This window comes from Emydura macquarii, unplaced genomic scaffold (assembly GCF_026122565.2).
Source record: "Emydura macquarii macquarii isolate MOO-44397 ecotype Brisbane River unplaced genomic scaffold, CSIRO-AGI_Emac_v2 contig_2473, whole genome shotgun sequence".
NCBI lineage: Eukaryota > Metazoa > Chordata > Testudines > Chelidae > Emydura > Emydura macquarii.
In genome coordinates, this window is record NW_027132610.1 from 807,421 (window position 1) to 922,949 (window position 115,529).

Genomic DNA, 115,529 nt, shown 5'->3' on the forward strand with positions numbered 1-115,529 from the left:
CTTCCTCAAAACTCATCCCCAAGCACCTCTTCTTTACCTACGCTACATTGATGACATTTTCATCATCTGGACCCACGGGAAAGAGTCCCTTGAAGAATTCCACTGGGATTTCAATAATTTCCACCCCACCATCAACCTCAGCCTGGACCAGTGCACACAAGAAATCCACTTCCTGGACACTACAATACAAATAAGGATGGTCACATTAATACCACCCTATACCAAAAACCAGCTGACCGCAATACATATCTTCATGCCTCCAGCTTCCACCCTGGACACATTACACGATCCATTGTCTATAGCCAAGCCCTAAGATACAATCAGATTTGCTCCAATCCTGCAGACAGAGACAAACACCTACAGGATTTCCATAAAACATTCTTAAAACTTCAATACTCACCTGGGGAAGTGAAGAAACAAATTGACAGAGCCAGATGTGTACCCAGAAGTCACCTACTACAGGACAGACCCAACAAAGAAAACAAAAGAACACCACTGGCCATCACCTACAGCCCCCAACTAAAATCTCTCCAGCACATTATTAAGGATCTACAACCTATCCTAGCAGATGATCCCTTACTTGCTCAAGCTGTGGGAGGCAGACCTATCCTTGCTTACAGACAGCCCCCCAACCTGAAGCAAATATTCACCAGCAACCGGACACCATACAAGAAGAACACTAACCCAGGAACATACCCCTGCAACAAACCCCATTGCCAGCTCTGCCCGCACATCGACTCTAGTGACACCATCATAGGTCCTAACCACATCAGCCACACCATCAAAAGCTCATTCACCTGCACATCTACTAATGTAATATATGCCATCATGTGCCAACAATGCCCCTCTGCCATGTACATTGGCCAAACTGGACTGTCACTGCACAAAAGAATAAATGGACACAAATCAGACATAAAAAATGGTAACCTCCATAAGCCAGTCGGAGAGCACTTCAATCTCTCAGGACACTCTGTAGCTGACTTGAAAGTTGCCATACTTCTACAAAAAAACTTCAAAAACAGACTTCAGCAAGAAACTGCAGAACTGGAACTCATATGCAAACTTGACAGAATCAGACTAAGTCTGAATAGGGACTTGGAATGGTTATCTCATTACACGAAGTAATTGTCACTGTTCACACATTCTTACCTTCTAATCAACGGTTGTGAATAGGCTTCATCTACTCTAACTGAATTGACTTTGTTAGCATTTGTCCTCCCCATTGTTGTTTCTTACCCTTGGATGTATATATATACATATATATATCCTATCTGCGATTTCCACTTCATGCATCTGACGAAGTGGGTTGCAGCCCACGAAAGCTTATGCCTGCAGAAATTTGTTAGTCTCTAAGGTGCTACAGGACTCTCGTTGTTTTTCCTGAGGCCTGATTCTCTTCCAGTCATACACGAGTTTTACACCTGCTTGTAAGGTCTACAGTTTTTCTTCCAATTTCCATCATTATCACTGAAGGGAGAGTCAGTCCCTTCCTTGTTTTGAGTGGAGAATAGATCTGTGGGTGGCTAGAGACTTCAACCAGATCCTTAGCTGGTGTCAGGTAGCATGGTGCCAAGTTTTCTTTCCAAGAGGTTGAAAAATTCAGGAGGACCGGGCTGAATCACACACAATGAATGGGTGAACTTTCAAAGAACAAGCAAGATTATGAATATCTGTATTGTACATTTATGCCAGAGAGATGCTTTAACATGAATCCAGCCACCCCAAGCGAAAGTTGGCAGTTCCACAAGGGAGAGTGAATCATTTTCCTTTAAGTTTGGTCAACTACCTTACTTTAGAATGATTTTTAGATAGCCCTTATTATTCCTGAATCAGGGTGAAAGAACATAGTGCAGCTATGTGAACATTCATGATCTTTGTCAAGGGAGATTAATACTTTAAAACACAATCAATCAACTTTTATGCTTCTTTTCCTTGTTAGAGGGTCAGCCTAATTTAATTGTTAATTTGCTATGTCAGGGCTTTTGCATTCTCCGGTTACTTCTGTTATTTTGTTTCTTTTAAACTTTGGTAATGATGAAGCACATTCCCGCTCCACAAGCGCAGAACTCACTGGCCCCAATAACAAATCAAATTTTAAAATCAAGTAAGCTAAAAAGTGGAATTTTTAGCAAGTTTTGTCAAAATGAAAGGGGAACAAAACAACACATTGCAAATCTCCTTTTTCAGATACAAAAAATCTGGTGTTAATGTAACATTCTCGTTCAGATTTTAAAAGTTTACAAATTCAGGTGATTGTCCCTAGAGTAACTGCAGTTTGGTCTCTTTGTACATATGGGATATTTTGTAACCATATATGATTTTTTTTCTTTATTGGTGTAGAGAAAGATGGGCCCAAAACCAAACCCTGGGCTTTGGGAAACTTCAGATTCAGATTTGACCTTTGTATGTGCACCCTAGCTATACAATAAAAGCTAGAACACAATCCTCTTGTTTTTGGGAAGTTATCAGATCTTGGATTCAGATGCAAACTTTGCAGCTTGAGCTCACTTCCAATTAAATGAGTCAGAGTTACTGTGGGAACCATAACTTTTTAATTTCCCAACCTTTATGCCTATAAAATTTCAGTGATCTCACCCATGCAATCACCCATTCAACTACCATCTTTATGCCAATGACTCGCAAATCTAGTTTTTCACTCCTGATTTGTTTCTGTTTGTCCAAATCTACATATCAGACTCTCTCGCTGATACCTCCTGGAAGAATTTCTGGCAATTTAAAGGTAGTCTGATCTTTTCTCATTAAACCTCCCCTTTTGTGCCCCATTATCTGTAACTGTTGACTATACCACCATCTTCCCTGTCACATGGACATATGACCTGAGAATATTTTACACTTCCCCGTCCCCTGCTCCTCACACCAGGGTTGTGTCCAGGTCCTACTCCTTCTTCCTCCATAGTGATAACATAATGAAGCAGATGACATGGGATTTCATTAATAAAGAATGAAAGGAGGATAATATAATTAATGCCATCAACAGGTTTATGGAAAATAGATTCTGTCAAACTTACTTAATATCTTTTTTGGATGAGATTACAAGTTTGATTGATAAAGTTAATAGTGTTGATGTAATAGACTTTTGTGTACCACACAATATTTTGATTAAAAAATTAGAACCATACAAACTTACCACTGAACACATTAAAAAACATTTAGAAAAAATGGTTAAGAAGTTATTAACCTTAGCAAAATATTATGGACCTTTATTGAGAATTAGGAGTACACCAGATTTGAAGTTTTAAATCCAAACTACTTTGAGTGAAAAGGAGCCAAGATCCTGCAGTCTTTTTTGAAAGGCTGAAAACCATTTATAATAACTGAAAAACATAACAGCTGGATAACTCCAAAAAAGACTGACGAGCTTTTCTTATATTTTCCAAAACCCATTATTTCTGTGTTGAGAACGAACAAAAAATATCTGCCCAAAAGATAACATTTTTTGGTAGAACAAGCAGTTTGAAAGGGGTAACTTGAAATCTAGCCAGTTGTTTTTAAAAACAACTTGAAAGCAGATTAAAAATTGACACCTGCCCTCAAGTCCCCATTATTACAGGAGTGTTGTATAAAAAAGAAGTGTCCACATGTATAGATAGATAGATAAGATACCAGTAGTTAGTGATCCAGAATATGCACCATTGTTCCTGGGTTTTGTAGGACCAGTACAACTTTTTCTTGTTGTTCATTGCAAATAGCTTTTTATGTGAAGCTCTTTACATGCAGCTTTTCATAACTATGCCAATTTTTAGGAGTTTAGAGTCAGATTTTCGTTTTAATATTTTTTCCTCCCCTGTTGGTGAGTGAAAGACTGCACATAACAATAGGGGAAACTGACTCATGCTCTGATATTGCAAATATTTATGTATATGAGTAACTTTTTTCTCATGTGAGTAGGCCTTTTGAGATCAAAGGAATTATTCATGAGCATAAAGTTACTCACATAAGTGTTTCAGGAGTGGAAGGGAAAAACCCGTTAGTTTCAGCAGCTTTGAATCAGGCCCTAAATGAATAAAGGAGAAACAATGAAACTGGCTACATGCACCAAGTGCTGTAAAATGCATAAAGAAAGAAACTTGGGGGGGGGAAAGGAAAAATATTTTTTTTTCCATTCAGCTTTCTTTCAGTTTAATATTCAGGTAGAAGTGTAATTTTTAAGTTGGCAGTGCCCTTTACAATAATTAAAATAGGAGCTTAAAATGGAACTGCCATCTCAAACATACGCATAATGTTATGTTATTAGTATAACATAATAAAAATATAGATCAGATTTACTGCAGTTCTTATCTTTGAAAAAACAACAATAAAGATTGTATCCTGTTAATGCAGAGTCATTTTCTGAATGTGAACAGAGATTTCACTGTAAATTGACAGGACATAGAAGCGGGCTTTCATTATTTTGTAGAATGAAGACAATTTTCACCACTAGAGGTTCCACATCATCCATGCATGTCTCTGTGACATCTGAGTCTCAATGTCCAACTCTTCTGCCTGGTTTATGGTACTGTTCAACTCAAACAGAAAACATGATTTATGCCATCTTTTTTTCTTAACTTCCTATTTCTCTTTCCACAATACACACAGGATTGCAATCCATAAAGATAAGTGGTTTTGTTTAGTGTAACATACATATACATAGAATTTTCCTGCGAAATTTTTGAAGGGGGAAAACATTCCTATATCAACTTTTCAGTTGAAAATTTTCAATTTCAACTCTGTTTTTACTTCAAATGTCCTTTTGCTTTTTTTACATTAAAAATTGTGGGGTTTTTTTAACTTTTCTAAGTTTTCTCCATACCCTTTTTTCCCTCTTTTTTACACTTTTCTTCCCCAACTGCTGCACATCCATTTTTTTCTGCTAAAAAGGATGTAAAGGTCAAAGTGTGAGAAAGCAGGGACGTCTTAATTAAAATAGTAAAAATGTGTGAAAAGTAGCTTTTTCTCCAATGTTTCCTGACCACTTTTGTCAGTTGGAAAACAGTTATGAAGTGTTTGAAAAGCAAGGGAAAGGGAGGGTAGACCCACAATTTTGAAAAAAAATGTTAATTTTTTTCCCAAATTTTGTCATTTCAATTTTTTTTGTCAAAAATCTAAATTTCTTTGCTAAAAAAATTGGGTTTTTTTATGAAATTTAAACTTTTTGTTGGAAAATTTTTGAGTACTTGTAGCAGAAAGCCAGGTTGTAAAATAGGGGCTGAAGGATAATGGTTCTCATATGTATTTTATATGATCTATTTTTATAGTAGGTCCATCATTGTAACAGCTGAATAAATACTTCTGAACTTACAAAGGTGCAAATGTAAACACAATGTGTGATAAAGACCCGAGATGAAAGAAAAAATATTCTTCCTGCTTGAAACAATGTGTTATGGGTTGAATTCCATTAGTGTAAATGGCTTCAGTGCATTGATTCTTTGTTTCTGATGCAAATAATTTTTCAACAATAAAACTGAGGAAACACCAAATTTGTGTGAATGTGATTTTGGGAATAAAATGAGGTACACTTAGCAGTTATGGCCAGATATCAAGTACAGGTCTGTCTCTGGACTCTGAAAAGGAAGCATTTTATATATCTCACCCCTCTTTCCCGTCAGGCCTTGCCATGACCCTAAACTACAATCCTGTTTGCCTTTGGGACTTCTTTTCCCAACAATCCCTAGGAAAGCTTTGTCCCTCCCTAGTGAGAGGAGAGTTCCAGTCCATCCTGTTTATGGAATGTTGCTCTTGGGTCTTAACAACAGTAGCAGTATGGGATCTTTCCCCAGACTGCCTCTCCCTCACTTACTATGTCCTCAGTCCCTCAGGTATTATTCCTGGAATGGAAACATTCTCTAGGTAGAGCTAAATCTCTGCTTCAGGTGCCTCACATATACCAAAAACTCTTGAGAAATGTTAAGAGGAACTATAGGAAAGAGGGTTCCTGAGTTGCTGGGTCAAAATTACTCTGTTAATAAGTTCCTCAGCTGTAGGTATTTTAGGAATGTGTCTTTGCAAAATTTAAGTATGTCATCTTTTATCAGAGAAATTTTTCAAAATCACAGTTTCATTAGGTTTTTGCTGTAGTTGCTTTGCTAGATTTTCCCCAATGTTATTTTCATGGCATTATTCCCTCGGGAGGTCAACTGAAAAAAAAATCCCAAAACAATACTATTTTGAGCCTAAACAGTGGTATACAAGTCATATATTTATATAGGAGATCTTGTCATAAGGTATATGTTCCCAAGCCAGAGTGTTATGTCTGAAACACTGAAACCACAGGAGAGTATGATTCAGAAGGAAGGAGACAAAATATTGTTTAGGGTTAAGAAAGCAGCCTCCTCATTTGGATGTTGGAAGATATATTTTCAGGGAGATCATATGTTTTTCTTATTAATCAAAGTGTGATAAGTAGCTCCAAGCTTTGTGTACTTCCTGCCTTTGTTATGTCTGTCTTTAGAAGACACGAGACAGCATTTTTTCTCACTGTAATCTTTGTCAGACTGGTTCAAAAATGCAAGGTTTTCCCATCAACTCTTTTGATAATGATTTATCAAATAGTGTCAAATAGCAGGACAAGATGGATTTCAGAGAGCTATGTGTAGGCTGGCCATAAAGGCAGACTGTCCTTCCAGATTTTATTACTTATTACTAGAATTAGCAATAGGGTCAGTGAACTCAAAAGCACAAGTGCTTCATGTGTACTGTGTCTGCTATAATATCACACTTTGTCTGGGAATAGTGTATGCATTATTTCAATCTTTTCCCCCTATTGCACCTCCTTGTCACATAGGAACCACTACCCGCTGCTGGTCATATCTAGCTTTTGTAAAACAGTAAAGAAACATGTTGTGTGGGGCCAGAACTAGCTATAGCCAGAATCCTATATGTCCCCTAAATTATTTAGCCCCTATGTGCCACCTAAATGGTAAATAATTCGTCTTCCTCTTAGGTGTGTGCACCCTTTACATATTTATACTCTGTTACGGTGATTTTCAATGGGCACCCCATTCCCTTAGGCTCCTTTCAGGCTTGAATTGTCAATCTTTACTCATAAGAAAATCTCTCCAGTCCCTAATTAATTCAAATTTTTCCAATTAATCAACATCTTTCTGTCCATGAGATACCAAAGATAGAACATATCTTTCCAGCTATCATCTCACCCAGGCTATTGAGAGAGGATACTATGACCACGATGCTCTGTGACATGATATCTCTAGGGCAGGGTCTTAACTGCAATGGGGATGCGGTTTTACGTTGCATTAACTATGTAAAACACACACATTTCTTGCCTAGAAGATGAAGCCTGGGTAAGCAGCCCAGAATGACAATGACCCTTTCTGCAGATCTAAAATGTATAGGGGTTTCTTGCTGGATCTCTCACAGGATAGTTGGATAATTATCTTTCCAGATGTGATGCTTAGACACCAAAGGTGATAGATGCCTTAAAGTGTATGATTAATGAGCATGATTTTTCCGAGGTGCCCAGCACCTGCAGCCTCCATTGACTTCAGCTGCAGTTATGAGTGTACAGTGCCTCTAAAAGAATCAAGCCCATGACCCGCTTGGATTACAGTACCACCAAGAGGCTCCAGTTAGCACTGGGAACTCACTCTGCTGGACAGTGTACAGACTTACAGAAAGACAGTCCCTGGTCTGAAGAATTTACTGGCTAAGAGCATGCTTCAATTTCCATTAAAGTTAATGGGACTTTCCCTTGATCTTAATGGGAATTGGATCAGGTCCTAAATATTTAGTATTTGCTCCCAGTCCCATTTCCATATCATTTTCCTTGCCACCCTCAATATGTGGCATGCCCTCCCCATCCCAGTTCATCAAGTCACCAGCCTCTCTGCATTCAAGTCCTCCCTAAAGTCTCATTTGTTCCATAATGCCTACAACCAGTAAGGTAACATCTGGAAAATAATCCAAGTTATTCCCTCCTTTTGTTTCTGTATGTCTCTTTTAAACTATAAACCCTGGATTAGGAATGTCCTCATTTTGTGTCTTGTTCAGCCATTAAATAGTAGTAGCAGTAGTAATAATAATAATGAATAATAAATAACTATGTAGCTATAGACTCCTGAATAAAGGAAATCATAGGCAAAAAAGTAGGTTCTTATCACTGTGACCTTAGCAGGAAGGACAGAATCAAAGAGACAAACAACAGCCTTACAACATGCATTGCAGGCAGATTTGGCCAATAGGGGTCATGCGTTTATACTGGTTAGTTATCTCCCAACTGCTCAGTACTAGTTTATTTTCTCTTTTATGTGATTGTCTACTGCTGATAGCCATATCTGAAATGAACTTTTCTTTTTGCATATATGCAGGCACAATAGGCCCAAACTAAAACCAAGATATGAATTTTAGCAAGATGCCAAAACACATTAAACTGAAAAATATCCTACAAATAAACAGGGATCCTAGTTTTCCATGATAAACAAAAATTCTCAGATAAAACATAAAAATGCACATTTTTCCATGATTAAAATGAAACTCTGAACTTCAGTTTCCCTAGCCACAATTTATATAGATATTAGTTAAACACAATGTTTTATTGACATTCCATCAATCATGTTAAAATAAAAATAGAATTGCAATTTGTATTTCTTGCATATACCAAATACTTCTATGTCTGTATTCTCTATTTTCAGGAAAAAAATGTAATGCACAAAAATGCTGGAATGATCCAGTCAAAATGCATTGTTTGTTTACTATTGATGGCCCTGCTGTCAGGGCCTCCACGAGGGGGAAAGGGTACACTTTACCGGGGCCTGGAGGGCCTGGCCCAGGCTGCAACCCCCATTACCATGAGGAAAAAATGTTCATGGCTCATGAGATTGTATGTATGGCATGAGGAATTGTGGTATGTGTGTGGGAGGGGGCCCGTGTTACAAGTTTGTACTGGGCCGGACAAAATTATGATTGGGCCCTGCCTGCTATTTCAGTCTCTTGGCTTAATTTCTTTTCATTCAGTTTATGTTTAGCACTTTCCATATGTTCTACAACCGTTTGCCTTTGAACATAATCCACAACCTTGCTGCATATGGTATAGAACACCACATTACCCTCAACATGAAATTTATCCTTGCCAAACTCAATAACACAATCTTTAGGGGTGATTTTTAGAGTTTTTGGCATCTTTCCATAACTTTCATTACTCACATCTGGAAGCTGAAGTTAAATATACGGTGCATAAAAACAAAACCCCCTATATACTGTTGAATAACCTTTATTGGTCAGAAGCAATATTTATTAGAGTATATTTAGCTATGTACATTTAAAGTGAAATTAAAAAGTCAACCACATGAGGGGGGAGGTTGCACACATTGAATAAACACTGATATTTTCAGTCAAATTTAGTTAATATGTTTTTATAACAACTAAAGATTCCCTGTAAAAATGCAAATTCCACATTATTCTGTGGCAAACAGATTTCCAGGATCCATGCAGATAAGAGACTAAAAAAAGAGCTCTGTGCAACTTGAAAGCTTGTGTCTTTCACCAACAGAAGTTGGTCCAATAAAAGTTATTACTTCATCCATCTTGTCTCTCTAATACTCTGTGGCCACCACCTTCTTATAATATACAGCTTGGCTCGGTGGCTTCTGGAGCCAGAACCCAAACTCCCTGGCTTCTCCTCTGCCCTACTTCCTTCACCTGGGCCTGCTTAAAGCCCCTGGGTAATTAGACTGACAACTGTTTCCCCTTCACAAATCAGGTGCAGGTGTCCCTAGCCAGCTCCAATTTACCTCTTCAATTGGAGCTGACATGAGGAGAGGGCTGGCTAAGGGGTTGCTGCCCAGCCCTCTGTCACACTCCTGCTTCCAGAAATGTATCTGAGCTACCTTCATTTTTGGCAATGGTCTTACCTCACTCTAAATGCTTGAAATAATTTTCCCAATCCCCTTGCTTCCTTATTACAGCTAGGAAATGCTTAGGACTGGTTATTAGAGTACGAGAATGCTTTGGACAAAGGGAAACTGCATTTAGGGAGGGCAAATGTCCTTAACGTTTTCCCCTCATGCTCCATTTCAATGGGGATTGGGCTGTGGTCTCCCAAAAACCTGAGATTATGTCAGCATCCAGCCTTCTACTCAAGAGATAACAAAATGTGGATAATATGTATAGAGGGTGAGCCAATGTACTCAGTGTATGGAAAAGAAATTAAAAGATGCTTTTCATTAATACTATTTTTCATAAATAATTGTTATGAATGTAGCATATGTAAATCAGTAAATTTCCGATATAATAAAATAAGTACCACATTTCCTGGCTTTTGTTCCTTTTTTGCTTTCCTTTTTGATAAGGTTGGGGAGCTGTCCCTTAGAATGGACATTTTCCTTCCTTCTGCATATTTTTCTCTAGCTTTTTGCTCCTGATCTCTTTTCTATTATATCTTCCCCACAAGATTCAATTTGCTCTTTACGTTCTTCTCTGTTTTCTTCCTTTTTTGTCTCCTCCATGCTCTTTTCTTCCAGCAAATCTCTATTCCTCCCCACCATGAATACCCTTTCTTCATTCTGATTATCAAACTTAATGCCCCTCCACACTCTGAAACATCTCACCACTACTGTCCTTTCTCCAGTTTCTGCATCCCCTGCTATCCTCCACCTTCAGTTTACTTCATGTCATGTGACAAGGGTAAGAAAAATCACTTATTTTCTTTTAATACTGAACAAGGAGCTTTATTAGAATAAGGGAAACAATATTTCTAAAGCTGCTCTTTCTCTATCATACTGTAGGGCTTCACCTAGAACCTTCCTCAGCCCCCAACTTGGATTCTTGCTACAGTTTTAAAGAAAAAGAACATTTTCCCTCACATTCTCCACCAGCCTCTGTTCCATCTCCAAAGTCTCTGTTCATAACTGTATCCTCCTACTGCTACATCTCCGCTCCAGCCAGCAACTGGCTATTTCTAAGTTCAGCTTTCTGATTCTCATCTAGCCTATTTGTTCCAGCTCTCAGGCTGCCTGCTCCTCACCTCCCTGTCTCAGCTCTGAGGTGGCAGCAGCTGCTGCAGGATCCCTGTAAGCAAGTTCCCTTTTGGGGAACAACCCCTTTGTTAAGGATTTTCATCCATTTGGACCTATTGGCCAGGAGAGTGATCTGAGGGTCTTGCCCTCTCTCCTGACAACCTACTATGTACAACTGAGTTATCCCTGGGGCTTGAAAAGTGAGGAATCTTGAGCTCAGCAGATTGATCACAGCATGATATCTTATTGAAGCTCCCAGGCAGAGAAAAAACTATCCAGGTTTTCTTGAGAAGGGAATATCCATGCTGATAGAAGGAGCTCCCTTCAACACTGATGTGCTTAAAGAAATGGGGTCCTGATCATCTTTCCATGGTTATCAAGGAATTATTTTAAAGAGGGTCATCACTGGTAAAGCTGTTTTTTTTTCAAGACACACTGAAATAGGGGTATCTTTGCCTAGGTCTAATAGACGGTTTATTCCATGGTATAATGAGGCTGTTAAAAGCCTGAGAAGTAAAACTGTAGAGACTGTCATAGGATAATTTATGATAACTTTATCACAGGACCGTATATGTCAGTGGTTCCCAACCCATGGCCCACAGGCCACATTTGGCCTGCAGGGTTTTTCAAAGTGGCCCGCCACTCCCCTCCCACTGGCTGCAGCAGGGAGCTGCTGTCTAAGGACCCAGGCAGAGCGCGTTGCTGTGGGGCTACAAGACTGGTGCAGGCTCCTTGCTGAAGCCAACGGGATGGTAGATCAGCACTCCTCTCCCCCTGGCTGTAGCAGGGACCAAAGCGCTCTGCCTGGGTCCCTATCTGCTGGGGTCCCTTCTGGAGCCAGAGGGAGGGGAGTATTGATCTCCCATCTCCTTGGCTGCAGAAGTAAGCCACTGGCTAAGGACCCAGCTAGAGCACACGGGGCAACAGGACGCTTTGCTGCAGCCAGGGGGACAGGAAATCAGCAAGGAGTGAGGCAGCCTCGTCGCTGAACTCCTGTCTGGCTGCAGTGGGCGTGGGGGCTGCTGGTGGAAACTCATGGCCCTTCAGGGTTGTAAAAATGATATTTGTGGCCCTTGAGCCAAAAGGTTTGGGAACTACTGGTATATGTGATAGAGAAGCTGAAGAATGTTGACACCACCAATATTTTGCACTCTGTTACTTTAGCTGAGTAGAATCTTGCTGGAATCCAATAGTATAATATATTTAAGATTTGTTAGCTGGGAATGGGTGAAGACATTAGTGTGACATTGTTGACATATCACAGCCCACTCTTCTTCCATATGGACTAAACTCTTCATCCTAACTTTCTGGAAAGGAGCAGATTATATACAGATATTTATTGAGCCAATGAGGTTCAGCCTCAAAGTGGGCAATCTTCTAAAAGTGACTAGTTGTCTCTGAATCACAGGGTTAATTCCATGGAAAATTCCATGGACATAGAATTGATGGGACCTTGACTATAGGGTGAAAGAAGAAGTGGTGTGGGAGAGAAAAGAAAAGAAACTTTGGACAGAACATCAACCTTTTCTTAACCACCACTGGATAGAACACATGACATAGGGACATCTGGGAGCCACTGAAGTCTCACTCAGTCCCAGAAGCCAAATCCTCCAGCTTCTGCTTCTCAAGTGACCATTTGATTTTAAGCTGCCACCAAACAAGTTCCACATTTCCCAAATTTGGCTCTTCTACCACCAATTTCATGCTCTTTTTCAATTCGTCTTACCTGTGTCTCTCCTCAGTCCCTGTTTATTTGCCTCATCTCCATGCTTCTTACCCTTTGTCCAGGTCCCACTCTTCACTATCTTGCACTCTCACCCTCCCATGCCCCTCCTTGATGGTCTTGTGTTCCTTTCCCAGCTCACAGCCCTCCACATCAGTCTCCCACCCTTCCTTGTCTGTTTCCCATCTAGAGGTGAGCAAATAACTGATCTTTTGGTTTGGTGGCTAAAGTGAAAAATCCTGCCCCCCAAAAAAAATGTGGGGAGGGGATAAACCAAAACTGAAATTTTTGGGGTTTTCTCACCAACGTGAACACAAAAATAAATAATAAAAATTAATTAAAATAATAATTCTGTGTCAAACAAAACATCATTTGACCCAAAACAATTTTTTTTCAGTTTTTTGTTTTGTTAAATTTTGGGGCATTTACCCTTTTTCAAAAAACACATTTAAATAAATCTAGTTAAATTTGAAACCAAGCATTGTTTTGAAGCCAAAGGTCCAAGTATTTCTTTCTGAAAATGTCAAAACAAACTGTTTTGGCTTTCAATTTTTTTTTTTTTTTCATTTTTTATTTGGCTACAACCATTGCCCAAAGTGGACCCAAATTCATGGTTAGTTTTGGTGGTCCCAAAACTGCATTATTCAGTGAATAAACTATTTGGAAAAAAATTTCACCCAGCTCTACTCCCACCCTTACACACCACCTCAATCTTGTGCTCTTTGCCCCTTCTACCCCTCCTCTTTGTATCTCATGCTTCTTTACACCTTCCTTGCCCATCACCCTTTATTATTCCACCCCTATTCTGTGATACACCCCCTTGCTTCTCAGCCCTGCTCACACTTTCTCTTACCCATCTCACGCCCCACAGTCCATTGTCTATCCTGAATCCTACCTCAACTCCCAGCTCACCCTTTTCAGTGCCCATCTAGTAGCCCCTACACCACTGCCCCTCTTATTCGCTCCTCTCTCCACCATCTTGCAGCCCTTGTTGCATCTGTTGTGAGTTGTTACAAGTTGTTGAATAGGGCCCAGTGTGTATGAGTTAGAGGTTGGGGATAGAAGGGAAACATCTTGCTCCTAGGAAATCTCCCCTGCAATTAGTCTGGTCAATTGGTACCCAGGTCTGAGCACCCAGAATAGCCTAGCCAGGTATGAGCAGCCACACTGCAGCACCATGTCTGAATCACTATGTTCCCTCTGCACTCCCCATGTGTGTCACTAGGACCTGTGAGGGCATAGGCCATGGTTGGTTGTGCTGCAGTAAGCCAAGCCACTCTATGACTATTTCCCAGTGAATTGTGGGAAATCTTACCTGTCCTTCTGGGGGTGTGTGTGTGGGGGTGGGGGGGTGTTGAATTGTGGGAAGGCACTGAAGGACGGTGGTCTCTGAGAGTGGTTTAGCCTGCCTCCTCACTGCAACCCCCCCAGCTGGGATAGCACCGTCACACTGGGGTGAGAGGACTGAATGTATGGGGGGTGGGGGATGAGAAGGGTGTTGGGGTGACATCCCACTAAGAGCATGAGTTAACTCTGCAGGGAAGACACAGAGTATGTGATGCAATGGCTCAGGCTGACTCCTCAGCTCAGCCTGAGCGGAACAGGTGCTGAAGGGACAGCACCCTCCCTCCCACACGTGTACCCCTCCCACTCCTCCCCCCAGCACAGGGACCCCAGCCCGCCCCCCTGCATCACGGGGATCAGGGAACCCCAACCCTCCCCTTAGCGGACACCAGCCCTCTCCTTTGCCCCACGGGGATCGGGGGGCCCCCAACTCTCCCCTTTGCTGCACGGGGATCGGGGGGACCCCAACGCTCCCCTTTGCCGCAGGGGGCTCAGCGGGACCCGCCTCTCCCTGGCATCACAGCGTGCTCGGGTCCGAGCCGTCCCCTCCCCCGCAGCCGGCCTGCAGCGCCGATGCCCGGGATAGGGGCGGTGGGAGCGCGGTGCAGGCACCGGCCGAGGAGGAGCCCCCGGAAGGGCTCCGAGGCCGAGCCGGGCCAGGCCGGCAGCGCCATGGACGCAGCAATCTGGATCTATCAGTTCCGGCTGATCGTGCTGGGCGACTCCACCGTGGGCAAGTCCTGCCTCCTGCACCGCTTCACCGAGGGCCGCTTCCCGGGGCCGCTGCACTGCGACCCCACCGTGGGGGTGGACTTCTTCTCCCGCCTGGTGGAGATCGAGCCCGGCAAGCGGGTCAAGCTGCAGCTGTGGGACACGGCGGGGCAGGAGCGGTTCAGGTACAGGCGCCGGCTCGCCTTGCTTCCGGCCTCCTCCCAGCGCCCCTGCCTCCCCGCTCTTCCTCTCCCCGTCCTGGGACCCCCTTCCCGCCCCCCTTTCTGCCCCGGGACCACACCTTAGACCTGGGACCCGAACCCCTCAGCCTGTCCCCCCGCTCCGCTAATCATTCCTGTGCCCCCCGGGCCCACACCTGGGACCCCTCCAACTGCTCTCCAGGCTCCTCAGCACCCTCCGGACACACCCTATTGCACCCTGATCCCACCCGGCCCTCCCGCCTTCAGCCCCTCCCCTGCATAGACCCAGAGGCTCCCTTCTCTCCCCCACCCTCCTGGGACCACACTGTCCCTCTAGCCATTACACTGCTTTCTAGGGCCCCCCAAGAACTCCTCCTGGAACTAGCTGTACCCTCAGGGTCTTGACCCCATCCCAGCCCCCATACTACTGTCTTTCATCGCACACTTCCCAGTCCAATCACTGGGACTCTCCTCCTGTCTCTCTGCCCTCTGGAGAAGGCAAAGCCAGGCTTCCTTCTTTCCCTCAAAATACCTCCTCCTCCCTGGCCCTCCCCTTCACACTAGGTGACACAAAGGCACCCAGTCCCTCCCTGTCCCATCTCTTCACCCTTTCTCCATCCCTTCCCCACTCCTCCACTGGGAGTAACAATTCCCTCTCCCACATCTTCCCTCTCCCTTTCAAGAGGGGATCTCTACTCCACCCCATGCACCCCCACTCTCTTACTTTCATTTACACATGCCACCTTCCTCCCTTAGCAGACCCACAGTTCCTCCACAGATGAAGAGGTGGGATTTCACTGTTTTACCGTGACAGGCCAACCTATTCCGTGGACAGGGAGACCTTCAGAATAACTAGCAACTTTCCTGGGATTGCATGAGTCAGAAGTGTATAAATATTTTTGCAGAGTCAGGCCTCTCCAAGATTAGTACAGGGTTCACTACTAATAACAGCAGCCTCTTAATATTTTTCAACTTCCCTGTATTTTTCAACAAACAAATATAAAACACTTATAAGCATATGCCTAATAAATAGCGGTTACTGTATTTTGATTTTGCTGGCAAAAGGCCAATATGTTCAATGACAAGGCTGTTAGTTGATGCAAAAGGATGTAAATAAAATATCATTTTACATAAAATAATAGTCATCATTTAATATGATGATGCTCAGGGGATATGCATGAGTCATGCATGCAGTTGCTTTGACATTTACCCACTAGTGTATGTATTCTCCAATACCCTGCAGATACATGACAGAGGAAATACTCTTAAATATCTGTTTGCTTTACTAATAGGAATTTCTTGATAGTTGGCATACAAAGAAATTATGAAGACAATTATTGTGTATAGCCTTTTAAATCTATTCTAAAATGTAAACAGTATATTGGAAACTTGCATATTCTGTCCTCTGTTCATTACATTTAAATGAAGAAAACTGTAGATCATACTCAAACTATAACGTTGGGAAAGTTAGAAGATGCCAAAAGGTCATCTTAATTTAGTCGGATGCTTTTGTTGTTATAACAATAAAAATGTCCAAGCAGTGTCTTAGGTCTGTGTCTCAAGTCTGCTCCAGCTCCTTTGTACTGCCCTACTGATACAAAGCTACTGGAAGGGTGGCTTAACACTCCCAGAAGATTTCCCTGTGTAAGGGGAATCCATAGTGGTTATACGCCAGCCCCCCATGCTCGTCCCACGTCTAGGGTACATCCTCAGAGAAAAATACCTTTGGGTGGCATACTTGCTGTCATCACCCTATTCATCTCTCTTTTCTTCTTGTACATCCAATGGTAAAACTTGTGAGAAAGTTATTGGATCTGCCGGTGGTGGCTTGGGATTGGAATCTGATTCTAAGTAGGCTCATGGAAACTCCATTTAAATTTCTGAGCCATGTCCTTTGCATTACTTTTCAATTCAAGTGGCATGCTTAGTTGCTACTATCTCTGCAAAGTGGGTAAGCAAGTTGCAAGCCTGGATGGCTCCTTATACTATCAGATAATACAGTGATTGATAGAGTTTTATCATTAATTATTATTATTATTATTATTATTATTATTATTTATTTATTATTAATTTATTTGTATTGTCATAGCAGAGGGGCTGCAATCCTGGACCAGGACCCATTGTGCCAAGTGCTGTACAAAGAGAACAAAAAGATAGCTCTGCCCTAAGGAGTTTACAATCTAGTGGGACAAGAACCTAGATAGACTGTGTTTAATAAAGATAAAGTGATTGTCCACCCTATATTTCTGACCAAGATGGGAAAAGATTTTACCTAAATCAGACTATTTCTTTGCCTTCCTTTTTTCCTAAGCCTCACACTATACAAGGGAAACTAGCTTCAGAAAGTCTGTTTGTGCACTCTGAGGGAAAAGTCCAAGGGGAGATGATCTATGCTCACAGATCATCCAAGTGGATTATGTATGACCTATAGTCAAGCTTGATATGACATGGTGAATTGTCTGTACCAGGGAGATTATGGGATGTTGTAAAACTCATTCTACCAAAGTGTTAACAACAATAGCTTCTCTGTAAAGTGTTTCAATTTCTGATATTGCCACTAGGTGTTCAGTTTACACTTTCACAAAGTGTATTCTTGATCCAGAAACTCAGTCTTATGCCCAAATCTGGAGAGCACATCTTTGGTCTTTATTTAATTAAGTATTCACCAGCAGGCATTAGCAGACAATTTCATTAGAAGGGCTAATTTACTATAGCAGGGATCTGCAGACACAATTTTATGATAGAGAAAGAAAGGTTACTTACCAGTAACTGCAATTCTCAGAATTTTTTGGCTATGCCCATCCATGCTGACTCCGCTTCTGTTGAGTGCTTTTGGTGAGTGAGATGAAGCTGTGAGAAACTGGAGATTTATTAGGGGTGGTGCCTTTTATAACAGTGGTTTATAACCTCAGATCAATGGTGCTAATGTTTCAGAATGGTCATACTGCTTTGGAATAGTATGTCCACAACAACATCTGTTGAAGACTACAAATGTTGAAAGGTAACCATATTGTCCTTGGCCTCTGCATTCTTCTAGAACTCAGCTGGCTCAGCTTTGGAAATGCATATCTTTTATAGTTAACCTCTTTTATGAAGGTTTTTGAACATCTTATTAATGGGAGTGTTCTTAATTTCTACACACACATTCCAGCTTTACCTATTTCAGGTCAGAAGGATGGGGCACTGACAGAGATCCAGGTGTCAAAGAGGGGGCACTAGGACATATTGATAAATAGCAGTAAGACAATGGCTTAATGGTATTTATCCAACAAAATGTAAATTGGGCACTTCTATTTACTGTCTTAGAATACAAGAAAAAAGGGACATTACATTACATTGAAAGGTATCACATTTAAAACTGATAAAATAAATACTTTTTTACACAGTGCATAATTAACCTCTATAGCTCACTGCCACAAGACATCATTGAAGCCAAGTGCTTAGGCTTTGTGAACAAACAGTTCTTGTACCAATTTAACTGTTTTGGTTAGAGGTATGAATTTTCTAATCGAGTTAGTTAATTCAATACAAAGCATAGTGTGGATGAAGTTATGTTGGTATAAAGGTGCTTTATATCAATCTAGTTTGTTGCCCTTCCCTACACGAATAAGCTATACCAATATAAGCATCTTTATACCAGTATAACTGTGTTCACACTTGGGAAGTTGTATCACTTCAACCATTCTGGTTGATTAAAGTGGTACAATATGTGTATAGACAAGCCCTCAGCAAAATTTTTAAAAGGATTAGACATTTACATGGCTAATAAGAACATCCATAGTAATGTAGGAAATGATAAAACATTATAAGGGATATAAAGCTTCATGCTTCAAATAATAAATCAACTACTAATTGACAGGGGCTAGGAAAAACTTTCCATCTACACAGATTTTTTCCATAATCGTCCATCACAGGATTTCTTGCACCTTTCTCTGAAGCGTCTTATATTGGCCACTGTCAGAGTTGGGAACTAGACTAGACAACTGATCTGATCCAGTATGGCAATCCCTATGTTCCTATCACATTCTTCATAGTTCTGTATTCTATTTCTGCTACAAAGAAAGAGCTTCTACAGATGAAGTTGGTTATGGAAGGAGATTTTAGGTAAGCAGATGCAACACATGAATCAGACAATGCGATTCTGAAGTGGGAGCTGATATTATTTGCCCAAAATTTGCAAACCTGAGTTACTGAAGTTAGGCTCCTGAATCCATCCTTAAGCACTAAAACCATGGCCTGGTTTTCAAAGAAGATGAGCAATCCCAGATCCTATTGAAGTGATACTGTACCAGAGTACATTTGATCTACACATTAAAGAAGAAAAATTAAACTTCCAGATTAAGTGAGAGGAAACTTTGAACAATCTTCATGTGAAATCACACATGAATCCAGACTGGATAATTTCTTCATGTGACTGTCTCACATGTTAACACATTTATTTTTTTTCCTATGTTTGATTGAATGCAAAGTTACCTCGCAGAAACAAATAATTTGCCATTGGCAATGTCAGGACAGAATTGAAAAGAAAATGGATCTGTTGCCAGTTTCAATGGGTAGTGTTTATTACCTACCTGGTTTAGCAGTGAGTAGGCAGCGTAGACTTTAAATTATTTGCCCAGCCCTCCTTGGGACTAAACCGCATTCATTGCTCTCATGTAATTTGAGCTGCAGACATACATGCTATGGTGTGAGTTAAAGACAGAGATTGAATTTGAATTTAGATTGCCTTGTTGCTCTGAATTTTTCAGATGTTTCTAATAAAGATTAAATGTAAATTGTGTAAAAGGATATATCTTTATTATGGAGGTAATGGTAAAGGCTCCATAGTTAGGGTCAAGTTCTATTTTTCAATTAAAGCAGGGATCTTTTTGACAAAATAGACTACCATACCCAAACTCATAGCACTTACTTTTGAGTAAAGAATTATTTTTCCATCCACATACAAGTAAATCTGTAAATCAGTTTGAGTTCAAATTAATTAAAAACGGAGTCTTTTAAGAAATTTAGCATGTGTTAATCTTTTCTTTGTCCTAAATTATCTTAATAATGGAATAACACGGACTCTTCAACTTTCCATATAGTTAAAATGAATTGTAATCTTGTGCATAGATTATATTTGAAAAAATTAGATTGTAATTTAAACTAAGTTATTAACAATTGTTGTATTTAATTATTCTTATATAGACTACAGACAGTCTCAGGTAACTCTTAAGTGGGGCCATTGTGACTTCAAAGGTAAATTAACCAATCACCAACCTTCTTCTACATCTAATTTGCATGCAGTAAGTCTATTGGCTGTAATGAGACAGTGATATGAAGCAGAATGGACAGTATGTCAAGAGTTTTCATTGGTTGATTACTTGACCCAGTTGCCTGCTCTCTAAAGTTTCTTTGCCTATATACTAACTTGGGCATCTCTGCTTAAAAGTCTCCCCATGGCGCTGATGCCTTAGCTCCACTGAGCACCAAGCCAGCTCTTCTGGGGAAATTGAGGGAGGAGTGCAGAGGGAACACTTAAACCCCAGAGTCATTGAGACTCTGGGACAGTGCTCCCCAAACCTACTCTTATATTTTGCCTGCTTCACTAATACCACCCTGTAACTTGTATGTCAATAGCAAATTAAGGGCCAGATCTACCAGTAAAGGTTGGCTGGTTTGCACTGTTGTGATGCAAAGCAGCTGTACTTCTAGCTTAACTGGCTAGTGGACACTAGCTGCTTTGCTCTGCACTGATGTACCAGTGAATTTGCCCTTAAAAGTTAATTGTTTAAATTGATTTAAGGTTGATATTACATATCATCAAAGCATCAGAAATTTCACATGGTCAAATTTGCTTTAGGTTTCTTGTTTAATGTTGTTTGAAATTTTTAATAACTTTTAAATACCAGGAAATTCCAAGACTGAAAACTACATTTTGACGCAGCTAAAGTTGAGAGTACATATTGATAATGTAAGGGTAAAAACATCATATAGACATCGTAATTATCCCAAAACTATGCATTGCAAAGCTAGGATATTAAATTAATATATTTTGGCTTTGTAAAGCATGGTTTTGGGATAATTATACCATCCCTGTAATTTTTTAATTGATTGATATATACTCTCAAATTTAACTCCATTATAATATAGTTCTTAGGCTGGGAATCAAAATAATTCTCTTTCTAAATTAGATAAAGATAAAGCTTTCACTTGGAAAGCTTCCTTCATTTTAGTAAACATCAGTGACATTAGAATGAGAAAGAAAGTGATAGCTGATCTAAAATGAGCATCACTCTAAGAATACAATTTGATATGATTAATATAACCTTTATTATCAGGAACATTTGTCCAGTGAGCAATATCTTATCATTGCTTTCATTTAGAGTAACTATCAGGGACTTATTTTTGAACCTAATTACTTAGTTTAATCTAAGATGACTTCTGCAGTAAACAAACAATTTTACACCTTAGTAAAGCCAGTTTAATCAGGATTAATTAATCTAAACAAGGATTCCTCTAAGAGAGAAGTCATAATTTCAATTATTATTCTTTGGAGGGTCAATCTGTTGCATGATTTTCTGACGGAACAATCTCACTTTCAACAGGAAACTGTTGTAGAATATAGAGTTATTTTGAGGGCATTGTAATTGTAGAATTCGGGATCAAAGCCATCTGGTTCAGGTTTAATATCTACTGTAGCCTTATTTAATCTGTTGAACAGGCAGAGATTTACTTTATGTTTGACAAAGATTAACTTTCTCCAAAAAAAATGCCTTTTTTTGTTGAAAAGAAAAGTGTTGTATGCAGATTGTAAATGTATCATTGATATCTTTGATACAGAGTCTCTTGTTGCAAATCTGAAATGAAAGCAGTCCTTTCAAGACTCTGGTATCCTTTAGTTAACATAGTTTATCCAGGGTTTGAGCATTTTTTTAACAGTATGTTTAGAAAAAGCACAAACGGTTCACTGGATTTCATAACCTGTAACTGGTTTATATGAAGTGGAGAAAAAATATAGCATTGTTTTTCTAAATGATTTTTAAACTTAAGTTTAGTAATACTCATAAACTTGGTTTGACTCATACTTAGCAAATCTTTGCGGTATCATGAGTCTAATGTAATAATCTAATAAAAGAGAAATACATTTCATTTTCCATTTAACAATAAATTAAACTTCTTTTAAGGTCTGATTTTGCAGCATTTATTTGCACATAATTAATGATGATAGTGGGTGTTTTGCTTTTAAACTGCATCATGCTGTTCATAATTATTGTAATGGTGGTCAGACAATGGGGGTCACAAGAAAAATGTCTGAGATGTAATTAAGTTCTTTTCCTTTAAATCTGGACCAGACAGAGTGAGTTGAGAAATGAAGTTAATGCCAAAGAAAAATACTAAAAGATTTTCCCTTAATATTATTAAGGACCAAATTCTGCCCTTGCACATGGCTTGTCCTGTCTAGTTTTAAAAACCTCAAGTCTGGGGGATTCCATAACTTCTTCTTCTGGGGCCTGATGAAATACATCCTAGAATACTGCAGGAGCCAACTGAGGAGATATGTAAGCCATTATCAATTATTTTCAAAAAGTCATGAAAGAGGGGAGAGATTCCAGAGGACTGGAAAAGGGCAAATATATTGCCAATCTACAAACAGGGAAATAAGGACAACCCGGGGAATTACAGTCCAGTCTGCTTAACTTCAGAACCCCAAAAGATAATGGAGCAAATAATTAAGCAATCAATTTGCAAACATCTTGAAGATAATAAAGTGATAAGTAACAGTTGGCATGGATTTGTCAAGAACAAATCATGTCAGACCAACCTGAAAGCTTTCTTTGACAGGGTAATAAGCCTTGAGGATGGGGGGGAAGCAGTAGATGTGGTATATCTTGACTTTAGTGAGACTTTTGATACTGTCTCTCATGACCTGCTCATAAACAAATTAGGGAAATACAACCTTGATGGAGCTACTATAAAGTAGGTGCATAGCTGGTTGGAAAACCATTACCAAAGAGTAGTTATCAGTGGTTCACAGTCACATTGGAAGGGCATATCGAGTAGGGTCTCGCCATGATTAGTTCTGGGTCTGATCAAAATCTTCATCAGTGATTTAGATAATGGCATAGAGAGTACATTTATAAAGTTTGCAGACAATAACAAGCTGAGAGGGGTTGCAAGTGCTTTCGAGGGTAGGATTAAAATTCAGAATGATCTGGATAAACTGGAGAAATAGTCTGAAGGAAATGGGATGAAATTCAATAAGGAAAATGCAAAGTAATTAACTTAGGAAGGAACAATCAATTGCACACATACAAAATGGGAAGTGACTCCCTCGGAAAGAGTACTTCAGAAAGGAATCGGGGGGTTATAGTGGATTACAAGCTAAATATGAGTTAACAGTGCACACTGTTGCAAAAAAAAAAAGCAAACATCATTCTGGGATGTATTAGCAAGAGTGTTGTAAGCAAGAAATGAGTAGTAATTCTGATCAGGCCTCAGCTGGAGTATTGTGTCCAGTACTGGGTGCCACATTTCAAGAAAGATGTGGACAAATTGGAGAAAGTCCAGAGAAGAACAAAAACATTATTAAAGGTCTAGAAAACATGACCTATGAGGAAAAATTGGGTTTATTTGGTCTGGAGAAAAGAAGACTGAGGGGGGACATGATAAGTTTTCAAGTACATAAAAGGTTGTTACATGGAGGAGGGAGAAAAATTGTTCTCATTAACCTCTGAGGATAGGACAAGAAGCAATGAGCTTAAATTGCAGCAAGGGCAGTTTAGGTTGGACATTAGTAAAACCTCCTGTCTGGGTAGTTAAGTACTGGAATAAATTGCCAAGGGAAGTTGTGGAATGTTCATCATTGGAGATTTTTAAGAGCAGGTTAGACAAACATCTGTTAGGGATAGCCTTGATAATTCCTGGTCATACCATAAGTGCAGCCTCAATTTCCTACTTCATAATTTTATCTCATCACTCATAGTTATACTTTCATGTAATACACTACTCTAAATAATTGCTCTCCTTGAGGTTAAACCTCTTCAAATATTTATGGACAGTATTTCCACACTTATCTGCCCTCCTAAATAGTCGCTTAATCAAACTATATGTATCTAAATAATTTTTTAAAAATCTTTCCTCATAAATTATTATCTCCAACCCTCATTTTTGGCTGTTTTCTGAATGCCCTCAAGTTTATCAGTTTCTCTTTAGTAATAAGAGATCCAAAAATGAATGATATATTTGAGCTATGATTGTACCAAAAGATAGAAACGATTATCTCCCTGATATGATGCCACTTCTTATGCAACCTAAAATTATAGTGGCCTTTTTTAACCATTTGTTTATTTCACAGAACTGTTGTAAGTAATTAAACAAATAATATAGGCCAGATTCTTAGGTGAGTAAATCAACATTGCTCTAGTGAAGCCAAAGAAGCTACACTGATATACAGCTGAGAATCTAGTTCTGTATATTGCGACATCGCCGGCTCGGTTACTGTGGGTCCTGCAATTTTCTTTTTCATGAAGGGTCAGGGTGCCTCACGTGGCCCCTATTTCCAAGCATTGGCCTGTCCACTAATGCCCCGTGGGGCAAGAGGGGAGGGGGCAGGGACTCAGGCCCGCCCACTTATCCGGGTCCCAGCCCAGGGGTCCTAATAGTAGTGAGTATGCACTGCCACCAGTGCTTCTGGCTACTACTTTCCCCTGGGCTACTTCCTCACCCCCCGCCCCCCTGTCCTTTCAGCTTCTGGGGTTCGGCTGGCAAGCCTCCCTCCTAGCGTTCTCTTTCACCTGGTTCTCTTGTACTTTTTGTCAGTCACCACACACCAACTCTCTCACCAGCTCTCTTTCCTCTCACCAGCTGCCTGGCTGGAGCAGGGTTTTTTTATCAGGCCCCTGGCTGGGCCTTAATTGGCCTCAGGTGCTCCTAATAGACCTCCTCTCAATTCACAGGGAACAAGGCCCAGATCATTCTAGAGTTTATATAACTCCCTTCTATCACTCTCCAGCTGCCCCTTAGCCCTTCTGTCTCAAATATCCCCTTCCCCTCCACTCAACACCATGGGGTTGAGCTCCTTAGTACAAGAGGCAATGCTGTTGTGATAGGCTGTCGGCATTGCCATGTTGGCTTCCGGCCCTATGCTACACTTAGAAATGGAAAGGTTGCAGGGATAAGAAGCATCTGGTCACCCTACCATTCTTCTCTTTATTTCTGTGTATCCACTGAAGTGGGGCATGGTCCATCACAAGGGTGAACTTCCGCCCCAGCAGGTAATAACGGAGAGTCTCTATGGCCCGTTTAACCACTAGACACTCCTTTTCAACCATGGCGTAACTTTGCTACCTGGGAAGGAGTTTCCTGCTCAGATACAGGATCAGGTGCGCTTCCTCCCCCACCATCTTTGAAAGGATGGCCCCTAGCCCTAGCTCTAAGGCATGTTTGTAGGATGAAATCTTTCCCAAAGTCTGGGGCTATGAGTACTGGATGGCTGCAGAGGGCAGTCCTTAGATGTTTGAATGCTTCTTCTGCCATATTGGTCCACTTTACTATATCCAGCCCTGAGCTTTTATTTTATTTCATCAATGGTCATGCTCTAGTGGCGAATAGAGGAATAAATCTCTGATAATAACCCACTATTCCTAGGAATGGTCTGACCTATTTTTTGCATACTGGTTGGGGCCAGTTCTTTATTGCCTCTACCTTATTCCATTGGGGTTTCATCAAGCTTCTCCCTACCACATACCCGAGGTATCTGGCCTTGGCTAGCCCTGTTGCGCACTTGGAAGGGCGTGCGGTGAAGCCAGCCTTTCTGAGGGTGTCTAACACCGCCTCTACTTTCCCAAGTGCACCTCCCAATCAGGGCTATGGACGACTACATCATCTAAGTAGGCAGTGGCATGCTTGGTGTGGGGTCTTAGTAGTTTGTCCATTAGTTGTTGAAACATCGTTGGGGCCCCATATAGTCCAAAAGGGAGGACAGTGTATTGAAAGAGGCCATCGGGTGTAGAGAAGGCGGTCTTCTCCTTCGAATCTTCAGCTAGTGGAATTTGCCAGTAGCCTTTGGTCAAGTACAGGGTGGTCAAATATTGGGCCTTGCCTAACTGATCAACTAGTTCATCGATGCACAGTATCGTAGGCATCAAATTTGAATATTTCATTTAATTTCTGGAAGTCATTACAAAACTTCAGAATGCCCTCAGGTTTGAGAACTAGGATGATAAGGCTGGACCACTGGCTGTGGGAGTCTTTTATAACCTCAAGTTCCAGCATCCTTCTTATTTCCGACCTAATTTTTTCCCTTTTGGCCTCTGGTATTTGGTAGGGTTTTATTGTCACCCACGCTTCAGGCTTGGTAACGATGTGGTGCTGGACAGCTGATGTATGACCTGGCTGTGTGGAAAACACATCTTGGTTCTGCTGGATCATATCAATGACTTCTGCTCACTGTACTGGCATTAATTCAGGGGATATCCTCACACCCACCTGTGGGGCATCTGCCTGGGAGCGTGCTTCGTGGGTGACCAGATATGTCTCTCGGTCTCACCAAGGTTTCAACAAATTCACGTGATAGATTTGTTCCGGCTTTCAGCAATCCAGCTGTTTCACCTAATAATCCACCTCCCCAACAGCTTCCACTATCTCATATGGCCCCTGACAGCTGGCCTGGCATTTGCTCTTTGTTATCAGAACCAGCACCATTACTCATTCTGCTGTCTGAACTCTCTGAGATTTTGTCTGGCAGTTGTAATAGGTCTGCTGAGCCTCTTGTGCTTTTTCCAGATGGTCTCGCATATGGGGGTCACTCGGGCTATTCTCTCTCGCATCTGCATCACATACTCAATGACATTCTTTCCTGAATTGGGTTGTTCCTCCGACTCCTCTTTGGTGTTATTTAATATGCTGCAAGGATGTCATCCGTATAGTAACTCAAAGGGGGAGAATCCCATGGACATCTGGGGGACCTCTCATATTGTGAACATCAGGTATGATAGGAGGATATTTCAGTCTTTCCCGTCCTATGCCACTGCCTTTTGGATCATACCTCTGCATGTGCAATTGAACCGCTTGACTACGTCATCTGTTTGACGGTGGTAGACAGAGGTCCTTAGGGTCTGGACATGAAGTAGGGTACACAGGTCCTTCATTAGTTTTGATATAAAGGGAGTTCCTTGGTCAGTTAAGATCTCCTTTGAAATGCCTACCCCAGCAAAAACTTGAAGTAGTTCCTTTGCTATTGCCTTAGATGTGAGACTTCTTAGGAGAATGGCTTCCAGGTACCTTGTGGCATAAGTAAGGATAACAAGTATGCTTCTATGGTCTCATGCCGACCTTTCTAGCAGACCTACCAGGTCCATTGCTATGCTTTCAAAAGAGACCTCAATAACAGGTAGAGGCACTAATGGGCTCATAAGTGAGGTCGGGGACTATGTAACTGACACTCTAGGCAGGAGGTGCAGTAGCATTGGACCTCCGCCCATACACCCGGCCAAAAAAACCTCCTTAGGATTCTATCTAGGGTCTTCTCTATTCCTAGATGTCCTCCAAATAGATGGCTGTGGGCTAGCTCTAACATGGCACTTGTGTGCTTCTGCAGCACCAAGAGTTGCTACACTTCTTCACCCTATATTTGTGCTACTCTGTACAGCAGATTATGTTTGAGTATATAATATGGCCCTGGGCCTTTAGCCTTCCCTTGTATGGGCACCCCATTTACCACCACTACATCCCCCTTCACATTTGCATACAGCGGGTTGTTGGCTTGGTCTAGCCCAAAATTTTCGCATGCAGGGCCAATCTGGTTAAGCCCCAAAGGGCCAATATCAACTTGTTGGGAGTTGGGTGTTGGGAACCACCTTGGGGTTTTCACTAGTCTGAGCTGCCTCCTGGTCTCCTGAACAGATTCATCTACCTACAAGGGCAGCTTTCTGATTCCCAGACGAAATCCTGGTACCTAATCTCTCATCTGCCCTCCTTTCTTGCCTGTACTTCCAGGGTTTTCCGGGGGGGTTGGGGTGGGGTGGTGAAAACAGTTCTGGGGTAAATTCAGCAAAGACTGGGGCAGGGCTATCTGCAGGTGCCTCCGTCTCAAACCAGAGGTCGCTATCCCCCTCAGGCTCTATTGGAGGGAAGTTGGGTAGGTGGGAAGTAGGTGGGTAGGTGGGAAGTTCCTACCGATTAAGAGCAGGTAGGGGAGTTTGGGGACCATGCTGGCTGTCACTTGTAGTGTTCCCCTGAATCTCAATCCACACTGGGATTGTGGGGTAAAAATTTACGGTGCCATAGACACATGTTACCCCTGTGCGTTTGACCCGGGCCAGTTGCCTTGCTCCTCTAATTTCCCCGAGACCAACGTGATGGCACTCCCAGAATCTACCAGTGCTATGTTTCAATGCCATTCATTTTTATCAGCCTTGTGTACCCATGAAGGGTTGTTGTAACCCCTGCCAGGCTGATTAAGCTACAGCATTCCCTGTGATCCCCCAGATTACATTGCATGAGCTCCTCCCTGTTGGAACACTTGGTTGCTATGTGTCTTAATTCCCCACACTCATAGCACCGGTATTTCACCCCAGATGCTGCCCTCTGCCTCAGGCAACTTGGCCTGCCCCCCCCAGCCCTCTCTCCCCAAGTCCCTGGGTCCTTTTATGGCCTCGGTCCATTCCTTGGCATCCTTCCTCTCAATTCCAGTCCTTTTGGAGTTGTGCCTCTTTGCCTTAGGGAGCAGCCACTTTGTCTCTCTCTGTCTTTGGTTTTTACAAGTTAGAGTTCTGGATTCTAAGAAATAAGGTAGTGGTATGTTGCAACCTTCCAGAAAGAGCACTTTATTTTTTCTAACTTCTCTCTTTGCATACCATGAACATAACAGGTCTTGTACCTAATGACCTCAACAGACATGATCCTCTGCACAAAGTTTAATATCAAGGAATTGGTTTGAGAGGGGATTACAGTAAGTATACTTGTCTATGGCAAACTTAGGCCTCAATTCTGTCAACACTGTTCCATGTGCTTAACTTTAGAGCTATTCACATGAGCAGAGTTAAGCACATACATAAGCGTTTGCAGGATCGGAACCTTATCTTTAAAAAATATTTAGTCATGAATGCTGTCATTTTTCTTCTTGAATAAGTGCAACATGGTAATTTTTACCAGAAATAACTCTCTCCAAGCTGAGTCTGCATCCAAAGTTGATACCAGAGATGTTGAGTCCAAGGATCATAGAATCACAGAAGATTGGGTTTGGAAGGGACTTCAGGAGGTCATCTAGTCCAACCCCCTGCTCAAGCAGGACCAACCCCAACTAAATCATTCCAGCCAGGGCTTTGTCAAGCTGTACCTTAGTATGCTGCATTCAGTAACAACTTTTGGCTTTAAGAAAACATGGAAAATGAACATGATCAAACACAACTTCATTAAATAAATTCTGGTTTGTTGAAAAGAACAAATGTGTATTTTGAGAAGAGATTACAGCTAATAAAGAATGCATTGAAATATCAACTTGAGACATTTAATTACATTCCCTTTAAACTTTTCTTTTTTTCCCCCTTCTCTCTTCACTTTTCAGATCAATAACACGATCTTATTATCGCAATTCTGTTGGTGGCTTACTGGTGTTTGACATCACAAACCGGCGATCTTTTGAACATGTGAAAGACTGGCTAGAAGAAGCTAAAATGCACGTACAGCCATTTCAAATTGTGTTTCTGTTAGTCGGACATAAATGCGATTTAGTGTCACAGCGTCAGGTTACAAGAGAAGAAGCAGAAAAACTGTCATCTGCCTGTGATATGAAATACATAGAAACCTCAGCAAAAGATGCCACAAATGTTGAAGAATCTTTTACGATTCTGACCCGAGACATATATGAACTTGTAAAAAAAGGAGAAATTTCTATACAGGATGGATGGGAAGGTGTTAAGAGTGGCTTTGTTCCAAATGTTGTCCATTCGTCAGAGGAGGCTGTAAAGCCTAGAAGACGATGCATCTGCTAAATTCATAGCATGCCAAAGAGCATATCAGGTGTTCAGAGAATGATGCCAACATAAATAACAAAATTTTGAAGATATATTAGATCATGATGTAGCTGAATCACTGAATGACAATTCATTTTGGAATCATAAATTCATAAAAACTAAAGTGCTTTTCCCCCCGCACAGTACAGTAACTTTGAGCAGTCTTCAAGAAAAGAAATTAGATGTTGCTGTAGGAAAAATGTGTGCTAAATAGCAAGATGTTGAGAAAGTGCAATAATCATCATGATAGCATCCTCTTATGGGCTTTGTATTTTGAACAGCGTTTAAAATTAAGCTCTTGTATATAGGCTAAGTTCTGATGAGCTCATTGCTTCAGTTCATCCTGCCTTAGTTTGGGATAAAAATTATTATAACCTCTACTTTTTTTATTGTGATTCTTCATTCATGAAGAATGGCTTTGCTAAAAGACAGCTAAGGTTTATAGCACTGTAGAATTTCATTATATAAATAACTCTAAAGAAAACAAAACTGAAAGATTGCTTCATCAGCAAACACTTTTGATATGATGTGACTGCAAGCCTTACTAATGAACAAGAATGTATTTGAGAAGACTAATATATTTATATACTAAAACAAGGAATAGAAGAACCGTAGTATAGTATGAAATATTTTCTGAATTGTCAGTGTAACTAGATGTAATACAACAAATGGTACAGCCATTATTCTAGATGCAGAGAAAATAGAATTTCCAACTACTAAAAGCTATATACCAATATGGTAACCTAAAATGTGTGAAGTGTAACATTTTAGTTCAAAATAGGAGTTGCTTTAAGCAAGTATGATTATCGTATATTTTAAGGAATCAACTTACACTTCTGAACTATAATAAAATAATTAATTCATCCATGAAAATATTTATCACAGCTGATAACCTAATATTTATTGGGCCAGATCCTCACCTAGCGTAAGTGGCCTGGATCCACTGAAGTCAAGGGAGCTGTGCCAATTACATAAGCTGATAATCTTGCCCATTAACATTAAAGAATAATTCTAATTCTGACTAGAAGTAAGATCCAAGAAAATATTTAGGGCTGTGTTCTAAGGGGAGTCTTGCTCTAAATATGGAGACAAGGGACTGGTTTATTCTAAGCCACCCTTTGCCAAACTGGTCTATAGAATGAAAGGTTCTGAGACTCTAGTAGTTGGAAATTGAGGTGTTGGGAGGGAAAGGAGTCCACAAGAGCATTTCACTCTTAAGAAGTGGCCACAAGATGAAAAAAGTTGGAGGATCCCTGTTCTAAGAAAACAAAGAACACTGAATCCTAAACCAAAAGAAATTTGATCCAGCAAGCATATTGCATTTTAACTGACCTTGGGCTCACTTTCCAACTACCTATGGGCATAATGCATACTTGCTTTGTGCAAAATATGCTCCTATATGTCACTTATGTGCCAAGTAAACCAAGATGTCACTTGAATCTTTGCAGCATAACAAGTCGATGGCTCAAAGCTGATGAGCGCCCACCTCTGAGTGAGGGATGCCCATTAATCTTTGTATAAAGATGAATTATTGTCATATAGCTTTTCCAATTTCAGCACCAGGCAACCATGCCAGCCTAATCTGTTTGTTTGTTTGTTTGTTTTTGTTTGTTGAACTAATATTATAATAATTGCAAGGAAAATCCGTCACTAAATTTTTCTGCACTCCTCTTACAAGCATCCTGGAATATAAACAGAGGATTTTGTTGGATACCAATCATTTTGTTCATTTTTAGGCCTGAATCAAGTGCATTAAAATAAATGAAAAGACCCCCCCTATGCCCCAAAGGGCATTGAACTGAACTCTTCAAGAGCCTGATTCTCGTTTGTATTAAGGTCCCTTTATGCTGGCAGATTGGTATAAAGGGGCTATAGTATAAATGAGAATCTGGCCCTCAGAGTCTAGTGTCATACTATAGTAGTTAACATAAATCTGCTGTGTGCCATGAACCGCCTATTCCTGAGTATTACCTGCTCTTAGAGGCAAGAGGCCTGATTCTCTGCTGACTTTCATCTTTTAGAACTTGTCTACACAAACACTTAGTTTACAGCTAGCTGGGGTGTAAATCTACTTGGCACTTGCCTGCAGCACACTAAGGGTATGTCTGCACCGCAAAGAAAAACCCATGGCACCAAGTCTCAAAGCCTAGGTAAAGTGACTCAGGCTCACGGGGCTCAGGCTGCAGGGCTAAAAATAGCAGCGTAGACATTCGGGCTCAGACTGGAGCCCAGACTCTGAAATCTGGCAAGGGTGGAGAGTCTCAGAGCCTGGACTCCAGCCCACTCCCAATTGTCTACACTGTTAGGTTTAGCCCCTCAGCCTGGGCCCTGAGAGTCCGAGTCAATTGACCTGGGCTCTGAGACGCAGGGCTGTGGTCTTTTATTGCAGTGTAGACATACCCTAAGCGTCTGTGTGGACCCTGCTGCCACACACTAAAAGTTCCCGCGTGTGCTTTGATCTACCCCACTTGGAAATGGGAGATTAAAGTGCCCCAGGGAACTTTTAGTGCAGGATTCGCACAGAATGTTAGTGCATGGCAGGCTAGTACAGGCTAGTTTTACACCCCAGCTTGCTGCAAATTAAATGTTCGTGTAGACAAGCCCTGAGTCGTTTACACCTGTGCGATCTGACAGTATTTTACACTCACTTTGTGCAAATATAAGTGACTACAGAGTGTGCAAGGCAGTGAACTGAGGAGTAAGGTGCTACATCTTTGTGGCTGAATACCATGTAAAATTAGGCCCTCATTAACATTGACACACTTGTCTTATAGGTCTCAAAATATTTCCTCTTAGCTTATAAGGGAGACAGCATAGTCCGATGGCTAAACCAGCAGACTGGGAATCAGAAGACTTGAATTCTGATTCATTGTGTGACTATGGACAAGTCATTTAACCTCTCTGTGCCTCAGTTTCCTCATCTCTAAAATAGGAATAATAATTCTTACTTACCATTGCAAAGCCATTGAGATCTAATACGACTATAAACTCTTGGGGGCAGGGACCCTATTTACCTGTGTGATTGTACAGCACCTATCATAATGGAGTCTGGAGACTATGGCTTCTACCACAATGCAAATAATAGTTACAACGGATGAAAAGAGCTATATAACTGCTAAGTATTATTATTTTAAGTCTACATTTAATTGCATGCATTTCCAGGCCAAAGTTGTTCATTTTGAAAAAAAAAGTCCTGGATACTCTGCAGCCGCAACACCTTTTCTTTTTATGTGGAAGAATTTTCGTGTTGGAACGGTGGGACAATATGCACAGAGAAATAAAACAATCAGCAGACTAGCGCCTTAATGATTTCTATTGTGAATGTTGTAGTATTAAATTAATTATGGTGGGAGTGATGATTTAACCAGATTTGACTGCATAGGGAATTGCCATAGCCAATGAAACCAGAAAGGAAATGCAATGCATTTTAAAGTACTGTGCACATATTCATCTTATTTGTAACACCTATAACTGTAGATAACATATCTAGCATATCTAGATAACATATTAAAATGATACAGTACCTACTCCCTACACACTTACATTTAATAGAAGTCTCTGCTGTATAGCTGACTTGCTGAAATGTATGAACTTGCTTTTATATGTTTTGCAATATATAAGTAACAGTTTGAGCACGCTGTAGAACTGATTATATCTTAATGCACCTTAATACTTTTTTCAAGAAAATTTAAAGATAATCACTTGAAACTAATAGTGGAACTTAATATTGTTCTTTATAGATCATTTTGTCTGCCAAATTGAAACATAGAAATGGTAGGAGGAAAATAACCTCTTTACAAATTAAACATTTTTTCTGAAATATTTTGTGTGGTAAATCCCATTTACGGATAAGCGGAATCCTAAAAAAAAAGTCTCTCTGGATTTGGATTCCAGTGTCCTCTAACGAAACTCTGGCATCCAAAACTTTGGTTTGTGATCCACTGCAATTTTAAAATTTAAATAGATCTTTAAAATGTTTGAAAATTTGCCAGTGAAGAAAAATAATCTTGCTCTGCTCACAGAAATACTTTATGCAGTAGAGTTCTTCAGATAACTGTGGCTTACAATGTGCCCTGCGTAAGTGGCAGCAAATAGCTCCACCCCCTTAGGAGCAGATCAGAGAATGAATTGTGACTAAAATCGTTAGTCACATTTTCTCCCTGTGGGAGGGAGGGGTGTATGTCACTTAACCTCTTTTCCTGAGGCAGCTTACTCCCCACTATATATCCAGCCAGCCACTCTGGCTTGCAGGTGGAGAGAACAGAGCTTGGACTCTTCACCATCCTTGCTTTCCCACTGAAGCCGGAGCCGCAATCTGAGCAGCCTTTATTCAGCCATGTAGGAAAGAAAGGAGTGGAGGGACAGTGCTTGTCCCCTGCGTGGCCATGTAACAGCGGTGACAATCTAGCCCAAACATTTTTATATATTTTACAAAGCCACAGAACACAATTGTTAATAGTTAAGATTCTCCTTGCTGGTTTTGCAGAGACAATCTTTTAAATAATTTCATGGAAAGCTGTTCCCAGATCAAAATATTTGAATGTAGTAATACTGAGAGCAATTCTTTAATTATCTTAATCACCACAAGTTAACACAACAGTAGTCTGACAATAATCATTATGAATTTCAAAGGAACAGGTACCATCCTTTATGGAACTGAGTCTACAAATACCCATTTCAGACACTCTGTACTACAACAAATTATTATGGTTTGGTGTGGGGTTTTTTATTTTGCGCTTTTTTTTTTTTCAAAACAATAAAGACTGTAACCAAATTATTTATAAAATTGTATAAACCACTGTAAAAGAATTAATTGCTTTGATTTGCACAACAAAATAAAGAGATTATGAATGTGCTAGAAGAAAAATCTGATTGCTTGTCAATGATCTTTTATTATTATTTTTATTACTGTTTATATTACAATAGCACCTTGGTGTCCTAGTCATGGACCTGGGTAACAGGTAAAGAATGGTATTACCAGTTGCTGAATGTATTTAGAAATAGGAATATTTGTGTTGACTGCCACTTTCAGCTGTCCACCAGCTTAGGAGGAAAAAAACTTCCAAAAGAATATCTCGTTGGGGCACCTACACTTTCTATTGGCTCCCAGTTCTTAAACTTTAAAAGTGTGGCTCTCTGAGAGATGACTATATAAATAAGGCACCCTTTTATTCAGCAATTCTTCCCTCAGCTCTATGGCACTAACACGTGTAAGACAGAGAGCAAAATTCTATTTTGTGTGCTCAACAACAGAATTATTTATTAAATTACAATTACTGTGCAAATCTATTGAAAGCAATGAGGTTGCAAAAATGTTACTGGAGTATAATACAAAGACAATATAGCACAGGGGTAACTGAAAACATAATTTGGCACACAGTACATTTATTACAGGAGACAAAGCATGAGAAAGAAAAAAACATAACCTGACTCTCAGATTCCAGGTTCCTTTTTCGGGGCAGGGCTGGCAGTTAGAAAAACCTTTTTACGCGTAAACTAGGGACATTTGATATGGAACCATGAGCCACAATGAACATAGAACTCCACACTGCCATCTTTTTCATCAAATATTTTTGTTGCAGCCACAAGTGAACAGTGAAATCAAAATCTCACAAGAATATGCTGTAATAGTCACTATAGGCTCACAGGGATTTATTGCAAATACCAATTCCAGCACACACAAGCAGGACTCAACTTCCTGCTAAACCAGGTCAGCTACTACACAATAACATACAACACGACAGCTACACACTAAAATAACACAATCTAGTGGTGAAGTTGCTGTCTACACTAATCATTACAACTTCCCCCCCACTAGATGAGTAAGAATTTAAATAGTGATTCCTGGGAATCCGGGCAGGCTGCCATCCACACAAGTTTCCTGTTGGTCTGCCTGCTCAAATCCTATATTCAGTCAATAAGACATCACTAGTAGTTGGATCTAGATTATCAGCGAGCACAGGGTTCATGTCTTCTTGGTCTATCCATTGTGTCTGCTGAAAACTGCAGTGTGTTGAGGTCCCAAGGACACCCTGGCAATTCTTCCTCCACAACTGGTCTCCCACCATGAGCCATGGGAATCTGCTGGGGTACTTCCAGATCTTCTGCATCTGTCTGGGATGGTGGTCAAGCATCCTCACTGTTTGCCCTCCCCCTTCGGTCAATGAATCTGTGCACCAGTTCTCAATGTGCTACAAAGGGGTGAGTTTTTGCTTTTTGTAGCATCAGCAAAGATAAGTTGTTTAGCTTTTTAATTGCCATGCAAGGTGATGGAATTCTTAATAATATTTGAAATTATTATTAATATGAAAATCACCAAACACCAATTTAACCATCAATTCCTTTATTAAATCCAAAGGCCAAATGGTACTTTATGCTGTTGCTCTAAACATGCCTAAAAGCTAAATAATAAGCAATTTAGTACAGCCAAACAGTAACAAAACATTTATAAGCATTTCACCAAGATACTTACAAACCAGCTAAACCTAGGGGTGCTTAGACTCATGTTGGTCAGCTCCAATGTGGTTAGACAGGTATTAGCAAAGACTCCTTTAAGAGCTGACTTTTTATACCCTTTAACAAACAAGTGATGTCATTGCCAATTCCGGACTTCAGCTAAAAACCAATTTGAGACAGTTCATCCTTATTTCCAGTCTTAAACCAGATAAGATCTACAACCTCCCCAAAGCTTTTCCTCCCCTTTTTCTTGCTGTCCAACGGTTTTTTTATGGCAGCTGGGTTCACACAGGAGATAAAACTGGTGTGTAGAATGGGAAGGTCCATGTTGGCTCATTTTAAGACAGATTCTCTTTGTTTGATTTGAAACCATCTGCAGTCGCCCCATCAGTCAGAGGCCTTCTTTTTAGAAACTTCCCTTATCTCGTTAGTTATTCTTTGAACCAGGCCTCTTCCCTACTTCAGTCCTTTTTGCCTTATAACTCATTCTTTTCGAGAGCTTCCTTCTAATTGCTAGTCAGGGCCTTTCTTGACGACACATATATATTTCCTTAACCAATAAGCTAACTTTCATTCTTTTATTTTATACTTGTCCTACACAAGGTCCCCTCCAAAAGGGAGTATACTTGGTATTTTTTCCAGGTTGCTTTTTCCAGTAGCATAGCCACACCTTCTCTCCTTCCTGGATGGGCACGTGATTTTTCTCTTTCCTGGCATCCTGTGCTTGGCACACTTCCTTCCAGCTTATCTGTATCTCCACCATCTAGAATGCTGTCTTCAGGTCACTGATATAAGACTCCACTGCAGGGCCACACAGAGGCTTTTGGGAGACCAGGGCAAAATGTAAAACTGAGGGCTCCCCACCACACCTCACTTCAATGCTGAGGTGTCTACAGAAGGAAAAGAAATGCACAGCGTTGCCATTGTTAGCAGAGCCATGGAAATGAAACAAATGCAACAATGTATAAAAAACTCTCCTTGCTGTGCACAAGGGTAAGACAGACCCTCACTCCATTCCACACATCCCAGAAGGGTCGGCTTGCTGTGCCATTACAGCGATGGTAAGCTGGGGGCACTTTACTCTGCTATAGAGAGGATTAAAAAAGCTCATTTCAAATGCCCTGTGTGAGAAGGGTGACTGGGCACCACAGTTTAATTAAGATGACCGTTTTGTCACAAGGTGACCACAGGGGATCTCGGGATAGCCCAGGGGGGCTAATAGTCTCATCAGAAACCAAAGCAAAATTATTAAAGTGACTTTGGTAGGACAATTCAATGGGTATCTGCTGTACAGCTTGGGTATTTTAAACATGTGCCGTCTTCCCTAGGTGACCATGAGCAATATCAGTCTCCTGAGGGTTAAGCTCAAGGAAAGGGAAGATTTGCTGCATGCAGCAGGGTACTGGCCTGGCCCGTATGCCGCTATGCTGTGTTCCACCATGATTCCGGCTCCCTTGATTGCAGTGTGGTGTGGCAAAGTATCCTACCGGGGAGGCAGGAACAAGGCTGCCCTGCCCCAAAACCTTGTGCAAAGGATAACAGATTACCTACATGAAAGTTTCCTTGTGATATCAACCGATGATTCTTGGAGCATATCTCTACACATAAATAATCTGTTCCAGGAGTAGCTGCCCAAGTCCACTAAACACCTGAAATCCCCTTTCCTCCCTCCCCGCCTTTAAAAAAGAAAATAACTACTAAGAAGAAAAAAAAAACTTACCAGATGTGCCTTCCCCAGGATCATTTGTGCTGTCCTGCATGCTGCTGGACTACTCTGGGGTCAGGAATAGGTCTTGACTGTCTGGGAGAAGGGACACCCCGCTCTCCTGCACCCTGCTCTCCTCAGTCTCCTCATCCTCCTCGTCCATGGAGTCCTCATCATTGTCCCTGGAGTGGGATGGAGTGGAGGTAGCGATGCTGCATGGTGGCACCGTGGTAGGGTCCCCACTGAGAATGGCATGCAGCTCCTTGTAGAAGCGGCATGTTTTGGGCGAGGAGCTAGAGCGGCTGTTAGCTTCCCTGGCTTTTTGATATACTTGCCATAGCTCCTTGATCTTCACACAGCATTGCTGCGCATCCCTGTTGTGCCCCTTCTCCAGCATGTCCTGGGATATCTTCCCGTAATGTCCAAATTTCTTTTGCTGGCTCTGAGCTAAGCCAGAATGGACTTCTCGCCACAAAGACCGATGAGATCTAAGACCTCTGGTCGACTCCATGCTGGAGCGCATTTCGGTCTTGCAGTAGCCATACGGAGTTCAGCTACAAGCTCCCTCCATGCTGGCCGGACAGGAAATGAAAACTGAAATTTTCCCAGGGCATGAGGGGAGAGGCCATTTCCAGTGAGCGTGACCACATAACAGCAGAGCGCAAATGTCCAGAACAATCACAACAGGGCATTGTGGGATACCTCCTGGAGGCCATGAACATTGAATTATGTTACGTTCTGTCTACACCGATGCAAAATCGAACCAATAAAATCGAATTAGGCACTACGCCACTTGCAGACGTGGTTTTATTATGTCGACTTTTGCCACGCATTAAGTTGACAGAACTGCCATGCCAGTGTAGACACCAGCTTTCAGAGATCGACGTAAGTGACATTACGTCGACCTTCGTCGCCAGTGTAGACCAGGCCCTGGTCAGAAGAGAGACAGGTGATGGCTGGAGACCTGAGACCTCACTGGGAACTCTTGGAGTAGACCCTGGAGAGGGGGGATAGAGGTGCAGTTACCCTGAAACTGTGCCACCCTTATTTCCCATTAGCTTTAAATTAAATTTAAATTTAAGGGCGTAAGATAGTTTTGAAAATGTTACCATTTGTTATTCTATTAACACACGATGCAAAGCAAATACATAACAAAGAGCACTGAGAGTCCATCAGTGAAAAAGAGGGAAAAGAAATTGCATACTGTATTGTAATAAACAACAATACTGTAAAGTATTTTTAGCAGGTCACCAGAGCAATCCTCCAATTTGTATTAGAGGAGTAAGGCGAAAAACTAAACATTTATTTTCACAGTTGTGAAAGAGAGACATAAATGTGATGAGTTAAGAAGAACAATACTAAAGATGAAGAGAACTTGTTTCATGAACTCTTCACCTCCAGACTCTCCTACATAAAGAGCTGTGAATATATACATACCAGTGGAAGTGCTTTTGAAAGCCAGTTTATAACACTTTCTAGCAGACAACAACTTGCTCAGTAGCTGGCTTGGGTGCAGGACTTCCATATGAGAAGAGAGTGAAATGATTGGGTCTGCTTAGTTTAAAGACAATTCATGTAAGAGGAGATATCACAGAGGAAAATAAAATGTGACGGTAATTTTGGCATTCTAATTTACTTTTTTTTCATAATGCTAGAACAAGAAGTCATTAAATGAAATTCAAAAGCAAATACTTTAAAACTGATGAGAAATATTCTTTGTCACAACACAATTAAACTGTGGAATTTATTCCCACAAGACATTGAGAGCAAGAGCTTAGTATGATTCACGAAAGGACTAGACGTTTATATGAATAATGAGAACATCCACAGTATCATTAGGTAGGAAAAAATGTATAAGAGTTATAAACCCTCATATTTCAGGGTATATGTCAATCACGGCTGATGACATTAGGAAAATAGTTTCTCTAGGTAGATGTTATTCCATAGTTGTCCACTATGATATTTCTTGTATCCCCATTTTACACTGACAACTGTCAGAGATGGGATACTGTCCCAGATGGAGTGAGGGTCTGAGCCAGTATGGTAATTCTTGTGTATGTTTTTGGGCCACCCTGACTACAAATATGGAGGTCATTCCTGGTACTAAGATGGTACTTCCCCCCTGTCACACCCATAGCAGCCACATAATGCATATTAGTGGATATTAAAACCTGTACGATGTGTGCGCGTGTTAACCAAAATCCTTTTTGTACATAAACGAATGTGTTTTTTAACTACAAATCTAGTGTTCTGTATCTATCAAACTGAAAAGTTCTTTGTGCTTTGATAAAACAATAGTGGATGACCAAATGAAGAAATGTATGTGGTCAGTAATGGAATGTGTATAATCTTTTACTCTAACCCTGTTAATCTGTGGAGAAATGTGTCCACATGTCCAGAAAGGGACCTCATTGAAATAAGTCATGTGTAGTCTCTGCCCAAAACTCAGAACTAGCTGATTGTCGTGTTTATTACAAGATGTTTATTACAACAGTTTGTGAGATGTGTCAAATGTAGAATATTATGTTGCAAAACTGTTGAAGTGAAACATATAACTTGTGACAAGGCAGGGTCTCAGGGCTCACTCCAACAGTGTTAAGAACAATGGACATTTATGAAGACAGCACTTAGTTTAGTGTCTGGTTCAGGTGGATAGATGAACATTAACAAAGAAAAAAAATCCCAGGAGGGTTTGCTGAAGAGTTTGCTGAGGGTTTGCTTAGCACCTTGGCTAAGAGACAATAGCTTGTAACTGTAAAAGAGCAGAAGAAACAGCACAAGTTATTATCCATCACAGGAGGAGTCTTTCTGCCAGTAGAGATGTCTCATGAAAGGCAGATCTCAGTTTTCTGGACAAGTGCCTGTGTTAGAAATACATTGTTAGATAGGAAAGTAAGTTATAAATTGCATCTTAAGTTTTTCTTTTACTTGTAACTTTATGTTTCCAAATGCTTATCCCTTGCTTTTATTTCAATACCTGTGTGATGCTGAGCCAGCGAGGGTTAAGCAACCAGTAGGTTTGTGAATTGAAAGCAATCTTTAAGGACATATTAGAAGAGCACTGAAATGGTAAACAGGGCCATTCCTTGTAGATAGTTAGCAAAGACATGATAAATAGAGTAGAGTTCTTGAAATGTAGGCTTGTATTGTTAGAGAATCAGAAGTAAATAATAATTGTATTTGTCTGTATTTATCTATATCTTGTTAGAAGTTTAACAATGTGATCTAATTAGCTTGTAGATGCTACATTTCTGTTCCTATATTTCATTACTATCTTATTTTGATTCAGAGATCAAAAGGGGATATTAATAGGTAGATGGAACTTGTGGTATAATGATATAATTGTCTTTATTTCTCTTTTAAGTTTGTAGTAAACTACTTATGAACTGTTTGAATGGTTAATTGCCTTGTGCTAATGAATGCAACTAGATATAAGTTTATGCCTAGGAAACTTCAAAACAACAATGTACATTACCTATTCTTCATCCAAAGAATGCCTGTTGATCATTTCTCATGGAAGAATTTGAACAAACTTTGCCCATGGACTGCCTATTAGACTATATCTATGGAACTGATTTTAGAAGGACTTTTACAAATCATCATCCTCACCATCTCTGCTATGAAATTGACCTAAGAATTTTATTCATATCTGTATGTATAAAGATATTTTAAGCACAGTAACTCTTTCTTTTTTAATAAATCTTAGATTTCATTTATAAGGATTGGGTATAAGCATATATTTGGGTAAGATCTGAAATATCCATTGACCTAGTGGATATTGTGTCTGATCTCTTGGGGTTGATAGAACTTTCTATATGGTGAATGAGGTTTTAAATAATCCTCACTATATAGAATTGACTGTCTGGGTGGGAACTAAAGGCTGGATTGCTTAAAGGGCACTGAATTTTGGCTTCTTGGTAACCAGTAAGGCATTATAGGAGCTGTTTGGTTACTAGCTTAGTGAAATCTAATTAAAGAATATACCACCAGTTTTGGGGATTGTCTGCCCTATTCTTTGCTGTTTACTCTGATTTAGCATTCTCAGTATAGCCCCTTCAGAGACCATGGTCACAATCTATTTCAAGCTCTGTTAAATAAACTTTAATCTGATTTTACTATAGACTTGTCTAAGTGCCATGTGCTAAAGGGAGTGTTACATTGAAGTGAAACCAGTGAACTGGGGTGCACTGCTTCACCGGAGACAGTGAATCAGTATACTGCAGGTGAAAGTAATGGACTGGGTACTCAAGTGTAACCAAATGGCGTGTGTAAATTGCTGGCCTGCATAGACGAAGAGCGTGGCTTGTGGAGCGCTTGTGTTGCCAACAGCTTGTAGTTGAGGAAGAGTTTCTTCTGGTGGATGCAGCAGAGGCTATTACGCTGCAAGCAGGTAGTAGCAATTTACCCCAGATACCTCGGCTAACCCAAAAAGCGTCAGAGGCTGTGTGTTGTAATAAACAAGACTGTCAGAAACCAAGGCAAGGATGGTCAAATCTAGGGGTTGGAGCAGTGGTGGTCAGACCTATGGGTCAGAGCCAAGGGTCAGCACTGGAATCAAGAGTCAAGAGCAGGGATGGAATAAGGCAAGAGTTGGGCTGGGAACCAAACTGGAGCAGAACTAGCAACAAGACTGGAGCAAAAGCAGGGCTGAGGCCTGTAGAATCTATCGCCTTATCAGGCAAAGTAGCACTCCACCTCCAAGAAGCAATGTTGAGCAAACTGAGCTGTTGTTTTCCCTGTAAGGTATAAACCTGCTCTGAGAGTCACCAGACTGGCTTCTGATTTGTGGACTGGCTGGAGCCTAACACAGGACTGACTCGTTGCCTTGTGTGGCTTAATCAGGCTATAATTCAGGGATGACTCATCACCTCATCGGGACAGGGTGATAGATAACAGGCAATTATCTAAATATGTTCTGTGATTGATAAGAGTTATTTGTTATTGCAGGTGTTTACTGTGATTTATGAAATTAGGTCCCTTTGAAAGATGTTTTAACTCATTAGAAATTGCTAGTTGCCACACATGCTCTTGGTAATAATGAGTGGATTAGAAATCCCTTGAGCCTGTCTATCATGTGAACTGTGATACAATAAAAGAAAGTTCCACAAGTAATTATGTAAACAGATATCAAAAACCACACATAGTGGAATCAATTATGGGAAAGTAGTTCTCTTCTCCACAAACGCATAGCTTTGTCCTGTAGCCTATAAAAGGGAAAAGTTTGGGGGAAGCTATGTTGGAAGTGCACAGGTTGCTATGGCTTCACCAGTCACAAATGCTTTTCTTTCTATATTCCGTATTGTGTTGTGTTAACCTTTTACTAATAATCTCTAATCAAATCATTCCAATTGATCTGACATCTTGTGTTATTAATATTATCATTGTTAAATTCAAACGCACAAAATGCTGATTATGACTGCTTCTTTCCCCTGGGTGGCGGTTATGTGTTGAGTTGACAAGCCAAGTATTGCCAAATAGCAATGGAACATAAAGAACTAGGGCCCAGATCCTCAAAGGTATTTAGGCTCTTAACTTACATTGAAATCAATGGAGGTTAGGAACCTAAATACCTTTGAGGATCTGGACCCAGCAGCTTTATTGCATACATCCAGCCTGATTGGAGGGTGGCATAAAAATGACTAAACTCCCATCAAATGTCCTGTCTCATCATGAACTCAGTAAAAAATGGGATAAATTCTATACAGGTTATCCATAATGAGCTGATACTAACTCCTGGTTAGGAACACAATGCCCCAAATTTATTTCTGATGTAAATCAGTTAATGTCAATGAAATTTGACACCAGGGATAAATTCTGCCTAATAGCTCTAGGACATCATACCCAATATTTATTTTTGTTATCTGCCAAACCTTAATTAGCTAATGTTTTGCAGATCACTTTGAAGATGTACGGAGCTATAACTGCTAAATGTCATTCATTATTATCTGTTAAATTCATGCAATATATTTGTAATTGTAAATCAATATAACACCATGTACTCATTAATAAATCATTAATCTTTTGTCACCGTCATCATTTAGTAATAATCAGCTTGTAGTCATTAAAACTAATAAGACAAAATTATGTAACTCCATTTCTGATACTGACATAAGTACTGAGGTAGGTCTAGATAAACAATAAACCATGATGTTTAAAGAGCTCTTCCCTTTCCAGCAAAAATATTCTATAGGCCCTATAGAAAGATGAGATAAATACAGTATTGTCAAAACCATGCAGAATTAAGCTTTATTTTATTTATTTTTATTTTTGTTAGCAGCAGTAAGTAACACTATTTCTTTATCTTGGTTTTTTTTGTTTGTTCTAATACTCTTTCTTCAATAGATATCTTTACTGACAAACGTTGTTTGAGAACAGATCTAATGCCATAGTAAGAACTGTACTTTCTCTATACTAACACTCTCACTGTTGCAGCACCAGTGGAACCACACCAGTGGTAAAGCAATGCTGGAAGAATTCCTAAAAATGCTCAGCACAGACAAGAGCTTTCAGGGCACCCGGACACATCTGCAACCTGTGTGCCTTTATATTTGCCTTGCAGCATTTGACATTTTTACAGAGAATGTGTAAACACTATAAGCTCCATTTAAAAACCCTATGCAGGAAAAAAACATGCTTTATCAACAAAAAACCACAAAAGCTAAAAAGGAGATAATAAGACGCAACATAGTTCAAGAACCACCACTGCTTGTCTTCCTGCATCACTAAAAGGATAGAAATAAAAAGAATAAATAATAATTAGCTAAACAATAGTAGATAAATAAAAAGCAATGTATGTATCTCCTTGTGAGTTTGTTTTAAATTATAACATTAAAAAAAGTCTTACAAGTTCATCCTGTATGCATGCTGGAAAAGTAAAATTTACAAGACATGAAATTCTGATGAGTTGCACTGTGGTTCTGTACTATAAACTCTGTGCCAGTGTTTGAGAACTGAAGTCATCGTCTGCATATCAATTTGCTTCTTGGCTAAAATCCTTTATCAAAAGCAAAAATCATTAAAAATCACTCAATTGTGGCAGAAATAGCAAAGATATAAAAATTTAAGGAATAAGCATTAGTAACTGAGATGAGGATTCATCTTTGGAGATGAAAACTAAACCATTACAGACCCATTGGAAATAATCTTATATGAAACAGATATATGAAACAGGTAGGAGGTACTATTGTGTATGAGAGGAAGGGGCTTGTCAGCTTGTGAACCAATAACTCAAGTCTATACTAATATTAACACTCAGCGCTTAATACTAATATTAACCCTCAGCGCTTTACATCTCCAACACACTGTATGCACACTGACTGATGCTCACAATATCTCTATAAGGCCAATGTTAGTATTTCCATTTTAAAAAGGGGAAAACAGAAATACAGAGATTCAATGACTTGCCTCATGTTACCCTCTCTATCCCAAATTCTGCAAACATTTGTGTACATGCTTAACTTCACACACATAGCTAGTCCCACTGAAGTAATCGAGGAGGGATTGGTTTAGTAAAGGAATCTGGACAGGCACCAAGCAAGCATCAACGGAAGGGAAGTACTGTTTTGGGTTGGAGTTGCACACACAAATTTTCAAGCTATGAGAGGAACCTCTGAAAAATTAGTTATGTGGAGAAGAATCCGAGCTCTGCTGGAAAAAGGGCCAAATCCTGAAGGCCCTGAGATTTTTGCCTAAATAATGACTTCAGAATTTAGCCCATACATTCAGACATCCATGAGAAAAGCCATGGATGAGTCCATTTTTGCAAGCTTGAATTTTGCTGTGTTTGCAATTAATGCCCATTTTTGTTCAAAAGACTGGGATTTGCACATTTAATTAAAAAAGGGATTAGGATAAGTTAATACTCCAGTCTCTTCTGATCCATCATTTTCTATCCTTAAAGAAATAACCCATCTTTTGGAACTTGGTGCATTAAGGCCTAAATCCACAAAGGGACTTAGGTGCCTAAATGCCAAATACAGGTGCTTAAATCCCAGTTTTAAGCATCCACAAAACCCCTGCTCAGCTGCCACCTATCCTGTCTCCCACACCTCTCAGGTGCATGCTCTAACTACTTTCTTCCAATCAGGAAGAAGAGGTAACTAAATCTAGGTCTCCCATACCCCAAGTGTGTGCTCTAATGAATGGGCTAAAAGTTATGAAGTGGGCATCATCATCACCACCTCCTCCTCCTCCTTCCCTGCCCCATCCCCATTTTGTGTGGACTATTTGGGTTCCGGGACATGGGCAGGCACAAGCTTGCCCGTGGCTAAAAGCCGCTCCCCAAGCATAAGGGGAGGAATTACTGGGCCCGGGACTCAACTAATGTTGGGGGACAACAAATGAGAAAGCAGGAACAGGCGTGAAGGTCAAAGGGCTAAACGGAGGGAACCTGAAGGGGACACCAAGCAGAGAACCCTGGACAGTGCCCACTGTGCCTCAAAAGTAGATAAGGAGTCAGCAGACGTGGCCCAGAGGAACTCTGCCCAGATATGAGATCGGACGGAGGAACAGAAAGAGGCCCCACAGTCGCAGAGCACCTCCTCAGCCAACATCCTCTCCCTGGTTTTATAGATGGCCACCTTGGCCAAGACGAGAAGGAGGTTGATGAGGAGGTCCCTGACTTTGTGGGGCCATGGACGGGGTGTGCATAGATCAGGAGAAGTGGAGCCAGAACTGCCTCCTGAGAAGGTGGGCTCTCCTCCTCAGGTGGAGGTTCTGGAGGAGCCGGAATAGGGGCTGCCACCTGGCACACTCTAGATATACATATGCCAGTGTCTCCCTCACCCCGCAAAAGGGACAGGTATTGGGACGAGGGGTGAACCGTGCCAGGTACACGTCCATGCTCACGGTTCCATAAAGGAGCCACCAGCTAATATCCCCACGGGACATGGAACCAAGGTGGAATACAGACTGGCCCACCGGGGTTCCTCACCCTTGACAGGTCGTAAAAGGTCCCACCACTTGGTATCAGGGTGGGACACAAGGGTCAGGAAATGGAGAGTGTGTACAAGTGTGCCTGTGGCACAGTTCAGAAGCGCACCAGCTGCAAATCCTGCAACCAGCTCAGGGTCCATTTTGTGTGGAGTTAGGCAGACACTACTGCCTATCTCATTCTTGCGAGAAATTACTTAGGTGCCTAAGCTGCTAGATTCCCGGAGAGTGTTCTCGAGTGTGGATCACAAGCAGAGAAAGGCATCTCATTAGCAGCACTTGCATCGATGCACAGAGCAGTGCACAGTAGGTAGCTATCCGTGGTAGCACCGTGGGTAGCTAACTAGTCACAGAGGGTTTTGGGAAGGGCTCGCAAAGCCTCATGGGACCAAAACATTGTTGCCGGGGGGAATGGGAACATGGCTTCGGCCTCCCATGTTGCAGTTTCCTTCCTTCCTCCTTCCCTACCCTGATATCAACAGTAAACAATCCATACTTTTTCACGCCTTTTTTCAAAAGCTCTGGCTCAGCCACACGTACACCATAACCCAAGAAGCATGGACCCCACTCAGCTGTGTATTCTTGTTGTGAGCATTACAAACACCTCGTGCCTTATCCTGCAGTCATGGGCGGTGGGTGTAAGAGCCAAACAGCCACTGCCCAGAAGCTCCTACGCCACCTCTCTGCCCTGCCCATGCTCCGCCCCACCCCCGTTGAAGTCCCAGCGGGGGGGAAAGGGGGCACCCAGGATTGGCTGCTGTGACCCTGCAAGGAACAGGCCCCTCTCCGGGGCTCCATGGGTTGGAGAGCCTTGGGCCGTTTGGCTGGGATGCCCACGGCTGGCTGTGGGCTCGGGGCCTGGAGTGGAGCCTGGGGCTGCCTGGGACGAGGACCCCATCCACTCCCTGATCTGCATTGCCACAGAAGCGTGCTGCACACAGGAGCAGGGAGGTGGCAGCAAAGACGGATTCGCAGCTGCTGGAAGCCAGTGGGTGTGTCTAGGGCTCCCCGCTCGCAGCCTCCCCCCAGGGCCTGACCCCTCGCAGGCCACCCCTTGGGCTCACCCTCCATGCAGGAGTCCCTCCGCCTAGCTGCTGCTGCCCTCTGGCTGCTGGCCCTGTGCCTCGCTCCTGCAGCCCACCTGTGCGCCCCTGGCCTCACGCCCTGACCGTGAGCTCCGGCCCCACACCCAGGCCATACAGCCGGCCCTGTGCCCCAGCCCTGCACCCCTGGCTCCATGCCCCAGTCACTGTGCCCCGGCCCCGGCAGGATGCTGCCGTCATGAGCAGCGGGCAGGGGGCTCTCGGAGGAGGGGGCGGAGCAGGGGGCAGGGCCACAGTTTGAGTGCGCCCCCGCCCAGCCTCCCCAAAGGCAGGAGTCATGTGCTGCCCATGCCTGCAGTATTTCCAGAGCCGAGAGAGGAGCTGCCGCATGGGACGTTGCTATATCATTCAAGCAGCCCTGCTGCAAGCCATAGAACAAAACAATTCCCAGTTGCTGCTGGCAATCACGCAGCAGCTGAACACGGTGGAGTGCCGTTTCTGGGAAACAAGCACTGACTGGTGGGATCACATTGTTATGCAGCTGTGGGAGGACGAGCAGTGGCTGCAGAACTTTTGAATGTGGAAGGCCAGTTTCCAAAAACTTTATGCAGAGTTTTCCCCAGCCCTGAAGTGCAGAAACACTAAAATGAGACTGTTCTGACAGTGGAAAAGTGAGTGGTGATTGCTCGGTGGAAGCTTGTAACACCAGCATGCTACCGGTCAGTGGGGAATCAATTCACAGTTGGAGAATCCACCGTGGGAGCTGTTGTGATCCAAGTATGCAGGGCCATTAATCGACTTCTGCTAAGAAGGGTAGTGACTCTAGGCAATATGCAGGACATAGTGGATGGTTTTGCTGCAAGGGGGTTCCCTAAGTGCAGTGGGGCAATAGATGGCACGCATATCCCTATCTCGGCACCAGACCACCTTGCCAAAGAGTACATAATCCAAAAGGGATACTTTTCAATGGTGTTGCAAGCACTGAGGGATCACGGGGGGCGTTTCACTGCCATCAGTGTAGGTAATCAGGAAAGGTGCATGATGCACGCATATTTAAGAACGCAGGTCTATTCAGAAAGCTGCAGTCTTGGACTTTCTTTCCAGATCGCAAAATGATGATGTTGAAATGCCAATAGTTGTCCTGGGAGACCCAGCCTATCCTTTGCTCCCATGGCTCATGAAGCTGTACGCCGGTCACCTGGACAGCAGTAAGGAGCAGTTCAACAATAGGCTGAGCAAGAGCAGAATGGTGGTGGAATGTGCCTTTGGATGTTTAAAGAGTCGCTGGTGCGGTTTGCTTACTAGGTTAGACCTCAGTGAAAGCAATAGCTTCATTGTTATCTCTGCATGCTGTGTGCTCTATAATATCTGTGAGATACAGGGAGAAAAGTTTCCACAAAGGTGGGGTGTGGGGCCAGATAGGCTGGCAGCTAATTTTGGCAGCCGAATATAAGGGCAATAAAAAGAGCCCAGCAAGGAGCTCTGTGACTCTGAGAGGCTTTGAAAACCCATTTCAGTAATGAACCACAATAATGTGAGCTGCTTATCTGCATTGTGCCTTTCCATACCTTCCCCTCCGTTGCATCAGTTTCCCTGTATCTCCCCTTCCCCCCATGATTGGAATAAATAAAGAATATTTCATCTGTGAAATAATGACTTTTATTGTACAAACGTAGAGAATCTGAAAGAACAGGAAAATAAGTTAACCTTGGGCAAAAAGTATGATAAAATTGGGAGGGGAGAAACAAATGCTGCTTGTCTGTGAAAGCACAGAAGTCTTGCCCATCAAAGGTCTTTAAATGGCCATCTTTTGTTCTAAGTACCCTCCCCCGGTTTTGAGTGATCCTTCATAATCCACAGCATCTCATCCTGTGTGGTACACTCATGCTTCTGGGATGATCTCCTACTCACCATGTCCATGTCCATTTTTTCAGACAACGAAATCCTCCAGGCTCTTAGTTCTGTGTCGACTGTCCCAGAGGCATTCATTATCTCATTGACATCTCATGTCATCACATGCTCTCTTTTTCCGCCTTCTTATCTGCAAAAACCTCTCCACTGGTGTGGAGGATGTGCTGAAGACCAAACTTTCCACTGTAAGGCAGGTAAAGCACAAGACAACCATTATCAGTGCATACCCTGAGCCTAGTGCAAGGTTTCTATTTAAAAAACATTCCCCTTATTACACTCAAGTACAAGCCAGAACATAATCAGAATCCCTAGCTATTCAATGAACCATTGTGCTGTTCCAGCCATGGTGAGTATGGCCCAGTGGCATGGGCGACAGGACTTGTGCTACAACTTGTGGGAAATCCACATTGGAAGCACAGATGGGCACATGGACAATGCCATCCCTCCAGCAACATGGACATTGCTTCGAGACCAGGGATCAGCATTAAGCCTCCCAAATTGCGGTATTTTCCTGAGGTGGCTCTGGAGGGGAGGAGAGAGTCTGTGACCATGAGAAAACACAGGAGTCCCTCACCCCGCCCCCTTCCCTTAATACTGCTGGTAGCAGTCACCCTGGACTTGCAGATTCTGAGGTCAACGCTGATCCCTGCTAACCAAAGCACCACCATGTTAGGGAAACCGTGGACCCGGAAATCACCATGGATGGGAGACCACATGCTCTATTGTTTGCAGTATGAGCACTTGTAATGAAAACTTCCAACCTCTCCCCTATGTGATATTAGTCTCCTGAGGGTCAGAGAGGTGGGAAGGGAGCAGATGCTGCAAGCATCTGGGTACAGACCTGGTCCTTATGCTGTTATGCTGTGTACCGGAATTATGCCAGCAGAGTTAATACTGGAGTGGTGTGCACATAAACAGTCTTTTCTGGGAGGCACCCTCTGCGTAACTGGAGCGGCCACTGGGAAGCAGATACCCACTGCATCTCACTTTTTCTTCATATTGCACATAAAATATAAGAGCATGTAATCCCTACAGTTTGACTGGAATTGCATACTCATCAGAGGTGCCTTCCCTGGCACCACACTATGCCACCATGCTGTCCTGCAACCGGCTGGACTGCTCTGGGGTTAAAAATAGCTCCTGGCTCTCAGGGAGAATGGATCCCCTGTTCGCCTGTCTCCCATTCTCCTCCTCTTCCAGAATGTTCTCCTCGGTGTTGCCTGAAGTGGCCCAGGACTCAGACTCCTGCAAGGTATCCATGCTGCATTTGGGGGTAGTGGTGGGGTTGCCACCGAGAATCGCATGCAGCTCATTGCAGAAACGGCATGTCTGTGGTCAGAACCAGATTGACTGTTTGCCTCCCTTGTGTTCTGGTACGCCTGCCAAAGTTCTTTGATTTTCATGTGGCCCTTTTCATGTGGTGTATCCCTTCTCCCCCATAACCCACGTGATCTTTTTGTAGATGTCTACATTTCTTCGGCTGGATCAGAGTTGTGCCTGGGCAGACTATTCTCCCCACAGACTAATAAAATCCACCACCTCCTCTGTAATCCAGGCTGGAGGGCATTTGGGGCATTGAATTGCTATGATCAGCTGCGCTGGCGAGCTCTCCACGCTGATCAAACAGGAAGCGGGAATTCAAAATTTCCCAGGGATTTAACAGGAGAGGGTGTTTCCTGAGCAGGAGAGTTGAAAATGATCTCCAGAGTGGTCACAGCGCAGTATTGTGGGATACCTCCTGGAGGCCAATTCAGTCAACTTACACAACGCTGCATCTACACTGCCTCTCTGTCGATCCATCATGATCGATTTAATTGCTAAGCCTCTCGCAGGGGTGGATTAATTAAGTTGACGTAAGGCAGCTTCCGTTGACCTAAGTTTGTAGTGCAGACCAGGCCAGTTTGGCCCAAGACCTTATTTACTGCATACTTTCCAAACCTAGAACTGAGTACAGAATTATTTACTTATAGGCTTTTCAATGGTACAACAACAGTTAACTGTTCAACATATTTACCACATTATACAGCTTCATATACTCTCTTGCTGTACACATACAACTACATCACTGTATTAGCAACTTCACCTGTTCAAAAATCATGACTCCTTGGGGGACTGGGGTCTTTCTGGGGGAGGTAGAAAGGGCTGGGCAGGGCAGCAGGGGGCTGGGGTCTCCCTGGCACAGATGAAGGGCTGGGCTGCAGAAAGCTAGGGTCCCATCTCCCAGAGACAGATGAGGGGCTGGGCTGTAGGGGGTGAGGGTCTCCCAGGGGAATGGAGGCAGTGGGGTTGGGCTGCCGGGGGCTGGGGTCTCCTGGGGGCAAATGGGGAGGCAGCACTACAAGGGGATGGGGTCTTCCAGGCATAGATGGAGGGTTGAGCTACAGAGGGCTGGGGTCTCCCAGTGGTAGATGGAGGGGGGCTGGGCTGCAGGGGGCGGAGGTCTCCCAGTGGGTGGGAGGGAGTGGGGGCTGGGCTGCAGGGGAGCAGAGTCTCCCTGTGGGGGGGATTGCAGGCAGGGAGGGCTGGGCTGCAGAGGGCGAGAGGCTGGGGGGCGGGGGTTTCCCAGGGGCAGATGGGGGAGCAGGGGTCTGCCGGCCAGAGGTGGAGGGAGGGGGTCGGGAGGAGTGAGAGCAGGGCGCTCCCTGCGAGGCGCCGCCCGGCCGGCAGAGGGCGATGCAGCCAGAGCCTCCCGCCCCAACGTCTCCCTGCGGCGGCGGCGGGCGGAGCCGGCTCCTTGTCGGCCCCGCGTCATGTGGCCCAGCCAGGCCCGCGCCGCCAGCCCTGGCTGGGAGCCGCGGCCGCGGCCGAGTGTCTGCTGGCTGGGCGCCGCCGTGAGGCGCTGAGCGGCGGCTGCGCGGGGGAGGAACGAGCCGGCCGCAGCCCCGAGTCTCCGCCCGGCCTTGTCCCGAGCGAAGCCCCGTCCGCGGCGGCGGTGGTGGCGGCGGCGGGTCCGGCCGGCGGGAGCGCGGGGACCATGTGAAGCGGCGCGGCCGGGAGCGAGGAGCCGCCGGCGGCCCGCAGGGAAGCCCCCGCGGGGGGAACATGGCGACGTCTAATCTCTTAAAGGTGCGACCGGGCCCGCCGCTGGCCGGCCGGGGCCTGCCGGGGGAGCCGGAGCCGGGGGGGTCTCGGGCTCGGTCTCCCAGTGGCGGCGGGGCCTGGGGGCTGCTCCTGGCGGTTCCCGGGGCCCGTCGCTGCGGGGCGGGGGAGGTGGGTCGGTGGGCGGAGGCGCGGCGGCGGGGGCGGGGACAGGTGGGGTCCGGGGGAGGGGAAGGACAGCCTGGAAAGGGGGAGAGGCAGGCTGGGGGTGTGTAGGGAATAGGAGGAGGTGGGACCAGAGCGGGAGAGTCGGGGGGGGGGCAGGGGCTGTGCAGGGGGAGCAGGCCGGGGAAGGGTTTGTCTCCGAAGTTGTAGTGTCCGGTCTGCTGTAATGCGGGGGGCGGGGGTAACTTTTATAACAAGACTTCGTCTCCCCCTGTGCTGGTGGCTGTATCGAATGGGCTGCAGAGACCCGGTCTGTCTCCCCCGCCATCCAGTACCAAACTTAGAGTCCTAGAAGATTAGGGTTGGACGGGACCTCAGGAGGTCATCTAGTCCAACCCCCTGCCCAAAGCAGGGCCGAAACCCAACTAAATCATCCCAGCCAGGGCTTTGTCAAGCCGGACCATAACTTCATGCAGTCTAACTTGGCTCCAGATATCACCCCCTGCTCAAATACATGTTGGGAAAGGATATTGTGACATATTTTAAACATGACACTTTCCTCCTTTTCTGCATTAACAAACTCTAGACACAAAAAACGGATTTTAAGCTAAACAGTTTAAAATGACTGTACAGCAAATAGGTATTGTTTGCATTGCCACCATCTTCAAAGTTTATTTAAAGCTGCAATTTACCTGGAAGGAAAAGTCATTGAATATGTATCATTTATTTAAGCAGCATTTTTTTTTACATAATTAGATGTTTCTGTAAGCTTTTGGTTTATGATGATAAACATCAGTGAAAATTGACAGAAGTTTATCCTGATGAAATTAGCCATTGCTAAATTTTATAAAGTTTTCACCACAGCAGCACAATATCCAAATTCAGAATTGTTTCTACACATTTAGAATGCAAAGTATGAGTGGGAAAATAGATCTTGTTTTAATAAGTATTTTTAATCACTAGTGTAGAAAGGGTGTAACTCCTGTAAAAACTTGTTAGCTGGTAGCCTAAGGTTGATCACCACTAGCATAATATATCTTTAAAGGTTTTATACTTTTATGTTTACACTTGTGTTTAAAAAAATTGTAAAACGTGCTAGCAACACTTTTTTTAAACAAGACCTGCTTTCCTTGTCTAACCTGGTCTGAAATACTGGTTAAGTTATTACAAGGCACTAAGGTAACTTTTTTTCCCCTTTTAAATTAGAAACTTAAATTAATTTACATACTGATTTTTTTCTCTACTTGTGTAAATTTGGGGGTGGATTTAAATTAGATATAGCCCTGATCAGTTAAAATAGCAGAATTCCAAAAACACTGTGAGTTGCTACAAAAAAAATGTCCAAGAGGGGAAATGGGGACATAGTGTAACTCTTTGAAGGAGTACTATTTCAGAATGTGAGGTCCAAACAGCCTATCTGTTTGACCATATTCCTCTGTGTGTGTGTGTGTGTGTGTGTGTGTGTGTGTGTGTGTGTTTAGAAATTTTGGATAGATGAACATTTGCTTTGGGAAAACAGAATCACACAATCTTATAAACAGCTGTAAGAAAGTTTAGCCTATCAGAGTGGACAGTATTCCACTTTAAATCTTCTGGAAAATAATAGTTACATTATGGAAGAGTGCGGTGTAAGGCTTTGATCCTGCTAGGTGTGGAATGGTGATATCATCAAAACTGGTTTTGATACAGTGTTTATAATCACATGCTAAGTATACAAAGGTGCAAGCTCAGCACAGATGATATAGAAATAGATGCCTGGTAGGTAACTTGCTGTTGTCTATAAAGCTTTTAGATAATTAATTTAGTAGTAACTTTATACTCCTTTGCCTTTTCCATCAGAACATCTTAAAATGCTTTACAAAGACAAGTAAATATGAACCCTTTTTACTAAAAGGAGAAACTGAGATAGAGATAGACTTGCTGAAAACCACATGGCACTCTAGTGAGAGTGCTGGAAATAAAAACATGCTTGACTGTCAGTCTTGAGGCTTAAAAACTACTATCATTAAAGCCTATTGACACAAAATTAAGGTTGACTGGCAGTGTCTTACACCCTTTTGGAATATAAAATGCACCTATACTTTAATCCTCTGAAAAGTCTCTACAATACAGAATTAAAGTAATATTTCACCCTTTTCCTTCCTCCCACCCCCCAACTGTAATGCTAGTCCAGTGGTTCCCAACCTTTTTGACTTGAGGGCCACAGATATAATTTCTGCAACCCTTGAAGGGCCACAGCAGCTGCCCCGTGCACGCCTCCACCCCCCACTGCAGCCAGACTGAAGGAGTTCAGTAAGGAGGCTGTCTCGGATCCACACATGTCCTGTAGCCCTGTGCACTCCACCTGGGTCCTGAGGCAGTGGCTCCCTTCTGCAGCCAGGAGGGCGGAAGATCAGTGCTCGCCTCCCTCTGGCTCCAGAAGGGACCCCAGTCCTGTGGACCTAGGTGGAGCGCTTTGCCCTACTCCCTGCTACAGCTATGGGGAGGGAAGCGCAGATCTCCTGTCCCCCTGACTGCAGCAAGGAGCCTGACCAGTCTTTTAGCTCTGGGGAAATGCGCTCCGCCTGGGTCTATAGGCAGCGGCTCCCTTCTGCAGTCAGCAGGAGGGGAGCCACGGGCCACATTGAAAGCCCCTGCCGGCCACTTTTGTCCCCTGGGCCAAAGGTTGGGAACCACTGCTTTAGTCGGTTGAGTTGGCAATAGGTACAAGGATCTGCCAAAACCTGATCTGTCATGTACAACATCTGGCAATTGCTGTTTGTATCCAACACAATTCTGTGCCATCATTCCTCTTCACACACACTCACTGTGTTGGGTGTAAATGAATTGATCCAGGGATTAGTTGCAGCAAGTTGCCAGAATGTACCCTACCGTCTAAGGAATGGTAGTAACTGCAGCTAGAGGGATCAGGGATCCCTTTTTGAGGTCCTTTATCCTAGTAAAGGCAAGGCCTAAGAGCTTCCCCTTACACTCCTTGTGCACTTTCCTCATGGTTCTCTATTTGCTTGGGAAGTGATGTGAAATGAAATATGACTTCCACACAGGGGCAGTGGATGCCTTGACACTAGCTGAGGCGAAACCTGACTGCATGACAGGGTGGATAAAAATCAGTGATTTTTTTTTTTAATTAAAAATATCTGACTTTTTTTATTTAAATCAGTTTTTTTAAATCGTCAATAAAATACTAAATTTCTCTCTCATTTAAAAAATAACAGTTACAATTAAATCTCATCACAAACATGCTAAACCTACACTTACAGTCTTATAAACATGAATTAATGGCTGTAATCTGTCCAGCCTAACTACCAGCTCTTGCTTCTTGAAAGTTCTGGGCTTTCAGTTTCTGTTTCAGTTTCTCTTTCTCAGCAGACTAAAGTCCCGTGCAAAGAAAGACACTGGCTGGATAGGATTGTTGTTATTCTGTGCTTATGTGGTGGTGGAGCTGGGCCAAGCAAGACAGAGGAGTTAGTTAAGACACTGTCTTAAAGACAGCGAGACAAAGGATGGAGGCAAAGTAGAAAGGAACAGTGGAGTGGACTGGAAAGAAAAAGGGAAGACATTATTCAGTACACACACAGCTTCCTATATTCCCACACACTTTTGCCACAGAAAAACTGTCATGGCTTCTGGGCATAGGAGAGACCCTATCTGAGAATATTTTAAAGAAATTCCTTCCCTGGGTAAAAAAGGAAAACATGTCAAGTGTAAGCAGTGTAAGAAGGAGATGCAGGGCCCTACTTGCAAGATGAAACAGCATAATGAAAACTGCTTATTGGGAGAAAATGATGTGGATGAAGATGTGGATATGTCTGAAGAACAATGTGGATCAACTGGTTAGTAACTTAAATCATTCACTTTGCAATGCATCATTCTTCAAGACTCTCTCTGTCTTTTAGTATAAATGTGATTTAACAAGTAAATTTCCAAGCTGTTTGCTATGTTGGATTTTGCTAGGAAAAATGTTTAGCTTGGCTAATCCTTATGGCTTGTTTAATTAGTTAACTAGGTTTAGAATCTATCACCCAAGTATACGTTACAGAAAACTGCCGTAAGAGAAATCTAGAGTTGCCAGTTGCCACTGGGTGTCATTTTCTTATTTTATATTACATAATACATTCCCCTTATTTTGGAACATCATGGCCACAGACCATAATGTTGATGCCATAAGTCTGTTCCCTATTTTATTTCAGCACAACTCAGCTTTCCCAAGGGAACCTCATCCTATACTTGTTTTCTCAAAAAACAGAAGTGCCAGTGAGTTCTATGGGGCTTACTCCAAAATTAAGTGTACTCCAAGTGCAGTCAGTCTTAGCTTTTTTGGTAATTTGGAATCAGATCTGCATCCTTGCTGAAAAAAATGTCAATGATTAACTGAATAATAGAGTGAGAAGAACGACTATTCAGAATCATTTTTGAATATTGTTTCAGGATTCCATTTAAGCATAAGAGACTTTGACTGTGACTGTCTATCTGTAACAACTTCAGAGTCATCCGTTGGTACTTTTAGCAGCTGTGCTGCAACTAAACATATTTCAGAGACCAAAGTATCAGTAGCAAGCAAAAGATTTCAATCATCTAGTAAAACCACCACCATGGGTGGGTTTGTAGTAAGGACCAGCAAATACCAGCAGTACACCATGGATGAAAAGATTGCTTGGTTCATTTAAGCCACAAACTCTTTTTTTCACATTGTTAACAATCAACACTTAATTGACATGGGTGAGTCCTTACGACCAGGCTACACTCCATCTGGTGGAGCAGACATTGGTGGTAGGTTGCTAGATACAGTGTATGAGAAGGAACTCGAACAGTGCGCAAGAAATACTGAGGAGAGATTTGCCAGTTTAAGCCTTGATGGGTGGAGCAATGCACACAATGATCCAGTAACATGTGCCTGTGTGACAACAGAAGATGGGTTTGCATATCTTTCAGAAACAATAGATACATTTGGAAATGCCCACACAACAGAATATTTAAAAGAAGTGGCAGTGAAAGCTGTAATAAACTGTGAACAAAAATTCAGCTGTCACATGCCCAGTTTTGTCACACAATGCTGCAAACGTGGCAAAGATGAGAAGATACTTAGAAGAAGAAACGGAAGGATGTGCCTTAATAACATATGGCTGCAGTGGCCATTCAATGCATCTTTTAGCCAAAGACTTAAATACATCTTCTCCAGGAATAAAAGAAAATGTTGTTGAAGTCGCAAAATACTTCCGTAACAAGCATTTTGCTTCAGCTTCACTGAAGAAAACAGGAGGATCCAAACTAATTCTCCCTCAAAATGTTTGATGGAATTCTGTGGTTGATTGTTTTGAACAATTTATTAAGGACTGGCCTATTCTCATAAAACTTTCTGAAGAAAACGGTGATAAAATAGATGGAAGTATCTCATCCAAAGTATCTAACGTTGGATTAAAGAGGAATGTAGAGGATATGCTCAGTATACTGAAGCCTATATCCATAGCTTTAAACAAACTTCATAGAAATTGTCGCTGCATTGCTAATGCTGTCTAAATTTGGAAGGCACTTCAAGAGACATTGAAGAAAGACATACCTCAGGCAGTAAAGAAGTGAATGGATCAAGCACTAACTCCACCTCATTTTCTTGCGAACGTTCTCGACCCTAGATATAAAGGTAGATGCCTAACTTCTGAAGAAGATGATGGCATGGGCATCTCAAAATCACTCCTCAGTTATGCCAGTCATAATAAATTTCAGGGCTGGAGCAGAACCATTTAAACAGTACATGTTTACTGATGGCACCTTGAAACAGAGTTCCTTCAGTTGCTAAGCCAACTTTTTACAGCAGTAGTTTCCTCTGCAGGCACAGAGAGAATACTTTCATCGTTTGATATTATTCATTGAAAGCTAAGACATCAACTGGGAGTTGAAAAAGCAGGAAAACCCATATTTCTGTTTCAGTCTATGAACAAAATGACAGTGGGAGTGGGGAAGATGAGAGGTCTTTGTAGAAGTGTTAAGGACAGCATACATTTAGTGTTGGGATGACTTGGAGAGTTAATACAATTTGAAAATTTAAAAAAAAAGTTTAAGGACAGCCATCAGCTGGCAACTCAGGAGACTGGTGCAATTGCAAATGTGAAACATTTATGTAACATTTAAGATTTAGTTTAATAAAATATAAGTGCTTTTGTGTGTGTGTGATTTAGTTCTTATAATTTCTAATGTACTGCTGCTGCATTTGCAGCTTGACACGGGTAGTGACAACTTGATTTTTACTAATTTAGGAAATAATCTAAAAAATTACACAAAATATACCCTTCTAGATGTTGTAAAATGCTGTATTGAGTTGTCAGTTAACATGTTTTATGATCAGATTTGCACCATTGTTTAAGAAATGTGAAGAAGTATCAGTGGAAAACTTGATTTAAATCAATCCACCCTACTGCATATCAGTTTGGATTGGATCAGTGCAATACTTTGAGCTCCAGATGTGTGCGCCTTTCCTTCCCCCCTTCCCTCCCTCCCTCCCACCAAAAAAAAAAGTGAAGAACAGTAACATCTTGATATCACATGAATTTTTTATAGGGATGTTGTGTTTTGAAAACATGTTGCTCAAACAACCTCAAAATTGGACAACTGATCCTCCCATGGACCCTGATGAGGCACAGCACATTTCAAAGCAATCTCAGTATGTGTGGATTTTAGAGTATTATCAAAATGAGTTTGTTAAATAGTAATATGGTCTCTGCGTTAACTGTAGTGGTGCTACACCCGTCTATAATGGGCCTCGGGTTAGTGGGGGGGGGGGGCAGTTCTTTGTGTCTGTATTTAAATATTTCTAGAGCTCATTGCATAAAACTGGAGCAATTATGAGATTTACATGAAAGAAGTCGCCGTCGTCAGATTGACTTTTCTGGATCGACTGAGCAGTCAGTGAAGACCTGCTCAGTCGATCAGGAAGTTGACACTGTTAAACCACCCCCACAAGCAGCATAGTGCAGTGAAGACGGTGCGCAGAAGAGAAGCACAGAAGTCGATGGGAGTTCTTTGCATACTTTGCATAACTCCCGTCGACTACCACTAAATCGCCAAGGAAAGTGTAGACCAAGCCTTAGTAAAGATGCTCAAATTAGTTCAGAGATTTCACACTTGCTTTCTGGAACTCAGAAGTAGAGAGAGGCCAAATACAGACCAGGATTTTGAACTTACAAAGTTCAGTGGTGTTCAAATCCAAGGTTTTCATTCAGATATCAGAGTATTTCAATACTGTGGTCTCCTCGGAGCCCTTGGTGGCACCGGGAGCAAGAAAATATGGTCCTGGATCCTGCAATTGGATCCATATGGAGAGACCCATGTATCTGTGCAGAGTCTCACTGGAGTCAGCAGGGCTGCATGCCAGTGCAAGTATACCCTTGCAAATCTAGTTAAGGATAGGGGCATAAACTTAGTCCAGATTCTATAGGAAACGTGCTACTTTTTTTTTCCTCTCCCCCTGTTTAAATTGTGTATCTTAGCCCTTCTATCTCTTATTTCAACCATTTGTCTCCATCCTCTCATCCCTGGCAACATGCAGGATACCACCTATTTTTGAACTTTATAACTCACAGTAAATATTTCCAACTCTCTACTTAGGATGTCTTGTCCTGTCTATCTCCTATTAGGACTTCCTTAAAATGTCAGCAAAGAGTATATGTCAACTGTAGCTGTATAGTGGAGACTTTCTTGTTGCTAGCATTGACTAACCCTCAATTCCCACCCCTAAAGCCTTACTCTTTGGCTTGTCCATAGTTGCTCTGTATTCAGTGATAACTGCACTGCAATCATAGCAGCAATTGTGAGAGCTGCCAGACAACGGAGGTGGGTCAAATTGCATGCTAGATTTGAAGTTGAGTAGAGGGCTGGATTTAAATACTCTTTAGGCCCCATGTTTGACATTCATGAGCTAGTATATAAGACCAGAACAATAATGTACATGTTAAAGTTAGAGACGAGGGTGAGGCAATATCTTTTCTTGGACCAACCTCAGTTGGTGGAAGGGACAAGCTTTTGAGTTTCACAGAGCTCTTCCTCAGGTCTGGGAAAGGAAGGAAACTATAGTGTTCAAGCTAAATACAAGGTGGGATAGATTGTTAAGCGTAAAAGGTTCGCCCATGTTGGACGACAATGGTTCTCAATCTTTTATTACCCACAAACCCCTAAACTTAAATAGACAAACCTGTGGACCCACAACCAGACACGATGTGGGGGGGACATGTGGGGTCACGTGCCCCCCCACCCAACATTTCTGTCTTCCATTTGCCTCTACTCCCTGAAGTGCTGATGTAGCAGGGCAGAGTGGTGGTGTGTCTCCTTCGCTAGCTGCTGCTTGCCCCTGGAGTCATTTGCTGTGAGGGAACCCCTTCTGATGGTAGGGGGAGATCTCTCTCCTGCAGTGCAGCAACTTTTGGTTGTACCTTCGCTCCCAACCCAGACAGGCTAGCGGGTCTGTTGAGATGAATCAGGGTGTTGAGGTGGTGATGCCCAGTTTATTTTGGCAGACCTCCTGAAATATGCTTGTGGCCCCCCAGGGTCTGAAAAGTGGGGAAGATTATAGAGGAGATTTTGGTGCTGCCACTCTGACGTGTGAACTTTTTTTGACCTCCTTCAATCTTAGCTGTAGATATGGTATGGAAACTATGCTGGGCTTGTTGGTCTATCATTTCCTTCTGGTGATGAGAGATCAAATGTCTCTGCTAACTTTGATCTATCACTTGCTTTTGATCATATTGTTGACCACAGTTGGTTGTGTCAACTATAGAATCTGGCAGGGATAGCTAGAATAGTTCTTATGTGATGTGATTCTTTTCTTTTTGAGAAGAACCAGAGGATAGTATTGTATGAGGGATCATCTGTCTGGAGCTCTCTCTCATGGGTGGACTTGTAGGGTTTTATTCTGTCATTTTTCCTTGTTTTGTCTCATGCTGTTGGGGTGATGTCAGCTTGGGCTGCTTTTCCATCAGCATGCTGGATGCTCAACTCTGTCATCATCTCATTGGATTGGCATAGTAATGTCATTAGCCATTCCTCATACTATTATCTGGAATCAAATCAAATTTGTCTGCAGATACTTGCGCATTAGATAGAAGTAATGCTGGATAGTTGAGGAAACAACCAGAGTTAACTTCTCTGACCTCATCTACCCTAAAATTTAGGTTGACCTAGCTATGTCACTCGCTGTGTGAAAAGCTCACATGTGTGAGAGATGTAGTTAAGCTGACCTAAGCCCACCGGTATAGACACTGCTAGGCTGATGGAAGAATTCTTCCATTGACCTACCTACCACCTCATGTGGCAGTGGATTAACTACAGTTATGGAAAAACCCTTTCCATCTGTGTAGCGAGTGTCGAAGCTACAGTGGCACAGCTGCAGTCCATAGCTGTGCCATTGTAGTTTAAAGAGTACGCAAGGCCTCCATCTTTGAAAGGTTGTATGCCTCTGTGAACATGACTCCCAAATTCCAGAATTACAGTAGGTTCTGGTAGGAATCCCCCACTGCAGTGCAATAAAAAGCCCAGAATGTATAGACGAGTGGTGGAACGTTGCACCATGGGAAAAACTGCTCAGAATGCTGTACGGTTATTTTGAAAAAGCACATCGCTGTCTGGACACAATAATGTGGGAAGCAGTTTAAGCAGGCATCAACAAAGTGGTGTGGGTGCATATTTTGATATAGTTATATTGGAAAAACATATACAAAACATATGAAACAACACATTCTTGGAAATGTCATTCTTTTGCTCTGGAAACTTGTAACTAGTGAAGATATGGAAGACAGGAAGAAGATCAAAAATAGAATGAGGCTGGTGATAAAACTTTCCTTTGCAGACCAAGCCAGACTTTTTTGGGTGGTGAGCTCTTCTTCTCAGACAGTCCTGCACTTGCCCCTGCTGCTGTTCATAGCTTGCGCAAGCAGTATTTAGAATAAAATTGACATGATTGTTAATTTCACAGCTATATAGCTTTCTGGGTAGCAACAATAAAAATGACCAGCCTTGACGTTTTGACTCTGCTAATGTTTGTGAAATCTGGGATCTGCGGTAAAGGCATTGGAATTGTCAGTCTACTGATTCAGGTAGCCTGTAGTGGATGCATTCAGATTTGGAAGATTATTTTAGCAACTGTGAAGGCTAGAAACTTTAAATGGATATAAGCTTACATCGGTCAAAAATTGATGGTTTAGTGACCTCATCACCAAGGAACATATTGTGTTTATTACTATTCACAAGTCTTTTTCTGAGGGAGGCTGGGAGCAGTCTCAAAGCTTCAATCTTCTGTTACTTGAGGCAGGGAAGAGGGAGCAGAGGAGAGTTTCTGCTTTTGTACCCAAATACTCTCAGCAGCAAAAGATTGTGCCATACTGATGATGTCTTTCCTCAGAGCCAGCCATGAAAATTACAAAGATCTCATCAGTTTTCCTAGTGCTCAGACCCACAGGCCTGATGCTGCATTCCTCGGGCAAAACTCTTAATTCTCTCCAATGAGAGTTCTGTCTGCATATGGAGTATAGAACTGGGCCCTTAAATGGCAATGGAACTCAACACATTATTTTGGTAAACATTGTTCTTTTGGTCTGGAAATTTGTGACTAGTGAAGACATGGAAGACTGAGGGGAAGAGGATCAAAAATTAAGTGAGGTTGGCAAAAAGGAAGAGTGAGAAGACCTCCCTCTCTTTTTACAGTAGGTGGGAAAGGGTAGTCAGGGGAGGTGAAAGGGGGAGAGGTTTTTCACCCTCCTTCCTGGTATCATTGTGGTGTGTGTATAGGAGGACGTGAAATATATCAGATAACTAAAGGAATCAAGAATGTCAGTGTGGATTACTCAAGAGCAGCACCCAGCCATCCCTTCTGGAACAGCAGCTGAATGCAAGAAGGCTGTTAATATCTGAAGATGTTTGAGTCATTTAATAGAAGACTTCTTGTCATACCTGATGGGCTTACTTAGTGTGGATGAATTGAGTGCTGTACTAAATAATGCTAAAAAATGACTCCTGGTACTTTGAGCTTTTTTGAAAAAACTTGTGTGTTTTTTCTCTCCTGATATGGTGAGAAAGTTGTCAGATCTAACCTTACTAATGGACAGCTGCACACATGGGCTGCATATCTGTAACACAAAAGGTGTGGATACTCATTTATCAATAAAACCCCAAGCAGCTTTCATATTAGCTGTGTCGTCAGTCACAAGCAAAATAAACTTCCATGGACCCAATTCGTTGTTTGTTTTTAAACTGGTCAGCAATATATTGGGCTTTTGTGGTGGTGATCAATTGTGCATTGGAATGGGTAAAATGCTGATTGTGAAGTTGTCATGAATTGAAAACACCCCTTTTGCAAATAGCACTCTAGCCATCATAGAGGAGCTTGAGCAATAGGAGTGCCAACTTTTTTTATCCTCTTCGGCTTTTGGAAGACCTCCTTCAAGCTGTACTTTGTAAACTGGGTGCAGCTTGTGAAAAAATTCTAGCATATAAGGATTATAAACTACATGAAATGGTATATTGCTGGCATAAATACCTCTAGCGAATGTATGGTGAAGTTTGTGTTTCTGCTCATGGGACAGTCCATTGAAAAAACCTCTTAATACCAATTTATGGACATCTGAAGGCTTTCCAGGAATAAGGCGTTTTCATTGCTGAAGCAGATAGAGAAGGGTAAAATTCTTATTAGAAGCAATGGAATTAGCTTCACTTTCATTGCCATCTTCATCAAAAGACTCCATGCTTAGTGATGATGCTGTCAAAGATGAAGTAGGAGGAGAATGCACAGAAGAAAACAAATTTTGATGCAGAGTGGTTTTCCCTTTTTGTTTGAGTGCAATAATCTAACTTTGACATTAGGTTGATGCACATCACAAGAATTTAACAAGTGTTTCTCCTTTCTATGTACGTGTCACCCTCTCAGAAGAACAGATTTTGCACTTAGCTTTAATGGTTTTTCCATGTTCATGTTTAGTAAAAAATTTCCATACAAATTATTTGCACTTTTCCTGACTCTGATTTATGATGTGTCTGTTGTTAATGTCTCACTATTTCTGGAATGCTTTCTAGATTATGAAGTAAGAAGTCTCTCTCATATTTCAATCATCAGTAGCCACTCAGTTCCATTTCTAACTTATGCTGTTCCAGAAACTTCCAGCCAATCAAAATGTTTTTGGGCAGCTGGCCCCTCCTCTCTGAAGCAAATACAGTGGACTCTTAAGCAGCCTCGAGGAGGAATAGAGCAGGAAAGAAGGAGCCTCTACAGAGATGTGATGTGACCCCTTGCCTTCCATTAGCATAGAACTTTTCATAGTAGCAGTAAGGTTTGGCTGGGGATACATGAGGCCACTGGTGTTATGAACAGAATTTTTTTGAGGGGGAGGAATGGAGGTTTATTTACATGGTCAATTAATGTTGGATGTTTTCTGTGTTGAGTATGGGGGAGGTGTTGATGGGATGGCAAATAGGGACAGTTCAATGGCGTAACACTTTAAGGGACAGGTTTAATGGCTGTGTGTGTGTCTTTTATTTTTGTTAGGGGAAGAGGTTTAATGACTGTGAATTCTCCTCTTGCTCCCCCACTCTCTTCTGAGCCCTGATCAACACAACAAACTTATGTCGTATAACTGCTTCCTTGGGGGTGTGGAAAATCCACACCCCCTGACCAATGCAGTTATACTGACCAAACTTCGGTGTAGACCGTGCTATGTCGACAGGAGGGCTTCTCCCGTTGACATAGCTACTGCCTCTTGGGGAGGTGAAGTACCTAAGTCTTCACTAAGCACTATACTGGTGCAGCGCTGTACGTGTAGACAACCCTGAGTTAATTTTCTGTATGTTTTTCTAGTATTCAATTTAAATTAGATTGTAAACTCTTTGGGTAGAGGCCTTGTCTTTTAACTCGTTTAATGTGTTTTGTAAACTGCCATGTACATTTGTCATGGATTCAGTGGGTCTGGTCTGTGTTTCAGCCTGTAAGTGTCCCTTGGGAGTAACCCCTTTAATGTACTGAACTTCAAGGTCAACACAGTTCCACAGGGGCAGGACTGTGGCCTCCATGACTCTGAAGCTGGGCCTTCAGGTGCCAGCGGTCCCTGTCTCTTTCTGGGCTCCATGCAGTGAATCCAGACAAGCCAGACTTTTCTAGGAGACAGGCTTGTACAGTACCCACTCACATGCCGTGCTCTCAGCAAGTATTTGCAGTGACACCAGGCAGCATGTTCAAAACAAAGTAACAATTTATTAGTCACCTGGCATACAGAATCTGAAAGTCCTTAGGTTAGCATAGAGAAGCAAAGATTAAACATAGTCCATACTATCTAAAGCCATAGTTTCCTTGAGCTCTAGGAACCATTTTGTGGTACATCTGCACTACAAAATTAAGTCCACCTAAGTTATGACAACATACAGCTAACGCAGTAATTACATTGCTTTTGCATGTCAATACTATACTCCTTATGCCAGCGGTGTGCATCCTCACCAGGAGCAGGTGCATGGATTTAACTGTCAGGCCTTGAGTACAATACGCAGTTTTGTGGACAAAAGTCGGCTTTCTTCAACAAAACAGTGGAGGTGTACACACTGAAATGCTCCTCCTGCCAACATAACTCCCTGCTACGCCAACAAAATAAAACCACCTCGATGAGCGGTAAAGAGCTTTTCGCAACATAGAGCGACACACCATCAGTGTAGATACCGTGCTTGGTTATGTCATCCTAATTGGCCTGCAGGAGGTGTTTCATGATGCCGATCATGACCACTCTGGTCAGCAGTTTGAACTCTGCTGTCCTGAAGGTATGCAGGTATGCACCCCTTCCCTGTTTAAAAGCCTGGAAATTTTTGACATTCCTCTTCCGGTTTGCTTGGCGTGCACAGTTCACACAGCATCTTTCCAGCTGACCATGCCAGCTTTATGCATTAGATGCTTTCCCATGTGGAGTTACACTGGAGCTGTTGGGTCTGTTGGGAGAGGAGGCTGTGCAGTAGCAGCTTCGCACCAGCCATAGAAATTTTGATACCTACGGGCTGATTGCAAGTGGCATGCATGAGAAGAGGCACAAGAGGGATACTCAACAGTGTCGTGCTAAAATGAAGGACTTACCAGAAGGCAAGGAAGGCCAGCTGTCACTCTGGTGCAGCACCAAAGACGTGCTGCTTCTATAAGGAGCTGTACACTATCCTTGGCAGCCACCCCACCTTCACTGCCAAGAGCCCTGCATACTTTGGGGGGACTGGAAGCAGCGGTTTGTGGACTCAACCCAGACGAGGAAGTGGTGGACGAGGAAGTGGAGCTGGAGGACGATGTGGAGCACACAGCATGGTTGTCCAGTGGTACAGCAAATCAGGATCTCTTTTCTGCTCCAGAGGGGTCAAGCCAGTCCCAGGACTCCAGCTGTAGTGCACAGGATGTGCAGGGGAGCTCCAGTATAAGTGCTCATTTTGCTTTGATACGGTGAGAAGAGATTGAGCTCTCATGTACTTTGATATATGGTGCAGTAGGGATCAGGATAGAAATTAAGAACAGAACTTGTCCGTCTTTAATTCACAGCTCTGAGCTCACTCACAATACTCTGTTCACCTGGCATTGGCTACTGTCGGAAGACAGGATACTGGGCTAGATGGACCATTGATCTGACCAAATATGGCCATTCCTATGTTTTACTTTACTTTCTGCAGAGGTGCCCTTGAGGATTCACTCCTCCACACCAGTGGAGCAACCCCATCAGATAAGACGCAGTCCCAGGAGAAATAAGGAGGATGTGTTTTGCAAAGTGCCGTAATCAACAGATGCAGCATGGAGCAAAGCAAGAGCATAGAGGGAGACTCAGCATCAATGAGAGACTAAGGCTGGATAGCCAGGAAAGGACACAGGGGCAGGAACAGTTAAAGCTCCTGGAGGGCCAGAAAGAGATGTTGAAATCCCTCATTAACCTTCAGTCTGAGCACATCCGTTCCAGACTGTCCCTCCAGCCACTACAGAATTCCCGTCCTCCCCAACTCCCCCACTGCATTCCTTGAGTGTTCCTGGTCCCTCACCGTACCCTGTGCACTCCACACCTAGGGACTGGTTTCCCAGTGAAAGCTGGAGTTATACCCAGCTGTAAGAGCCCTAACTGCGAGAATCTTCCTTTTTGTCATATCCCCTGTTTGATAAAAAGTTTGTTTGATCTTGTTATTAAACTTGAATCTTTGAAATTAAATGAGTCTTTATTTGTGAAAAACATATTGCTCAGTTCTAACATTGAAACATAGTGGCTGTAGCTAGGAATATTTGCTCCTTGCAATTAGCACTCAGGAAGCAATCATTACAGGGGTAATTCAAGATTGCAAGTAAACATTGCCTGGCCGAATGCATCACATAAAGATGCATGCTGGGAATCATTGTCAAAATGCTCCTTCAAAGCCTCCCTGTTTCGAATAGCTTCCTGCTGTGCCCCTCTAATTGCCCTTGTATCTGGCTGCTCAAAATCAGCAGCTAGCCGATCAGCCTCAGTGTTCCATCCCTGGGGAAGCTTTTCCCCCTCCGATTCGCAAATATTATGGAGACTGCAGCTGGCTGCAGTGACCATGGGAATATTTTCCTTATTGAGGTCCAACCGTCCAGAAAGACAGAACCAGCGCCCTTTCAGTCATTCAGAGGCTCATTCAGTGGTCATTCGGCACTTTCTGGGCCTGTTGCTGAAGCACTCCTTGCTGATGTCCAGATTCCCAGTGTGATGCTTCATGCACCACCGGAGTAAGGGGTAAATACGGTCTCCAAGGATCACTGTGGGCATTTCCACATCCCCCCCCGCCATTGGAATCTTCTGTTCTGGAAAGCAAGTCCCAGCATGCAGCTTTCTATACAGTCCAGTGTTCCGAAAGATGCATGCATCATGCACCTTCCCTGACCAGCCTGCATTGATGTCAGTGAAATAGCCCAGCTGATCCACCAGCGGCTGCAAGACCAATGGAGAAGTAGCCTTTTCGGTTGATGTACTCCATCACAAGATGGGCTGGGGCCAAAATTTGGGATATGCGTTCCATCTATCACTTCTCCGTTAGAGAATCCCATTGCATCAAAGCTATCAATTATTTCCTGCACGTTACCAGGAGTCATAGTCCTTTGTAGCAGGAGGCAATTAATAGCCCTGCACACTTGCATCACGGCACCGCCCATGATGGACTTTCCAACTCCAAACTGATTTGTGACTGACCAGTAGCAGTCTGGAGTTGCCAGCTTCCACGACACTACAATCGCCACTCGCTTTTCCACAGTGAAGGCAGCTCTCATTCTGGTGTCTCTGCACTGCAGTGCTGGGGTGAGCTCAGCACACAGTTCCAGGAAGGTGGATTTGCACATTTGAAAGTTCTGCAGCCACTGCTCATCATCCCATACATGCATCACGATGCAATTGCACCACTCAGTGCTTGTTTCCTGAACCCAGTACCAATGGTCCACAGTGGCAAGCATGAATGCCAGCAGCGGTCTTTGAATTATTTGTCTCCATGGCAGATAGCAGGGCAAGCCTCACTGATTCACTCTGTCTCGAAGCTCCTGAAATACTGCGGGACTAGCCGCATTGTGTTTATAATGCTCATCACCACAGTTGTCAGCAGCGTGGGATCCATGCTGTCAGGCAGAGATGGTGGACATACAGTTTACAGAGGCTGTTGAAAAACAACGCGAAACAAAGTTGAAAGCCTGTGGAATGATGGGGTGGAAAGAAATGCATCACAGGACAGAGAGCACATCTTCATGATGTACCACAATCCATTCCCTGAGCTCCCGGCAGCAGAGGGTAGCAAGTTAAAATGTTGTTAGTGGAATTTTGTAAATTATATTTGAGTAAGTTGTAAATGATTCTATCTAACTGTTATGATCAGGCCGCCTGACAGCGATTCCGGGCCCCAGGTCCAGTCAATGGCCACTGCCCCCCTAGAAAAAGGGATGGCTGAGGTTTACAGCCATGGGTGGTGAGGGTAAAGCTTCCCGTCTCACCTCTTGCACCTGCAACCCTGCCCCCGCTCAACCCCAGGCTCTGCCTCCTCCCCGCTTGGCCTGCTCGCTGTCATATCCCTCCCTCTCGGTCTTCCTCCTCTCTTCCACAACCTCTTCGCCCCAGGTGGCGAGCAACAGCGAGGTGGGGCTGAGTGGGGAAGGGGCTTGTGGAAGAGTGGGAGGGGAAGGAGAGATGCAGCAAGCGGGGTGGAACAGGGTGGGGCCTAGGATGGAGTGAGGGTGGACCGGGGTGGGGTGATGGATGGAAGAGGCAGGGCAGGGAGCTAGCCTCCTTGAAGGGAAGTTATACCTGCCGCCCATGGCTAGGGTCCTTTTAAAATCGCCGGGCCCCTGGGCTATTCGCCTCTCTTCCGTCGTCGTGTCCCGTCTCCCTCCCTCCCTCCTCCCCCCCCCCCCCAGTCTCCTGTTGGGCCTGATTATGATTATAGACTAACACATAAGACCAGGTTGATAGCATGGGTCATTGTTTAAGTGGGTGTATTGTGACATCAGAGAGTTCAAAAGACCCCATGTCTGCAGCAATTCTCAGGCCACAGAATTTGCTGCAGAATCCAAGTTTGTATGCTTAAAAGAATGTTTCTATCCCATGGAATTGTTTTCTCTGGCAAAAGTGTGGGTCTGTGATCAGGCAAGATTACATGTACAGTAAATATCCTTTATTGTTTTTATATTTTTTCCCCCCAGTCTGTATTTTTGCTAGGGTTCATACATAGGGGTTGGATTTTTTTAAAGGCACTTGTGTGATATAAGAAGCCAGGGTCGCACTGACTTACGCTCCTAAATCCCTTAGATGCCTTTGAAAATCCGGATCTTCCAGCATAACGTGGTCATTTTGTATTGCACTGCTTGCAGATTCTGGTTGCCATGTTAATGTGTCTGGCCCTGGAGAACCACCCTCATGGAAGGGAGGGGGTCTTTTGGTATAGAGGTTGCTCCACTTTGCTATTTCCCCCACCCCCTCCTCCCCCCTCCCCCCTCCCCAGTCCCTTTTCCTGCTTCCAGTGTAGTGAGTGTAGTCTTAAAGTATTAACAAAACAAATACCATAAGAAGATGGCTTCCTGGATAGCTTAGAAGTCTAACAGACAGTAATTGGTTAAATGTGAGGGTAGGAAACCATGCTATGGGAACAAAATGTTCCTTTATTCAAATAAGAATGCAGTGCAGCAAAGACAGTCAGTCTAAGGAGGAACATTTATTACAATATCCAGAAATATTAAATGTTTTATGAAAGTGTGAATGTGCTTGGAGATACAGTATGGTTAATAATCAATCTTAATCTTTGCTAAAGAATTTTTGAGCTGGAAGTTCATAACTGTCATTTCCACTAAATGTTTTTAATCTTGAATAGTCTGGTTCTTAGAGAAAACACCATTCTGCATTTTTGCCTTGGTATGTATTTCATGATAATCAAAGAGATGGCTTTGCAAATAGTATCATGTGAAACTTCTCAGGAAACCTAGATTCCTCTGGCCACTTGGGTCTACAAGGAACAAAGGGCTGACTGTCGATAAATATTACAAAAATATACAGTTTATATTAATTTTTGACAGTGAAAGTTGTGTAAGCTCCTTAAGGCTGGGTGTCTTTGCATGTATTATATAGGGCCCAGCACAATGGAGCTCCAATTCTGATTGGGGCCTCTGGACACTATTATAATAACATTAGACAAAATTTGGTTAAATCTAGAGTTAGCTACAACTACATTTCACAGACTCTCAAACTGTGCCTTACAAAAACTTTAAACTTTTTTTTTTAGAATTTAGAAAATTGGAGAAATTCAAAATTAAAGTTGCATTTCATGAAGAAGTTCTTCCCTGTATTAAGACATTGGGAAGTAAAGGTTCATGTGGACATGGATGGTGTGAGTGCATATTTCCTCTAAAGAATGTTGGAATTAAAAACAAACGTTAGGAAACATCACTGAGCATTTAGAGTTCAAGTTGTACTTCTTAAGAGAGACAATTGATGTATAGCTTTTTCTAAAAATCACTCATTACATTTTATAAAACAAATTCTGGTATCATAGCATAATAAACTAACATCCATATTTCAAGTGATTTATAGAACAAAGTTCATAGTTCAGATTCAGAATAATTAAAATACATATGAAACATTCACAATTGGCCATTCTAATATAATAGAAAGCATGACCATCATGTATTCCAAATATAATGCAGAATTTCTATTGAATTTACAAATAAAGTTAGTATTCTTTTTACATTAAGATTGTGGTGGTAATATTTGCAGACTGCTGTAGGTGTACATGGCATTTTACAAAAACATTAAAGTTGCTGCCTTGAAAAACTTAGTTGAACTTGGATGTTGTAGATATGACCATTCAAATGGAAGGAAGTATGAGACACCTGTGAAGAGATCATAATATTTATTGAACTATAATCCATTGAAGACTCTAATTTTTAGATGTAATTTTAAATCACAAAATTAAGATTATTTTAGTTATTAAACACATTTTTAACTGTAAATTACTATAAATGTACTATTTGTAAAAATCTTAAATAAACCTACAGATTTGGAAAAAAATTTAACTTCTCTTACAGCTGTTTTATGAAGTGGATTATACCTTAACTCTTAAAATGTAGTTAGTTTTACTCAAAACTGAATGTTAATTTGTCTATTTAGCTTCTGTTTATGGTAATCCGTTACTTGAAGGAAAAGGAAGTATTAGAAAATGTGGAAGCTCTCAAACCATCCTGATTGATTTACAAGTTCATTTTTACTTGATCTGCATTTAAATTATGCTTTTTGTTTCTTTTTGCTTTAAAGAATAAAGGTTCACTTCAGTTTGAAGACAAATGGGATTTCATGCGCCCCATTGTTCTGAAGCTGTTACGCCAGGAATCTGTCACAAAACAGCAGTGGTTTGATCTGTTTTCGTAAGTGATTTTTTAAAACTTCCAGTTCTTGGGTAATAGGATGGAAATAAAACACAATATTGTTTGTAATGTGGAAGTCAGATTACAGCAAGGCCTTTAGAAATGGGTGCATTCACAAAATAAAACAGATGACAAGAACACTAGTTAATTCAGTTCCATTAAATAGTAATACTTGATTAGTTTTGTAGAGTTGGTGTTTTGCTGAGACACAAGCCTCCATAAATAGAACACAGAAAAAGCACAGCTTTCTTCTTGGTTTTTACAATTTTGTTCTACTTCAGCTGAAGATGATAGGCTTCTTTTGTACCCTCCCACAAGCCTTTCACTCTCTTTGGAAATGGGGACTAGATATTTTGTAGAGCTTTGATAGTAAAGTCTGCATATATGACCAGTCATTTCATACAGTGTTACTCTGATGATAAATGTATATGATTTTACAACAAGTGGTTTAGCTGTAAGCTGACGGAAACGTGTCTTTCAAAAGTAAAATGCTTTTCAAAAGTAAAATAGTTTCCGTGATCTAATTGGAGTAATTGTATGCTTTTAAAAATAACCCGTGTAAGATTACGAGAGTTCGGTGGCACTTTAAAGACTAACAGATTTAATATTTGGAGACATAAGCTTTCGAGAGGCTAGCTCTCTTCTTCAGATGCAGTAATACAAAAATAGGTAACACAGAGTTAAGATTTTTTCCCTGACACTGATTGCAGCATTATACTTCTTCTTTTTTTTTTTTAATTAGAGTTGTTTTACTACAATACAAGGAATAGATTGTAAACTTTCATGATATAAACCAGGCCATCTCTGCTTTGTCAGCTGAAATTAGAAATGACTTGTGCATAGATCAAAAATGAAGATTGATCTTGGGGATGCCCTGTCTTAACTGCAAAGTTCTAAAGTTGTTAGTTTCGACAGGGATATCTTCCACCAGCTCCTGCAGTGGAACATAAGAATCTTCTGACATTCCAGCTACTGGTTCCTTTCTGTCCCGGATCAGAGAAGAATGTGGTCTCAAATGGAGAAAAGTTGCACTGGTTTAATTTTAATTGGCTTTTAAATTAATATAGTTAAACTCTCTGCTTAGACACTCAGGTTGAAAAAAAGCCACTTCTCTAAAGAAATGTCTATACAGGGGTTTGCACCAGTGTAACTATTGGTGTAAATCCACACGTTAGATTATACAAATACAACTTTCCCATGTGGAAAGGCCCTACTATCTCAAAAAGTAGTAATGAATCAAATGAATGATTGACACACCATGTTTTGTGTGACCTGTGATGATGTAACTGAGGGCATAATTTGCCTGCAGAATCTTTATTGTTAGTGGTGAGAAGGAAGGAGCCCAACTTGACTCTTAAAGGCCAGGTTGAGTTTGCTGAACTGGCAGTTGGAAAAAACATTATTTTATGTTCATGTGTTTTATGTTCAAATATGTTATGGAATTAGTGATGTAATAGTTCCATTTTTGGTTCCTTTTCCAGAGTAGAACCACACTTTAAAAAGCCACCCATGTCATGGAATATTTCTTGACTATACTGACAAAAGTACCTTCTGAGGTTCCTGATACCTCTAACTCAAGTTTCTTACAAGGAAGATCAGTTTCCTGATAATAGTGACTTCAGCTTTCTGAATGAGTGAGCTTCAAGCTGTAGAAAAGGGATTAAAAAACTTTTCACAGTTGGGACCACATCTTAATAGAGTATTTCTTAAAAACCTCCCCTCCTGTTTAGGATTGGTCAGTGTCACTCTGGCAATGACAGCAATTGCTTCTAGGTAAAAGTAAAGTAAGAAACGTATTTAGACATTTTCAATAAAGTAAGTGTTCCTGTCCTTTTTGAAACAAGATAAACCTCCATTTGTTCTTAATTTAACGCCCACTTCCTTCCCATCTATTCTATTCCCCTCACCTCCTATGATTCTATCACTCGGTCCCCTTCTTTCTTACTGTCTGGTTCTTTTCTCCCGTTATATGCTTCCCTACCCCCTGTTTCTTTTTCCCAGAGTCCTTGCATGTGTTAATGAGCTCCCTGCTACCCCAGTTCCATCCAACTCACAGCTGTCCTTTCCCTGCTGCCTTGAAAGTATTTCTTAGCTACTTGTTTACCTTCTCCTTTACTTCTCTGGAAGTTCTGTTTCTGGAGTGTGGGGGCACTAGTTCCATTGGCAGCTCTTGGGTTCATATGGTGGCTGGCAGCTGTAATCCCTAAGCATATTCTCTTCATATATAGAAATGGCTTCTATTAGAGATTTGCTTCTTTTTTGTTTCCAGTTGCTTCTTTAGATGTCTAGGCTCCTTGCAATAAAGAGCCTGGATGTGTGCAGAAGCACTGGAAGTGAGGCCCCAGTACCTGCTGCCTGGTCACCAATGACATGTGAGCCACAGTTTGAGAACTGTTGATCTAGAGAGAGATACATCTTGTACCAACTCTAGACTCCTTCAGAAGGTGGTGATAGTCCCATCTTAATCAGTCAATTACTCTGCTGATGTTTTCCCCATGCCTGCACGCGCTCCTGTTTATTCCTTCAGAAATTTCATGTCAAAAGACCAACTAAAACTTTCTTAAAAACAGTCTAGCTGTTTGTTTTGATACTAAATGCGTATGTTTTGCTGTTTCCAAAAGAACCATATATAAAATGTCAGAGTGAATCTGTTATACTGCAGCATGCTTGTGCTTTAAAACTTGTGATGACCTCTTCTTGTCAAGTCTGCTACATTAGCAAGCTTCTAATCTGTTGCCATCCAAGAGATTTGCAAGACAGTCCTGTGGAGTTCTTTGAATGCATTCACTAAATGGTAGGATATTGCTTAGATTTGGTCTCTAGACATGAATTAAGACTTGATCTGTTAGTGTTATAAAGTTCTTTCTCAAAAGAGGTTTTGACCAACCATTTCTTAAAATATTCTCCAAATAAAGTGAAATTACATTCTCTTCCTGTTTTGAGAGGTATATTTCTCGCTACATAAAATCTCTTGGTTAGAGCCCCAAAATTGCCTGCTTTCCCATTCATAGACTAGACTGCATTTTACTCTCTGTACTGTGCCCAGCACAATGGGTCCTCAGTCCTGATTGGGGCCTCTAGGACTAAGGTAATAGGATTCTGCTTGTTTAGACTAGTAGCTTTAGAATGTGAAGTTCCCACTGTGGTGTGCAAAGAAACAGACTTGAGTGTTGGTACTAATGTGGTGAATATCTTCAGAAAGTAATATGAGAGTGAGTAGGTCTTTTCTTTGTCTGGCTGTCTTTTTTTTTTTTTTTCATGAAGATAACTTAAATGGTGGAAATTTGAAAGTTCATGCATAGCATAGATTAGTTATCATTGAGTTTATGCCTTTAAATGTTTAGTTTGGATAACCTTAAGTAGGGGCATGTTAAAATGTTGTTTTGGAGAATGCACTCCAAATGAGAAGACATCAAGTTCACAGATGTAGTTCCCAGTCTTGCAACCATCTCCACACAAGTGGACAAGGGAATCTCATTAAAGGCATTGGGTTTCCATGTAGGCATAAACGTCTGCCTGTGTTGATCCTATTGCAGGACTGGAACCTTAGTGTTCATGCTGTTGCAGCTGTTTATCTGTGCATACCAAATGATAGTTTTTCACTATTTAGAGAAGCTGAGGAGGCCACTTTGCTTGTTGGGAGTGGCAGACAACTTTTTAGTTGAGGACAGAGTCAGGAGATCTAGGTTCATTTCCTGGCTTTGCCACAGATTTACTGCATGACTTTGGCCATGTCGTTTAAACCTGCTGGGACTCCATTTTCATATCAGTAAAATGCGGCTATTTCCCTACCTCGCAGTGACACTTTATGAACATTAACAATGACAAAGTATTATTGCAGTTCCTGACTTTATAATGCTTGACTGTCAAACTTCAGTGTTACATCTAATATAATTAAGGCATCATTTTGGGTTTATGAATTTCATTTTCAGGGTTTATTTTTAGCAATTTTATGAGTTTGTCAATAATTGGGGAGGTTGGGGGCTTTCCCTTTATATATACTGCTCATTAGTGGTATATACCATAATGAGTAATCTCTCTGTATTGTTTCCTAGTGGACTTTAACATAGTACTATTTCAAAAGCGCAACATTGAAGTGCACTAGGGAATCTTTAGTGCTTACTAGAAGGCCTACACTGAGCAATAAATATGCAACACTGTTAGTACTTTAGAAATCATATCCCCATAGACTTCATTGCAGTTCTGTGTAGACAAGCTCTCAAATACAAGTACTCATTTCTGGTGTTTTTTGGATAAACACCTATTTATGTTTGTATGTATTGGGGTGTGTATCAGATAAAACCTAAAATCAGGAGTTCTAAGTGTTGTATACATGCCAAAATAGTGTATGAAGGGCTTTTTAAAAAAGAGGAGGGCATGTGCCCTCATTCAGTCACTGTATTGGTGGGCTTTCAGTTTTAGTGTGTAGAATGTACACATGCTTCCTTTGGGGAACTACTTAAATTATGACTGTTTAGACTTCGTAAATTTCTGCATTAAATTCTAAGTGTTGTTCTTACTGAAAGATGTATAAACTATTTTCTAGGGATGTGCATGCAGTTTGCTTGTGGGATGATAAAGGTCCAGCAAAAATCCATCAGGCTTTGAAAGAAGACATCCTTGATTTTATTAAACAAGCACAGGCAGTAAGTTCTCAACCTTCTATAATTTACACTGACATTTAAAAAAATAAAAGTATAACTGTAAACCTCTTTGCATCTCAAACATGATTTGTTCCAGTAATTTCTAACACAATGAAAAATTGCCTTCTAGGCATTAGTATACCTTGTTTTGAATGTCACAACTGTACTGAAAACTTTTTATTAACAGAATAATTTTATCCTGAGTGTTTGTTAGCTAAACAGGTTACTGTTCTTGGGGATAAAGAGGTAATGATTGTTATACACCATGCAGGAGAGTTGTCCATTATTTTTGTTCATCCAGTATTTATTGGGTGGTCTCCTTGGAAGTATTCCTTCATTCACTTGTCCCTTTGACTTATAAATAAAAGCACTTACTGCTGAAACTTTGACTTGATGCAGAGTTAAGCATCAAAGCGGTTTCTTTTGTATGATCAGAAAAAGATGGAAAAAGAACAATAAAAACCCCTTTCTAATTATGGTTTATATTGCCTAGAAAATTCATTTTGGAGGGATGTGATCTGCAAGCTGTCTATTTGCTATGGAAATAGCTAGAATAAGTTTAGCCATCAGTGAAGAGAACTTTAATGCCTATCAAAGCAGATGAAGAGATCAGATCTAAGATATTTTAAATATATTTTTTTTAAATTACAAATATTTGTTTTATTGTTAGCTATCAGATTGGTAAAGCCAGAATTTGTGTTCTATAAGAAAATGATGTCTGGAAATAAAGATTAACTCTTAAAAGCAAGGAAGTTCTTTAATTGTTTTAGCTGGCTTCAATACTAGAATAGTATATTCATGGTTTTGCTTAAGAAAATGTCAAATGTAGAGTCTTCCGACAGAACATTATTGGGTTACCAGCTGGACAAGCTTTATAGGCCATTTGTATTTCAGCGGCTTTGGTCTTCCCTTGACTTGACACCTGTGAGTTTATTTTGTGAGTTTATTCTAGATTAAAATACATATGAAATAGTGTTGTAGTATGTTCATAAGAGAGCTTTTATAGAGAGTGAAAGATGTGCAAAGAAAGGAAGTTTGGAAAGGAAAAATAAATCTAAATGGTGTTCCTACAAACTCATTAACACCAGAAAGGGCTTTTTACTCAAACCAAGACCTTTCTTATCTAGGCCCAGGTACAGCAGTCTATCCCTATCTGGCAAGGTTCTTCCACGTGCTGAGGTCCCATTGACTTAAGCACATGCGTAAGTGTGTTGTCGAATTGGGACCATACGCATAATCTGTACTAGTTGCTGTTTTTGTAAGCTTATGTTTATGCAATGTCTAACACATGAAGACTAAGTAGGTTGTCATCTGTAAGTGCTAGTGCAACATAAATGTTAAAAGTTCAGATGTCTAAAGCCAAATCAGTAGATCATATTGAATTAAACTTTCTACTGCATATAAGGTATAAAATAGACCTTGTAAAACTTTCCTGCATAGACTGGCTATCCTGATATAACTCCCATGTGAACACTTATTCTGGTGTCAGAATAAGTAAAACCAGGAAAAGCCAATCCTCTTCACAGGTAACATAACCTAACATAAAAAAGCCACTCTTATACCAGAATAAGAGTGGTTACATGGGGAATTATATCTTTTTTAAATTCAAATCTTAGGTTATACCAAAAATACTTTTACCATGTAGACAGAGCCATATGTTGCTTTTACATAAACTTGTTTACAAACTTGTTTTTTCTTCCAGAGAGTACTGAGTCATCAAGATGATACTGCTTTACTAAAAGCATACATAGTAGAATGGCGCAAATTCTTTACACAGTGTGATATCTTGCCCAAACCATTTTGTCAACTAGAAATTACTTTAATGGGTAAGCAGGGCAGCAACAAGAAATCCAATGTAGAAGACAGCATTGTTCGAAAGGTAAATGATGCTTTCTCATCAGAGTTTTGTAAAAGAACATAAAAGATTTAGTTTGTTATACTATTGATCATTCCACAGCTGAAGGATGAAATTGCACTAACCTTACAGTATTGGAGTATTACTTTAAGTCACCTTGCAACTTTTGCTTCTTTTCCCATAGTTTTCCTCTTCCATTTATTGAAGATTGCCCTAATTCTGACAGTTTCCTTCATCAGTTCAGAGCAACTCCCTGTGTTTAAAAAAATTTACAAAAAATGGTTCTTTCTTGCTCCCTTTGCAGCCTGAAGTGCAGGAGGTCAATGGGCTTACATTTACTGGCCCATTAAGGAGTAGTAATGTATACTTTTAAATGGCATGAACTTGCTGTGCTGCTCAGATAAAAAAACTATACAGAATTTCAAAAGGCAGCTGATCTGGCAATCAAATGGAGGAGATCATTAGTGTAAAGTAGCAGAGATTGAGGCACTCATCTGCTTTTTTTTTGCTGCTCAAGATAATGATAATCATGTTTTCTAAGCATCTATTCATTTGGTTCCCTGAAATTCCTATTAATTTTTTTTGCAATTTAAAAAGTTTGCTGAGATGGATAGCTAATGATACTGAAAAACAGTCTTTGCTGAGAAAAGAAACACATCTTCCTCATCTTGTAAGTAGGAAGACTGCTTTTTGGAGTGCTTGAATTATGATCAGTCATTTTTAGGGCTCTAAAATGCACCATTTTGTTTTGAGTAGCAACCAAAAAATGGCACTATTCTGTGCCTTTTAAATTAAATTTTGTTTCACTAAAATCTCAGATAAGTGGTATACCTACTGTATATTGTATCATTACTACAAATTCTTTAGAGCTGGTTGTTAGGACAATGTGATGAGCTCGCGTTGAGGTCTCTAGCTTTGCTGGCTTCCAGGCGTTAAAACATGAGCATTTATTCATTTTGAGTGCAAGGTTCCTCTCCATTTCCAAGGGTGACTGTCACAGTGGCATGTTAAAGCTCATAAGTTGTTCTTGTATGAATCCTTGTACATCAAAATACAAAGTTAAGTATTTCACCTACCTACTCTTAGGTGAAATTTTAAAAAAGAACTGTAATGAACACATTTTACTCTCTGTTTTGACATCTTTCATATTTAAAAGGAAATTTAAAATGGAGAGCTAACCTGAAGAAGCACAACTTAAGAAAAGTCTGTCTTTATTTTAATGACTTTCAAAGGTACCTGTTGTCTTCTGAGCATTAATTCAGTTCCAACACGTCTGACTCTAGCATGTTTAAAAACAAAACACTGAACTTAAGTCAGGGCAGAGTTTGATTCCAGGGAGAGGCTCAGGCTAAAGGCTGTCTTTATGTTCCTTAACTTTTCCAAACACTCATCTGTATTTCATTAGATACCCACTATATAAAATTATATGATGCACAGAAATGAAGAGAGAGTGTATGGAATTTTTAATCTTTTACCAAACTTGCCAAAAAATTAGGCTCCTAGAGATCACTGTTGGAATCATTGAAAGATGAGTCTGTTTACAATCATTCTTCAAAAACAAAGTTGATTCAATACCCTTTACACTGATGACAGTGAAAAACAAAACTGGAACCTCAGGTAAACAGTTGGTGCACTTAAAAACTTGAGACCTTAGCAATTAATATAAAGCACAGAGATACTGTACATTTTTAAAAAGCAAATAAAAATGTTATGAGGAGGACAGAAAAAGGCACAAACAAAGCCAGAACTTAAAATATCAAATTTTAGGCATTCTGCATCGCAGAAAGAAGAGAACCAGGATTTATAAGAAAAAAATGTCTCTAATAACCCGAATTTAAAAGATGATTAATATGCAATTTACATATATGCTTCATAATTGTAGAATTATTGAACAGTTGGCAGTGCTTTGGCTGTATACAAATATGACTTCAACCAGTGAGCTTTCAGTGTTGTTCAGATGCAACACATTGGATCTGACCTTGGAGTGTGGCAAAAAAATCTTAGAGGTCTTGGTGCCTAGCAGAACCAAATGAAGGGACAGTCACTCAATAAAAATGTAGTGAGACCCTTATATAGCGATAACTCTTTTTAAATGTAGACTATAGCATTAACTAAAACTGCTCGTTGCAATATCTAGGTAACTCATTGATTATTTTACATTGTACTCACAGAAACAAGTGATCATGCAGCATTGGATGTAATAGCTCAATCTAACTGTCATGAAAACCTAAGGCAATCCAACAATGATTTACTTTTTTAACATAATCTTTGCTTACTTAGTAATTGCTATTTTATCTTAATTTTCTATGTAAGTCTTTTGGGTCTGCCAACTGCTGAACCCTATTTGACTTTTAGCTCCAAAGTTAACCCCTTTGTATTGGGAGTCCTGTCACGTCCTTTAGTATACCTATGCGTAGTAGGGAACTTCTAGTGCACGTCAGTAGGGTCCACATAGACAATTAGTGCATGGCATGCTTGAGTGCTCCGGATTTAAGTCTCAGCTTGCTGTGCAGTAAGTGCTTTTGTAGACATGTCTTTAATTTGAAGTTTTGCCTATCCTTTTCTGACTGACATTTTTTTCTTCCTTGTTGTTTAGCTCATGCTAGATACGTGGAATGAGTCCATATTTTCAAATATAAAGAATCGACTTCAGGACAGTGCAATGAAGCTGGTCCATGCTGAAAGACTAGGAGAAGCTTTTGACTCTCAACTTGTTATTGGAGTTAGAGAATCATATGGTATGTCTTGTACAGTGTGATATCAACTGCATCTTCCTTTCTAGTTTGCACACTTTTGTAACATACCTTCACCTAGAAGTTGATAAAAGGGATATGGTTGGAATGATCATCACAGTGTTTTTATGTCGATTTTCAGCACTTGTCAATGGCTAGTAAGAAATTTTCACTGGCCAATGAGGAATCTGCTTACCAATTTCTGCAAAATTAAAACTTGCTTTTTAAAGAAGTTAGTTTTAGCCCTTATTGTTGCAAAGAGGAGACCTCTCTGAATATGACACCTGGCAGTGCAGTCCCAGTCCCTGGCAGTGCAGGGTCCTGAGTTCGGACTCCAGCAATGAAACAGACCCACATGTCTGAGTTGGTTGGCACAGGCCAGCTGCGACATTTTCTTTGCTGTGTAGGCATATCCTCAGTATCTTCAAAAGAAAAATTTAGCAAGAGAAATCATTGTTTTTTAATCACATTCAGAACATTGAAAACTAGAGTAAGAGCTAACTTTTTCTCTTTACAGTTAACCTTTGCTCTAATCCTGAAGATAAACTTCAAATTTATCGGGATAACTTTGAGAAGGCATATTTGGATTCAACAGAGAGATTTTATAGAACCCAGGCCCCCTCTTATTTACAACAAAATGGTGTACAGAATTATATGAAATATGTAAGTAAAAAGATAGTCATATGATGACAACTGGTCTTTTGTTGTTAGTACTTAAAATGATTGCTGTTCTGCTTCTGCACAGGCAGATGCTAAATTAAAGGAAGAGGAGAAAAGAGCACTAAGGTATCTAGAAACGAGACGCGAATGTAACTCTGTAGAAGCGGTAAGTATAAAAAGTTAATTGTATATGTAGTAAAACTGTGCTTTATTTCAATAGTAGTAAAGAGTTCTGATGTCAGTTTTGATCATAATTTGTCTTGCATTTTTATTATAACATCTAATTGTAGTCAGAAGATATAAGCCTCTATAAGCCTTAATTTAGTTATTAAAAAAAAAAAAAAAAAGGTCCTGCTTTGAAATCTGGAGTCTTACTAAACATTCTATGGAAAATACAGTCAAAGTATGTAGATTTTAACTTGGAACTCTCCTGCTTGATTGTTGGATTAGCAGTGGGTTTGCCTTTTTAAATGTAAGCTAGTACAATTTATAATTCACTTAGTGGATGATAGTGACATTGGAATGTGGGTTGGCAACCTAATAGGTAAAAGGTTACTTAGTGCCAGTTTGCAGTATCTGGAAAAGTTCACTGTTTATCCCCAAACTCTTCACAACTGATAAATGACTAGATTCCCGTCCTCCATAACTGAAATGTAACCACCTCTGGTGTGAAGTATATCAACAGTTTACCGATGTTGACCAAACAGTGAGTGAGAGAAAAGTACTTTATCAAGTTGAAATTTCAGGGAGAGATTTAAGTGCAGTAAGAAGCAATTTGTAATCACCTGTGCTGAAATTTGTTCAGGACACACAAATAAACAAATGCCCTAGGATCTCTGGTGGTGAGGATTTGTTTGGTCTCGTTCTTCATTATGTCATAAGTGGGGCATCCCTCACCAAGGTGAATGGTAAGCGGTATATAAAATTGTGCCCCATCTGCCAATCCCTGGAGTGGAGAAGTAATTTCTGTGTTAGAATTATTATTAGGCTCTTGTTCAAAGTAAACCAAGTCAGGTCAGGTAGCATACACTGGAATGAGAACTATTCTTGGCTGTTAGAAGTACACTTGGAAACTAAGTAGGGTAATTATTGTTCCAGAACTGATACTCCCTTGTGGGGGAAGAGGCCACAGAAATATTAAGCTGTTCACTATTTTATGAGAGAACTTACTACATTTCCCATTCTATATGTTTTAAAGAAAAATATACGTTTTTCTTTTAAAAACACACTTCAGTGTGGACGTTTTGTTTCATAGTGTGATAACTTCTGTATCAAATATAGCCTGATGAGCATGAAACATTTTACTGATCTGTAGTTCATGAGTAAAGGCTAGTATTTATATTGAGCATGAACTTGAGAGAGACGGAACAAACTGTGGAGCTCAAAGGATTGTAATAAGCTAACTATATTTCTTAATACATTTCAGCTTATGGAGTGCTGTGTGAATGCCCTGGTGACATCATTTAAAGAGACTATTCTAGCTGAATGCCAAGGCATGATCAAACGAAATGAAACAGAAAGTAAGTGAAGCTTAAAAAGCATTGCAGCATGATCTCAGGGTCAGCTAGGTGAAAAAAAGATGTGTTGCTAAATGTATCCAATTACTGTTTTGTAACTGAAAAATTACTGCATATGGGGCCCTTTTATTCCACAAAAAGCACATGCTGCCTTGCACCATCATAGGGTAATATGTTTTTAAATGTGTTTATACTCTGTACCTTCAATACACCAGTTTGACTAACTGGATAACATTTTTTCGTGAAAGGCCAATTGTAGCTAAGGATTTATTTACACCATACATTGTGTCCTCTTTTCCGCCCACCCCCGACAACCTGCATTCTCCTATTTCATTCAGATTTGGGGCTCTTCTTCAGAGCTTTACATAGACATCCTCTTGAACTTGAGTAATTTAAAAATAAAAAACCTCTTTCTGGGAATCTTCTTCCTTCACCTAGGCATTGCTTTTGAAGGCAGGGGAAGAGTTGGGTTTTTTAAATTATTTCTGATCCAGGACTAACATTTGGAAGGATGTTCTTACTGGTCAGTGAATAAAGCACCTCTGCAAGTCTTTCACCTGTTTTCACAGCCAGTATCTCATGACCTGAGAGAGCTGAAGATTAATGCAGTATGCCATTTAAAAGATGGTTTGAAGAGTTTGCTTCTAGAGATTTTGAGAGAGTGATGTGTAGGAAAGACTTGTGAAGGTGCTGAACTGCTAGCCATTCAAGATAGTAGCTACTAAAATGTCAGAAATAAAGTAGGGGAATTGACAAAGAAAAATGGAAATCAGTGCAGTTATTTTTAAAAGTGCAGGATCCTCTAACCAAATTTTTGTTGCATTTTTGTAACAGTATGAAGTTTTCATTTCTATACAAAAGTGGGAACTGGGATTCCCAGCTTTCAGATAGTTTTAAGAAAAGATACGTTCTGAAATGCCAGGTCTAGCAGTGAATATTTTATATTATGTCAGACTGATTCCCTCAGTCTAGCAACACTTTCTTGGTACTAGTCCAAGGCTGAATATAGCAAAGTACTAAACCTTGTAACAGTATAAATTTCAGTCCTGAAAGTAGCTTTATTTGAACCCAAAGCTACAGAGGTACTTCAAATAAGATACTTTCCTTAGAAACTTCGCTAGTTTCTCACATACATCTGTGTCTTTTTCCATGCTAGAGAGAGAAGGTGAATGAGGTCCAATAAAAGAGTGTCTCTCCAGTATTCTGGGACTAACATTGCTACATCATCTTTCCATGATGTCTTTTGTGCATGGAATGTCCCCTCTTAAATGGATCTGTAAAGCCACTACCATCTCTTTCAGATCCCTCTTCAGAACTCACCCCTGCCCTGTTGGCTGTAAGAAATCAGCCACTTGATGGCTGGGTTAAGGAGGCAGATAGAAATAGCTGAAACTTAATTTAAAAGATGCACCCATACATATAAACATTGCATCCTCCCTCCCTTTCATGTTTCATTTATATTAGGGGTAGCCAATAGACAGAGTATGGGGCAAATCCAGACTGCCAGACACTTTTGAGTGGACCACAAAGGTCAAATGGGCTGAAGCCAACCCAGGGTTGGAGCCGTGCCCGCCCCCAACACTGGGCCCACCTAGTATGAAGTGGGTGGCTAGGCCGGGCTCAGTGTGTCCCCAGGCGGCTGCTTGTGCAGCTGCAGCCCCACCAGCTCAATCCACTGCCAGCAGTACAAGGATGGGGTGAGTGGGCCATGTGGGCAAATGACTAGGCGCTGGCATCAGGACTCAGTGAGTGGGTTGGCCGGGAGCTGGTGGGCAATCGGCGGGGTGGGCCGCCTGCCCTGCCACAGGGCCTCAGAATTCAACTGGGAGGGGTGGCAGAGCCAGACCCAGACTCCCAAACTTGGGAAGGGGGAGAGGCCCACAGGTAGATCCCAGGTCTGCACCAGCTGCCCTGCTGAAGTGACAGGGAGTGACATTGCACCCTACCTACCAGATATTCCCCTAGTATACACACCCCTCTCGCACCTCTAAATGCCCTGCCCAGTACACACACACACACCCCGTCCAGCATCCCTCAAATACCTCGTCTAGCTGCCCCCAACTGTGCCCCCCCAATTCCTCCTCCACCCTGACAATGTCCTCTTCTTGGGAAATTGAAATATGGTAACCCTTTGGGGGGCAGTCAGGGAGTTATATGCCCACAATAATTCTATTTGACAAAACCAAAGTTAATAGTCTTTGTAAACTCAAAACAAATTCAAAATTTAAACAGTTGTCTGAAAGTGTTTTGATGCAAATATTAGCATCTCTTTGGCATTTTAGCTATGTACTTTCTCAGAGTCTCAGCTGTAATTTATTACATCTTTCATGGAGGTTATTTTTAGGTTATACAGTGGTTTGATTTTATTTTTCATTTAATGCCTTAAAAATATAAGCCACAGGCCCTTGGTATACTACACTGCATTGTATATGAACAGGAGCACTTGTGATGTGAAAAGTGTTTCTCTGCCGTCTGGACCTTAACTATGCCTTGACCAAGAAATTTGGACTTTGACAAAAAAAATTGACTCCGTTTTTGTGATATGTTCAGAGTAGTCTCAGTACATTTATATAGCACCTAACACAAAAGGGTTGTGGTTGGCCTGATCTGGGCACTAATGCAACATACATACTTTATTACTGGACACTTAAAAGTTTCAATTTGGTCTTATAAGGAGATAATTTATGATGTTTTCTAGCTAAAAGCTATCTGATTCCACAGCTGGAGCAAATTTTTTCCTCAGGATCATCCTCTGAAACCTGAGTGTAATGCCTTTTGCTGGCTTACGGAACTGAGAGAGGTGGGAGGCCTGCTTTTGATTCTTGAATTATATTTTATTATAAAAATAAAATTCAAAACGGGGGCTGTGTAATATGTAAAATTAAATGAACCTTATAAATTTCCCAACCATCTATGATATATATCTCTTCTACCTCTTTCAGACACATAATCTGCTCTCAGAGTCCCCAGTCAAACATCCCTTTCAAAAAGTTAATATGTCATGAAGCTATTAAAATTATTGGATTTTCTTGCCTCTTCCTGCAGATCAGAGGGCAAGTCCCCTCTTCTGCTCCCTGGGGGATTATGGTAGTGTTTTTTTGGGTTCTCACACCACCATTAGCTCACAGACACTGATAGTTTCTTTCTCTCTCTTGCTGTCTCCTCTGTCTCTCCTCTATAGGGACAGATGGAAGGGGCCAGTAAAAGTAGAGGGGGAGTTTTGGGCTCCATCAGCACGATACAGTTATTCCACCAACGCTTGCAGTACACCTAAAATATGCTGTGTGGGCTGGCCCACCACTTTTGGCTCATCTTTCTGGCCCCTGAAGTTGTGTGGAAGTGGCTGTCCCTTAATTCAGCCCACTGTGGGTTGTCCATAGCCCCAGCCTCAATTGTCTGTGGTGGTTATGAGCAGTCTTTGTTCTTATATGAACAGGAAAAATAAATTAAGAGGAGTTTTGGCTTTTTGTCCTTTCCCTCTTGAGCCACTTCAGCATCACATTTAATACAAACTAGCTCTGCGGTGATCATCTGGAAATGGAAGCCACAGTCAGTAGATTTCCTCTCTTTCTGTGATCTGGGCTTTCGGATCTTGCTGAACCAATTTCTTCAGAGGGCAAAATAAGTAGAGAAAGGTTGGATATGCCTTTGTTGCTCTCCTTGTGGATGGAGTGTTGAGGAAGAAATAGAGAGGATATTGATTCAGGAAAAAAGGAACCAAAGAATCCATGGCCACAGTTGGTCCTGCTGCTTGTCCCAAAAACAAAGCAAAACAAAACAGTTCTGCTTGTATGTCAATTCCTAGTCTTGCATCCATGGTCATTTTCACACCAACATGATCGTAGGCTTCTAATTCTGAGATCCATTGTTACTAGGAAAGTTGGGGCAAGGGGAGAGGATGAGTAAAACTGAATGTCAGGTGGGAGGAGGGATTCTCACTGTACCCCAAACTACTACTTCATGAATGATATAGCATAAATGGGATGTGTGAAGAGAACTGCTTATGTGATGAGATGCATTTACTTTGAACTTGGAGTGTGCGTGCGTGCGTGCGTGCGTACGTACGTACATACAGGATGTCTAACAAAGAGGAAAATAAATCAAACACTGATAGAAGGTGAGGATAGTATATATATGTCGAGTTAATCTTGGTTGCCAATGATTATTTTTTATTACAATTTTTTACTGGTGAATACAGAGAAGTTTTTATTGTCTAACATTCTACTAAGCATTTTTACTAACTTCTCAAAGAAAAGAATCCTTTCCTAGTGGAGTTCAGATTTTGAAGAAGTTTCAACAATATTAATATAAAAGCCATTTGAAAGGATTTATTGGTATTGAGAGAGTTTACTTATTTTATGTGACTTTTATGTCCCATTTGAGATATTAGTGTGAACAGAACATATACAATTTTTACTTATATCATTGTCTGGTTGTTACATGTGGAATGACTGGTGGTTTCATCAGTATTTTATGTCTTTCAGAGTTGCATCTAATGTTTTCACTGATGGATAAAGTTCCTAATGGAATAGAGCCCATGTTAAAAGACTTGGAAGAGCATATTGTTAGTGCTGGACTAGCAGATATGGTAGCAGCTGCTGAAACTATTACTACTGTAAGTGTATGCTCTTGGTGGGGGATGGGAGAGAGGAAGGTAATAGATAGCAAGAACTGGTTGCAAAGAAAAAACCAAACATTAAATGCTGGGATTACTAGTTGTGTTACATGTAAATTTAAAAATATTTTTAAGTGTAATAGATAGATCAACAAACACTGACTTTCTTTTTGTTTAAGGAGATCAGAATTTAAAACCTAAAAGGAATTTTGTACAATTATATCTGAATCTTTTTGCATGTTTGAATTTTCATGTGTTTTAATTTAATTATAAAGGACTTTTTCAATTGTTTATAACTTTCTGAATGTTTTACCTTTTGACTTTAAAATTTAGCATGTTTGTTCTGAACTGGGGAATGAGGTTTTTGTGGGGTTTTTTTCCTGGAAGTTTCTAAAAAATATTTGTTTTTCAAGCATGAGGAGAAAGAGAATATATTTTTTCTGACAAAGATTTAAAAAAAATCCTAAGTGGCAATGTTTGTGTTTTTTAATAGTGGTAGCTGCACAGGAGAGAAGTGATAGACATGTATTAGGTACCACATCCTTGCTGGGGCATAGATATCCCACTCATTGGTCCAGTGAAAATGATTTGGAATTTATAAGGATTTTTAATACTTACTGTATACATATGGTTTTTTTTTAAATAGGAAATTTCATAAAAGAAACTACATTAAAAGCATGTAAAAATTGCAAAGCCCAAAGCACTTAAGTCAGGAAAGTACAGTTAAGTTTGCTTACTTGTGCATTACTGATGCATATATATTATAATGGTCTTTAATTACTATTTTTTCCCCCTGGAGACTGGCTTTTGTTTTCATTTGTTTTGTTATTTTGCTTCTATAACTTTAGGATTCTGAAAAATATGTAGAGCAATTGCTTACATTATTTAATCGATTTAGTAAGCTGGTTAAAGAAGCTTTTCAAGATGACCCAAGGTTTCTTACTGCAAGAGATAAGGTATATGTTATAATTTAACTCATCTTTTGTCTTCATTTATTTGAATTGTTGAAAGCCATATTAAATTATATCTCTAAAATCACATTGCCTATTCATTGATGAGTCTGGAATCTATTCTTATCCTAATAAACTTGTAGGATAAAAGGCCAGTTAGAATTTTTTTAAGGTAATTGGTAACCTGATTTGTATTGTGGTAGTGCCTGAAGGACCCAATCAGGATAGGAGCCTGTAGTGTTGTTTAATTGTACAGCACCTATGAAAATGCTGACTGTGCTGAGGGGCTCATGGTTTAATGTCCAATTCAGCAAGGTATTTATGCTCCAGTTTATACCTATTATGCTGAATAGTCTCCTGACTTCAGTGGGACCACTCACATGCTTATGTGCTGAAGTATCTTGCTGAATCAGGGCTTAAGAAAAGTGGCCTACAAGAACTGGGTAAATCACTCACAAGCCCTGGAAGTGTATAGCACTGATGAATTAAAATCACTTGATTCATTTAAGAATGTCTTAGAAGCAGACTAATGCTAGTATGTTGAAAAGCAGCCTAGAAACCTATTTGACGAGTAAAGGAACTGGATTAGAGTGGTACGGATACTTATTACAATAACTTACAAAACAAAAAAGATCTTTTTTTTTTTAATTTGAATACATTATAAAAAGTTGAATGAAGTGTTTATACTCTTCTTTTAACTATTCATTTTAGGCTTATAAGGCAGTTGTGAATGATGCTACAATATTTAAACTTGAATTGCCATTGAAGCAGAAAGGGTAAGCTATTTAAATACTAATGTGAATCAAGTACATCAAATTTAAATTTGAACAGGCACGTTCAACAATGTTTTAAAAACACTAGTGTATTTAGTAAATGTCATACTACATCTTACTTTGAGTGCTTTGGGATCCTTGCATTGAATGTGTAACAGAAATGCAAAAAAGGCCTTTTCACATGACAAACGGATCAGATATATAAATGTAGCCTTATCAAATTAGCTTTTACTTGTAGTAATTGGGTTCTGTTGCTTAAATATTTTACGTTGTTTATCATGACTTAGAGTTGGTAAATTGATGTAGTCCAGGTCTGATTAGGGGAAGTGTTGTTTTTTAAAAAATACTACCTATCTTTATTAAAATGGCATTTTTATTAATCATGTAAATCTGCTGTTGAGGTGTGTATGTATCAACTCAGAAATCCATGTCTCTCCACATTCTGAGCTGATGGATAGTCCTGTTTCAGAAGTCATTCTTATAGCTGCCAATGAGCGCCAAACATTTTCATTCTCCTTGGCTAGGCTAATGACAACTTGTACTTCCCTCGACTGTTTTAATGTCTGCCATTGAATCAGGCAGGAAGGAAGAGACCATTGACATCAACTTCTATCCTGTTGCACTTTCTTTATTTGAAACACATTTGTTACTTTTTATCTGCGATGATGATGATGGAGGAAGTGGGATGAAAGAAGAAAGAGAGACAGATGGACTGTATGTGGGGAGCATAATACAGTTGTTCACAGGATTTTTGTGAACTGTGAGAAGACTGTGACTTTCCACAGCAAGGCAGCAGTTTCAAGCTGCACTTTGAAGGAGATAAAATGCAGTCAAAGAGACCACAAGATTGTCACTAAGTCCAGAAAGACCTGGTATCAATCAGGGCACTGTCTATTCTTGAGGTAGAAATGTCAAAGGCAGAAAGAAAATCCTTGGGTCCAGAGAATATGGAGCCTTGGGAAGTAGGCATTCAAACTGAGAATACAAAACTTGATAATCTATAGAGACTTTTCTTTTTGGCTGGGAGCCTCATTTGAAAAGATTAAATTGCACAGCCAAAGTGTTGGGTTTAGGATGTGTTGTCTGTCCTACGGAATGTCAGTATAGGAGTATATACAAGCCCTGGGTATTCTGTGGCAAGCTGCAACTACATTGTGTAGCAGTCTCGTATAAATCTTATAATAACCATAAGATAGTTGTATCTAGTAAAAATGGTTTCTTCTATAGTTTACTAATATGGGTTGAGGCTGTATTTTTCTTTTTATTCTGGTTTTAAATTTATGAATTCAGTATCTATTTTAATTTGAAAAACTGAAAACTATTCAAAATAGTCAGGGTTTTTATGTAATAGCTGATTGTGTAGAAGTCAGTGTGATTCCTCTAAAACTTAAATATTCATACCACATTGACATTCATAGCCAGTTGTATCTTCAGTACATGGTATATCTTGTTGCTTTTTTCAAGGAGTCTCTTAATTGTAAACAGTGTTTACACACAGCACTGAAAGTGGGTCTCTGGCAGCTATTCATTAACAAACTTGTCATGAGCTCAGGTGGTCTGAAAGGCACTTATTTTCAAGAGTCATTGCAACAGAACTGAAAATTAAGAGCCCTGACCACTTGGGCAAATACATTTTAGTTCTAATGTTTAAAAAGTTGCATTTTTAGGGGCAGGGGATAGTTATTGTTACTTTAAGCAAACAGAACCCTAAAAACACAGTTCCTGACTGGAGAGTATAGTGTACTGGTTGAGCTTCCCCTGTTGAACAGTTACCAGGCTTCTGTGAGGGTGAATTCCACAGCTTGTGGGGACTGGGTAGAGTTCATGGGTCCCCCATAGCCCTTGACATCCCAATACTTCCAGTTGACTGGGGAATCCATGAGAGGCGTGGCTCGCTGCAATGAGGGTATTAGTGTTGCAGTGCCTCTGTCAGGTGAACAGTTTCTCTGGCTGGGTGAGGTGGTATCACTCTTCACATCTGCTGTAGAGGGATGAGCTGTGCTTCCTCATCCATCCCCACTCCAGTTCAATGATACATCTTGACTCACCATCCTGAAGCCACAGACTAAGGGGAAATTTCCCCCTCCCTTTTCTTTACATTTCTCCAAGCAGTTGCTTTATACCCATCTGGGGTATACTTTTCCTACATCTTCTGGGTCTCATGAGTTTGGTGGTGATCTTTACCATTTCTCCCAGCAAGCTTTTGCATCCATTGCACCTTGAACTGTGAAATGTGTCTCAGTTTCCTTGCTTCTGGCACAATTTTTGACCACAGACATGGTCAACACTGACTTACCTTCCCTTGTAAAGGTAGACTGTGAGCTCGTCCCCGGGACCACTGTGTCTGGCCTTGGTGGGTTTGCATCTGTGCCCTCTGTGGTTCTCCCGTTACATCATTCCCCACTAACAACTCAAAAGGAATATTTTCTCCCATATTCCCACAGTTAATATCCCAGAACCTTCCTTAATGTCCATATGGACTTGGGCTGCAGACAGGGCAATGGGTTTATCATAGGAATTTTTACCCACATCTGTTTTCCTGCCAGTGCCTGATAGGGAGATAATCACATAGGTTTCACCAACGTGTGTCGAGTTTTTGCTAACCTAGACTAGGTTAAACTGTAGCCAATAAAAGATTTCTATGCCCCCTGAATTATTGAAGGAACTACTTGGCAGAGACCTGGAGCCCAGCTTTCTCAGGTGCAGTGCACTGTACATATTAAGGTAATGTAGCGAGGGTTCCACTAGATTTTTCGTTCACCAGTTCCAATTTCTTAATGTAATTTCCAAACAAAGATTCCCGAGTAAATGTGTGGTCCCTCCCTAGAACCTATATCTAGTTCTTTCACAGCTTATTGTTTCTGCCACACTCTCCTCCATCATTTGATCCACAATGACATTCCTGATCCATAGATTTCCTAGAGGTCATAATATTAATGTGAATGGTAGAAAAGGTGGCTGTTTTGTCATATTCTTCCTGTTCGGCATTCTTTTACATGTAATTCATTTCATGAATTTGTCCCAGTTTTCTACCTTTTGGTCTCGGTTTTACTTTAACCAGGACATTCTTTGAGCAGGGGGTTGGACTAGATGACCTCCTGAGGTCCCTTCCAACTCTAATATTCTATGATTCTATGATTCTCCTGCCTAGTTTGTACCCTAACAGACAAAATAAAACTTTGATACCTGTTGAATGCTCCTAGGGCCCTAGGACTGTTCATGATCCCACCATTCAGAAAATCTGAGAACCTATTTGAAAGAAAGGCCTTTGAGACTTGTAATAACCTAAGGGTGCTGTACTTTTATTTCTGAGACCTTTAAAAGGTCATCCAATAGCCCTGTACTACAAGCTGCTTTTTTGTGGTAAAAGCACAGATTTGTCTGAAGTATTCCATAAGACTGACATCTAGTGGTCTTTGCATACCTTGTGAAGCACTACAATCTTTAATATTGTAGTTCTGCTGATTCAGCTTTTGGCTGTAGGATTTAGCTGCCCATTAGCGGATCGCTAACTCTCCTTTTAATTTGTTAATCTTTAGCTTTAGAAATCTGTTAGCTTTCTTCTGACTCTTCATTTGGCCACTTACCGGAACAAGAAGCGTCTGCGATACTGTTCCATGGCGGGGATCGGTCAGCATTCTCGGCGATGCTCTCCTCATCCCGTGGGACCAAGGACCTTCTTTACGCCTTCCCTCTGTTTTCTTTTCTGCTGAAGGTCCTACTAAAGATAAAGAGGGACAGCGCTTATGTAATTTTTATGGCTCCCATGTGGCAGAGACAGACCTGGTACCCTTACCTGATGTAGCTAGTGCTGTGCCCACCGATCTCCCTTCCAGCCACTCCGAACTGTCTTTCTCAGGACAAGGGGCATACCATATGTCCCAACTTGGGGATCCTCCATCTCATGCTGAAAAGAAGTGCAAGATGTTCTTCTACACAGTAGAAAGTCCTCCATGCAATGCACTTACCTGCAGAAATGGTCCAAGTTCCAGATTTGGTGCACGTCCCAACAAATCTCTCCAGTGTCAGTAACTCTTCCACATATACTGGAATATGCTCTGACCCTTAAGAAATCGGGATTATGCGCGAGCACTCGGAGTCTACCTAGCAGCTATCACAGCATTTCACCAACCTGTAGAAGGGTACTCAGTACCATCACACCTGACCATTAAAAGGTTCCTTAAGGGAATAACACACCTCTTCCCTCAACCTCAACTTCCTACCCCTTCATGGGACCTAAACCTAGTGCTGAAAGGGCTGAGTAGGCCCCCCTTTCAACCTATGCCCACCTGTTTGCTAGCATATCTACAGATGAAAATGGTCTTTCTGATTTCACTTGCCTTGGCTAGAAGAATAAGGGAAATAGCAGCTCTGATAGTGCATCCCCATACAGTGTTCTTCCCAGTTAAGGTTACATTCAGGCCACATCCAAGATTCATTCCTAAAGTGAACTCGATTCATGTGAATCAGTCTATTCAGCTTCCCTTCTCCTACTCTAAGCCTCACCGAGACAATATGGAGACCATACTGCATGCTTTAGATGTCGGGACAACCCTGGCATTCTACCTCAATAGGGAATTTTCTGAAGCTTTTGTCCTAAACTATTCTTCATGGCGGAAAATCTAAGGGCTCAGTGATTTCCAAGTGGGTCTCAAATGGCATCAGATAGTGCTACCAAATTTGTAACATGACTCCTCTGGGCTCAATCCATACACATTCCACGAGATCAGTCTCCTCATCTGTCACCTTCTTTAAGGATGTCCGCATCTCAGAGATCTGCAGAGTGGTGGCGAGGGCATCAGTCCCCACCTTCACAGAGTATTATGTGATCATTGGGGACTCTGCTGCTGATACCATATTTGGCTCCCCGGTACTATCATCTGTGGCTAACTCGACTCCGAAGTCCCAGCCCTCCAAGGGGAGTACCGCTCGGGAGTCAACTACAGTGGAACACCCATAGGGACACTCGAAGAAGAAGAAGTTACTTAACTTGTGCAGTAATGATTGATCTTCGAGATGTCCCGATGAGTGCTCCACTACTACCCACCCTTGTCCCTTCTTCGGAGTTCTTGTTTATGACTCTGTGGTGGGGAAGGAACTGAGGATGGTTAGCCTGCGCATGCTGGCTATCCTCGTGGCGCAGCATAAGGAGAGAGAGCACATGTGCGAACTCAACTGACAATGCTACTGAAGTTTACCAATCAGCAGCTCAGGGATGCAGACGTACCTACAGTGGAGCACCCATAAGGACACGCATCTCGAAGAACCATCGTTGCTGCACAAGGTGAATAACAACTTCTGTTCTGGAATTCTAATCAGTATGTGGACACCCACCCTTCAGATGTTTATGCAAATTACTGTTTGAAATTAATCCTAGCTAATTACAGTTCTGAAATTACCAGACAACATTAGTTGCAGTGACTCTAGGGGAAGAGATATATGGAAATACTTGGTCATCCTTTGGTTACTCTTTGATTGAATGGGGTGGGGTTAGGGGAAATGGAAGAGGGAATTAACCTTCATTTTGCTATAGTTTAATTGAGATAGGGTCTCTTACCTTATCACTTACTCCCTTCCCTTTAATCCTAGTTTCTTGTTAGCCTGGTATAGCAGGTTTCTCTTGCAATTTTATGAAGCTTTCATTTCATGTTGCTTTTAGGGTTGGATTGAAAACACAGCCTGAGTCCAAATGCCCTGAACTGCTTGCTAATTACTGTGATATGCTGTTAAGAAAAACACCACTAAGCAAAAAACTAACCTCTGAAGAAATTGAAGCAAAGCTTAAAGAAGTGGTATGTGTATGCTTTCAATGTCTTTTTTAATTAAGCTAGAAATAATTTTGGCTGTCACTTTATTTTGGTAGAGTTTTTCAAGATTTCGTCTTCACAGATGTTGCTACACTAGAAAGCTAATAGTTGTTACTTAAACATGTATATTCTCTGAAACCTCCACATGGATTATTAATATGTCCATATGCTGTCAGAGGAGAGCAATGTCAGTATGCTAGTTTACAATTTACATATTGTATATTGCACTAATACAAATCATATACGCATAATGCATACATAATAGACAAGAATCTGAAATATAGACAGGAAATTAAGGTTTAAATACAAAGCAGAGCTGATGCACTATTGAAGGGCGTGCTTCTCAGGGATTGTCAGTTGAAGAAATTAGCTATAATGATGATGATAGTGTAGCAATTTCACAACTGGTGACTAGCTGTAATGGGATATTTTTGTAAGAAAATCTGAAGTTGCCTCGCACTAGTCCCATTATGTGGTGATATGTGGGACCAGTTTTGAAAAACCTGTAAATGAAGTGGTTTGATTTGGCATGGAAATAAATAGGCATTGAAATCTATTTTTAACAGCTTTTGGTACTTAAATATGTACAGAATAAGGATGTTTTCATGCGATACCACAAAGCTCACTTAACAAGACGTCTGATACTAGATATATCAGCTGATAGCGAAATTGAAGAGAATATGGTGGAATGGCTGAGAGTAAGTATCCTGAAACCTTGTTTGATTTGTTAGTTCCTGTTGCTGCTGATCAGTTTTTATTCTTCAGTTTAAATGTGTTTCTACTGGCATATATGACTTTTCTATTTTAAATAATAGCCCAGTTTGGATATTTTATGCCTCTGTTTAAATTCCAACATTTTGCAGATGTAGAACAGGACCCATGGATTTAAAACATTTTTTCTCTCTCCAATAAATAAACTTTAAAAAAAAAAAAATCTTAGCTACTGGTTAAATTTTAATTTATTGTGAAAATGAGACCAGTGTTTTATGAATTGTCATTTTAGTATAATGAATGTAAAAGGGTATGCGGGATAAAATGAGTTGTAGCTTAACTTTGGGAAAAAGCCCTGATAGAACTGTTTTACTTTTTGAAAGGATACCGTTTTCATGTTCAAGAAGACTTTCTTTTATATTGGAAGCATATGCAGTCTAAGGGCTAATCTTGTAAGCCTGCTGCACAATGGGAATTCCAAACACAGAAGCCCATACGATAGGCCGTAAAAGTGGGATTTGGCTTTCTGAAAATGATTCTGTAAAATCCTGTGCATGTATTCTTGTAACATTGTGTGATACAATTAGGCAAACCGTGTGACTTGAAACTGTCAGTAGATTAGTTCCTGCCCTATCAAGAGAGCAGCTCTAGGGCTAGATTTTAAAATGTTTTAGGTGTGCAAAATTTGTACAGCCATCAGGTATTTATGCATCCGGATGACCAGATACACTACTAATTGGTGGTTGAGGCATGCAAATAACAGATTTGTGAGCATGTTCATGGAAATCGTGTGCAAGTTAACTATACATTTTGGATGTTTATTTTCACACCTTAAACTTTTTGAGTTTGAAGCCCCTCAACTCATGAGATCCATCCGTCTTTTAATGTTTTTACCGTGTGTTTTATGTTGACTCTTGAAAGTAATAGAATTTTCTTTCAGCCCTGATGTGATGTATACAGAAAGATTGCAACTTGCTATCACAAAATGCCACAATCTGTGTTTTTTACTGAAATAATTTATTTTTGAATTAGTTATTGTAAACCTCAAGATTGATGTATGCAAGCTTTTATCTTGTGGTGTTTTGGTGTAATTTGTCATCTGTTTATACAGGAAGTAGGTATGCCAGCAGACTATGTAAACAAGTTGGCTAGGATGTTCCAAGATATCAAAGTATCCGAAGACTTGAACCAGGCCTTCAAAGAAATGCATAAAAATAATAAATTGGCCCTACCAGGTATTATTCTCAAATGTGTTTTGATATTTTTTGGCTCTTTTTAAAGAATAGTGCTTTTAAAACTAGGAATTTCTATTATTTTTGACAGACTATGTTCAAACTGGAGTCTGGTTAGTTAGAAAACATCTTATTTTGAGGTCAAAAACAGTTAAAATGCTCCTTTGCTATCTGGTTTGGTATCCTATTTTCAGTTTAATGTATTTTAATACTGTTTGTTTTTATAGCTGATTCTGTGAATATTAAAATTTTAAATGCTGGTGCCTGGTCTCGAAGTTCGGAAAAAGTGTTTGTATCACTGCCAACGGAATTAGAAGACCTCATCCCAGAGGTAGAAGAGTTCTACAAAAAGAATCACAGTGGCAGAAAACTGCACTGGCATCATCTCATGTCCAATGGAATTGTAAGTATATGGAGTTCACTATTCATTTTTAATGTATAAAATCTATATTATCTGTCTACAGTAATAAGCAAAATGTTTCTACTCAAAACAACAAAAATATTTTTTTTTCTATTTACAGATAACATTTAAGAATGAGGTTGGCCAGTATGACTTAGAGGTAACAACGTTTCAGCTGGCTGTGCTGTTTGCATGGAACCAAAGACCCAGAGAGAAGATCAGCTTTGAAAATCTTAAACTGGCAACTGAGCTCCCTGATGCAGAACTTAGAAGGACTTTATGGGTATTTTCCCTTTCTGTTGAAACAGATTTCTTCTTTACCTTTATTTAATACTTAGTGACCTGAATATTTTTTTGAAAGTACTAACTCTGGTAGTGCTTTGAAATTGAAGAGTGAAAACCTTTCCTAACTAGCTCTTTAGTTGCAATGGTGCGTCTTTGTGTTCTACACTAATATGTATAGCCTGTACCTGTAGGCAAACGCTCCTCCCAAGATTGCCCAGTTTACACTTTTGGAGGCAGCTAAGTCTTTCTGGCCAGATGTTGCTTAGAGGATGCAATTGTAATAGTTTTTGTGGTGGGACTGGTCAAATTTTAGGATTTCAGCAGTTACAACTTAGAAGCACTTCATTTAAAAGTGACTTAATTTTTTGGGGAACACTCCTGTAATCCACTCAGATCAGCAAAAACTCTAGAAGAAGAAATCTTGAATGGATCAGATTTACCATGGGCTATTTCTGTGGCAGTGAGTTCATGCACTTCAGCTCTTCTGAATGATTCTGTTTATATTAAATATTTCAAAAAGAAAGGTATGGTAAATAATGTATCACAACAGTGTTTTATAAATTGTTGACTTGATACTGATTAGGTTATTATGAGTGCCAATAGCACGCATGAGCTTTTTACAATCAAATAAGACTACACAGTTTCTGTACCAATGAACTTACGGTACAGCTCTCGGTTGCGCAGTTAAATCCTAAAAGTTGATTGGTTCTGTTTAAAGAGCCTGATGTTTCATTTTCATGGTCTTTTCCTCCCTTTTTCTTTGTAGTCTCTTGTAGCATTTCCAAAGCTGAAACGTCAGGTTTTATTGTATGAACCTCAAGTCAATTCGCCCAAAGACTTTACAGAAGGAACCCTCTTCTCAGTGAACCAGGAGTTCAGTTTAATGTAAGATATTCTTTGAAAATGAAAATACTATTTAATGTTTTAGTACTAAAGGAGTTCACTTGAAATAAGCTGATTTCTTAATCACTTAGCAATTAAATACAAAATCGAGGTTCTGATGACTTGTAGTTACTAATGAATCCATGGCACTTCAAGCAGGAATAAATGTGTTAGCATCAATCTTCTACTCAGATTCTGTTCTATCAATATTTAACCCTATGGTGTCAGAAACAATAGAAATGATATTTTCACTTTTTGTTCTAAATTGTTTAATGTTTCAGTGCACTGTTAAAAAGTGAATCAGCTGCTATATCTTACCATAGAGGTGACCTTATTTCAGTGAGGAGTATAGAGATCTCATGTTGGTGCTTTGGGATCCTTCAGAATGAAAGATGCTATAGATATAAAACATTATTTATTAACATCTAACTGGTATACATTTGATTCAGGGCACTTTATGTAAAAGATTTTAGCTCTTTTTATCATGAATAACTATGAATAAGGCTGGTGGCTTGCCATGGGGATCATACTACGTGACTCTCCTGTTTACTGCTTGGCCTGTGTGGGGAGACAGTGACAGCTGCGGCTTAGTCCTCACCAGCTGCTGAGCCCTGCAGAGGGCTGAAGATGTCACTGCTTCCTTCCTGGAACACACTGGGAGAAGGGATGACAGGACACCACGACACAGAGGAAGCAGTATGGAAAAAAAATTGAAGAGTTCCATCACCATGATTATCATATTCGTCACAATTTATCTGATTTTTTATCCATTGTTTGAGATAGACAGCCAGCCTCTGTGATGATCAAGGAACTAGCCCAACTTCCTAATTTTACTTTTGTATAAACTCTTGTCCAGAACCATGAACTTAGAATATATGTGAAGTATTTTTGTCAGTAAAACCACATTATACCACAATCCAACAGTCTAGCCTGTCAGTTTCAGACATCTGTTGTGTGTGTGTGTGTGTGTGTGTGTGTGTGTGTGTGTGTTTCATTTGTTGATGCATGTTGTTAAACTAACCTACACATGTTTTGGGGGATGGGGTTTTGCATTGTGTACTGACTGCCAGCTAGCCACTACCAACCATTGCTGCAGTAATGTTATACTAAGTCAGTGCTGCTTTTCTGTAAGTCTAATGTGAATTCCTTTTTAACGTAAAATGGGTATGTTTTGGCTTGTTTTCATATGTAATTATGACTCTTTCAGAAAAAATGCTAAAGTTCAGAAAAGGGGTAAGATAAATTTGATTGGCCGGTTGCAACTCACTACAGAGAGAATGCGAGAAGAGGAGAATGAAGGAATAGTCCAGCTAAGAATATTACGAACCCAGGTAAGTAAAGTTCAACAGAACAATGTAAAACTGTCTCATTTCCTTTAATGTACTACTACTACTACCACCAGCTCCACCTCTGTTTCTAAGATGTTCTTACATGAAAAGCTTATTAAATGGGATAAAAATAACGTGAAGTTCAACCTCACAAAGCTTGCAGAGCAGAAGGAGTCTGTGTCATCATGCTGCTTTACCAGTATTGTCTAAAAGTACTTTTTTTCTGTTCTGCACAACTTGAAAAAGTCTTTTTCAAGTTGTATTTCCTTTAAGTTTTATTTATTTAGATGCTCATCAGTGTAATTAGGGAGGGAAGGGGATTCAAAATGAGGTTGTCTGTAAAAATGGTTTACAATGCATGCATGATTTTGAGGGAAAGTTTCATAGAATCATAGGACTGGAGGGGATCTTGAGTGGTTATCTAGTCCAGTCCCCTGCACTTATGGTAGAATCAAGCATTCATACATCTGTTCAGCATGGAAAATTGTACTCTGCAGCATTGCTCCACAATGTAAGTTTTTGTTTTAAATATATCCAGTCTCTAGTTCTTATGGTTGTGAAGAAAACCTTCAGAATTTGGAAAAAAAATGTAAAATTCTGCACTGAAGTCAGCATGAAACAATAGCTTTGAGAGTTGTTTGCTGCCCAAACCCAATTTATCTCAGTCGAGTATTACTTTTTGAAACAAAAGACTTCTATAAATGACAATGTGGTTAATTTCACTGATGATCATTCTAGCAGAAACCTCAAGCTAATGTACAGCGTTGGATGTGGTGGCAAATATTTGGATGGAGTGCAGTGAGGAGCTAGGTGCTAGTAAGGGTCAGTGGGGGGTACAAAGTGGGAAATTCAATCTACCCTCTATTCCCCTTCAAATCTAGTGTCTCTTTGTCTCCTGCCCAGAAGAGGGAGACTGATGCCCTCCTCATTATGAAATGCCTTGGCTGCCTCCTGGATGTCAAAGCAGCACTCCCAGTTATTGATTGGTGCCAATAGCCCATCTGTCCCCTGCTTACCTGCTGAAATCTCCTGCTTACCCTGATGGAATCTACACTGTAGTGAGGGTATTTTCAGTATAAAAAATCTGCAGCTTTTTTAAAGTAACTCAGTTCAATAGCATTGCTTTAGAACTGTTACCAATTTGTGTTAAACCTTGTCAGAGTGTATTACGGAATTACTAGATGAGTCACAAAATTTGCATTAGGTATCAAACTTTTCACTGAGGCAACTTGTTTGTATGCAGAACCAGTCAGTAGTAAATGAAAGCTGTTACTCATCTGGTAACCTGTGTGAAATGAACGAGTGGTCCAACTTGTGGTCAGTTCTTAACAAGCTGGTGTCCAAATCATAGAAAACACAGCTAGCTGGTTTTCTTGTGAGGATTCTGCAGAGATGCCAAAAACTGAATTAACTTCTTGCTTCTAAAGGGGTTCAGTCAGATCAAATTTGAGCTTCATTGGTGGAACAGTATGGGGGGTGGGGTGCTTAGTTTTGATTTAGAAGCTCATTTTGAGCCCTGGTGAGTGCCAAATTGTATTTGTGTGTGTTTGCAGATAAGATTGTCCTTCTATTCTGATGTAACAACAAACTGTCATCTGTAAATGGCAGAGAGCAATGCAATGGGAGAGGAAATTTGTGGTGGGGGCAGTAGGATAGTGAATTTCACTCCGGCCAGAGCAGATAGTCCTGACAAAGATGAAGAAACAATGTATCATGGTTTTAACTTTTCTTTGACTATTCTGTACACAGAATGGGTGAGAGCAGAGTTCTTGTGAAAGACTTATCATGCTTTAATGAGTGCAAAACAGTGACGTGCTTTCTTTGAGAAGTTTTAGTTTTCTTATTTCATTTAATTGCTAGTGAAGGGTTGAAAGTACTTCACAAGATTGATTAAAAAAAAAAATGCAGTTCTGTAAAAATACGTAAAACCATGTGAAAAGTCTCCAAGCTGATAACCCTCACTGGAGTCAGTAGAACTATCATACTGACCCTTGCAGTGAACCCTCAGCATTTCACAGTACTTTCAACTTGCAGTTCTTTTCTGATCATGAACAGGGATTAAATCCCCAGGTCACTGCAGCCAGCTATCTAGCAAACTGTGCCCCTGGGTCCACTTGACATTTTGCTGTTCTTTCAACAGAAACCTTGGTTTATGCATGGTCATGGTTAAGCTGATGGAAACTCCTTTTCAGCCCCTTGATGCCTGAGAGCTTGTTTTTCACAGGGAATGTCATTTTTCTAATGACAATTCTTTAGCACATAGAACGAGTGAATGCCTTAGTGGATGACCCATGTTATACCAAACACTTAGATAAGGTCGCACTATGGATGCATTCTAAATCCCTTCAAAAGTTGGTGACTGAATTCCATCATAACTCTTAATCATCCTCTCAGCAGTTATCTATGTACTCTCCATCCACCAACCTCTTCCTGAAATGTATTCAGTATCTAGTTAGGTGAATTAAGGATGGTTGTAGAATGTCACTTTTGATTCTTAACAAGCTAGCTGACAAATGATTATTCAAAATAGCATGCTACCCAGATCTGTAACTTCAAAGATCTCTAGAGTGTAGATCATTCCAAAGTAGTCTGTTGCATAGAGGCATTCTGCTGTAAGGGAGCCCAGAGAGAACCAACACTTTTTCATGTTTTCCTCTTAGAGGTCATTAAAAACATGGACCGTGCCCTTTTTCTCTTCAATGAGTGACTGAAGGCACTTGGTCAGGCAATAACTGATACTGACAGTAAAATGCTCACTATTCCCATCTTAGGTATTTGTTGAGCAAAACATTTTAAACGAGATTACATACGAACCTAGAGATTGCCATACTGGATCAAACTTGTAGTCTGTCTAGTTCAGTCTCCTGTTTCTAACAGTGGCCATTACCATATTCTACAAAGGAGGAAGATGTAAGAATCCTGCAATAGGTGAATGTGGAGTATTCTGTCTTCCACATTAAATCTTACCGTGGTCTCTAATAGTTAGAGATGGACTTAAACCCTGAAGCAGGAGGTTAGTGTCCCTTCCAAAATCTTTATTGGCATTACCTATTATAACCTTTGATATTGTTATCCATATACATTTCCAATCCCTCTCTGAATTTTGCTACATTCTTGGCTTCAGCAATTTCCTGTAGTACTGAATTCCAGTCTCATTATGCATTGTGTGGAACAAGTATCTTCTTTGATCAGTTTTTAATTTTTTCCTACCTTTTAATTTCCTTGATATCGCCTTGTTTGTGTGTTCCCAAACAACCTTTTCTATACCATTCATTATTTTTTCCAGATGTTAAAGGCAAGTCATCTCACCCATTTAGTCCACAGTTATTGCATTTCACACTAGTTAAACGTGCATATATGTGGTGTGATTTCATCATCCTGTCCTCATTTACAACAGTGCATTCCCACTGAAGTCAGCATTATTTATTGAATGGGCATGAATGAAAGCAGAAGTTGGCTCTAGCTTGCTTTTACTAAGTCCTACTGTACATACTTCCTTTAATATCTAGTGTTATAACCTGACAGGCTGAATTTCCTATTAGCAACATATTGAGAAAAACATGAATTGTTATTCATCAAACTGAATTGCGCTCTCTCTCTCTCTCCCACAGCCTCCCAATTAACCCTGTGTATTCCTTTTGCCACTTGTACCTGATATTTCCAAAAACACTTTTCTTTTTTATCCCCCTCCCCAGGAGGCTATTATCCAAATAATGAAAATGCGGAAGAAAATTACTAATGCTCAGCTTCAGACTGAACTGGTAGAAATATTGAAAAACATGTTCTTGCCACAAAAGAAAATGATAAAAGAGCAAATTGAATGGCTTATAGAGCACAAATATATCAGAAGAGATGAATCGGATATCAATACCTTCATATACATGGCATAATTTGAAGACTCTCAGATGCCGAGAACACAAATTGAAGGGTGCTTGGACAGACAGCTGCAACAGTTTGTGCTGGAGAAGGACTCATTTTGACTTTCATTACATATTAAAATCCCTGCCTTATCTTACAAGAGGACTATATTTTGCCAATCTCATTCAGCTAGCATGATGGCATTCCCTTCATGTTGCACACTTTTAACAGCATGCTGTTTTTGTGGGAAACTTGCATTCATGAAGAGCCCATTGTGAGCTTTTTAAAGTAGATTTGATTTATACCCACCAGGAAGAATATAGGTTTGGGTTTTTAGATGAACAATACTTGCACAAGAAAATAACCTACAATACTCATGCACTGAGGAACTGCTATTAAGTTTGTTTTTGGTTTTTTTTAAAAATGCAATTAGGACTAGAAGTAGCACTTTCACTTTGTGTTTTGGATCAACAGAGTAAATGTATTGTCCACCTTTGGTGATCCTTGTTATGTATAGCATTTGAGAGAGACACCGATGCATCCCAACAGATATGTATTTGTTACAGTAACAACCTGTTGGCTCAAGCAGTGCTTCATTATAGTAACTGGATTTTAGTATTGACATACAAGTGACATAAAAATATTTCCAACTTGTGGATGTTGTTTTTCCTTAAGCAGGAGATCATTGTTTTATATTATTTGCTGTAAACATATGGATATACATTGTTTATCTTATCTGGACAGATGGTTTATTGCAATCCTTTTGAAAAAGTGAAGCTTTCTTCCCCTTAAAAACTATTTCATGGTCTATTATGGTCAACAGAAATATTAAGTGTATTCCCTTGTACATTTAATATTTGTATTCCATATGTTCAAATATGACTACATAAATCTGAAGGCATTAAAAAGTAACTTGTGCATAACTCCCCTAAAAGAAAATAGCCCTTTGCAATTTCTGCACATGTACAGTAGTAGCACTATATCCAGGTATTCTGATGCTTCAAGTTTTAGGATTTAGACTCTTAACTACCTAGAAGTCTATCTCCTTTAGATAGATAGATAGATAAATAAATAAATGAAGCAGCAGCAGCTGCCTATTGATTTGAAGTGAGCTGGAGATAAAGAACATAGCTAAAGAAGACCTGCAGAGTTTTAAAGAAGAAAAAACTCCCAGTTTTAGTGTATGAAGAGAAATTGTCAAAATTCCTGATGTGTATTTGGCAAATTTTAAATGTTACTTCTTTCTTCTGCCATGTTAAATAGTCTCTTGGTAATATCTAATTCCCTGATGCTCTCAAATGTTCCAGTCCATACTGGACTGATGAAATCAGTATCACTGGAGCAGAGTCTGCCTTTGGGGGGGGAGGAAAAGGTAAGCCAGCTTTTACTCAGTGTCATGTGAATACTCTTATTTTAGATGCTGTCAGGCAGCCTGGCATAACTGCCTTGAAAATTTACCAACCCAGGCACAAAATCTACTTGTTTGCTTTTTTTATGATGATCAGTAATGTGGGAGGGGACCTCTTAATTTTACTGTCTTCCAAAAAAAGAAAAAACTTGCCGTAGGTGAGTGGAGAAGCTGAATTTTGCATGGTTGCTGTAATGTGTAAAATAAGAGCATTTAACAAAAAAAAAAAATTGTGGGGGTGAGATTTTACTGCCTTAAGCAGACTTTGGGCTTGGATTTTTCACACCCCTGAGATGTGGCTATACTGATGTAAACTCCTAATGTAGACCGGGGCTGTGTCTTCTACCACTGAAGTATGTGCCAGCGTGAGTTCCTTAGAATAGTGCATATTTCACATCTTGCTAATAAGACATCTTCAACTATGGGAGGGCTTCATGGACATGCAAGAGAGGGAGAAAAACTGATATGTGGCAATATAAAACTCTGATTGAAATCTCACTGCTACTTGTATATGCCTTTATTAATGCTTATAAATGAGTGGATACTGTGAAAACATATTTCACCTTTTAAGGTAGCATGGAAACGTCAGATTCTTAGCCCTAAAATGTTGCTATTCGGAATGAAAAGTAAATGGTGCTCTGTTTTTTGACAGTAACATGCACACCAACCTTTTAAATTTAGAAAATTAAAATTAGTTTGTTCTAAGAAGAGAAATCTTTTTGTATGGTGTCACCAAATTTTCAACATTTGTAACTTGATTTTAAGATGAAGAGTAATAAATGCTTATTTGGGAATAATTGGGGGGAAATGGTAAACAAGCCAGAATTTTAAAATAGGTCTATTATGATGATCTGAGCACTTATTTTTGAGTATATAACAGTTTACAACAGTAAATCAGAGAATAATAGCCATGAAGTATTGCCGCACACAAGCAAGTTAAATATAAAAATGAGCAATACTAATTTTTAAGCTCTTACCAAAATCTAGTGGATGACTTTCATAAACAGTTATGTCCCAGTTGTGCGTTTTTTGCATCCAGACAGCAACAAACTCTTAAATGCTAGTTATTTACATTTGTCCCTCTCTTTCCCTCTAGTATATACTAAAATTATAACCTGTAAGTTATCTAAACATACTTCATTATTTGGATCAGGGAATTTACAATTGACAGCATGCCTATAACTTTGTTACATTTTCCTTAGGTTTATATTTGAAATCGATGTTATGTTTAAAACAAAAAAAACTTGAATCTGAGACTCTCACCAGCAACTTCCTAAAGATGCTGAATCAAATTTAGCATCCTTCATCGGGTCACTTTCACCAACATGCATTTAAAGCTAGTGTTATCTGAGGATTAGGCAGATAATTCAGGTTAAGTGTTTTGGGGATGGGGGAATTCAGATCTAAATAAAAATGAGATTCTTCACTTGCAATATAGCAACAATTATGACTGTGTATCTTCAAAGACCTAGCTTAAAGAGGTGCTGCATCTGAAACACAAGTTGCCACTCTGTTGCAGTAAATAGGTATGGAATAAAACTTACTATAGAAGTGAAAATACGGTTTATCATATTCTTAATGTTTCGTTGAATTAAGAAATACTGTTAAATCCTTCTCTGTTCCAATAACTTAATGAAGATCTCAGTTTTAATTCTGAAGTCTTCCATTTTTATCTTTCTACTGTTGGTGTCCATAGCTTCTGGTTAGTCATTTATCTAATTCTTTTGCACTTGTTTTGAGCATAATATAGTTACATTTCAAAAACTAAACAATTAGTGGCTTTCTTCTTTTCAACTTTTCTTTAAATTTATTGTGTTCTGATTAGTCAGCATTTTACATTTATTTGCATTGGGATGTCATTGTCCTGTACAGTGAAAAATTTAAAACACAGTTGGGCGAAAGATATGATAGTTTTACAGAAAGATTTGCTGTCTTAGACACACACAGTTTTATATTTTCATCTAAATGACTGGGATGCAATTTTGGTAAATTCTTCAAGGTCATATGAAATATTCTTTGTGAAATAAAGAATACATGAAAGTTTTCCTGTCATAGACACTATATGTAGTCTGGAGTGTTGAGCAAACTTGAGTTCCTAGGTTGTAATATCTATCTACATATAGTATTTACAATTTTGAATGTGTGCCACTACATACTGAGATAATGCTGTACAATTTTGAATGGTAGCAGTTTCTTTATGGCAGTCCGGCTGAACTATTTTGATGTACTGCTTAATTTTTGAATTTTATTTTTTAAGTTGTATAATTTATTTTCTTGCAAAATAAAAATGTAATATAAGACTATTCATTTTAGCAAGCTATGTTGGTGTCCTCCCCTGCAAATTTTTAAATTAGCATAGATGTACTCCTTCCTAGCCATTATATTAGAAATATCACTGTGTGAAATCTACCTATTGTAAATTCCAGTGTGTATGATGAGTTGAGCAGAAGACCAAAACAGGACTGAAAACTGTTTAATCATATTTCTCACCTATGTAGTTTGATATAAGTGGGTGTGTGTGTGTGTGTGTGTGTGTGTGTGTGTGTATGTGTGTGTGTGTATATATATATATATATATATATATATATATATATATTAGAGACATGGATCTTTGGCTGTCCTTGTTTATGCTATGCATTAAATTCCTTTTTAAAGGTGAAATGTAAATCTAAAATTAAAGATAACTTAAGCCAAGAAATGCGGGCTGAATGCCCTCAGTAACCAGTGTTGCTCAGGAGTATACAGCACACACATGTTGTGATCCTTTTTAAAATGTGTATAGGTCCAAGAAATTCTCTGGCACTTCATCTTAGTTAAATACCTCCCAGAATAAATCACTTTGTGAAATCACTGATACCATTAGTCCCACTGATTGCATGGTATTAGAACTATCTGTCAGTGATGTCACCAAATTATGCAAGCCGATGGAACTTTCAGAAAGCTATTACAGTACAAACAAACCAAGATGAAAGAAAACTTGCAAGCAAGGTACTGAAGGTGCTGTGGCTGTTTTTCTTCTGTGACTGTCCTTGCATTCTTTTTATTATGTTATAGTTCTTATATTTCAGCTTTTTTGTATTTAAGGTGCACAGAGTAAATTTAGAATGTTTTGTGCCTTCTGATATATGCAAAGGTTATAATTCTTTATATGGAATAAATACTATTTTTGAATAAATATTCAGTAATCATGGCAGTTTTCAGACTGGCATCCCTTGCAGACAGAAAGCTTCCTCATATCACACTGCCAATGTTTGTCAATCCTGTTCATGAGAACTCAGTGCCAAGGGTGAGTATAATCGGTTCCCATGTTCCGCAAATCATTGGCAGGGCACTTCTGCTACCACTTTCAGCAAGGAAAGTAATTGTGGTGATGGCCTTTATGATATGTGCCCACAAGAAATAAATAAGACAAGCAAGTCTTACAGAACTCCATTGGGTGATAAGCAGGCTGAAGCTGAAATAGTTAAGGTAGGCTTGAACCAATGACCTAAAGGTGAAAGACTTTTTATCTATTTCAGTCTTCTGATCTATTTAGTTCCCTATTATGTCCGGCTATGATTGCATCCATTAGCATGTCTCCTGTTTTTATTCCTGGGGAGTGCTGGAAATGTGGAAATCTTTTCGTATGTTGAGGCTGAAATAGAATCTTCTGTTGTTTTGTAGCTATCTTTTGTCATATGACCTTCCATTTCTCCTGGTGCTCTGCCTTAATTTCTTTCTTGGTAATGCTAACTTCTGAAATCTCCCATGTAATTTCATTTGGATGACTGTGAGCCAGATCCTGGGACATAACTTGTGGTATGTACTCTCCATATTGAGGGGGCCGGGTGAGGCACTCTCCTGATTCTGGGCCTGCTCTGTGCAAGGCCAGTCTCCAGGGATAAGTGAGAACAGGCTGTAAAAGATAGCATAGGTTGGAGCAGCCTTTAACAGCCCCAAGGGAGCTCCAACCTTGGGAGCTGATAGCATAGGAGACACTATGGCACCAGATGATTCATCCGGGTTATATTCCCTTGCCTAGTTTTGCTGACTTGATTGGCCAGAATTTGTCATTAGTGCTATGCAGCCCAGGATCTGACCCTGTATGACTTCCAGTCCATTTACTTTGATTGGATGAATGCTGCATTCAGAAATAGTGTTGCCAGTGATATTCCTTGATATGTGAAATATTTAAAATAGTATTAAATGTTGCAAAACAGTTTATCAAATGCTTTAGTACCTTTTATGCAGAAAGTATTCGTATTCAGGTAAAATCATGATTATTCTCACTTGCAATGATATTTTGATACCTGTCTTCTCTGCTTTCATTTTTAGAAGGTTTGGGGAATACTCTGTGATGCATCTCATACTCACTGAATATTCATCAAATGGAAAATTTCATCCTTTTTGCCTTCCAATGTATTCCTTGGATTACTCAATGTATTAGTAATCATACTAAAATGACATTTGCACTGCTCAAATCCGAGTGTAAACTAATCTTACTCTAGAAATCTGTCTTGTTGCTTAAGTGCTTGGTTTGCAATCAGTGGAGTGCTCAGATAACCTTTTCATTTTTTTTAATATAGGTAAGTCTTGTGTCTTATCTTCTGAACTACAGAATTGCTATCCATTCTGCAGAAAACACTGATATATTATCTGATACCCTTGCTTACCTTCTGGCTAGGTACAATGTGCTTACTCCTTTGTTTCCTGACTCATGTTTTTTCAGTCCAACAGGACAAAAATCATCCTAGTGTGGTCAAGAGACACAATCATCCATAACGTTTGTGACTTTGGTTAAAATATATTCAAGTGACAGAATTATAAAATGCTTCTCTCGTGTTTTTCGTGAGTGCAGTCAGCATTGCTAACAGAACCTGTACTGCAGGATAAATGTGAAATCAAATAGAACTGGAAACTTGACTTTTTTCTTAACTATTCTTCCTATGCCTTTGTTTCAGAATTTAGCATTCGAAAAGACAACCATGTCCACCCTTCTTTATTTTTATTTATGTTGTTACACTTAATTTTTACATCTATTTTCATGCTCAAGAATTTTTAGCTATTTTTTAACCAAGCTTTGAGCTCTTTCCTTGTGTTGTTTGTTCATATATATTTGGTGTTTGAGCTAGATGGCTCTGGATCAGAAAAGGGGATTTTAAGAGAGTATGCGAGAGAGGCGCTTGACAGTAATTGTCATTCTTTCCCAACCTTTTACAAGCATTCAGGCATAATCTACTAAAAAGCAAGGAGGCAAATGAATTGGGATTCTGTCCCTGTCTGTGTAAACTTCTCTTTCTCCCTCTAGTTTAGAGTGCTGAGAGAGCTACTGACAGAAAGAGAGGTTGGCCAATGTGAAAACAAATGCTTTTTAAAAAAATAGAAAATGGCACTCTACATCCGAGGGAAGACTCAGGATGTAGAGTGAGAGAAGAAAAAAACGAAATGTTGCCTTTTTTTGGTGAGTGATATTCTCCCGCTCCTCCCCTCCACCCCCCTTTCCTGGTCATATGACACTCTTCTCACCCATCCTACAAGCAGCATTCTGGATAGTAGATTGCAGGATAGTTGCAGGACCCTCTATTCAAAGGAGGTATCCTGGGATTTGATGCAATCCAGCTGGTAGTATTGTATGAAGGTGTGAGGAGATCAGCAGGTGGCTCCCTTAAATCCCTCATAGGTTTTATTTAGCTGCAGCAGGTGAGAGGATGGGGATTGTCCTGATTGATTGAGAATCTATGATGAGAGATAGTGACCCTCTCCTGGGAATGCAGAAGCCAAGTGTTTGGGAAAGCTGTAATAAGGTTGCCATTGTCATTGTATCCCCTTCCAGTGAAGAAAGTGTGTACAATCAGGAATTTTGTAAGAGCCTAGGGCTGAAGAAAGCCTGAAGGGCAAGATAGTAAATTAGAAGTGGTTGTCCCCAAGAACTCGTTATAATAAATGGCAGGGATGTGGCATGCTGGGCAGGGAAGGGTGACTGATCCCAGCAGGGCTTGTTATCCCGAGGGTTTCTCTGTGCTAGGGTGGTCTCAGGAATAGCATGGGAATATGGCATGTCTGTCCAGTAAGTGATTCACACAAGCAGTATCTCTAAAAACAAATAAAACTTTGACACAATAAAACAGTCCCTATCACAATAGAATAAGAGCACCCCAAATCTAAGTTACCTATAACTGGGAGTGATGCTGCGTGGTGGCGTCCCGCTTCTCATGGCCAGTTTTTCACAGGTCGCTGACGGCAGCTCCTTAGTAGTTCTTAAGTCAAGTCTCCCTACAGTCTCTTCTTTGCTTCCTGCTGTCCCACACGCACTAACTGACTGACTCTCTCAGATTCTTATACCACCTTTGTTTTTCTCACTTGTGCTTATATATTTCTGTCAGAACTCTTGGTGTGCATGCCATCATTGCACCATAGTATCTAAACGCACCCAACCTTACGATTAACTGCCTCACTACTGCTTATTATTTTCCCATCAATTCTTGTTGCTATGTGCTCCCCTACCTTCAGCTAATGGTGGAATGGTACCTCGATGTGCTTACTTAACACAATATGGTGGCAAGATTTCAAAATGGAGTAACTTGTTCTCTAGTATCAGGCTATTTTGTAAGAGGTATAGAGTCTGGAAAGGGTATTGAAAGAGGAGAGAGTGGTTTTGAAAGGATCAGACCTAGAAGAGTCGTGCAAGGGTACCAATAATGCTTCCTTCAGAGAGTGAACCAAAAAGATGTGGCTGGTCAGACCTTCTCCGCTTGCGCGTAGCTTGCTTGGGACTAAGTGAGTTGCCATATGCCATTAATGGTCTTCTCAAGCATCTTCTCCTTCCCAAGAGCTCTGCTAACTTGGCCTTGACACTCACCATTGTGCAGCTTCCACAGTGCCTAGCACAATGATGTCCTGGTCCATGACTGGGACTCTTGGGTGCTACGGTAATACAAATAATATATGCCTACATCTGACTAGTAACATCCTTGGTTCTAGCTGCCAGGTAATAAAAGCTTCCTTACACAAGTGTGAGGCAGGTTGCCTCTACTCTGAGACGTGTTCCCTCCTCAGGCCCACTTGGAGGGTGTGGTAAATGCATGCTGAGAAGATAGCAATTTATAAAATCCCAGCCATGCCCTCAAGCTGGGGAAAGCCCCATATGCTTTCCTGTAAGTGGCATTCCAGAGGGGAGAAGATGGTGTCAATGGGGTGAGTGGATTTAGAGGTCAGAGAATAGGACATTTTCAGCCATCCTTGGAATGATGGAAAAATCCTGTTTTCCTCTTCAGGGGAAACAAGTCAACACCTATAAATCATGAATTTGTGGGAGTATCTTTCCAAAAGACATGTCCTCCCTCTCCCACTTTGTTGGATGTTTTGATGATGCCCAAGTAGAGTGGGAAAACCATCTGATTTTGGACAATGAGAAAGGGCTCTCTTGAAAGATGCATGCCTGGGCTGATACAGGGATGTCAGAACAGAGGTTAGCAAAGATGTGGAGGAGAAAGGGCTTCCAGGCAGGAGACTGTGGGTTAGTGTGTGTGTGCGCCTCAGCACTGGGTTAGGAGGGGTTCAGAATCTAGATCTTAATCACTTTTCTCTAAATCAGGATCTGCAGTTGTAGCAATTTAGGGAGAGATAGTGGGGATCTTGTAGCCAGAGGGGTTTGAGTGTGATGGTAAAAACTGCTTTGATAGCAGCTTCAATCTGGCTTTTTTTTTTTTTTTTTTTTTTTTGCTGCAGAGGGAGCAGGTGGGAAACACAGGTAGTGCTGCCCCTTCAGATGGACAAACTGTTGCTGTAGTGAGAATGAGTGTCTGCAGCCCACTGGCAAGAAAAGCAGCTGTAGGGGAAGTAGGAGTGAGGCAGCCAAAGGACATCTGGAGAAGTTTATGGAGCCAAGCCAGGAGGAACTAAAGGAGACAGAAGTGGGCGGGAGTAGGCCATGATAACTAGCAGCCTGTCAGTAGGCAGAATTTAAACAAGCCCCTAGAAACAAGAACTAATTGTGCCTGCCATTGAACTGGGCTTTTGGGGGTGGGAAGGATAAAAGGGGGCCCACAGGGCTGGGAAGGGACCAGTCTTTAAGGTCTGTGAAGTAAATTTGGATCTTTGTAAAACAGCAGGACATTACTCAGTAAAGGTGCTGTACATATGCTCATAAATGAAGTACACATGAGAATGTTCCCAAAAGTAAGTTTGGTGGGGAGTTTTCATGGATGGGCCACATTCAGAAGTCATGTTAGTGCTTTAGAACCTCTACTGAAATGTACCTGGCCTACAAAGGTCTGATCTGGGAGGCAGCAGGGCTTAGTTATTTTAGCAGCCAAGATTTGTGCATGAATGTGAATTTTGCTTGTTTCGTTTTCTCAGAACTGACAATGAAGTAGCAGCTTGGTGGCAACATTCAGAAGTAACACAAAGGACCAGATCAGCAGTCTCAATGATTTTCCATTACTTTTTCCAACGAGTTAGGGAAAGGAAGGAATTGCACTAAACTTACAAAGGTAGCCCTGATGTTAATTCCTATGTTCAATGCCATTTTCATACCATCTACTAGTGTTCTGTTTTCTGTTTAAAATGAGAAAATAAAGGTTAGTTTGTGTACAAATCCTATAACTATTGCTTTATTTTACATTTTCATTCCTTTTCCATTTTTACCATAACAAATATACCAAAAATAATTAGTCCACCCATTACCTACTTCTTTAGACATACCTCTAACGTATCAGACAGCTACATAAGTACTGTTCAACCACCAGTATGGGTGGATGAATGTCAGAAAGGCAGGAGGAGACAGGCACAGTCAATTTGTGGGCAAATTGAGCAAAATGTAAACACA

The 115,529-nt window shown here is 40.8% G+C and overlaps 2 protein-coding genes across 4 annotated transcripts; both read left to right on the top strand.

Moving 5' to 3' along the window:
- The first annotated feature begins 14,388 nt into the window (after window positions 1-14,388).
- RAB39A (RAB39A, member RAS oncogene family) lies at window positions 14,389-30,999 on the top strand. Its single transcript, XM_067562726.1, has 2 exons — window positions 14,389-14,930; window positions 29,491-30,999. Exons 1-2 carry the CDS (start codon window positions 14,608-14,610, stop codon window positions 29,915-29,917), a joined length of 750 nt encoding a protein of 249 aa, XP_067418827.1. The 5' UTR covers window positions 14,389-14,607; the 3' UTR covers window positions 29,918-30,999.
- A 21,779-nt stretch (window positions 31,000-52,778) lies between these two features.
- On the top strand, window positions 52,779-115,297 carry CUL5 (cullin 5). Of its 3 annotated transcripts, none has more exons than XM_067562805.1 (19): window positions 52,779-53,050; window positions 72,958-73,067; window positions 77,614-77,713; window positions 79,413-79,589; window positions 82,162-82,303; window positions 82,815-82,960; window positions 83,043-83,123; window positions 84,384-84,477; window positions 88,959-89,089; window positions 89,938-90,045; window positions 90,751-90,815; window positions 96,472-96,604; window positions 97,186-97,317; window positions 98,442-98,565; window positions 98,790-98,965; window positions 99,084-99,245; window positions 100,014-100,132; window positions 101,337-101,460; window positions 115,061-115,297. In XM_067562805.1, exons 1-19 carry the CDS (start codon window positions 53,027-53,029, stop codon window positions 115,064-115,066), a joined length of 2,154 nt encoding a protein of 717 aa, XP_067418906.1. In that variant the 5' UTR covers window positions 52,779-53,026; the 3' UTR covers window positions 115,067-115,297. The 3 variants fall into 3 exon arrangements, with proteins under 3 accessions (XP_067418906.1, XP_067418904.1, XP_067418905.1); XM_067562803.1 differs by lacking the exon at window positions 115,061-115,297 and adding an exon at window positions 105,153-109,262; XM_067562804.1 differs by lacking the exons at window positions 97,186-97,317; window positions 115,061-115,297 and adding an exon at window positions 105,153-109,262.
- Window positions 115,298-115,529: the final 232 nt, after the last annotated feature.

What these genes read in the sequence shown, in the direction of transcription:
- RAB39A (XM_067562726.1), top strand. Translation starts at nt 14,608, where the DNA reads ATGCCCGGGATAGGGGCGGTGGGAGCGCGGTGCAGGCACCGGCCGAGG. An exon ending in GCGGGGCAGGAGCGGTTCAG is followed by an intron (nt 14,931 to 29,490) that starts GTACAGGCGCCG and finishes TTCACTTTTCAG; the next exon opens with ATCAATAACACGATCTTATT.
- CUL5 (XM_067562803.1), top strand. Translation starts at nt 53,027, where the DNA reads ATGGCGACGTCTAATCTCTTAAAG. An exon ending in TGGAGTTAGAGAATCATATG is followed by an intron (nt 82,304 to 82,814) that starts GTATGTCTTGTA and finishes TTCTCTTTACAG; the next exon opens with TTAACCTTTGCTCTAATCCT. An exon ending in TTGCCATTGAAGCAGAAAGG is followed by an intron (nt 90,816 to 96,471) that starts GTAAGCTATTTA and finishes TGTTGCTTTTAG; the next exon opens with GGTTGGATTGAAAACACAGC.